The 121,896-nt window shown below is 41.2% G+C and overlaps 1 long non-coding RNA gene across 1 annotated transcript; it reads right to left on the reverse strand.

The window, feature by feature from the left end:
- Positions 1-79,296: 79,296 nt before the first annotated feature.
- Positions 79,297-110,809, reverse strand: LOC142070836 (uncharacterized). Its single transcript, XR_012666760.1, has 3 exons — positions 110,618-110,809; positions 110,095-110,176; positions 79,297-79,793 (listed from the first exon to the last, which is right to left on the reverse strand). It is a non-coding gene; the product is annotated as an uncharacterized LOC142070836 (long non-coding RNA).
- Between the last annotated feature and the right edge of the window lie 11,087 nt (positions 110,810-121,896).

The raw sequence follows: 121,896 nt of genomic DNA on the forward strand, positions 1-121,896 counted from the left end.
TGCTCATTACAATTTTAAAACTTTGCAAAGTTTTTGTACATTCCTTTGAAGCATCTAAGTCACTGTCAGGGACAGCACCCTTGGCTAGATGGACCTCAGGTCTGACCCAGTATGGCAATTCCTATTTTCTTAAAAAGAAAGGATAAGACATTTACATGAATATCTGCCTGATAAAACATGATAAGAATTAAAAGGACTTTCAATACTCACATTTCGGTGCATAAACTAATCACCAGAAGTGAGAAAGTAAATTCTCCTCCCTCACCCATTCCCCATGGTATAGTAATGCACAATTAGGTGCAGTAAAAGAGAGAGGTGGTTGCACTTTTCCTTGAAATATCCATCACTGAGCACCATCAGAAATAAGATAACAGGCTGGGTGGATAATTAGTTTGTTTTAGTATGATAATTTTTATAAAATAAGATTTTGATTTGATGCCTTTCAGGCTTATGGCACCTTAGCATACTTTAGTCCTCATTATCTAGTTCAGTAGCATATACATGTGTGTTCATTCTGCTGGTTAAGAATGATGATCTTGTGGCTTTGCTCCATATAAGGTATACAGGGCCTTTACTATCACAAGACATAAAGCATAATACAATAAAATTAAAATACAATGTGATTTGATAAACTCCTGTATACAAATATCTCAATGTACCATAGTGACAAAAATGGGTAAGGCTGTAAAATGGGCAATAAATCAGAGTAGGTAGCTACTGTACCCTAATTAAATGGTTCTCAAACTTTTTTTTTTACCTAGGGAGCCCTAAATGTAAAAATACAAACCTGTTGACCCCCCAAGCAGAGGTGACACATGGAGGGGCTCACGTGCCCTCCCAGATTTCTGCCTTCCATATGGCCCTGCTCACTGAACTGCTGACATAGAAGGAGTGGTATATCTTCTTGCCTAGCTGTTACCTGCTTGTGGAGTTAAAGGCTGTGAGGCAACCCCTTCTGATGGCAGGGGAGATCTTCCTTTTGCAGTGATGCTGCAATATTTGGTTGCACCCCTCCCAACCCAGATAGGCTGGTTGGCCCACTGAGGTGAATTGGGGTGAAGGTGGTATTCACTCCCTTACCCCTTCCACTTGGGGCTGAAGACTGAGCCCAAGTGCCTCTGTGCAGGACTGAAGACTCAGATCTGCCACCGGAGGCTGAAGCCCAAGGCCCACTGCCCAGGAGGCCACGGACCCCTTGAAACCTTCTCATGGATGCCCAGGAGGCCATGGACCCCCATTTGAGAACCAGTGCCTTAAATGAGGCTTGCAAGGTTGGAAATAGAAAACCCCTGAGTAGGGAAATGGCTAAAATGCTGCTGACATTTTGTAAAGTAATGTAAAGTCAGTGAGAAAAAGGGAGATGAACAGATTATTCTGGTGCTGTAGTAACAAGAAGCAACCTCCAGCAAAGAAGAGGAGGGAATGGAAGACTGAATGGAAGCCAGAAATGGCAGAACTGAGGTTATGAGGAGTTAGGCAGAGATATGCTAATGCAGGACTTTAAAGACTAGGGGTCTGATCCAATTCCTACTGCAGTCAGTAACAGGACTCCCACTGACATCAGGGGACATTGGTTCAGGCCCTTGAAGAATGATGATAAGGTGGATATGGAAGTAGGAGTATGTTATTCCTGGAGGGATTCTACGTGACTGCACACCTGCAGAAAACATTTCCCTCCCCCACCCCCCAGAATTCCTGTGCTTCCCTGCAGAAAACAGCATGGGCACAGTTGGGGGGGGGGGGATTGCCATCCTACAAACAGAAGTGAAGTATGGGGGGCACACAGGGTTATGTGCCACTGCCCCCCTCATTTCTGCAAGCACAGAGCTACCCAGCTGAAGGATTCTACCTCTTCACTCCACTGACTCTGCAGCTGAACACCCCCTCCTGGGTCCTAGTGCAAGTCATGCTCCCCTTCTGTGTGCTGGGAGCCTTCCTGTTGCAACAGTGAGTGCCCACAGTAGGGCTGGGTAAGAGGGGTGGGGGAAATGAGTGAGGGGGTGGGGAAAAAGGCAGTGGGGAAGGAATGGGGTGGAATAGATCAGGGGAGGGGAATATGGGAGTATGGGGAGGAGGATGGAGAAGAAAATTTGTAGCTACCAGGAAAACCCAGTTGTGGGTTTTGAAGGACTGACTCCTTCTAGAACCTGAGGTTGGAGTTAAGGTGATGTCTGGTAAGCTTTTTAGCATGTGTGTAAGTTATTTTATTGTGTTTAATATTGTTTCTCTGAAATACTTTAACCTTAAGAATAAATGTGCTTGCTTATAAAAAGTTGTGTGGTAAATTGTAACTGCTAGCAATTACAGGTATTCATAGGCTGTGGAGAGAAAGCAAAGTGGAGATACTGGCCTGTTTAGGCAGTCTGGCTTGCTGGGAATATCTCAATATGGGCAGGGAACTGTGCATACTGGAAAAACTCCAGTCAGGAGGGAGAGAGACATGGAGCTGTATCCAAGAGAGGTGATGGCTGAGGAGCCAGGAGACTACAGTGGGTGCCCTTGACGGACCATGATAGGGAAATATAGGTGCAGTTACACTGAACTGACACCATCAATTCACCCAGATCAATTCCAGTATCAGATATCTTCTCCCTGCATAGGTATTTATAGTCTGTGATTGAATCATAGTTACATCCCAGGTTTTCCATAAAATATTCTGTTTATGGAATATTGGAATTACATGCAGTAAGGTAAATGAAGTGGGTCAGACATGTAAAAGTTTAAACAATGCTGTACAAGTTTAAATAATGAATTTTCTCCCAGAGATTATACAGCAAAACATAAATATTTCTGCATTTATGAGGGACACTAAGAAGAATACTATTAGTTTCATCTATGGAATTTAGAAATAAGTGTTCATAAATATATAGGAATAAATGATGTTTAATTGCATTGGACCTAGAGATTCTCACCAAGAAAAATAATCAGCTTTCTTGTAATAGTGAGAAGTTCTCTTTTCAGAGGAAGATATTCTAGAAGCCCTTTTAATTTTACCATATCCTCATAAACTACCAGATTGTGTTTCCATAAAATAATATGTATTTTCGGTATATGTTTTGTGATTACAAAATGAAGTACTTCAAATCTACTGGCTTAAAAATAATGCTAAAGTTAAATTATAATAATTTTGTAATGCTAACCTTCAATTAGTATTTGACGTTAAAATGACCTTTGCAACATGCTGTAATGTACTCTATCATTATAAAATATAGGTTTGAACCAGAAAAGTTAGTTATGAATAAGATCTGTGAGGTCGTCTAATCCACTGACACAGTTAAAATATATCTCTTTTAAAAAAATAATCAAATGATTCTTGATAAATTTGGGTCAGATTTTTGTTCCTTTGAAGTTAGATTACATAGTGCTTCTGTTTGGAGGGGAAAACATAACAAGGTACAACTTTTTATAGTGTACTGTGTTACCTAAAACTGATATTATTTTGTGGTAACATAAAATTAATTTTGTACCATAAACTTTGTACACAGATTCCAATGCAATCCCTCTTTTAAACTCTTAAATATTCAGTTTATCTCAAAATTTACCCGGACTTAACTTTAACTGCCTGATTGTTTTAATTCTCTATAAAACTTCTAGCAAAGTCTTTAAGTGTTGTTCAAAACTCTGGAAATCTATGATAACTGTACATTGTCAAAATGTGCTACAAAAGTATGATATATTAAACCTGACAGGATGATGTTCATTAATCTTTGAAATGTAGCTGGGACACTGGTAATTCCAAGAGGCATTACATTAAAATGAAAAGCCCCCTTATGGCAAATGAAGGTGGTTTTTTGTTTCCTGTCATCATCCATTTGTAACTGCCAATAGCCGCTAGTTAAATCAATGCACCTGATAAATATTGCTTGACTGAGGAAACTTAAAGAATTATAATTTCCTAGCACTAGCATTTATCTTCTTTTCTTATTGCATTTATTTTTCAGGAGTACCATACTTTGAAAACCTGCTCATACCATTTGCCTTTTCTCAATTAACACTTGCCTAAAGCCAAATTGAGAGAAAGATTGTTTCAGACCAGAGCATGTACTGCACCTGTTGCTTTATTACTTTTCCTTGCAGAAGATAGGATTTGGAGACACTGGTTCGTGATCCATGACACCTTTATTTGCATCTACCTTACAATTAAAAATTGCTGTTTCTCAGCTGCACTTTTAACACTGAGGGGAGACTTTTGGATAGAAGTCATAATTGCTGTTTACTTGGGGGAAACAAACATAAATTGTTATTTAACTTTTCTCTAAGAGACTCCTATCCTGGCTGCATCCGTATTGTCTAGGAGCTGGATCCAGGAAGTGGGTGCTGACTAGAAATGGTCAACATTTTTTGAGTTTCAAACTTAATGCAATTTCAAATTTCAAAATTAAAAAGGGGTAAAATATTCCACTGTTTAAGAGCTATATAACTATGATTTTGAAAGGAAGCATAAGAAGGTAATTTTGGATAAATTTTGCACATATTTTGTTTTATTTTCCGCAAAATATTGCTTCTTTAGTTACCTTGATCCTCATTGGCATATGAATACATTGTTGTTGTTTTTTTATTTTCTAGGATGTATGATGTGAAATATTATGTACATTTTCAGCTTGTCCAATTTTTTCTGCAAAAAAACATTATACTGCCCTTAATCACAAAGGCTCAATATTCAAAAACAGCCCTTGATTTTGGTTTCCTCTATTTTTGTGTGTCTAGCTTGAGATTCAAGAACCTGAGACATCCAAAATCAGTGGTCACTTCTGAAATTTTGTCCTATACATAGGATTATTGTATCAATTTATGTTCTTCTAAATGAAATATTTTGAATAGCTTTAAATAGCCGCTATAGCTGAGTTTATCATAGTTTGAGGTGCTACTGTATACTGCTGATTGTTTAAAACAATTTAGTTTATAAGCTAAACTTTCTAATGTCATGGAAATTTGTGCATCATAATATGGAACAGCAATAGCCTCTTTCTACCTAATCTACTTTCAGTTGTAAACCCAGATTTCCAACAGGAATCACAGGGTCCTTCTAAATTCTTAAATAAAATCATTCCTGCATCAAGGTTTACATGTATCAACTGGCAGGTATGGAAAGAAAGGATGGTCCAGTGTCAAGATGCTAGCTGGAGATTTGGGTTCAATTGTCTGCTCTGCCAGAGACTTCCTATGTGCCCTTGGGTAATTAATTTTGTCTCTCTGTGCCTCAGTTTTCCATTGGTGAAATGGGGGTAATAGCACTTTCCTGCCTCACAGAGGTGTTGTGAAGATAAATTGATTGTGAGGCACTCAGAAACTATGGGTAGGGGGACCAGATAATTACCTTAGATAGATAGATAAATAGATAGATAGATAGATAGATCCAGAGGAGAAGTAAATTGACACAAGTCATTTCTGAGGTGTAGAATTTGGGGGGAAAAAAGTGCATATAAATTACATTTGACAAATTCTTATAACACTTTTTTGTCATATCTCCAGAACCAAATCATTTGCCTTCCTAAGAGAGAGAACAATAATTAAAACCAATTTAAAAAAATACTACAAACAAACTACAATACTATTGGTCTATGAGCCAGATCATTTGCTCCAGGAAGAGACCTCACCGCACTCTGAAGTGTAAAACTGCTTCCAATTTATCATGAGCTGAAACAGAATCAGTTTATCTGAAACAGTTTATCATGAGCTGAAACAGAATACAATCAGGTATGATCTATAGGCAGATCTTGTTCAGATTTCATTTACACTCCTAATAAAGGCCCCAATCCAACAAAGTACATTTATGTGCTTTGCTGGATTGAAGCCAAATGAACTTATCCAGGAAGTTCTTGATTTAAGTAGAACTACTTGTGTGAATATTGTGAGTGTTTGCAGGCTCACACCCAAAGTTGTTTGTGTGATTTTAGCAAATGTGTTATGAGGGTAGTATAAAGTTTACAAAACCAAAACTCAGGTTTGAGTTCCAGATAATTTTACTGGTCCTCAAAGGCTATCAGCTAAGCAATCAAGGATCTGGACACACCATAAAAACTGGAGATCAGAAGGGAAAGGAAATGTTTACTTTTCTAATTGTTTCATTAAAACCACCTCTCTGATTCTATTGGAGTTATGCTTAAAGAACTGTAGTATTACTTCTAAAATCGAGTCAGTCTTCAGTCTCATGATTATATTTCGGTTCCTCTGTACCAAAATCCAATAAATTATTGAAAAAAAATAGCCAAGTTTTGAAAACTTTTTGAGGAAATAGTTTGGGTCCAATTCAACAAACCTTATTTACATGCACAGTCTTTAGTCACACAAATAGTCCCATTTACTTCACTATGACTAGCCAGGTAAAATATGATTTGAAGGAATGAACACTGCTTGCACCCATTTGTAGGAATAATATTATTATTTAGTATAATTGAAAATAATACAGTGTTAAGCATAGCTGTGGGAAATACTCATAGTGAAATTAGAACACATTAAAAGTTCGCATTGCTTTCATGAAAGTGTCATGCTTTTCATGGAATTTTCTTTGTCAGGAAAGTCTCATCCAGGTTGAGCACAAAACTGTTTTCTATGCTCACGGGAATTTTGCAGCACCTTTTTATGGTGCATTTTCAAATTCCAGTCTGGATTGATTGGGATTGGTCACAAAATCATAGAATATCAGGGTTAGAAGGGACCTCAGGAGGTCATCTAGTCCAACCCCTGCTCAAAGCAGGACCAATCCCCAATTTTTGGCCTAGATCCCTAAATGGCCCCCTCAAGGATTGAACTCACAACCCTGGGTTTAGCAGGCAAATACTCAAACCAGTGAGCTATCCCTCCCCCCAAATAATAGATCTTGGTACCTGACTGGCAGAGCCTGTATCATGTGGTCAGAAGTAGGATGAAACAGAAGCCATTTTGATGCTGTTTATGAGAAATAATCTGTAAACTACTCTGAGTTATGTATATATAATAGTGATTAGGCTAATACTTTTTCCATTTTTGCCTTAATCAAAAGAGCTTGGGATCTGTTTATGTGTATTATTTAACAATATTTTACCACATTCTTTCAATGTACTATACCATGTCTTAGCAGCAACTACCAACTGGGATTCTGCTCATTTATGCCTGTACCATTAAACAAAGCCTATAGTCTCTGTTATACAATTGAGACTTGGCTCAAAGAAATATGAATAACATAAATTTAGGCTTCTGCCTTGTCTAATCCTGACTCACATGATCCTGAGGGAACTGACTGACTAGAGTTCACTACCTTGTCTAATCTCCCTGATTTTCAGCCAGGGAATTGCTTGCTCCTATATTTGACAATATATATTTCACATTTGGTAATTATTCTTCATCACATTATCATAATGTACTATGTCCTAAGGGCAACAGCCCTTTGAGATTCAGTTCTCTTGGCCTCTCCCATTAATACAGGCCTAGTGGCTGTTTTACATGATTGAGGTTTGACTCCTAGAAATACAAATAACATACATTTAGGCCACTGGCTTTTTAATCTCCCTTTGACTACACAGCAAGGGAAATTACAATATTTCAATCTGTTTTCTACTATAATTAAGGCTCTCATTTAGTTTATAGTTTTATAATTGGAACACCAAACCTCATGAAAAATCAGAGGTTTTTTTCCACATCATGGACAAATCAGAACAATTCTGCACATAAGGTAAAGGGCCAGGGGCAGCAGCAGGAGAGTTCTTTATAAAAAGGAAAAGAGACGTAGTTGAGAGAGAGACATCATTTCCAAGGTGGCATAGTGGGTCATGGTGGTCCAGGCATAGGAGTTGCAGCATAGCTGCCTCAGTATTGGTCCTTTCCTAAATGGGTAATTCTTAATCCTGACCCTGGAGAATTGTCACAGAGTATGTCTAATTTGCTCAATTTAACTGGGAGGAAAGAAGGCTCCTCTTGAAGTCAGAAATTATGAAACAGAATACCCAGATCCACTTAGAAAACTACACTGAAGCTGCTGTTCCAGATTCTAGAAGGGAGATTAATTTGTAACTCAGGGTGATTAATTTGTAACTAACATAAAACCAGATTCTGCTACCCATGTTCAGTCAGTAGCCACCATCAAATGAGCATAGTCTACTGAGGATTGTTGCACCAGCCAGAGAGACTATGGGTGATAGCATTGTACCAGACATTGTAGAGTGAAGTTTACAGATCTGGCTCAATCCTGAGAATCCATGAATCTCCAGGGGAGCCAAACAGGCATGGCCGGGTAGTGTCAGGGCATGCATCCCTTTATGCGACAATGGAGAGCTTGAGAGCACAATTTGCTGGGGTGGTTTTGTCTATCCGGGTGATGTGGCCAAAGAGCAGGCAACGCCGCTTTTGAATGTAGGGAGCGACTGGAGGAAGATCAGTTCTCAGCGAGACTACGGTATTTTGCACAAAGTCAAACCACTCTAGCTCTGGATATGGTCCTGTCCGCGTATATAGAATGTCTCTGACCGCTCTACGTCAGCCTGTAAGAGGGGTCCAGGTTTCTGACCCATAGAGCAGCACAGGCACTACACAGGTTTGATCGACCCTGAACTTTGTCTTGGCACAGAAACATTTCTGCATGGACTTCATGCAGGAGATAAGGAGACCTATTAGTGGAGCACATCCAGGTTTCTGTGACCATTAATAACTCTGCTTGCAGCCGAGGTAGATGAACTCATGAATGGTCCCCACAAAGCTGGACCCCTCCTGCTCCGGGGATTCTGGTGGCACAGCCCTGAGGTCCTGGATATAGCTCTTCTGCCATGAATCATAGAATCATAGAAGATTAGGGTTGGAAGAGACCTCAGGAGGTCACCTAGTCCAACCCCCTGCTCAAAGCAGGACCAACCCCAACTAAATCATCCCAGACAGGGCTTTGTCAATCCTGACCTTGAAAACCTCTAAGGATGGAGATTCCACCACCTCCTTAGGTAACGCATTCCAGTACTTCACCACCCTCCTAGTGAAATAGTTTTTCCTAATATCCAACCTAAACCTCCCCCACTGCAACTTGAGACCATTACTCCTTGTCCTGTAATCTGCCACCACTGAGAACTACTGAGCTCCATCCCCTTTGGAACCTCCCTTCAGGTAGTTGAAGGCTGCTATCAAATCCCTCCTTACTCTTCTCTTCTGCAGACTAAACAAGCCCTCAGCCTCTCCTTGTAAGTCATGTGCCCCAGCCCCCTGATCATTTTCGTTGCCCTCCGTTGGACTCTCTCCAATTTGTCCACATCCTTTCTGCAGTGGGGGGCCCAAAACTGGATGCAATACTCCAGATGTCTAATAGTGCCGAATAGAGGGGAATAATCACTTCCCAGTGCTGAAAAGAGGGGAATAATCACTTCCCTCGATCTGCTGGCTATGCTCCTACTAATGCAGCCCAATATGCCGTTAGCCTTCTTGGCAAGAAGGGCACACTGCTGACTCATATCCCGCTTCTCATCCACTGTAATCCCCAGGTCCTTTTCCGCAGAACTGCTGCTTAGCCAGTGGGTGCCCAGCCTGTAGTTGTGCATGGGATTCTTCCTTCCTAAGTGCAGGACTCTGCACTTGTCCTTGTTGAACCTCATCAGATTTCTTTTGGCCCAATCCTCCAATTTGTCTAGGTCACTCTGGACCTTATTCCTATCCTCCAGCGTATATACCTCTCCCCATGGCTTAGTGTCATATGCAAACTTGCTGAGAGTGCAATCCATCCCATCATCCAGATCAACCCCATAGTGAGGGTGGCATCTTGAAAAGCCTGAAAGGTAGGGCCAAAATTCTTTGGCTTCTTCCCAAGCAAGGCAGCATGGTCTGCATAGTCTTGGTCAATTAACACTTCTTGACCAACACTGATTCTGATATTCAGAGCAGCAAGTCCTAATATCAAGTCAATAGCTCAGCAGAACAGTGCCAGGGTGAGAAAGCATCCCTACCTCACACATGAGGTTGTGTAGAAATGTGGCAAAAGCTGTGAACCAATACACATTGAAGAGCACCTATGATAAATATTGCAATTTCCTGCAGTATCTTTGGGCAATTATTGTATTAAGTTTATGTATCATTGTGGGCCTGGGATTATATGTAATTCCAGGGGGAAGGTAACCACAGTTCCCTCATAACCTAAAAACAGTGGGGGGTGATTAGAAATTTTAACTCAGATTGTAACACCACCAGAGATGTACCTCCTGGGGTGGGGGACATATATACTAGCTCCAGCTGGTTTCTGAAGAGGCCAACAGACAAAGAAAGGACTTTTGGACCACTACTGAACTGGAAGAGCAGGACTGTGCCGATGTGGGCGATCTTTCCCCATACAGAGAGAACAAACGTTTGCTTTCAGTGTGAATGACTCATTTTAGATTCAGGGAATCAACAAGACAAAACAGAAAAAAAAGTATTTCTCTATTTTTAACTTACTTCATCAGCTCTGCATCACAAAACAGAAGCTGCCATGGCAGATTCCTAGCAACCTAGGTACAGAGTGAACAAACTGATAATTTTATGAAGTTATATGCTACCAACATAAAGAAAAGGAGTACTTGTGGCACCTTAGAGACTAACCAATTTATTGTACAATTTATAATACAGACTAACACGGCTGTTCCTCTGAAAGCTACCAACATAGACTATAATGTGGAAAAGTGCCAGCTGAGAAGTAATGTCCAATAGGAATAACAAAAGGCTGAACTATTATCCCACAGTAGCTGTGTAACAGGAGCTTTTTCTATTACATCCCATGTCGGGCTCCTCACATATATTGTATCTATATCTTCCAAAAGGAGAAGTGGGGAATGATTTTATGACTGGCAGCAGAGAGGCCACAGGGGGTAGGAAGGAAGCAGGTTATAATTCCAGTGTGGGCTCCTCTTATGGTCCCCAGAGCCAACAAGAAATTGCATTGCAGGGAAGAGAACTACCTTTGTTATGGTAAGCAATAGTGGACTGATAGTGTGGCTATACTGGCATAGTGCTCTCAGGAACATTGAGGACAAGCCTGAACTATATTCCAAAGTTATGATTCCAATAAGTGGCAGCAGCACTGCCAGCAGGGGGAAGGGATACATGTCAATAGCAGCAATATACATGGTGAAGAGTCCCTTGGGGTGACCATAAAAGACTTTGGATTCATATGTGGATTCCACAGAGGCATGGGCCATAGAGATGTTGGAAGGTTATATTCAAAACAGCTGTGTCGTGTCTGCCAAAACAAATACTACTGTATTGGCATCTCAAGGGGGATTTCAAGTAGTTGTGCTTTATCTAGGCTGCCAGCGTATACTCCAAGCTGGTGTTTAGTGAAGCACATGCTATAGTAGCTGACAGGTGAACTTGCCACTCTACGGGGAACATGGAGAAGCACATCTTTATTAAAAAGAACAAGCACCTGCTATCACAGGACTGCTCCATGAGTTAGAGTATGGCCATTAGTCGGGATACAGTGTGAAGAAGAATGATGATGAGCATCCTAATGAAGGCTTCTTCGAACCCTAATTCTACAAATTCTAAGCGTGCCCTGCATGAAACACTGAGTAGCAGCTGTCTATTGACATATAAAGGCTTCCTCTTTCTGTTCTGTTTTGTTTACTTTAACCACCCTGTGTGTTGAAAGGGTAAGGGGAGGGACAGTACCTTTAGTACACAAGACAACATATTTACCAACCAATGTTGCATTTCATAGGCTGCACCTCAGTCTTTTTCACACAAAAAACACACACAAATACTATATTTTACATAGCTATGAAGAGTTGTCTGCTTTTTGTCTACTTCTTTAGATATAAAAATCATCTTTGGATATATGTGTGAGTGGCCCCATTTATCCTTTTGGTCCCCACTACTTTAATTTTAGATATTGCACATATGATCTGTCTGAAACATTTGTGGCATATCACTGTTCGAAAGAGCACCTTACCTGCATCTGCTGGCAGAGCCTATAATTTGTCCAAGCTTTGATTGCCCATGTGCAATGCACAGGCCTCATCCACCAATGATTGCAGAACCATGTTGGGAGATCAGTAGAACTTTGCTACTAGCAGAACATATTATTCATTTCTTATACTATGATTTACGCATATGTAATATCATAAGTGCCTGCATATAGGGCATAGTTCTGATTTTCCAATGCTTTGGTACACACATTGGGACCAGAGTTTCAAAACTTTAGCTATTCTATCTGAGATCACAATGTAGGTCACTTAAGCAGCTACTCTAAAGTACCTGTGCACACAGAACAGGTACTGAAGCTGAGATTTTTCAAAGCTCCCAAGGAAATTAGATGCCAAATTAATGAGAACTGGGCATCCAAATCCCCTAAGTGACTTTGAAAATCCCACCCTTGATCCCTAAATATCCTAAAATGAATGCACAATTATCTTCAATTATTGCACAATTATTGCAAACCTAAACTGCACTTGCAATTATTTTTGAGATCCAAAAAAGTAGGCTAACAATCAGCACAATTATTATTAACATAATGGAGTTGATTTATTATTAACTATTATTATTTTTATTATTAAATTAAAACACTAGTTCTGTCACCAATTAAAGCACGATTTTATCTTCATTTGCTTCCCTATCCCAAGTAAGCTAATCAGCTTTTTTTAAGATAACTGGAATTGGATGTGGTCATCTTCATCTGGACAACCGCTGCTAGGCACTTGGGAGAAAAACTGCAGACCTTAAAAGTGGTGTATGCAGCTGCAAGATACCAGCTTTGTCAGGCTGAGAAAAATCCTATTGCTCAGGAGCCCAGGAGAAATAGAAGTGTTATTTGGGGAAAATCCTGCCCACTAAACAAAAAAGGCTGGAGGATGCTGAGTGATGACCGGCACTGAGCCAATATTTAGAGGGGGGAAAGGATGCATTAGCTGATACCTACCACATAATGAATGCTTTCGGCAAATGGGATGGGCCACAATCAGACTATATTGCTGAGCACACCTGACTCTGAGCCTCACTTTTAGGTAGAGTTGGTAAAAAATTTCTATTGAAAATTTTTTCAATTACATTTTTTTTCAAAAAAAATTTTCACAGCATGTCATTTTTATGACAATTTTCAAGGCAAATAAAACAGATTTTGGTAACATTTCAAGCTGAAATTTTGATTTTGTTTCATTTCTAAAAAACTGAAAAAAAAATCAAAATTTGGATTTTTTTATTTATGTTTTTGTTTTCCTTTTTCCTCCTTTCCACTAAATGCAATAGACTATATAAGAAGTATTTTGCAATAGACTATATAAGAAGTAAATGCCACTAAATGCAATAGACTATATAAGAAGTATTTTACTTTTTCCTTCATTTTTCATTTTTGCACTCTGCACATTTTCCGAAGTTCAAGAGGTTTCAAAAAGTTGCAGTGTGGGAAAAGGAAAAAGAAAAAAGCTGGGGGAAAACCCAGGACATTATTCATTGTATAACATTTTTCCCAAAAAAGTAATTGTTCTATTTCACACCCTGTGACACAGAAGATACTTCAAAATTTTTAAATTTTTGGTAAAGTTGTTTTTTTCATGTTTTCAACAAGCTCTACCTTGAACATGTTGTTTGTTCTTATCAGAGCTATGTGGTGCCTTGGGAGGGAAGAGATTGGGTCTGGTAGTTCCAAAGGCAGTTTTTGCCAACAGGGCAAACAACAGTTTAAGACTTAAGACATGCCAGAATAGGTTGTGAAGAAACTTTCAGAACTTTGAAAACTTAGCAGCAACAGCCACTTGAAAGAAACTGTTTGGTTTGATTATAATAAGGGGAATAAAATTTACAGATTATAGGCCATGGTCAGCTCGCAAGCACTTATTTTTGCCATAGGCACCAATGATAGCTGAATTTGTCAGCTAAGCCAGAATAGGTTATTTGTTGCTACGACAAAACACAGTTTAATGTGCTTTTGGAGCAATGTGGTGTCTCTGAAATATTTTCTTACAACCTTGTAATTGCAAACTTAAGTGCTGCTGCCAGGTCCAGGCAGTTTAATTTGCAAATCAATCCTTGACTATATCTAACTATTTTACTCACATTTGTATACAAATGCTATACACACAGACTTGGTCATTTTAAAATAAAACTGCAATACATATGGGACATATATCACCATTTTGTTTTTTAGGGTAAACAATCTATGAGACTGAGTCAGCAGAGGTTAAAATCTACGGTCTGTGTTAACAGGAGGTCAGACTAGATGATCACAATGGTCCATTCTGGCCTTGGAATCTATGAATCTATGAATACTGAATACCCTGAATGAAGAAGTCTTCGAGCATATGGGACAGAAGGCTATGCAAATGAATATGAGAAATTTAGAAATAAATGTGCTCTCCAGAATTCATGGAATGGTACAATATCCATAGATTTCATGTCATGTAATTTGCAGAAAGCATGAGAAGCTTTTTGATGATGGCAATCCTCCTGTATAAGTGGGTGGGAGGTCTTTAAAAATTATTAATGTACAGGTAATGTATGTGAACACTTCTATTGTTTTAAATAAAATGCATGGAAGTAGAAAATCCGCCATGTGGTCCACAAGAAGCTCCTTTTCTAGGTGGTTCTGAAATGCAACATGAGGAGATCAAACAGTTAACCTCCTTGTTTAATCTGTGTATACAAAGTTGTTCAACATGGTTTCAGTTTTAGAGATTTTTAAATACTCTGATAAAAGGGCCAGAATATTGGATCAAACTAAAATGATCTTCACATATGCAGAATAAAAGACTTTAAACCTAGGCGACCAAATATAAGTCAATCACACTAAAAACAAGAGGATAGAGAAGAGGAGCTCTGGCAAAATGCTGCAAAATAGAGCCAGCAGACTGCAGAGAAACAGAGAACGCAGAAAGCTGCCCATTAGAACCAGCAGCAATAGTATTTCTTTTCAACTTATTTGAGAGAAATGTGGACACCTCCCCAAAATTAGGACAGTTCAATTTTCCTGTAAGAAAACCAAATATGAAGTCTGAGCTGCCCCATAGAGAAGTGAACAGAATTTCTTTTCTCAATAAATCCAGTGAAGGAGATAGAATTGTTTCTCGTTTTACAGCTAGGGAAACTGAGACACAGATCACTCACTGCCTAAGGCTGTACATGCAGTCATTAACAGGGGTAGGATTAGAACTCAGGAGTTTATGGTTCTCAACTGTATGTGTGCTGTCCTCCAGATCACTCTGCTTCTTCTTTACCGTGATTTCAAAAGGATATTCTATTAACAGAAATCTGTTATTGACAGCTGAATGTTACCCTTCTGTACCAAACATAAAAAATCATGGTGGAGAGAAACAGGAGAGGAAGGAAGACCTCTTGTAGTAGCAGTCTGATATGAGAGGGAAGGAGCACAGAATTTTTTTCCCCCATAGAAGCAGAGTAATTGCCATCTGGGATCAGCCCAGTGGTCCATCAAGTCCCGTATCCTGTCTCTAACAGTGGCCAGCTTCAGAGGAAGATGCAAGAAACCACACAGTAGGTAGATGTGGAATAACCTGCCCTCCATGAGGGTCTCAACATAATCCTTTTAGTTGAAGATTCGTTTAAATCCTGCAGTGTGAGGTTTTATATACCTTCAAACACTCTTGTTTAGCATTCACTATTATAACTGTGGATTTTCTTGTTATTCATAAAAAAGCCCATTCCCTCCTTGAATCTTACAAAATTCACAGCCTCAGCAACATCTTGTGGCTATGGGTTCCACAGTCCTATTATGTGAAAATGTATTTTTATCAATATTGAATTTTCCACCTTTAACTTTCATTGACTATCTCCATTGTTTTTGTGTTATGAGACAGGGAGAACAGATGTTCCTAATCCACCTGGTCTGTACCATTCACTGTTTTATATACGTATATCAAAACCTCTTTTAATTGTCTCCTTTCTAAAATAAACAATCTCTAAGGTGTCATAAGTCCTCCTTTACTCTCTGGATTTGACTAACCTAAACAACTTAATGTCATTTGCAAATTTTGGTTTCTCTTTCCAGATCATTAATAAGTATACAAGAGAACATGAGATATAACATGGAACCTTGAGGCTGTTAACCTTTTGCCATAATGAGAATGCACTATTTATTCCTGCTATATATCCTGCTTCTCAGCCAGGTTTTGAGCTATTACAATACTTTGCCCCATGATTACTTAGTTTCTTTGCCAACGGTATTTCCAACACCAAGTCTTCAACAATCATAAGTCAGCCCTCAGAAATCATGAGATTCGCTTAAAATCAAGAGGTATTTTTAAAATAATAAAATGTGCAGTTCTTTTACTTTGTATCCTGGTTTCTGAGCATTTAGCTTACATGCACTTCATGTTTCAAGGTTCTTTCTGCAACCATGAGAGCTAAAAACCTACTTTTTTTCAAATGAAATTCTCATGGAATCTCTTGATTCCAGAAGCTGAGACTTTAAGACAAATATCAAATATCAAAAGACTTGCAATAAAATCATGAGAGTTGACACCACTGTTTCATGCAGCACCTTCTTAAAGATCTTTGGAAAAAATGAATTATGTCACCTGGTTTTGTTGTATCCCTTATTTTACTGACACTTCCAAAGAATTCTAAGAGACTAGTGAGACACAATTTTCCTTTGCATAAACTGTGTTGGCGAGAGCCTGTCATATCATGATCTTCCAGCTGTTTTCACATTCTATTTTTACTTATTTCAACCAATTTTCTAAGGACAAATGTAAGATTTCACTGCTTTGTAATTACACAGACCTCCTCTACATACTTTTTAAAATATAGGTACAATATTGCTACCCTCCAATTCTCTGATATAGCAGCTGTTTTTAATAAGCGACTGCACAATTTTTCTAGCAGCTCAGCCATTTCATATCTTAAGCTCCTTCAGACTAGGAGGTGGTGACACTGCTTTTTAAATTATCAATTTTTTTTCCAGCACCACATTACATTTAAATAGCAAAATCAGTACATATTATTATAGTTCAGTTAATTGCTGGATTATTCTGGGGGAAGAATTTTGCATGTGGAAATTAAAATGAGCACTTTGAAAAAGTTATACAATGATAAAGGAAGATTTTACAGAAAACGTTGGTTGGAATGAGTTTAACAAACGCATCAAAATGGGGAGGAGGGGAACAGACAAAGAAAAATAGACATTCAAGGGGACAGCAGTGGCTAGGACTAAATCAGCAATTGCAGTAAATGCAGCAACTATAATAAGTACTGCATCTTCTTTGCCTGCTGCACAGTTAATTTTCTCCTGCCATGGTAGCTGAAATTTACCCTGCTGGTTTAATATATACTGCACGGGGAGAGAGGGAGAAAGATCATGCTAGGATAAACATGGTACTACTAGAGCCAGGTGACATCAGCAGTTTTGTAAGACAGCTTACAACATACCCATTGCTTGAAAAGACCCAGGCACTTTTCATTTAAAAATAACTATGGGGGATTCATATTTCCTTAATTGCCACTCTCCAACTCTCTTGAATCCTGTTCAGTTGTATACCCCTGGAGACACACAGGAGCAGGTTATATACTCAAGCCAAAATAAGAAGATAAAAAATATAACTGAGATTTCAGAAATCCTACAGGATCAGAGGAATACTAGACATGACTGAGTTATCTGCCCACTTCCATTACCTGCACCACCCAAGAGCCAGCTTGCAAGGGCTCTACACAGAATATCACTAGTCATTAGCTAATGGCAATATAAACAGAGCAAACTATGGGGGAGGGGTGCAGAATAGAACTTCAAGGAGAGAAAAGAGTCTCAGGCCCGCAAGGCCAGGCTTATCTTAAGTATACAGTGCTTTTAACAAGGGAAAACAAAAATGGCTCCTTTCCTAAAGTGCACTGATGCAAGGTATGGGGAGAAGTCAGAAATTGTAATTGGCCTGTATCACTTGATAATCTATGACATTTTTCATACAGCTCTGGGACAAAGTGAACAAACATGTTACTTGCCCTATAATATGGGTGTGAACACTCACACATGTGGGTGTGAACAATCAAAAGCTCAGTCACAAAATATTCAAAAAGATGGATTTTGATAACTAAATAAAGGAATGTTCTGTTCTCCCATAAACATCTACAGACAGACTGCATAAATTATACTTACTAACCCACACAACTCAAGAGAAAACTCTGGATTTTTTTGCAGAGTCTCAGTTTGATCAGGTGCATTTCCTGAAATGGTGATCTCCTTGTTCAAAATGGAAATGTAAAACCACTAAGTGTTTACAGAATAGACAGGGCAAATCCAGCAGCCTTTACTTAGCCAAAACTCCCAAGTTCAGCCCAAATCTTTTTATTTCATTTAATACTGTTGACAAGGTCAACACCCAATGTCATCCATGATTATGTTGCCCCTAAATAGGAATGAATCTTTTGCTTCTCCTGCATCAGGCAAGTTTAGCACATGGGATATATTGGTTTACATATAATTTTAATGGCAAAGCTGATTTCCATAAAGCCCATAATTGCCAGAAGATATGACTCTACTCACAAATGCCAACAAACACTGAGACTTTTCCTAGGATTTTTGGCACAATAGTTATATTACACTGCCATCTACTGACTGTCTCTTGTAAGTACATGCACTGAAAGAAACAGAGGCTGTTTTACATTGACTTGGCTTAATTCCCACTGAAAGACCAGCCTTCCCTAGACAGATATACTCCCAATTCATTTCCTCCTGCAATGATAACTGTGAAATTTACCCAGCTCACAAAGGAAGAGAAATAATTTCTCTTATAGCCTTAATGGGTTTTTAGAGACCTTGGCTAACGTCCAAGTGAGACTTAGATATGGCTGTGCAGACAAAGTGAATGCAGAGCTTACTCTCGTGTGTATGAGTATGTGTGTGTTGTGTGTGTGGTTTTATTGTCAGATAAGTTTCAGAAAAGATGTATTAATTGAACCCCTCAGCAGTGATGCGCCCACCAATAGCTTTCCCTCACTATATCAAGTGATGTGAATGAAAACTAATTGTGCTTCAAAGAAAAGGCAAATCACAAGTCTGTTGTAGGATTAGGTTTTCCTTTAATTAAGGTTGTTGAAATAAACAGAAAGAGAGCTGTTATGGACTTTTTCATGTTATAGTCTAGTTCCAGTTTCTCTACTGAAATATGAGACTATCATGTTGTTACAAAAGAAGATCAAAGAACAGAATACACTAGAAAAGTCAGAAAAAGCATTCAGAAATTAATATTTAAGCTTTACTTAAGTGAAGTAAAATTTCCCTGAAATAATCTGGTAAAAATGTTTTGAATATTTCAATTACAAAGGGAACAATATGATAAATTCTTACTATTCAAATTTAATAATAACAGCCCTACTCATCCACTGCTGTGATGGGTGGTGGGTATGTGAAGACAGAATTTAGATAAAATCATTTAAATGATTCCAATCTTACTGTTATCTACATCACTAACAGTAGATTTACATACCTTTTATCATGTATGTAGGTTGTAATATATATAGTGTGTACATATGTACCATTGTGTGATACATCAGCATGAGAGCAAGGATATACGGTACAGTGTAACCATACTGTACAAACCGTTTATTGCCTCTTCTAAGAATTTGAGGCAGGAGGATATGACTTTTTGGTGGTCTCAGTTTCCTTTAGATGTGACTGACTGAGCAATAAAGAGCTACTGTCAACAAGCAGCAAGGGAAGGACATTTTACGGAGCATAGACAATTAACCAGGAAGCATGGTCCAGTGAGTCTAGACTCAGACTTCGGTTTACTTCCTTGCTCTGTTACAGATTTCCTGTGTGATCTTGGGTGAGTTGCCTCAGCTCTTCATCTATAAAATGGGGTAATAGCACTTCTGCATCTCAGAAGAATGCTGCATAAGTATATTTGTAACCCTTCTGCCCGGTGGAGCTGGCAGCAACCATGACCAGGTTCAATATCTAGGGGTTCCTCTTCAACAATACAACACAGAACCGCTTCGAGCCCCCACTCAGTAACCTGGGAAAATTACATACCGCCCGGGGGCACCTCTGAGATGCAAAACTTTCCCTCTCACAAGCACAGAGTCTGAGTATAGAAAATAAATTTTTAATGAGAGGAGGGAAGTCGCCCAACATTAATTAGGGAAAATGCCACAAGCAGAATTCATAATCATAAAACTGTGAGCAGGACACCCACCCCACAGTGCGTGAGGCAGAGTCTTCTGCCTCATGTTCTTGAGTTCTACAAACAACAGTTCCTGTTCTATGCCCCTCTCTGCTCCCTCACCATACCCCACTTACAGTGGTTGTCCTTAGCACTTGCTCTGGCTGGCCACCTCGTCAGCTGCTCATTCACTGGCCAACTGTCAGTCACCTTCTGCTGCCACCTACCTTTCTGATGTGACCTCTACAGGTCAGTCTCTTAGTAATTATCATAGAATATCAGGGTTGGAAGAGAACTCAGGAGGTCATCTAGTCTAACCCCCTGCTCAAAGCAGGACCAATCCCCAGCTTATCAGCTCCTTGCAGGCTGGGCAGAAACACTACCCTACTATATGTGATTTCAGCTGTCATTTGAGCACTTTAACACAACAAAAGGTTCCTAATAAAACCAATTTAGCTCTATCTTTGAACAGTGGGGATGGACAGGTTAAACCAGACTAGGGACCCTTACAAAGAGTCCACACCTCCTGGCTAGGACACCTGTCCTCACTCCACTTACTTGCATTGGAGTCTGGCATTCGAGGCCCTGGCTTAGCAAGTTCCTTTCAGCTGAGGGTGACCCCTCAATGGGGACATGCTCAGCACAGTTCTGCTCCCCTTTAGTCATACAATGAAGATAACAATACGGTCATAAATATAAAGGGAAGGGTAAACCCCTTTAAAATCCCTCCTGGCCAGAGGAAAAATCCTCTCACCTGTAAAGGGCTAAGAAGCTAAAGGTAACCTCGCTGGCACCTGACCAAAATGACCAATGAGAAGACAAGATACTTTCAAAAGCTGGGAGGAGGGAGAAAAACAAAGGGTCTGTGTCTGTCTGTATCCTGCTTTTGCCGGGGACAGAACAGGAATGGAGTCTTAGAACTTTTAGTAAGTAATCTAGCTAGGTATGTGTTAGATTATGATTTCTTTAAATGGCTGAGAAAAGAGCTGTGCTGAATAGAATGATTATTCCTGTCTGTGTGTCTTTTTTGTAACTTAAGGTTTTGCCTAGAGGGATTCTCTATGTTTTGAATCTAATTACCCTGTAAGGTATCTACCATCCTGATTTTACAGAGGTGATTCCTTTACTTCTATTAAAAGTCTTCTTGTAAGAAAACTGAATGTTTTTTTATTGTTTTAAGATCCAAGGGTTTGGGTCTGTGGTCACCTATGCGAATTGGTGAGGATTTTTACCAAAACTTCTCCAGGAAGTGGGGTGCAAGGGTTGGGAGGATTTTGGGGGGGGAAAGACGTGTCCAAACTACGTTTTCCAGTAAACCCAGATAAAATTTGGTGGTGGCAGTGGAAATCCAAGGGCAAAGGGTAAAATTAATTTGTACCTTGGGCAAGTTTTAACCTAAGCTGGTAAAAGTAAGCTTAGGAGGTTTTCATGCAGGTCCCCACATCTGTACCCTAGAGTTCAGAGTTGGGAAGGAACCTTGACAAATACTGATAACAACATTTCACTACCCCTGCATTCCATACTAAAATGATTTCTAACCCAACATCAGGCAAAGCTGATCACTTGGAGCTACACAACTCCTGTCTGTTAGATACCGATGCAGAGTAGGTGTGTTCATGTAAACATCGTTCGCTCCTGAAGTCTCTCCCCCTCCTGAACTAGCTGTCAGGGGAGAGTTCATTCAGACCCTGCTTACATCTTAAAGATTGTGAAATGACCAAATGCTATGTTAATGGGGTCCACATAACTACCTAAGGTATATGGAACACATAGATTCTTATGGACAAGGAATAAGTGGTGGGACAGACTGTATTATGTGTTCTGCTGTTTGTAATCTATACATGTGAATAAAGCTTTAAGAATCCTTCTCCACTGAAGATTCCCACTTGCCTCATGAGTTTTAGAAGGTACTTCTTTCTGGTGTGTAGACACTAACCCATGATGGCAAAGAGAAGGAAAGGTGAGAGTTAACATTATCACTCTGAGCAGAAAATCTACCCTGGATACCTGCTTTCACTGGAGGGAACACAATCTTGGGAGATAGTCTTGGCTTGTTTCATCTCTAGCTAGCCCATGTGTTACCTAAACTGCCATTCTTCAAAGAAGGAAAGTATTTCTCACAGCAGGTAAGTGAGCACACACTAGGGCGGGATAGTCAATAGGCAGACAACAGGCCAAATCCAGACTGCTAGCTGTTTTTGAATGGACCCAAAAATCTTATTTATTTATTCATTTGTTTGTTTGTTTTCTCTGAAATCTGGACCTTGACTATACTTTGACCAAGAAATTTGGACCTTGACAAAAAATAATTGACTACCTGCACTAGGGGCAGTCGTGCAATCCCACTGCAGTTAGTGGGAACTGATGGTGCTTGCTACCTCCTGGGACTGCGCACCTCCTTAAAAGATTTAACTCAAATATATGTTATGAAAAAAATTATTATTAGCTGGTGAAGGTTACTATCATGTGCATATCCCATATAAATATGAAGGCCCAAATTCATCATCCCCAGGGTAACTCTGATGGCTTCAATGGAGAAGATGTAGTTCCAAGCAGTTTCCAATGCCCTGACCATTTGGCCGTTCATCCAAAATGGCCACTCTAATCTCTGCCATACTCTCCTTCCCCAATCCCTGGTGACTGCCCCTCTCTTTATCAATCCATGTACACAATTATTTCATTAGCCCCCTTCCACACTTTTATTTGAGGCTGTACCACTCTCCTCACCCACACCCAGGTTTCCTCTGCCCACTTACATTGGCTCTCGGTAAAAGATGCTGCTCTCTCCAGCTGCTGTGCCAGCTGCCTTCCAAGGTATGCACCACATGTGGCCAGTTACTCTAGCAGCTACAACAGAAGAAGAAGACCGGGGGCAGCAGGCAGACAGTTGCAAGGGTGTCTGGCTTCATAGGAGCTGCCAACCACTGTACCTGCTCCCCAGCATCAGTTTAAACTTTCTAGAGTGAAGGTAGAGTATTGACATCTTTCCCTAGCTCCTGCTGGCCTTCCCCTTCCCCCCACCTGCCCCTCAAAATCTTTTGATACCTCTCCACCCTTTCCCCAAATAGGCCAATCGGAAACAGAGGGAGGGACATTTCTCATAGGGCACCTCTTTCCTCTATGGTAGCAGCAGCTCTTGCAGGTTCCTCTGGATTTATAGTCCCCAGTCACTCCTGGAATGGCATTTACACCCATGCAGTGGTGTTATACCAAGGGTGAATTTGGCCCCAAACCTGTAAACTGTGACTATTTGAAAAAATGACAGCACATTATTCTTTTTTATTGCTCATCCATAATGATTTGAGAGGGTAAAGACGCAAATGGACAAGTGTACCCAACTAGCTCTCTTTTCTTTTCAGCATTAACACACTAAAGGTTTCAAGAACCTGGATGATCTTAAAGTCTTTGGATGCATTTTGGAAAATCTAAATTCCCATTGCCATGCTGTGGGAGTACTTATCTTAGTGACACTGATGCTATACATTTTTTCATAACATCTAAATAGAGCTACAATTCTGTTACTATGCTATGACTCAGGGAAACTGTGGAGTAACTCAGCAGAAAGGGAATAAGAACAGTTATGGCCAAGAAGTTCTTTTCCCCTGGAGATAGTGTTTTGGTTAGTATATTTAACTCTTATTATAATCAGAAAGAAAATAGGAAAAACTCACCAATTTGGGGTTCAGCCCATATGACTCCTGAGTGCAGATTCCTACTTTCTCCAAGACTGCTTCTGACTCCCAAGCAAATGTGACATCAATTCCCCTGAACACCAGTGCAAGAAGAGAGGAAAGGGAAGTTGCAGTTGACATTTTGTTTAACAAAGACAAGAGTTGTGCTCTTCACCCTGTGACATTCCCCTAAATGCTTTGTTCCCTTGGGTGCTACCAGTGTTATTTTCTTTGATTTTTATGAATTCACTTTTTTCACTTTTTATGAATTCACTTTGCAGCTATTTGAATACTTTTAGAGTCCCAAAATACTTGAATTATCTTGTGCAGCTGCACTGGAGGAATATAATACTTTAGTCTTTTCAAAAAATGAACAAAAGCTCAAATTCACCAATTTTTCCTTTTCCACAAGTCTTTACAGTCTTTTGCTTACACGAGTCTTTCCCAGACTTCTAGTCTCAGCACAGGAGAGATTAAATGCTGGTTTAAGCTTGGCACTCTTGAGACAGGTACTTAAAGCTGTTTGAACATTTCTGCTTTATCCCTTTACTAAGAGCTACAGTACTAAAAAGAATTCCCTTCATCAAAGACTGTTGAAGTCTAACAAAGATAATATCAAAACTTTGGTGGATTTTAGTGCTCATGAAAGTTAAGGGCTGAATGTACTTGCTACAAGCAGACCCTATCAATGGATCTCCATGAGGCATAATTGCCATCTGCCCAAGCTAACCATTTCTTGCATCTTAGTATTCTTTCCAACACCCTCTATGTGTACACTTATCTTCAATTTTCCCTGCTTTGTCCAGTTTCCCTGAATATTGATTTGAGATTCATGCTATGGTGCTGCTTGCCAGTTGTCCCAAAAGGGCATTGACAAGGAGTAGCTTCTCTGCCCATGACACACCTTGCATCTTCCACCCTTACACATATGCACAGGGAATGGTTGTGATCTGGCACTTAACTTTGCAGTATTATAATGTGTTAGCCTTTAATATAGACTTCACTTACCTGACTGTCATAATTGTTCAATCTATCATAGCAGGTCCAATCTTCCTTCTATTTGACATCAAGAAGTCTTTTGCCATAGGCTTCAAAGGAAACAGGATGATTCCCGTAGCTTCTTTGGATTGCATTTTACTTTTTTTTTCTTTTAGTAGGTCCAAACCTGTGAAGTTACAGAAAGGAAAATAAGGGAAAACATCTTTAGAATTTCTGATTTTGACAGTTCCTCCAAATCACAAAATTAGGGCCACTTTCTCTGTTGCCAACACATTGTGTTTCATCCTCTCAAATTAGCTTGCCTATCTCTGTGGCAGTCATTCTTTTTTTACAGACCTGTCAGTTATACACCCAGTTATTTTGAAATGGGCAAGTTAAACCTGTATTATTATATTATTCATGAACTCTTATGCTGCAGATGAACAACTACAAGAATGTTTGTCCAGATGCCATCTCTTGGGAAGAGTTTGTTCTTGTCCTTTTCCTGGTTAAAGAGCAATTGTGAAAGCCCTTCTTCTAAGAACTATTGTTATATTTCCAATATCTCCTCTTGGAATCTAGCCTGTCCAAATCTTCTTTGGTTCTGCATAATGGTCAGCTCATAAAGTATAATCTTTTTCTATACACCCTTTGTTCAGATTAAAGTTTGCTTGTTAGCCCATACTCTCCCCAGATAGCTGTTGACTGTTTTTCACTGATGTGTCAGACAATGCATAGATTTTGTGGCCAGAAGAGACTACTAGATCATCTAATCTGATCTCCTGTAGATCAAAAGACATTAAATTTCACCGTTATCCCTGTATTGAAACCAATAAATTGTATTTGACTAAAGCATATCTTTTAGAAAGGCATCTAGTCTTGATCTGAAGACACCAAGAGATGGAGAATCCATCACTTCCCTTGGTAGTTTGTTCCAGTGGTTAATCACTCTCATTGTTAAGGTGCATCTACACTTACAATAATGTATGGCACACAGACACAGCATGCCCAGCTAGCACAGGTATAAGTAGCGGTGTAGACAATGAGGCGTGGCTTAGGTGAGTAGAATAAAGTAGAGTGTGCTTCATGCCTGAACACCCAGGGTATATACACTACACAGCTCTCTACATGCCCATGCAAGGCCTCCCACTACACACTGCTCCAGCAGCGGGGAGGCAGCAGGTAAACGCTCCTGCAGCTCTCCACTGCTGGAGCCTTTCTCTTCTGCCTCCCCGTTGCTGAAGCCTATCTTTGTGGTGTGCAGCTACACACTATGTCAAGTGTGGACACAGTCTGCTTTTCATTGTGTTGTGTAGCTACATTTGGAGAGCCTGTAACTCTACGCGCTGCCGTAAGTGTAGACATAGCATTAGAGATTTGTGCCATGTTACTAATTTGAATTGGCCTGATGTCAGTGTCTAGCCTTTGGTTCTCATTATGCCTTTCTCCACTAAAGAGCTGTTTAGTACCCAGTATTTCTCCCTGTGAGGCACCTTATACAATGTCATTAAGTCATCCCCGTCATCTTTCTGATACACTATGCAGATTGAACTCATTTAATCTCTCACAGTAAGACATTTTCTCCAGCCCTCAAGTCATTTATGTGGCTCTTATGCACCCTTTCCAGTTTTTCAACATCCTTGTTTAATATGGACACCAGACCTATACTCAGTATTCCAATATCAGTCTTTAATTCTTTTTCAATAATAGCCTTGACGGTCCCATAATTTTCAATAATTCTCTGTCTCTCAATAGCACTGATCTATATGTGATGTCTCGATAAAGAGTAGGCTGTCAGTCACTGCGTCCATTTTCTCAGTATCCACTGTATAAGATTTATCACTAGATTTGAATGTGTGCAGCTCGGCTAACGTCTTACGTCTGTGGGTTTCTCATCTCTTGGTGTTCTGCTGAAGTTTAAATCTGTTCACTGCCCATTTCCTTTCTGCTGATTTTGTTTTAAGGGGTGATCTTTTCCCACAAGGGTTATTGTTTTGCAATAGAATAAGAGGCTTTATTGTTTACTGAATTGTTTTTATTCTTTGTACAATACCTAGGGACTTTTGATGGGTGCTTTATAAAATGAAAAATAAACAAAGGGATACTGCCTATTAGTTGTGCAATCACAGTGCCTGCAGCAGGGACATCAGCCATGGCACTAGCAATGAGTCTCACAGTGCTAGGCCGGGCAGAGGCATTAGTGCTGCAGCACTTTATAAAGAGTAACAAGGCAAACTTTTATAATTCTTGGGGGGGGGGGGGAGGGGGCGGAAGAGATTTTTGTATTTTATTGGTAGCTTCCATTCCCTGTTTTGTTTTGATGGGTTCTTTAGTATCACAAAAACACAAACAAACTAGAAAAGTCACTATGGTTTAGTCAGAGAAGGCAACAACAAGCAACCCATAAAAGCTTAGTCTGCATTTGGAGTGAACTGCTCACTGCTGTGTGTAAAGTACATCAGCCCCACACAGCTCCTTGCAACCCCACCATTCCAGAAAGAATGTCATGATACTAATGTTGAGAGTTGGTGTCCTGGCAGACACAAGTGCATATGCAGAGGGCAGGGTTATGCTAACTGAATACCATGATGCCACCATGATTACTCACAGCATACAACCGAGAGATGGACATCCTAACATTAGCACAGAAGGCAAAGTATGAAATGTCTAATATGAAACAGATACTTCTTTAAAACACTTTTCCAAAATACTCCTCAGAGTGAGCAGAATTAGACAAATGAGCCGCACTTTGCAAAATCCCACTCTTTATTTTTTGTTGGTCTTATTTTTTACCTGTCCTGGTGCCTCCTTTCCTATTTTTCCCTTTTTTAATTCTGCTTATGCCTTCAGTTCTATCCTTCTTTCTTACCCTTACCAACATGAAGATTTTTTCTTCCCCTCCCAACTCTTTCATGCTACAAAGGACAGAGATCTCTCCTGCCAGTAGCACTTCATGTGTTGTCTAGAGCAGCGCTTCACCATGATCATTCAGGCAGCAGAGCAATTGCATGGAAAAGGAGGCTTCGCTTAATTGGTTGCAGGGTAAGGCTTCTGCTAGGGACCTGTGCTTTACAACAGAGACAGATATAATGAGGATGGGGTGCAAACAATACCACTTAGCTCTTTGACAGCACCTTTTATTCATACATGTCAAAGCAATCTTATGTTACATCTACACTACGTACCTACTCTCCTTTTGGCTATGTCTACACCATGAGCTAGGGGTGTGATTCCAAGTTCATGTAGAAGTATTCGCACTAGCTCTCATTCAGGTAATGTGAGTACACTTAACAGCGTAGCTACAGTAGCACTGATAGCAGCAGCAGCAGTGGGATGGATGAGCCGTGCCAAGTACAAATGTGCCTGAAACTGGTAGGTACATACTCAACATGGCTCAGCCATGCCTCTGCTGCCACAACCCATGCCATTGCAGTTACACTGCTATTATACTCATGCTAGCTCAGTAAGAGCTAGTGTGGATACGTGTACACGAGCAGAGGAATCACACCCCTAGCTTGTAGGAAAGCGTAGCCAAAAGGAAGATTGGTATCATTATTCCCATTTTACAGGCAAGGAAATGGAGGCACAGGGTGATGAAGTGACCTACCCAACCTCACACAGGAGAACAGCAGCAGAGCCAGGAACAGAACTTCACTCCTAGGTCAGTGGCCCAGCTCTTGGCTCCAACTTCCTCCTTACTAGAAGGCTCAGACATGGTAGGATGTAACATTATCCTGAAGACACAGCAAAAGAAGGTTACAAAGAACAATCCCTGTCATCATATTTCCACACCCAACAGCATAATTCAAATATTATGTATCTCCCTATGGATTTTTAGTACTGCAGACATCATAGTATGTAGGTGTGGTATAGTAAGATTTATTATATTACTAATCTATACTATCTCAGTGATGTTATGCTATTATTTTGAAATATACTATTCTCCATTCCTGGGTGAGTAAAGGAGCCACACAAATATGCTGGACTGTATGCAGAATAAAAATTAATTGGCCTCCAGCTTTTGAACAATATCTACAGAAAAGCAAGAACATACTGTACATAATTAGGTCAGACTTGAGACCTAAACCTGCTTTCCATCCATAAAGCTTCTACCTCATGACTGCAGTTATAGTTATGCTGTTTTAATCCAAGGAGAAAGGAGATTTGAAGGGTTTGGGGGATTTTTTCTTAGATAATAAACAGCAGAGATTAAAAGTTGTGGGTTTTTTAAAAAAATATTTATTTATTTATCCTTTGAAACCTGAGATAATAACAGGACTTTGCAGCTGAGAGGAGATGATAATAGTAATAAATTATAATTGATCTTAAAATAGTTAACAGGGTAAGCAATTATGGGGACTTTCATTTCTGCACAAATACTAAGGCATTTAGAATTTACATGAGAAATAAAGATACTTCTAAGACCCTAAACACCTTGCTTACTTCACTGCTCTGCCAGTCCCACTCACCATTGCAGTCACTCTCCACGGGCTTACTCAGAAAAAAGGCAAATGTTTGAAACGGGAAGATTCAGCAAGCAGAAGCTATTTTTACACTGCTTTTTTTAACCACCAAGTACAATAAAAATGAGTTTAAGAGCAACCACATAGTAACCTGAGATTTAAAAAGTCCTGTTACACATAACCACCCTACCACCAGTTCCCGGACATAAGCGACTCTTGGTATTACTGTAATGAGTTACAGTGCCAGTCAGTCACTACATACACATGAGGGACACTGACTATGGCCCAGATCTTGTTTTGTGTAGCAAACAGGTGTACTGCTGCCTGCGCCTACGTGCTATATAATGCCGGATCAGAACCCATACCAGCAGGGGGGGGAGCCATGGTACACAGAGCAGACACATGTTTAACAAAGCACATGCTGGAGTATTGTGTCTCGCTACTTGCCTGAACCGCTGAGTTAAATAAGATAGGCTATTGAATAGTGAAAAAATCAGAATCTGAATTGACTTGCATTAATTAACTCTGCTGCTGCTTTGAATACTGCAGTTTATTTCATTTGCATATAATATATTTAGTGAATGAAGCTCAAAGCTGTGAGCTCAAGGACTAAGTCATCCAAATCTCATTTTACCCATGAGCTTCTCTCAGACCATGCTCATTTACCAGTTAGAAAGGGCAGTACTAACCCTGCTAATTCACACAGTTTTAACCCTTTAAATCTAGAGGTCAGGGACTGGTGAGATTCTCTCCCCCTTTGATGCCTACTTTTCACTATTTCTAAATGTAACAGGTGAATGGCAACATTTGCCAGCTTTTCTAAGTGGGTCTATAAGCTCTCATTTAAAATACTTTAGGACAAGAATTTCAAAAATAGGATCCTAAAGTTAGACTCTTAAATCTGTATTTAGGCACTTAAATATGTAGTCTATTTTTAAAAGTGCTGAGCACCCAGCAGCTCCCATTCCCTTCAACGGAGGTCTGAGGTAAAAGGTAGCAGGATGAAAATGGGGTGGGTTTGGAGTAGGGCATCCCATAAAGACTTAACAGTCTTCCATCCCAAAGTCACTGGGTATCTCAAAATCTCTCCTGCTGAAGCTGTTATACTTTGTATACTCTAATTAACTATTCATACTGGATACTGGATCTCTCAGGTGAGTCCCCTAGCCACTGGTCTACAGAATCATTCTCCCTCTTTCTTTGGCCCAGTAAATATTTAATCATTTCATACAAAGTGAACCAAGTTGGACAGGAAAGACTGAGAAAACCACAACCTTGAATACCCTATGGCCCCGGGGTGGGACACTCATCTTGGTGTGAGGCAGACCTACACTCAACTCTCTGTTTACTTCAAGCAGAGTGGGGATTTCAACCAGGGTTTCCCACATCCTGGAGAAGTGTGTCAACTAATAGTTGTTACGGGAGCACCACCCTCCTTCTCAGCTGTGTTTTGAGTAGGGCCCAATCTAGTAGGTTGCCCTGGGGTGGCAGATCAGGACCCACAAGCAAGATAGGCAAGGGAATGCCTAGTGTGAGAATTCCACTGTGAGTTAGGTGTCGTGCTGTTTGGTGGTATCAGGACTCAGGTGGCTGTGCACATGTCCAGCAGCAGAAATGAAGGTATTTAGGGGACATTCTCAGTGAAAATTTAGGCACCCAGGGATTTTAGGCACTTAGAGGGTTAGGCGGCAGCTGAGCAGGGGTTTTGTGAATTACAGTGGCACCTACATATTGCACTTAGGCAGCTAAAGTGGCAACTAAGCACCCACATCATCCTTGTGAATCCAGTCTAGAGTTTCTAACTTTTCTTCATCAGCTTGATTGTAGAACTTCAAATTTTACAGTCAAATAATGCTGGTCAAGTATTCTTTGTCAAATGCATTATTCCAAGAATACTGCTGTTATTCATCAAAATAATTATTCAACAAATAGTTCTTTCGCAGCATTTGACCAGTTCCATAGATGGCTGAATACTATTCATTGAATAAATAATTTAATGTATAATGGCAATATTGGTTGAATAATTCATGGGAAGAATATTTTTTCAAATATTTTATCAGCACTGTTAAATACCAGTAAAATCTAGGACATAAACTATTTAAAACTAATTAAAGGCTTACTTCTAAATTATGGCCTTATTCTTTGGTAAAGTTGTCTATGCTTTATAAAGTCTGCATGAGTAAACAGATGGTAGCTAAAGTATGGATTGCCAATAAAGATGTAAGGACTCAGAACCACAGAGCTCTTAACTCATAGTTTCATATGCATTCCTAACTACACATTAGTAATCCAAGATATATTAATAAAGCATATGTTGAAAAAGATTGTGCATATGTATTATAAGTCAGAGTTAAGATTTTTATGGGAACGTGTAGGTTAAATTTTATGTCATTAACATAATACACTTCTGTAAATGATCTTAACTAGTCCAGTCATTATCGTGCTTCAGACATTTTACTGCAATGTTCTTTTCATACATTTTTTCTATATAAGTGTTATTATATACGGTAGAAACATTAATGATAAGTAGGCTTCTGAGGATTAGATTCTTATTGGTAAATGTCAGTAAACATCAATTTCAATGTACATGCACAAACCAAGGGAAAATATTTTCATCAATAATAATCTAAATGTACAGATAGGCAAAGTCAGAAAAATGCTTCTTGAGAACTTAGAATTTGATTTAAGGATATTTACTTTGTATATTTTGACATGTGATTATGACAATTTGTGTTATATATTAATTGATTCATAGACTCTAAAGCCACAAGGGACCATTGTGATAATCTAGTCTGACCTCCTGTATATTACAGGCCACAGAACTTCCCCAAAATACTTCCTCAAGTATATCTTTTAGAAAAATATCCAGTCTTGATCTAAAAATTGTCAATCTTGATGTGAAAAATTTTAATGGTTACAAAGTTTAAACATTTTTAATCTCAAAATCTACTGTCATTAAATAATTATTGTCTGACCCCCCCCCATTGTCTGACTCCCCCCAATAATTTCCCACAATTGTGAAAATTTAAATTCATAAAAATCGCACAAAATGCTTAAAACCCATAATTTTGCATAACTGAAAATTCAAACTGAAAAACTTAAAAATCTTATGAATAACACTGACATTATCCAGGGGTGGGCAAACTCCAGCCCGCCAGCCATTTTAATTTGGCCCTCAAACTCTCACTGGGGAGTGGGGTCTGGGGCTTGCCCCGCTCCGGCACTCCTGCAGGGGAGCAGGGTCGGGGACTACTCCACGCAGTTCCCAGAAGCAGTGGTATGGCCCACCTCTGGCTCCTACACGTAGGGACAGCCAGGGGGCTCTGCTCTGCATGCTGCCCTCGCCCCAAGCGCCACCCCCGCAGCGCCCATTGACTGGGAACCGCGGTCAATGGGAGCTGCAGAGGTGGTGCCTGCGGACAGGGTAGTGTGCAGAGCTGCCTGGCTGTGCCTCCACGTAGGAGCCAGAGAAGGGACATGCTGCTACTTCCAGGAGCCTCTTGAGGTAAGCGCCACCTGGAGCCTGCACCCCGAGCCTCGCCCTGAGCCCCAACCCCATGCCCCAGCCCTGATCCCCCTCCCACCCGCCAAACCCCTCGGTCCCATCCTGGAGCACCCTCCTACGCCCCAAACTCCTCATCCTAAGCCCCACACCAGAGCCTGCACCCCCAACCAGAGCCCTCACCCCCTCCCACACTCCAACCCCAATTTTGTGTGTATTCGTGGCCCGCCATACAATTTCTATTCCCAGATGCGACCCTCGGGACAAAAAGTTTACCCACCCCTGACATTATCTGTCAAATTTAAAAAAAATCAAGTTCTGCCAACCTAATAATAAGTTAACAGCTTTGTGTGTACAAGACTTATATCTATAGATATAATTATAGATTTATAGATGGCATTTAGATTTGGCATATATTTAACTTCCAGTAAAATCGCTATCTTAATCATTCTTCTGGGATAGTTTTGAAGCCAGAAGCTGTTAATAAACTGACTAATAGACAAGTTTCAAATTTCAGTAGGGAGGGGCAATTTTCAGCATGGGTTCAGAGGCCTTTTAGGTCCGTTGAAGCTCCGGATTTATTTGTTTGTTTGTTTCCCCTATCTAAATGGTGTCCCTGCTACTAGACTATTAAAATTTTTCAGGGGCATATTCCTTCTTTTGCCACCTATACATAACTGTGAATCTAGTTTTCAGCCATGAAGTTCCCTTTCACACCTATCTCTGGTATTTAAAATGCCTGCCTTGCTCTCAACTCTGTGATGAACAATTTAGATTGGATGCAAAGGATCAGGCTAGCACTTTTAGTGAAACCTCATTAGTCTGAGTAGTGAAATATGTATATGCAGGTGAGATCCATTTACAAAATGGATCATCATCGAAAGAATGGTGGGGAGGGAGCAGAGGGAGAGCTGTTCACAATATTATCCTGTTAGAAGGATTTTCAGTATTTGGGATTATCTATAATGAGATTAACCACGAGGAGATCAAATTCTGAATGGATTCTCCAGGGAGAGACAAATTGCCCACTGAAACAATAGAGAAGTGGGAGGTGAGAGCTACAGCAACAAAGAGAAAGTCTGCACTTAAGAACATTGCTTTTCAGGTACTACAAAAAGGTGCCAAATTTTCAGGAGTGCATATCAAGTGTGCCTGCACCATCAACAAGAGGAATGCAGACAATGTTAGGAAGAGTGTGGCTTCTGAAGAGTGTGTCAAGATGTGATCAAAACTGGCTATAGATTATTTATTAATGAATTGCTGAGGATCCTTAGTGAGAGATGCTAGATGACTATGCAAACAGTCACAATGTACATTATATTTCACATACTTTTAGAGCAATCCCATTCAAAGGCATTTTAAATGCAGGCCAAATCAATGTAATAGTGTGAGTAGAAGGAGAGCAATCACAATTCCCAGAGATTCTGTGAAAACACTGTGTGAAATAATGTTCTGAAAATTATATGGGATTTTTTTTCATAGAGATCCACTTGATAAAACATTGGTGTTCTCAGAAATGCAAAATTGTATACCTCTTTTCACTGGTGCCACTTCTGCAATAAGTTCAAGGCAGCTTTTGTCAGAAAACCAGAAAAATGTGTTTAAAAGATGGTAACATTTGCAAAGTCATTGTCCTAATTTTCCAAGAGGCTTCAAATGGAGGCCTGTTTTTGCACTTGTAATATATTGCCTCTGCAACTAATAGGCTAGATTGTGCTTTCAAGGAATAGCTCTAATTAGAGGCTGAGGTGGCACTGTCCCTCCCAAGAGGAAATAATGGAAAGACTGTGGGATCAATGTAGAAATGGGAGCACAACCATGGCCTTGTCCCTTCCCCGTGGGGGTATTGTGCACCTCTGGAGGTTCACAGAAGAAGAAGTTCAGGTGAAGCCCCAGGTATCTATGTGTTGGCTAGTAGACTAGATAGTTAGGAAGTATGGGTAGAAAGAAAGGCGGAATAACTGAATAACTATCTGCCTCTAACACTTCTTGATATCAAACATGAATTTGATACTAATACATGGTAGTTTGTTAGCCACCAAAATAACTGACTTCACACCATTTTATTATTTTAAGTATGTCTAACGGAAATCCTGATTCAAACCACACAGAAAATACTGTTGTTTTCAGCTTGTTCTCACAGCAAATCTGGGCTCCAGTGTGCTAGACAAAGGCTGGAATTGCACAAACTTGCTATTTAAGAAAAAATTTGCTACATGATCATTTTCCACAAAGAAATTATCTGCAGAGATATAACTACCCTAATTACTCACCACTGTCGCAAGGAATCATGTTAATGTGCTACGTATACTATTAGTACATACAACACAGATATGAGCCACAAAGCCTGAATTACAGTGGAAGGTTAAATAGAAGTAGAAGCAGCTGTATATCTTCTGTTATATGTGCTCCTTTTTCAATATCTATTTTTCATTTGAGAGTTTCTCATTCCCTTAGGTACAGCATGAACTTAAATGCAACCTAGATTCTTCACAGGACTTTTAGAGTATATGATGGATCAATAATTTCTTGTTTTGTTTATGAAATATGCCAACTTACTGGGACAGAGTCATTTTTAAGAGGAAGCAAAGATCAATATATATGTGCATAGATTTATGGATGTCTTTGTTACAATCAGAATAAATCTTTCTGTTAAAGAACTCTAAAAGGCAAACTTGGCTTTTCTTTTACATTGATGTATTAGCTTGTGAAGTCACTTTAATTCTAAGCACTAAGAAATACCACTTGGTGAGGCTTTTATTCTGATAAAAGACATTTTGAATTTAATTTGAGCAGCATAAGTTCTCAAAACACAAGCAACAAGTCTACTAACGCTTTTAAACATTATAATCATTAAGATTTGTCCATTTTCTTGGATGTGTCAAATGTTTGCTTAAAACTATGAATCTTACATCCACTGTTCAAAAGAACCAAAAAATATCTTCTCTAAAACAAGGATTGAGATGCAATCTTAAAAATAAAATCTCTGATTAGAATGCTACTTAAGAAATAAACTACTGCATATACATCAGTCTATCTTTACAAAACAGACACTGGGTCAAATTCTTCCTTCATTTACACCCATGGAACCCATTAGGGTTCCATGGGTGTATCTATTGAACATGTACTGTGTAGCTCTACTTGTCTTGGTACATAGAATGGTTTGTCTATCCACACATATGTAGCTGCATGGATATAACTGAGGACAAAATTTGGCCCTCCTTTTTAAAAAGAACTATGCTTTATTATGTCACTTTAAAACTTTTACAGAAAAGAGAGAGAGAGAGACTTTTCTGCAATATGACAGGTGAGCTTGTTTGTCATCTTTGGAGTAAAAAATGTGTATAAGGAGAAAAGATGATCCAAAAGCTGACTAAAACAAGAGAATGTAAATGGTACCCTATTCTCCCATCAAATCCCTGGGTCAAGAAGTTCCATATGAAGAAAAGACAAATTTGACAGAGGTAACAGCACCCATGTTTGTGGCTTCTAAGGACTAGCACACAGCAGATTTGGCTCAGACGTGAAAGCTCTCTCTGAGCCATAGCACAAAGTTTGTGACAGATGTCAGTAGCAACAATTCTCCTGTCACATGCATGGAACACAATTGATAAAATGTCCAATAGTCAGTTCTCTCCCAAAATGAGTCAGTTACACCAAAAAACATGCAACAATGTCTAATAGTGCTACACAGTAATACAGTATTACTTCTGATGTAGCTGTGAATGCCTTTTAGGTCTGGAATGGTGTTCTTATTGACAAACAAGTAATTGGAAATGCAGCGTATAGCTGCATTCAATCAAAAAGTAGTAAATGAACAAGAACCATGGGTGAAATCTTTGCAGTGCTAAAGTCAATTGGAGTTTTGCCACTGAATCAATGGGGCCAAGATTTTTTCCTTATCTTTAATACCTGACCTATTCCAAGACAACAACAAAAAATGGAAACAGTGTTTCCGCATTTAGTAGAATACACTGGAGCACCAAATGACGTACATCTATGTCTATTGCTGCTCACCATGACAGCCATATTACAAACTATTCTTAAATCACTGTGATACTGGTCCATCCTGCTGTCTAAATCCACTATTATCAGCTGTGGTGCCCCATAGGCAGAGTGGACAGGGGCAGGCTAAAGCTTAAGAAGGCAAACATAGCTCTCTTATGGTGCCTTTGGAGGAGAAAGTGTTGAAAAGGAGATATGGAGTCTGGTCCAAAGCCCAGTGAAGTCAGTGGAAAGACTTCTGTCGAATCCAGCAGGCTTTGGACCTAGGTCTTCCTTTTTAAAAGATACGCTGATGTTTTCTAGAGAGTTACTAAAAAGTGAACAAGCCATCTACACCCTTTATCCCCTCACCCAGGATGGCAGCAAAGATATGTGTGTGTAACTTACTCCATTTTTTTAAAGGACTGGCCACTGATCCTTCATCGAATGTGTTGCATGCATCAGATAGGAGAATTGGGCCCTAAAACTGGGAATTAATATTTAATTTAATTTAATTTTAATCAGTGCCATGAAAAAATTCTAATTTTCCATTTGTTCAAAAAAGGTTGGAGGTGAATATTATCACAAAAATAAATCATAACATGCTACGAAGAATAAGTATATTAAATAATAAATTATTCTTTCTGCATACATAATTATATTTATTGACTTTTCAGACAAAAGAAGAATGAATATAATTAAAGAATGAAAAACAATATTTATTGATAAATGGAAACAATGGGTAATTGTATCATTAAGGTTGTTGCTGTTTACTTGATCCATAATTACCAAAGCCATTTCACAAACTTTGCTCAGGAAACAAGACACAGTGAAATTGATTTTTGCACGTTGGGTGCTATGTCAGAATGTACCCCTGTGTCCACATCCAATGCACAGCTGTAATAATCTTTGTACAAGGTATGCTTTGTGAGGTATCATCTGAAAACTCATAATATGCTGCTCATTATTGTCCTGATAAAATATATGTGGAAAATGTGTATGTGTATGTGTATGTGAATGTGACGGGTTGGACCCCACTGTCCGGGGTGCCACCTGATATCCTGGGGTCCCACTGAGCCTGCCCTTTCTACCACCCGTTCCACCAGCCTAGGCTTCCTCACCCTGTCCTTGCTGTGCCAGGCCCTCAAGGCACACACCCTCTGGCACACACACAGGTAAGGCCACACCCAGCTATAGACACAGACTGAAATCAGCTCTGTGTGGGAAGATTCAGCTCAGGGATTTACCCAGCACTCACATGCACACCTCCTTTGGGTGTGGCTGTCTGGCTGCAGATATAGGTGGGAGTGATTTACATACTGGAGGCTGTTTGTGAGCAGTCCAGACTGAAGCTAGAACAGCAAGGCATTGTAAAGGCACCCCAGGTTGGAGGGCAGGTGTGACACAGATACTCACTAGTCTAGACTGTACCCTGGTATGTCACAGGTGCCTAAGCAAGATTATGGATCTTATTGGTCTTTGTGTATCTTCCCCCAAAACTTTGGAATATTCAAAAGTCTTTAAATTGGTGTGGGAAGGGGATTACATGATGCAACCAAATTCTGCTGTATTTGCTACTGGGTGCTCTCTCTCTCCCTCTCTCCCCCCAACCCTCTCTTTCTGTGACATCTATCAGAGAGAATCAAAACATCACTAAAACCCCAAAACAGGGAATGAAAAAAAGAGAGGGCTACCAATTAAAGCATCTCAAGATGGCAAACAAGCTCCTAAATTAAAGTAAAATGAAATGGGAAGTAAAAATCAGAAGTCATCACAAAATTCTCAACCAGTGTTATGGACCCTAAATTTGAGGCATTTTAGACAACTTTATAACAATCCATAGATACCTCCAAAGTGGATATTTTCTTAAACTAATTAGATGGCACTGAGCCATGAATCACTATCTGGAAGAGACCACAACATGATGGAAAATATGCTGCAAATCCTACATACCTTCAGTTTGATCACAGTCCTCTTTAAAACAGCCCTAAACGTATTTCAAGATGGCTATCAAGTCCCTCAGTTTTCTCTTCTCAAGACCAAACATGCCAAATGTCTTTAATCTTTCCTCAAAGGTCAAGTTTTCTAACCGTTTATCATTTTTGTTGCTCTCATCTTCACTCTTTCTAGTTTGTACACATCTTTCCTAAAGTGTGGTGCCCAGAATTGGACACAGTATTCCAGCCAATGCCTCACCAGTGCCACGTAGAGTGAGAGTTACCTCCCATGTCTTACATATGGCACTCCTGTATATACACCTCAGAATATTAGCCTTTTTTTCAACTGCATCACATTGTTGAGTCATATTCAGTTTGTGATCCACTATAACCTCCACCTACCAGTACTACCACCTAGCCAGTTATTCCTCAGTCTGCAATTGTGCATTTGATTTTGCCTTCCTAAGTGAAGTATTTTGTACTTGTCTTTATATAATTTAATCTTGCTGATTTCAGACCAATTCTTCAATGTGTCAAGGTCATTTTGAATTCTAATCTTTCTTAAAACAGTTATCAATAAGACTAGGATTTTTATTTTTCCTCTTTGCATACAGTGTCCCTTAATGTGTGATCTGAACTGGGTGTCTTACAATCAAAAGACGTCACTGCATGTGACACTCTATACCTCAAAGCAGCACCTTGGAACCTCCACATTCATCACTGTCATATGATTATATGTTTTGTACAAAGTATGCCTTGTAAGGTATCATTTTAAAAGTCTTGATCTGTTGAACAGTAATATCCTGTTGGATTTTTTGTGCTATCAAGGTATGTGAAGTTATGAAGTTTTGCTATGTGTGTGTTACTGAAATATGTTGTGAGGTTGGGAACACCCACAACCAGCTTTACAGGTACAACAATGGAGTAGCCAGACAGCATCATCAACAAGGGCTATCAACACCCATCAAGGAAAGATCCACTATCCCAGAAACTGTATACAGTGGAGACTGCCTGTTCCCCACATCACAGCAAAAGATCTTTCCAGCAAGCTGGAAGAAACTATAAAAAGGGAGAAGTGACATCATCACTTGGCCTCACTCCCCCCACAACTCAACACCTGGAAACATGTCTGGAGGACAAAGACTTTAAACAGGGGAAAGGTGATCCCAGGTCATGAAAGAGTCCCAACCTGTGTATTGAGGATCTGTGATCTGTTTATACCATCTATCAGGATGAGACAGTGATTCAAATCCTGTTTAGTTTGTAGAATTCAGACTGCAAATTTATTTTTATTTCTTAGGTAACCAACTTTGATCTCTATGCTTGCTACTTATAATCACTTAAAATCTATTTTTCTGTAGTTTATAAATCTGTTTTATATTTTATCTAAAATAGTGTGTTTTGGTTGAAGTGCTTGGGAAATCTCAGCTCAGTTTACAAAGCATAGTGTATGTTCCCTCCACATCGAAGGAGGGGTGAACTTAATGAACTTTCACTGGTCAGGCTTCTGACCAGTACAAGATGATACAATTCTGGGGTGCAAGGCTGGGAAACAGGGGGAAATTGACTGAAGCCTCTCTATTGTTGGATCATGAGTGGCTGGGAAAACATTCATGTATTAACAGTTGGGTATGTCCCTGCCTGTCAATATCTGTATAAGTGTAGAACCCATCAGAGGTTTGTGGCTTGACACAGCATCACAGTGTGAGAGGGATATCCCAGGTTGCTGTGACAGAGGACTCAGCAGTCGCACAGTCCATTTTGCAAAATCCCTAAATAATTTCCCAACATTCCTTCTTCCTGGGAGTAATAATTAACCCCAAAACAGGATAATACGCAATTGTGAATGAAAGGGAAGGTGGTCCACAAAATAGCTCTATTATAATGGGGGCCACATTACAAAAAAATCTGAGAACCCTGGTGATGATAACACTCTTTCCATTCCACTACCATCTCTGTTGGATGTTAGAAGCTACTAAAGTCAGACTTTTTCAAATCAGCAGGTCCAGATAACTTGCATCCAAGAGTTTTTAAAGAGCTGACTGAGGAGCTAACTGGACTGTTCATGTTGATTTTCAATAAGTCTTGGCTCACTGAGGAAGTTCAAGAAGACTGGAAGAAAGCTAATGTTGTGCCATTTATTTTAAAAGGTAAACAGGATGACCAGTGAATAATTGGCATGTTAGGCTGACATTGGTCCCAGGCAAGATAATGGAGTGGCTGATATGGGACTTAATTAATAAAGAACTAAAGGAGGATAATGTACTTAATGCAAAGCAACATGGCTTTATGAAAGATAGACCCTGTCAAACTAATTTGATATCTTTTCTGATGAGATTACAAGTTTGGTTGATTAAGGTAATAGCGTTGATGTAATATATTTAGACTTCTGTAAGCCATCTGACTTGGTACCACACATTTTTATTAAAAATCTAGAATGATATAACATTAACATGGCATACATTAAATGGATTAGAAACTAGCTGATAGTTCTCAAACTGTAATTGTAAATGGGGAATTGTCATCGAACAGGTCTGTTTCCAGTAGGGTCCCCCAGGGATTGAATCTTGGCCCTACACTATTTAACATCTTTATCAGTGACATAAAACAAAACATAAAATATTATCACTGATAAAGTTTGCAGATGACAAAAAAGCTTGGGAGAGTGGTAAATAATGAAGAGGACAGGTTACTGATTCAGAGCAATGTAGATTGCTTTGTTACCTGAGCTCAAGCAAATAATGTGGCTAAAGTTAAATTTATACATCTGGGAATAAAGAATGTAGGCCATACTTACAGAGTAGAAGACTACTATCCTATCTGGGAAGCCAGAATCTCTATCACCCACCACCGTCCTAGGGGGTCACGGAGGATAATCAGCTGAACATAAGCTCCCAGCGTGACACCGTGGTCAAAAGAGCTAATTTGATCCTGGGATGCATAAACAGGAAAATCTTTAGTAGAAGTTATTTTACTTCTGTATTTGGCACTGGTACAACTGTTGCTGGAATACTGTGTCCAGTTCTGGTGCCCACAGTTCAAGAATGATGTTGATAAATTGGAGAGGGTTTATTGAAGAGCCATGACAATGAATAAAGGATTAGAAAGCATGCCTTATGTTGACAGACTCAAGGAGCTCAATCTATTTTAGCTTAACAAAGAGAATGTTAAGGGGTGTCTTGGTCCAGCGGAGAAAGGTATAACACGATCCTATGCTGGAAGTTGAAGCTAGACAAGTTCAGAATTGAAATAAGGCATACATTTTTAACTGTGAGGATAATTAACCATTGGAACAATTTACCATGGGTTGTGGTACAGTCTCCATCACGGACAATTTTTAAATCAAAGTTTGATGTTTTTCTAAAAGCTGTGCTCTAGGACTTATTTTGGGGAAATTCTATGGCCTGTGTTATACAGGAGATCAGACTAGATCATCACAATGGCCCCTTCTGGCCTTAGAGTCTATGAATCTATGTATCTATTATTGAGAATGTACTATTTCCTTATATAAAAGCTATCCCCTACTCTCTGTTTTGGGGTTGGAGGAATGGTGGAGCACTGTAAAGGTTACTTACTAGTTTCTATGAAGTGTTTCTTTTGAGTCTTAATATAGGGGTATTATCCTAAAAGTACAGCTGTGAGCCCTATGATAGACAACATATCATGGGCAGGGGGAGGGGATGGATAGCTCAATGGTTTGAGAATTGACCTGCTAAACCCAGGGTTGTGAGTTCAATCCTTGAGGGGGCCATTTAGGGATCTGGGCCAAAAATTGGAGATTGGTCCTGCTTTGAGCAGGGAGTTGGACTAGATGACCTCCTGAGGTCTCTTCCAACCCTGATATTCTATGTGTTTGATGTTGTCATTATTAATGACTGTTTTTGTGTGAGTCTTACACACAGACATGTTTGACAATAACCAAACAAGTTGTATTTATTTAAGGCTATACTATAAATGTTCCAGAATGTGAGGTGGCACATAGTAGGGGTAATCCAGGGAAGAAACTGTGACTCCCCCAGGTCTCCACCAGCTAGAAAAGGGAAGTAATTGTTACTGCCCTTGATTTGCAGCAGATTACCTCCTTCCCCCAACCCCCTCTCCCCTGCCAATTCTGCTACATTCTGCTGGCTAAAGTTGATGAAAGACATTAGACTCTGCCATTGCCCATTGACTGCCCATCTGCAGCTTTGCAGATTCTCCACACCATGCTTGGGTTGGTGATTTGAATAGCTTGCACAGAGGAGTCAGAGGGCATCTTGTGATCCTTTATTTATGTGGGTGTGCTGGGAAAATGTTACTCTTGCCCATATTTTGGAGGATTGAGCTAATTGAGGGGATTGTTACTGCTCACTTGAAAAAGGGTTTTTTTCCTTGAGTTTTGAAACACCAGCTTCCTAAATGGGCCATGTTTTTAGGGTTTAAGCTGTATTCAAGATTTTTTTTCAATCACATTCAAGTGAGGTCTACACTCTGTACAGAAAAGTAATGAGTCCATCAAAATAAACCTACTAACTGAAGAGCAGCATCAACATGAATATATGGCCTATCAGAGATCTTTGTCACCCTATTAAACATAAGGAGATGTATCTCTGAATGGCTGATATTAATAAACACTGGAAAGACTAGCCAAGTTTTGGGTAATGAAGAGGTTTAGAAAAAAAAAGCTACAAGCTAAATCTCTAGAACTGCAGACTCAACTAACAGCGAAGTTCATTTAGTTTTTTGGGTTTTTTTACCATCCAGTACAATTTTCCCCTATCATTCCTCATCATCAAATCTTTCAATCTGGAAACACATCTCAACATTTTGCTTGCTATACTGGACTATTCCTCTCAAACTCTCTTACCTCCTGCCACACAAAATAATGAAAAAATAACAAGTGTTAAGGGAGATAACATATGCTCTTCTTCACTGTTACAAGAAGCTTTACTCTCTCACTGTTGTTGAGGGTGCAAACGTATTGCCTCTTTTCCAAATACATGCTTCAAATGTTGGCTTTACAGAAGGAACAATTGGAGAAAAATATTTCAATGAAAAAAAAATTGAGGCTTCCGATGGTCTCTAGAATGAGAGAGCCTCTGGCCTAGGAGAAAATCTTTGCCTATGCTCATTCAGATGTTCAGCTGCTCTTTCCCTACAGGGATCTTCTGTGAAATGACCAAAGAAGCCATCACCACAGTAATTCTCAAAAATAATAAAGAACCCTGAGAGCTGAAAGTCTTTTCAACTGATCTGACTGCAAAATCTTGATGAGAGATTCATAATGAAGATATTTTCAAACTCTAATATTACATGGATTGGTTAGAATTGGTGAATAATATTAAACATGCTATAAATTATGCATTATGTTATATCCTTACAAGTCCTTGTATTTAATGCAGAGAAGGATTTTGACTAAGTGATATTGATACTAAAATGCACTGTCTGTTTCAGTTCTCAGACAATGTTTCATGAACTTCACATTGCAAGAAAACAGAACACTTGGATGCCCCCTGTGATCTCAATGGATATCATACAAATGCCCATGTTTTAGCAAAATAATGCAATGTGAAAGTGGATAAAGAGCAATAGGCAAACACTCTGGAATAACATGCTCAATCATCATTATGAAAGCATGTCCTCAGTTCCAGTGAAGTGCAAGTTATCCCATGAACAGGTCTCTCTTCCTCTTAGCTTTGCTTCTCTGTTTTGCTTGGGAAGAAGATCTTGCACACAACTCTTCATCCTATAACCCATTTGTACTATTCATTTGTGATCTGGGGAACTGCCAACGTATTAGACTCTGGATTCAAATCTAAATGATCTCCAGACAAAGCACACATATTCAGATCAGCTAGGAAATTATTTTCCATTGTGCTAATCTCTCATTCCATCACTTTGCCAATAAACAGTTTGAAACCAGAGATTAAATAAATTTTGCAAAACTTCTGTAAACTTGATTGTAAATATATGGAAAGTAACCAGAAAAAAATGACCCTTTCTTTCTTGCTCTGACTCTTTTCCTGTCATGGATGAAATTCTTGGTCACTGTCATACTGACTAAAAAAGAAAAATAGGCATCAAACAATAGCATCTACTCTTAATACCATGGTCAAAAGAGTGGAAAAAATTACGTAAGGGTTTGGGCCATCCTTTGCATAAAATGAAGAAAAAGTTACATGATTATTTCCTTTATTTATATTTCCACTTTTTGCAATGTAATTGTCCAAAGCCAAGCATAATTCCCTCTTGAGCTTTTTCTGCCAATGATGATTTTAGTGGTTAGTTGTATTTTGTCTTCAAATTGTATGGTATCCTACTTTACATGCATACATCACAGATAAATCTTCTGTCTGTGACTGGCTATATAAATAGTAACCAACTTTCATTAATAATAAATAAAAAGAAAAGGAGTACTTGTGGCACCTTAGAGACTAACCAATTTATTTGAGCATAAGCTTTCGTGAGCTACAGCTCACTTCATCGGATGCATACTGTGGAAAGTGTAGAAGATCTTTTTATACACACAAAGCATGAAAAAATACCTCTCCCCACCCCATTCTTCTGCTGGTAATAGCTTATCTAAAGTGATCACTCTCCAGGTAGCTGGGAGTGCTGGTGGCGTAGGGCCTGAGGAGGGAGTCTACATAGCAGACTGGACTTCTACATAGAGTGCTTCTGCCGACGTGCACGGACTGAAATTGTGGAAAAGCAGCATCACTTGCCCCATAACCTCAGCCGTGCAGAACGCAATGCCATCCACAGCCTCAGAAACAACTCTGACATCATAATCAAAAAGGCAGACAAAGGAGGTGCTGTCGTCATCATGAATAGGTCGGAATATGAACAAGAGGCTGCTCGGCAGCTCTCCAACACGAGTTTCTACAAGCCATTACCCTCTGATCCCACTGAGGGTTACCAAAAGAAACTACACCATTTGCTCAAGAAACTCCCTGAAAAAGCACAAGATCAAATCCGCACAGACACACCTCCGGAGCCCCGACCTGCAATATTCTATCTACTACGCAAGATCCATAAACCTGGAAATCCTGGGCGCCCAATCATCTCAGGCATTGGCACCCTGACAGCAGGATTGTCTGGCTATGTAGACTCCCTCCTCAGGCCCTACGGCACCAGCACTCCCAGCTACCTTCGAGACACCACTGACTTCCTGAGGAAACTACAATCCATCGGTGATCTTCCTGATAACACCATCCTGGCCACTATGGCTGTAGAAGCCCTCTACACCAACATTCCACACAAAGATGGACTACAAGCCATTAGGAACAGTATCCCCGATAATGTCACGGCTAACCTGGTGGCTGAACTTTGTGACTTTGTCCTTACCCATAACTATTTCACATTTGGGGACAATGTATACCTTCAAATCAGTGGCACTGCTATGGGTACCCGCATGGCCCCACAGTATGCCAACATTTTTATGGCTGACTTAGAACAACGCTTCCTCAGCTCTCGTCCCCTAACGCCCCTAATCTACTTGCGCTATATTGATGACATCTTCATCATCTGGACCCATGGAAAAGAAGCCCTTGAGGAATTCCACCATGATTTCAACAATTTCCATCCCACCACCAACCTCAGCCTGGTCCAGTCCACACAAGAGATCCACTTCCTGGACTCTACAGTGCTAATAAACGATGGTCACACCACCCTATACCGGAAACCTACTGACCGCCATTCCTACCTACATGCCTCCAGCTTTCACCCTGCCCACACCACAAGATCCATTGTCTACAGCCAAGCTCTGCGATACAACCGCATTTGCTCCAACCCCTCAGACAGAGACAAACACCTACAAGATCTCTATCAAGCATTCTTACAACTACAATACCCACCTGTGGAAGTGAAGCAACAGATTGATAGAGCCAGAAGAGTTCCCAGAAGTCACCTACTACAGGACAGGCCTAAAAAAGAAAATAACAGAACGCCACTAGCCGTCACCTTCAGCCCCCAACTAAAACCCCTCCAACGCATTATCAAGGATCTACAACCTATCCTGAAGGATGACCCAACACTCTCACAAATCTTGGGAGACAGGCCAGTCCTTGCCTACAGACAACCCCCCCCAACCTGAAGCAAATACTCACCAGCCACCACATACCACACAACAGAACCACCAACCCAGGAACCTATCCTTGCAACAAAGCCCGTTGCCAACTGTGCCCACATATCTATTCAGGGGACACCATCAAAGGGCCTAATAACATCAGCCACACTATCAGAGGCTCGTTCACCTGCACATCCACCAATGTGATATATGCCATCATGTGCCAGCAATGCCCCTCTGCCATGTACATTGGTCAAACTGGACAGTCTCTACGTAAAAGAATAAATGGACACAAATCAGATGTCAAGAATTATAACATTCATAAACCAGTCAGAGAACACTTCAATCTCTGTGGTCACGCGATTACAGACATGAAAGTTGCGATATTACAACAAAAAAACTTCAAATCCAGACTCCAGCGAGAGCCTGTTGAATTGGAATTTATTTGCAAATTGGATACAATTAATTTAGGTTTGAATAGAGACTGGGAGTGGCTAAGTCATTATGCAAGGTAACCTATTTCCCCTTGTTTTTTCCTACCCCCCCGCCCCCCCCCCTCAGACATTCTTGTTAAACCCTGGATTTGTGCTGGAAATAGCCCACCTTGATTATCATACACATTGTAAGGAGAGTGATCACTTTAGATAAGCTATTACCAACAGGAGAGTGGGGTGGGGGGAGGTATTTTTTCATGCTTTGTGTGTATAAAAAGATCTTCTACACTTTCCACAGTATGCATCCAATGAAGTGAGCTGTAGCTCACGAAAGCTTATGCTCAAATAAATTGGTCAGTCTCTAAGGTGCCACAAATACTCCATTTCTTTTTGCGAATACAGACTAACACGGCTGTTACTCTGAAACCAATAAATAAATAGAAAAGGAGTATTTGTGGCACCTTAGAGACTAACCAATTTATTTGAGCATGAGCTTTCGTGAGCTACAGCTCACTTCATCAGATGCATACCGTGGAAACTGCAGCAGACTTTATATACACACAGAGAATATGAAACAATACCTCCTCCCACCCCACTGTCCTGCTGGTAATAGCTTATCTAAAGTGATCAACAGGTGGGCCATTTCCAGCACAAATCCAGGTTTTCTCACCCTCCACCCCCCCACACAAATTCACTCTCCTGCTGGTGCTAGCCCATCCAAAGTGACAACTCTTTACATAATCAAGTCGGGCTATTTCCTGCATAGATCCAGGTTTTCTCACATCCCCCCCACCCCCATACACACACAAACTCACTCTCCTGCTGGTAATAGCTCACCTAAACTGACCACTCTCCAAGTTTAAATCCAAGTTAAACCAGAACATCTGGGGGGGGGGGTAGGAAAAAACAAGAGGAAACAGGCTACCTTGCATAATGACTTAGCCACTCCCAGTCTCTATTTAAGCCTAAATTAATAGTATCCAATTTGCAAATGAATTCCAATTCAGCAGTTTCTCGCTGGAGTCTGGATTTGAAGTTTTTTTGTTTTAAGATAGCGACCTTCATGTCTGTGATTGCGTGACCAGAGAGATTGAAGTGTTCTCCGACTGGTTTATGAATGTTATAATTCTTGACATCTGATTTGTGTCCATTTATTCTTTTACATAGAGACTGTCCAGTTTGACCAATGTACATGGCAGAGGGGCACTGCTGGCACATGATGGCATATATCACATTGGTGGATGTGCAGGTGAACGAGCCTCTGATAGTGTGGCTGAAGTTATTAGGCCCTGTGTTGGTATCCCCTGAATAGATATGTGGGCACAATTGGCAACGGGCTTTGTTGCAAGGATAAGTTCCTGGGTTAGTGGTTCTGTTGTGTGGTATGTGGTTGTTGGTGAGTATTTGCTTCAGGTTGCGGGGCTGTCTGTAGGCAAGGACTGGCCTGTCTCCCAAGACTTGTGAGAGTGTTGGGTCATCCTTTAGGATAGGTTGTAGATCCTTAATAATGCGTTGGAGGGGTTTTAGTTGGGGGCTGAAGGTGACCGCTAGTGGCGTTCTGTTATTTTCTTTGTTAGGCCTGTCCTGTAGTTGGTAACTTCTGGGAACTCTTCTGGCTCTATCAATCTGTTTCTTTACTTCTGCAGGTGGGTATTGTAGTTGTAAGAAAGCTTGACAGAGATCTTGTAGGTGTTTGTCTCTGTCTGAGGGGTTGGAGCAAATGCGGTTGTATCGCAGAGCTTGGCTGTAGACAATGGATCTTGTGGTGTGGGCAGGGTGAAAGCTGGAGGCATGCAGGTAGGAATAGCGGTCAGTAGGTTTCTGGTATAGGGTGGTGTTTATGTGGCCATTGTTTATTAGCACTGTAGTGTCCAGGAAGTGGATCTCTTGTGTGGACTGGACCAGGCTGAGGTTGGTGGTGGGATGGAAATTGTTGAAATCATGGTGGAATTCCTCAAGGGCTTCTTTTCCATGGGTCCAGATGATGAAGATGTCATCAATATAGCGCAAGTAGAGTAGGGGCTTTAGGGGACGAGAGCTGAGGAAGTGTTGTTCTAAATCAGCCATAAAAATGTTGGCATACTGTGGGGCCATGCGGGTACCCATAGCAGTGCCGCTGATCTGAAGGTATACATTGTCCCCAAATGTGAAATAGTTATGGGTAAGGACAAAGTCACAAAGTTCAGCCACCAGGTTAGCCATGACATTATCGGGGATAGTGTTCTTGACGGCTTGTAGTCCATCTTTGTGTGGAATGTTGGTGTAGAGGGCTTCTACATCCATAGTAGCCAGGATGGTGTTATCAGGAAGATCACCGATGGATTGAAGTTTCCTCAGGAAGTCAGTGCTGTCTCGAAGGTAGCTGGGAGTGCTGGTAGCGTAGGGCCTGAGGAGGGAGTCTACATAGCCAGACAATCCTGCTGTCAGGGTGCCAATGCCTGAGATGATGGGGCGCCCAGGATTTCCAGGTTTATGGATCTTGCGTAGTAGATAGAATATCCCAGGTCGGGGTTCCAGGTGTGTGTCTGTGCGGATTTGATCTTGTGCTTTTTCAGGAAGTTTCTTGAGCAAATGCTGTAGTTGCTTTTGGTAACTCTCAGTGGGATCATAGGGTAATGGCTTGTAGAAACTCGTGTTGGAGAGCTGCCGAGCAGCCTCTTGTTCATATTCCGACCTATTCATGATGACAACAGCACCTCCTTTGTCAGCCTTTTTGATTATGATGTCAGAGTTGTTTCTGAGGCTGTGGATGGCATTGCGTTCCGCATGGCTGAGGTTATGGGGCAAGTGATGCTGCTTTTCCACAATTTCAGCCCGTGCACGTCGGCGGAAGCACTCTATGTAGAAGTCCAGTCTGCTGTTTCGACCTTCAGGAGGAGTCCATCTAGAATCCCTCTTTCTGTAGTGTTGGCAGGGAGACCTCTGTGGATTAGTATGTTGTTCAGAGGTATTTTGGAAATATTCCTTGAGACGGAGACGTCGAAAATAGGATTCTAGGTCACCACAGAACTGTATCATGTTCGTGGGGGTGGAGGGGCAGAAGGAGAGGCCCCGAGATAGAACAGCTGCTTCTGCTGGGCTGAGAGTATAGTTGGATAGGTTAACAATATTGCTAGGTGGGGTGAGGGAACCATTGCTGTGGCCCCTTGTAGCATGTAGTAGTTTAGAAAGTTTAGTGTCCTTTTTCTTTTGTAGAGAAGCAAAGTGTGCGTTGTAAATGGCTTGTCTAGTTTTAGTAAAATCCAGCCATGAGGAGGTTTGTGTGGAAGGTTGGTTCTTTATGAGAGTATCCATTTTTGAGAGCTCATTCTTAATCTTTCCCTGTTTGCTGTAGAGGATCTTGATCAGGTGATTCCGCAGTTTCTTTGAGAGCGTGAGGCACAAGCTGTCAGCATAGTCTGTGTGGTATGTAGATTGTAATGGATTTTTTACCTTCAGTCCTTTTGGTACGATGTCCATCTGTTTGCATTTGGAAAGGAAGATGATGTCTGTCTGTATCTGTACAAGTTTTTTCATGCAGTTGATAGATTTCCACTCCATACGGCTAAATGCAGTGCCTTGCATAATGACAGGTTTCATAGGAACAGCCGTGTTAGTCTGTATTCGCAAAAAGAAAAGGAGTACTTGTGGCACCTTAGAGACTAACCAATTTATTTGAGCATGAGCTTTCGTGAGCTACAGCTCACTTCATCAGATGCATACCGTGGAAACTGCAGCAGACTTTATATACACACAGAGAATATGAAACAATACCTCCTCCCACCCCACTGTCCTGCTGGTAATAGCTTATCTAAAGTGATCAACAGGTGGGCCATGGACACAAATCAGATGTCAAGAATTATAACATTCATAAACCAGTCGGAGAACACTTCAATCTCTCTGGTCACGCAATCACAGACATGAAGGTCGCTATCTTAAAACAAAAAAACTTCAAATCCAGACTCCAGCGAGAAACTGCTGAATTGGAATTCATTTGCAAATTGGATACTATTAATTTAGGCTTAAATAGAGACTGGGAGTGGCTAAGTCATTATGCAAGGTAGCCTGTTTCCTCTTGTTTTTTCCTACCCCCCCCCCCCAGATGTTCTGGTTTAACTTGGATTTAAACTTGGAGAGTGGTCAGTTTAGGTGAGCTATTACCAGCAGGAGAGTGAGTTTGTGTGTGTATGGGGGTGGGGGGGATGTGAGAAAACCTGGATCTATGCAGGAAATAGCCCGACTTGATTATGTAAAGAGTTGTCACTTTGGATGGGCTAGCACCAGCAGGAGAGTGAATTTGTGTGGGGGGGTGGAGGGTGAGAAAACCTGGATTTGTGCTGGAAATGGCCCACCTGTTGATCACTTTAGATAAGCTATTACCAGCAGGACAGTGGGGTGGGAGGAGGTATTGTTTCATATTCTCTGTGTGTATATAAAGTCTGCTGCAGTTTCCACGGTATGCATCTGATGAAGTGAGCTGTAGCTCACGAAAGCTCATGCTCAAATAAATTGGTTAGTCTCTAAGGTGCCACAAATACTCCTTTTCTATTTATTTATTGGTTTCAGAGTAACAGCCGTGTTAGTCTGTATTCGCAAAAAGAAATGGAGTATTTGTGGCACCTTAGAGACTGACCAATTTATTTGAGCATAAGCTTTCGTGAGCTACAGCTCACTTCATTGGATGCATACTGTGGAAAGTGTAGAAGATCTTTTTATACACACAAAGCATGAAAAAATACCTCCCCCCACCCCACTCTCCTGTTGGTAATAGCTTATCTAAAGTGATCACTCTCCTTACAATGTGTATGATAATCAAGGTGGGCTATTTCCAGCACAAATCCAGGGTTTAACAAGAATGTCTGAGGGGGGGGGGGCGGGGGGGTAGGAAAAAACAAGGGGAAATAGGTTACCTTGCATAATGACTTAGCCACTCCCAGTCTCTATTCAAACCTAAATTAATTGTATCCAATTTGCAAATAAATTCCAATTCAACAGGCTCTCGCTGGAGTCTGGATTTGAAGTTTTTTTGTTGTAATATCGCAACTTTCATGTCTGTAATCGCGTGACCACAGAGATTGAAGTGTTCTCTGACTGGTTTATGAATGTTATAATTCTTGACATCTGATTTGTGTCCATTTATTCTTTTACGTAGAGACTGTCCAGTTTGACCAATGTACATGGCAGAGGGGCATTGCTGGCACATGATGGCATATATCACATTGGTGGATGTGCAGGTGAACGAGCCTCTGATAGTGTGGCTGATGTTATTAGGCCCTTTGATGGTGTCCCCTGAATAGATATGTGGGCACAGTTGGCAACGGGCTTTGTTGCAAGGATAGGTTCCTGGGTTGGTGGTTCTGTTGTGTGGTATGTGGTGGCTGGTGAGTATTTGCTTCAGGTTGGGGGGGGTTGTCTGTAGGCAAGGACTGGCCTGTCTCCCAAGATTTGTGAGAGTGTTGGGTCATCCTTCAGGATAGGTTGTAGATCCTTGATAATGCGTTGGAGGGGTTTTAGTTGGGGGCTGAAGGTGACGGCTAGTGGCGTTCTGTTATTTTCTTTTTTAGGCCTGTCCTGTAGTAGGTGACTTCTGGGAACTCTTCTGGCTCTATCAATCTGTTGCTTCACTTCCACAGGTGGGTATTGTAGTTGTAAGAATGCTTGATAGAGATCTTGTAGGTGTTTGTCTCTGTCTGAGGGGTTGGAGCAAATGCGGTTGTATCGCAGAGCTTGGCTGTAGACAATGGATCTTGTGGTGTGGGCAGGGTGAAAGCTGGAGGCATGTAGGTAGGAATGGCGGTCAGTAGGTTTCCGGTATAGGGTGGTGTGACCATCGTTTATTAGCACTGTAGAGTCCAGGAAGTGGATCTCTTGTGTGGACTGGACCAGGCTGAGGTTGGTGGTGGGATGGAAATTGTTGAAATCATGGTGGAATTCCTCAAGGGCTTCTTTTCCATGGGTCCAGATGATGAAGATGTCATCAATATAGCGCAAGTAGATTAGGGGCGTTAGGGGACGAGAGCTGAGGAAGCGTTGTTCTAAGTCAGCCATAAAAATGTTGGCATACTGTGGGGCCATGCGGGTACCCATAGCAGTGCCACTGATTTGAAGGTATACATTGTCCCCAAATGTGAAATAGTTATGGGTAAGGACAAAGTCACAAAGTTCAGCCACCAGGTTAGCCGTGACATTATCGGGGATACTGTTCCTAATGGCTTGTAGTCCATCTTTGTGTGGAATGTTGGTGTAGAGGGCTTCTACAGCCATAGTGGCCAGGATGGTGTTATCAGGAAGATCACCGATGGATTGTAGTTTCCTCAGGAAGTCAGTGGTGTCTCGAAGGTAGCTGGGAGTGCTGGTGCCGTAGGGCCTGAGGAGGGAGTCTACATAGCCAGACAATCCTGCTGTCAGGGTGCCAATGCCTGAGATGATTGGGCGCCCAGGATTTCCAGGTTTATGGATCTTGCGTAGTAGATAGAATATTGCAGGTCGGGGCTCCGGAGGTGTGTCTGTGCGGATTTGATCTTGTGCTTTTTCAGGGAGTTTCTTGAGCAAATGGTGTAGTTTCTTTTGGTAACCCTCAGTGGGATCAGAGGGTAATGGCTTGTAGAAACTCGTGTTGGAGAGCTGCCGAGCAGCCTCTTGTTCATATTCCGACCTATTCATGATGACGACAGCACCTCCTTTGTCTGCCTTTTTGATTATGATGTCAGAGTTGTTTCTGAGGCTGTGGATGGCATTGCGTTCTGCACGGCTGAGGTTATGGGGCAAGTGATGCTGCTTTTCCACAATTTCAGTCCGTGCACGTCGGCAGAAGCACTCTATGTAGAAGTCCAGTCTGCTATGTAGACTCCCTCCTCAGGCCCTACGCCACCAGCACTCCCAGCTACCTGGAGAGTGATCACTTTAGATAAGCTATTACCAGCAGAAGAATGGGGTGGGGAGAGGTATTTTTTCATGCTTTGTGTGTATAAAAAGATCTTCTACACTTTCCACAGTATGCATCCGATGAAGTGAGCTGTAGCTCACGAAAGCTTATGCTCAAATAAATTGGTTAGTCTCTAAGGTGCCACAAGTACTCCTTTTCTTTTTATTTATTATTAATGAAAGTTGGTTACTATTTATATAGCCAGTCACAGACAGAAGATTTATCTGTGATGTATGCATGTAAAGTAGGATACCATACAATTTGAAGACAAAATACAACTAACCACTAAAATCATCATTGGCAGAAAAAGCTCAAGAGGGAATTATGCTTGGCTTTGGACAATTACATTGCAAAAAGTGGAAATATAAATAAAGGAAATAATCATGTAACTTTTTCTTCATTTTATGCAAAGGATGGCCCAAACCCTTACGTAATTTTTTCCACTCTTTTGACCATGGTATTAAGAGTAGATGCTATTGTTTGATGCCTATTTTTCTTTTTTAGTCAGTATGACAGTGACCAAGAATTTCATCCATGACAGGAAAAGAGTCAGAGCAAGAAAGAAAGGGTCATTTTTTTCTGGTTACTTTCCATATATTTACAATCAAGTTTACAGAAGTTTTGCAAAATTTATTTAATCTCTGGTTTCAAACTGTTTATTGGCAAAGTGATGGAATGAGAGATTAGCACAATGGAAAATAATTTCCTAGCTGATCTGAATATGTGTGCTTTGTCTGGAGATCATTTAGATTTGAATCCAGAGTCTAATACGTTGGCAGTTCCCCAGATCACAAATGAATAGTACAAATGGGTTATAGGATGAAGAGTTGTGTGCAAGATCTTCTTCCCAAGCAAAACAGAGAAGCAAAGCTAAGAGGAAGAGAGACCTGTTCATGGGATAACTTGCACTTCACTGGAACTGAGGACATGCTTTCATAATGATGATTGAGCATGTTATTCCAGAGTGTTTGCCTATTGCTCTTTATCCACTTTCACATTGCATTATTTTGCTAAAACATGGGCATTTGTATGATATCCATTGAGATCACAGGGGGCATCCAAGTGTTCTGTTTTCTTGCAATGTGAAGTTCATGAAACATTGTCTGAGAACTGAAACAGACAGTGCATTTTAGTATCAATATCACTTAGTCAAAATCCTTCTCTGCATTAAATACAAGGACTTGTAAGGATATAACATAATGCATAATTTATAGCATGTTTAATATTATTCACCAATTCTAACCAATCCATGTAATATTAGAGTTTGAAAATATCTTCATTATGAATCTCTCATCAAGATTTTGCAGTCAGATCAGTTGAAAAGACTTTCAGCTCTCAGGGTTCTTTATTATTTTTGAGAATTACTGTGGTGATGGCTTCTTTGGTCATTTCACAGAAGATCCCTGTAGGGAAAGAGCAGCTGAACATCTGAATGAGCATAGGCAAAGATTTTCTCCTAGGCCAGAGGCTCTCTCATTCTAGAGACCATCGGAAGCCTCAATTTTTTTTTCATTGAAATATTTTTCTCCAATTGTTCCTTCTGTAAAGCCAACATTTGAAGCATGTATTTGGAAAAGAGGCAATACGTTTGCACCCTCAACAACAGTGAGAGAGTAAAGCTTCTTGTAACAGTGAAGAAGAGCATATGTTATCTCCCTTAACACTTGTTATTTTTTCATTATTTTGTGTGGCAGGAGGTAAGAGAGTTTGAGAGGAATAGTCCAGTATAGCAAGCAAAATGTTGAGATGTGTTTCCAGATTGAAAGATTTGATGATGAGGAATGATAGGGGAAAATTGTACTGGATGGTAAAAAAACCCAAAAAACTAAATGAACTTCGCTGTTAGTTGAGTCTGCAGTTCTAGAGATTTAGCTTGTAGCTTTTTTTTTCTAAACCTCTTCATTACCCAAAACTTGGCTAGTCTTTCCAGTGTTTATTAATATCAGCCATTCAGAGATACATCTCCTTATGTTTAATAGGGTGACAAAGATCTCTGATAGGCCATATATTCATGTTGATGCTGCTCTTCAGTTAGTAGGTTTATTTTGATGGACTCATTACTTTTCTGTACAGAGTGTAGACCTCACTTGAATGTGATTGAAAAAAAATCTTGAATACAGCTTAAACCCTAAAAACATGGCCCATTTAGGAAGCTGGTGTTTCAAAACTCAAGGAAAAAAACCCTTTTTCAAGTGAGCAGTAACAATCCCCTCAATTAGCTCAATCCTCCAAAATATGGGCAAGAGTAACATTTTCCCAGCACACCCACATAAATAAAGGATCACAAGATGCCCTCTGACTCCTCTGTGCAAGCTATTCAAATCACCAACCCAAGCATGGTGTGGAGAATCTGCAAAGCTGCAGATGGGCAGTCAATGGGCAATGGCAGAGTCTAATGTCTTTCATCAACTTTAGCCAGCAGAATGTAGCAGAATTGGCAGGGGAGAGGGGGTTGGGGGAAGGAGGTAATCTGCTGCAAATCAAGGGCAGTAACAATTACTTCCCTTTTCTAGCTGGTGGAGACCTGGGGGAGTCACAGTTTCTTCCCTGGATTACCCCTACTATGTGCCACCTCACATTCTGGAACATTTATAGTATAGCCTTAAATAAATACAACTTGTTTGGTTATTGTCAAACATGTCTGTGTGTAAGACTCACACAAAAACAGTCATTAATAATGACAACATCAAACACATAGAATATCAGGGTTGGAAGAGACCTCAGGAGGTCATCTAGTCCAACTCCCTGCTCAAAGCAGGACCAATCTCCAATTTTTGGCCCAGATCCCTAAATGGCCCCCTCAAGGATTGAACTCACAACCCTGGGTTTAGCAGGTCAATTCTCAAACCATTGAGCTATCCATCCCCTCCCCCTGCCCATGATATGTTGTCTATCATAGGGCTCACAGCTGTACTTTTAGGATAATACCCCTATATTAAGACTCAAAAGAAACACTTCATAGAAACTAGTAAGTAACCTTTACAGTGCTCCACCATTCCTCCAACCCCAAAACAGAGAGTAGGGGATAGCTTTTATATAAGGAAATAGTACATTCTCAATAATAGATACATAGATTCATAGACTCTAAGGCCAGAAGGGGCCATTGTGATGATCTAGTCTGATCTCCTGTATAACACAGGCCATAGAATTTCCCCAAAATAAGTCCTAGAGCACAGCTTTTAGAAAAACATCAAACTTTGATTTAAAAATTGTCCGTGATGGAGACTGTACCACAACCCATGGTAAATTGTTCCAATGGTTAATTATCCTCACAGTTAAAAATGTATGCCTTATTTCAATTCTGAACTTGTCTAGCTTCAACTTCCAGCATAGGATCGTGTTATACCTTTCTCCGCTGGACCAAGACACCCCTTAACATTCTCTTTGTTAAGCTAAAATAGATTGAGCTCCTTGAGTCTGTCAACATAAGGCATGCTTTCTAATCCTTTATTCATTGTCATGGCTCTTCAATAAACCCTCTCCAATTTATCAACATCATTCTTGAACTGTGGGCACCAGAACTGGACACAGTATTCCAGCAACAGTTGTACCAGTGCCAAATACAGAAGTAAAATAACTTCTACTAAAGATTTTCCTGTTTATGCATCCCAGGATCAAATTAGCTCTTTTGACCACGGTGTCACGCTGGGAGCTTATGTTCAGCTGATTATCCTCCGTGACCCCCTAGGACGGTGGTGGGTGATAGAGATTCTGGCTTCCCAGATAGGATAGTAGTCTTCTACTCTGTAAGTATGGCCTACATTCTTTATTCCCAGATGTATAAATTTAACTTTAGCCACATTATTTGCTTGAGCTCAGGTAACAAAGCAATCTACATTGCTCTGAATCAGTAACCTGTCCTCTTCATTATTTACCACTCTCCCAAGCTTTTTTGTCATCTGCAAACTTTATCAGTGATAATATTTTATGTTTTGTTTTATGTCACTGATAAAGATGTTAAATAGTGTAGGGCCAAGATTCAATCCCTGGGGGACCCTACTGGAAACAGACCTGTTCGATGACAATTCCCCATTTACAATTACAGTTTGAGAACTATCAGCTAGTTTCTAATCCATTTAATGTATGCCATGTTAATGTTATATCATTCTAGATTTTTAATAAAAATGTGTGGTACCAAGTCAGATGGCTTACAGAAGTCTAAATATATTACATCAATATTACATTTCATATTACATCAACGCTATTACCTTAATCAACCAAACTTGTAATCTCATCAGAAAAGAGTTTTTTCCTACCCCCCCCCCCAGATGTTCTGGTTTAACTTGGATTTAAACTTGGAGAGTGGTCAGTTTAGGTGAGCTATTACCAGCAGGAGAGTGAGTTTGTGTGTGTATGGGGGTGGGGGGGATGTGAGAAAACCTGGATCTATGCAGGAAATAGCCCGACTTGATTATGTAAAGAGTTGTCACTTTGGATGGGCTAGCACCAGCAGGAGAGTGAATTTGTGTGGGGGGGTGGAGGGTGAGAAAACCTGGATTTGTGCTGGAAATGGCCCACCTGTTGATCACTTTAGATAAGCTATTACCAGCAGGACAGTGGGGTGGGAGGAGGTATTGTTTCATATTCTCTGTGTGTATATAAAGTCTGCTGCAGTTTCCACGGTATGCATCTGATGAAGTGAGCTGTAGCTCACGAAAGCTCATGCTCAAATAAATTGGTTAGTCTCTAAGGTGCCACAAGTACTCCTTTTCTTTTTGCGAATACAGACTAACACGGCTGTTCCTCTGAAACCTGTCAATAAATAAATAGTTGCTTAACTCTTGGAAAACAGAAATCACTTTCTAAATGCTAAATATATTCATTATGAGCCACGGCCTAAGTTACATACTGTAAATATGGTAATGTAAGTAAAGCTAACGTTGTGTAACAGACTTTTGCAAGAGAGATCAGAATTAAATCTCTCAAGATTGCACCCTGTTTATTAAATCCTACTTTGCTTGCTTTACAAACTAATTCCTCAACTCCTTCACAGAAACATATGAGAGTTCTGCTTCCACCTCAAAATCTATGTTCTAAAACAATGGAACAAAGTCTGCTAGTTCTTGCACAACTCACACTTGTGTAACTGATAGCAGAATTTGGCCCATCATTTCTGCTGTTACTGAGGAGATTCCTGAATAAAGCATGTTCAGATTTTTTTTAAAATGGCTGAAAGACCTCAATAATACTAAGTTAATTAATGAGTTTTCCCATTAAATGATCTTTCTGTCTACCTTCTACCAAATCTGTTCTGTTGTGTCAATCATTGTGCAGTTCAACCTTCTTCGCAGTTCTGGATGTTTAAAAGCCATGTACTACTCTCTACTAGGCAAAAAGGGTTATTTCTAGAGATTCAGGTATGTTCTTATATACAGCAAAGCTTTGCTCTCTCCCAAATTAAGCAGGGTCTCCTGGTGTAGCTACTCTCTAAAATCTGGCTATTTCCTTAGAATGATCTATTTAATTGTTAACAAATAAATAAGTAATCAAATCTTCCTAATAAAATTATAATGATGAATAATAATACAAATTTAATTTAAATATTTTTGCTGTTATATAAAATACAAAAGAGAAGGACAAGGTGCCATGTAAAACTCATCTGAATTTTCAATGTGAAAACAGGAATTACCTTGTGAAGATGTTTCTATTACGGATTTTATTCGGTTTTTCTTAACCGATTGGACCATTCTTGCTTTTGTTATTTTTCAATTTGCTGGAAAAATGTCCTAAGACTGAACAGTTGTTGACCCTACTGAATGTTAAAGTATCTGAAACAATGACTATTTTTGTTAAATCTCTTGGAGATCAGATTACACCTTACCTTAGAAGTCCCAAAGGAATAAAATTCATTACAATTGTGATCCCATTTTTTGTGCATGTTGACAATGTCTTGAGAAAAAAACCCACAATGATTGAAAAGACCACACAAAACAATTCCAAAATGCTTTAGGCACACACTATGTGAGTGACAACTACAAATTTAAGTGCTGTAATTCTTTGATTAATATAAAGAAAGTGATTTAGATTATTTTGATAACAGCCTTTAGGGGGGAAAATGACATAAAGGAATATAAAGATTTGAGGTTTGAATTACTCGCCTAAGATGTGTTTTTATAAATAACCTGTCAACTATATTTTGGAGGGGGAGGAAAAAGCAGAGTTGTTTTTCACAAAGTAAACTACATACTGTATACTACACAATGACACAACATTTTTCTTACCCTTTTTCACTTATTTATATAAATACAAAACCTCAATAACTCGGAACATATTATGAACTATTAAAGAGACCGGAATCTGTACCTGACAGGAAAGCAAGATTAAAATTTACTTCCAGTTTTGGGAATGAAGTGAAACAATGCCCTCTCGAAATATGCCATCCAACCCTCCATATCAAAATGTCCTTTCCATACTTACAATTGTTTAAAATTGACTGTACTGATCAAAAATGATCTCATAATTTAGTACTGGAGTGCCTTAAATGAAATAGCATTACCTCTTCTTTAAAAAAATATGTGGGCCCACTGCTTCTGAGAAGTGGTAAGTGGGCTCAACGGGGCCCAATAAAGAAAATGGGGCCACCTATTTAGGTACCTGAATATGGAATTAGATGCTCAACTTTAAGTGTTCGGTGTTGAGAATATTTGTTTTAGGAAGAAAGATCTGGTATTTCCTCATAATTGTTAAAGGATCCCTCCCTAAGAATTATTTAAAATGGGAAATGTACTCAAGGAATTTGAAAACATTACTGAACAGGTATCTGCTCTCCTCTCCACTCGGAGAGGACGAGACAGAGAAAACATCCTAGAAACTCTGCAGATCTTCAGAGTAATCCAGCGCCATCCCTGCTGCTCTCAAAGCCTTTGCAAAAGGAGTTACTCCCTCTGTGCCGCTCCCAGCCTGCCCGTCCTCACTGGCAGCATAGCTAAAAGAGGTATTTTGCCACTTGTTTGCTCTGCTGTATTTGCAATCTTCTCACAGAGGGAAGGAGCAAAATACAGAGGGAGCAGAGCATTAACTCTATGCAGCATTAACTGCTCTACTTCTCTAACAATTCACAATACGCCCCTACTGCCAGCCAATGGATTAAGCTCCAGGCAATGGATGTCCATGCAAAAGGTTTTCTACCATGCAGAGAGAGATTTTGAGCATATCATGGGGTAATCAGTCTCTCTCTCCCATGGGTTTAAGGCTCTGTGTCCATTTTCTCATCCTCATCCCTTTGGTCCTTGACTCCTGGGATTAGAAGAAAGCTTGATCTTAGCCAAAGATGATATTACCCTTCTGCTTATGATTACATTTAAAATACCTCTTCTGTGAATTCATTTTCATAACTATTGGATCAATAATATTATTTAAAATCTTAATTGTTTTTCAGAGTTTTCAATTAAAATAAACAGCGACAGATGAGAGAATTTACAGATGGAACCAACTGAAAGTACAGTCAAACATGGCATCCATTATGTACCTTGTAACTATTCTCTTTACAGAAACTACACAGCCATAAACTACAATGCCTAAATCAAACCTAAAATAATCCCCTGATTTCATGGGGTTTAAAAAATAGGATGCAGGGTAAATGTCCCCCAGTGAAAAGTCAAAAATGGTATAAACTTAAGATTCACATTAAACCTGTGGATGAAGATGAAGGTTTTGAAGACTGGGATTTTGAAAGGTACCTAAAAGAGTTAGGAACCCAACTTCCATTGAAATTCAACTGGAGCTGGGTACATAAATCCCTTTGAAAATCCCAGCCAAAGCCTATAAAGGTGTTTAAAAATCTTGTACACCAATGATGTGGGAAGATCTCAGCCTTTGAGTACTTTAAAGTCACTGATAAAATTTTAAAATCTATGTGAAACCTGATAGGAAGCCAATGTAGAGGCCAGCGAACAGCAGTGATGCACTATAACCATTAGGAACAGGTACACATGCTTGCTGCCCCATTTTAAACATGTTGAAGCCAGAAACAATTTCTCTGACAATACAACTAGTGAAGAATTACAGTAGTGTAATCTCAAGGTGATTGAAGCATGGACCAAAAGTGGTCTGATATATATTTCCATCCAGCAGTGGTCAAGCAATAGAAAAGGCTCATACCACAGACATATTATATGATAAATGAACATAGTTTAAATATCTGCTTATTATTAGTGTTGTTGTTGTTAATACAGACCCATGGGTCTGATCCAAAGCCCCTTGACGTCAGTAGGAGTCTTTTCAGTGGACTTTGGATCAGGTCCACAATGTTTTAAAGACAAAAAATTGACAAGATTCCATCCCAAGGAGCTTATAGCCTCAATAATATCTAATACAGTGGGGGATCACAGTAAACTAAGGATGGGGTATGTGGCTATGAGAGATAGAGTTACATCATGATATATGCTGAAGTGGGTATTCACCCATGAAAGCTTATGCTCCAATACGTCTGTTAGTCAAAAAGGTGCCACAGGACTCTTTGCCGCTTTTACAGATCCAGACTAACACGGCTACCCCTCTGATACTTGACATCATGATATATGTTATTGTTATGGCCACCTTGCTAATTCGTCTTAGTTTTTGATCATTTGTTTATTTTTACTTTAAATTAATATAATTAATACATGAAAATGACATTAGTGTCTGATCTGAATTAAGTGGTGTGAAAATATTTGAAGGGAAGATTTTTTGGATATTCAGAGGATCAATTTAACAAAGAATAACTCCTGTGAACTGAATACTTTGGTCCTATTTCCCCAAAACTGGTTTTATCAGTAAAATATATTAACCGGTGGCCAGTGGCTGAGAAAGGGTTATATGTCCAGGACTAATTTTAAAAGTTTAATTTTAAAACGAAGTTTGAAGGGAATTTTCCCAGTTTTTGTGGAGATTTCTCATGGTTATTTATCTACTTGTTCACAGTTACATACCTAATCCAATCTGTTAGATTATTTTCTCATTAAAAATATATTAAGCAGGTACACTAAGACAGAAACTCGCTCAGCAGAAAGTGTTATATATCTAATATAATCTGTCTAGGTTTATATTCTGTACCCTATCCATCAATGAATTATCTGGGCACCTGCAGGTAAGTAAAATGCTCACATTTAAATCAAGACTCAAACCATAAGGACCTGATCATAAATCCACTGAAGTCAGTTGAAAGACTCTGGGCTTGTCTACACTACCCACCAGATCAGCGGGCAACGATCGATCCAGTGGGGGTCGATTTATCACATCTAGTATAGTATAGACGCGATAAATCAACCGCTGAGCACTCTCCCATCGACTCCGGTACTCCACCAGAACGAGGAGTGCAAGTGGAGTCGACAGGAGAGCGTGAGCCGTCGACTTACTGCAGTGAAGACACCGTGGTAAGTAGATCTAAGTGCGTCGACTTCAGCTACGTTATTCATGTCTTAGATCGACCCCATACGGTAGTGTAGACAAGCCCTCTGATAGACTTGATCAAGAAATAGGGCCTAGTCCAAATGACAATATTTGCAACGTTCTAAGAAAAGTAACGGAGTTGAAAAGTAGCTAACAGTTTGCATTTAAAGTGCATTTCTTTTCAGCTTTTTTACCAGTGCATTAAAGAACATGTCTGAATGCTACAAACAGGGTAATATAGAGAAAAGTTTTGACTAAATTGTTTGGCTATCTTGTGGGCAGAACTTAAGCCATTTTAGGTGAAAATTAAAATGGCACTGATATGTGTTTTTAGCACTTGAAGGGATTAAGAGACTGGATATTACAAATATCAGAACAGTAATTTTTAGAATAAGGATACTGTCAGTAGTTAGAAGTCTGGAACTTCAATATAAAGCACCCCTTCTTGAAAGTACCATTCAAGAATGGTCAATAAAGGGCCTGACAGCCATCTGATGCAAGAAACTTAAGCTGTGTTGAGAAACCATTTAAATCACTTTAGTTCTGTCTAACTAAAGCATCATCCACAACACAACATTTGATTCAGGCTGCTAAAAGCCACATGGAATAGAAAAGATAAAAACCTGAAAGAGAGCACCAGGTCAAAAAAAACCCAACATCCCTCCCACATTAGCGATGTCTCTTCTGGTAAAGCCAAAGCTGCTCCAGATCTGTCTCAGGGGCTTCATGCTATCACTTACAGACAGCACAAGAGTATATTACTATTCTGTTCCATGCTTTCTGTAAGGACTTAAAAGATGAACAAATTAACATGCCTCCCCAAAAACGTAATTTGGCCAATGCCATCTGCAAATTAATGGAAACTTGAGAGCAACTGGAGGTGACTGATAGAGGCTGAGATACTCTAGAAACCCTTTGGAGGATTCTGAAGCCTGCATGGCAAAAACAGAAGACTTCCCAAAAAAGAGAGAAAGCTTGGGCATTGTCACCAAACAGGAAGATCGCTGAAATCAAACTTCTACATCACTGGAATGACTGAAGTAATGGACTCCAGCCCATTTGGTCCAAACACTGCTTAAAAATAGAGTGACCTTTCGTCCCGTTTTGGCCAGGATAGTCCCTTTTTTAAGCCTTGTCCTGGCCGTCCTGACTTTTTTGGCAAAAGTGCGCATTTGTCCCATTTACTCTTGCTAACTGATAAACAGCTGGCAAGAGCAAATGGGACAAATGTCCACTTTTGCCCAAAAGGTGTGGTGCATGCCCTTAGCGGGGCACAGAGGAAAGTGGAGGGTGGGAGCAGGGACACTAGCCCTGCAGTGGGGCAATGGGGGGGAACAGAGCTCCAGCAAGCAGCAACAGCCACACAGCAGCAATAGCCACATAGTGGGGGGGGCAGAGTTTGGGCAAGCAGCAACAGCTATGCGGGGGGCAGGCGGGGTTCGGACGAGCAGATGTTTGGGCGAGGAGTAATGCCAACCCCATGCAGGGAGCAGGCTGGGCTTGGACAAGAGCCTTGCACATGGGAGAGGCAGGGCTTGAACCAACGGCACGGGGGGATAGTGGAGGCAGGGCACATGCCAGCCCCATATATGAGGGATGGGGTGCAGGGCTCAGGCGAGAGGCTCGGTCCAGCCCCACACGGTGTCCCATTTTCCCTTTGGGAAATATGGTCACCCCACTTAAAAACCTGTTGTGCAGTGATCTGTAAGAGCCTACACGAGAGTTAGGGAGGGCTCCCTGCAGAAGCAACCAGGACTGGACAGAAGCTCCAGGCCATGATAGTAAATTATTTGTTTGGAAGGTGTAAAGGTTCCTTCCCCACTCTGAACTCTAGGGTACAGATGTGGGGACCTGCATGAAAGACCCCCTAAGTTTATTCTTACCAGCTTAGGTTAAACACTGTCACCACCAAAGTGTTACACAAAGAACAGGGGAAGTGCCCACTTGGAAACGTCTCCCCCCCAAAATATCCCCCCAAGCACTTCACCCCCTTTCCTGGAGAAGGCTTGATAAAAATCCTCACCAATTTGCATAGGTGAACACAGACCCAAACCCTTGGATCTTAAGAACAATGAAAAAGCAATCGGGTTCTTAAAAGAAGAATTTTAATTAAAGAAAAAGTAAAAGAACCACCTCTGTAAAATTAGGATGGTAAATACCTTACAGGGTAATCAGATTCAAAGCATAGAGAATCCCTCTAGGCAAAACCTTAAGTTACAAAAAGATACAAAAACAGGAATATACATTCCATTCAGTACAACTTATTTTATCAGCCATTTAAACAAAACAGAATCTAACGCATATCTAACTAGAATGCTTACTGACTTTTTACAGGAGTTCTGACCTGCATTCCTGCTCTGGTCCTGGCAAAAGCATCACACAGACAGTGAGGACCCTTTGTTTCCCCCACCCCCAGCTTTGAAAGTATCTTGTCTCCTCATTGGTCATTTTGGTCAGGTGCCAGCGAGGTTATCTTAGCTTCTTAACCCTTTACAGGTGAAAGGGTTTTTCCTCTGGCCAGGAGGGATTTAGAGGTGTTTACCCTTCCCTTTATATTTATGACAGGAGGAATTAATTGTTGTCAGCTATCTGTGTAAACAAACCATTCACTATGTCTAACAGCAATGCAGATTTATCAGCGTTAGCAATGTTAAGAGCCCTAGTGTAGACAGGACTCCTGGGTGTGTTGGCATGTTCAGCACTATATCCTCTACCCTGATTAGAGCAGGTTTAACATGACAGAGATAAAAATGCCAATACTCACGGGAGCCTTACTTATTCTCTGGCTCCCCTGGTTATTACCACCAGAGCAGCTGCACCAGTGCTAGCAATAGAAGGAAACTTTTCCCAAAAAAACCCCTAGTGTAGACGAAGCAATTGAAGATTGAACCCCAATGGGTCTCATCCCCCTGTCTCTCTAGTCCATACACTGTTTAAATCCAGTTTTTCAAAGCCAATAAATAGTTATTCTGTCACAAACTTGGCTCACTCTTTTTTCAATTCTGTGGAAAAGATAAGACTTTGCTGCTATACAGAAAGCTACAGTGCTTTTAGCCTCCAACATCTGATATGCTTAAACTCCCCAAAGTTGCCTTCTGATCGCTAAAGTAATTTATCAGCTAGACCTTTTGCACTCTGATACCCATCATGAAGAGAAGCTAGACTACAGTGGCTGCATGCTGATAAGAAAGTTGTACTCAGAAGAAATAAATCACGATCTTATTTTGCACCTCTTATGGTTAAATCAGTGTATGTCTTTTAGGAACATAAGAACAGCCATACTGGGTCAGTCCAATGGTCCATCTAGCCCATTATCCTATCTTCCAACAGTGGCAGATGCCAAATGCTTCAGAGTGAACATAACAGGGAAATGTATCAAGTGATCCATCCCCTGTTGTCCAGTCCCAGCTGCTAGCAGTCAGAGGTTAGGGGCTGCAACCCAGAGCATGGGGCTGCAACCCTGACCATTTTAGCTAATAGACATTGATGGACCTATTCTCCATGAACTTATCTAATACTTTTTTAACTCTTTTTGGCCGTTACAGCTTCCCCCAGCAACAAGTTCCACAGGTTGACTGTGCATTGACCAGCTATACCAAAAGAAGGACAGAAGACACTTGATGTGGATTTAATCAGGCCACAACTTTATTATTAGATGTCTGGGACTACCTAGCAGATAAAATTGTACAGTGCAGGCAACCCCTTGTTTATTCCATAATTACCCAAAGGGCTTTTACCAGCTCCCCCCCTTTTTCCATCCAGGTCCCTCCAGCAAATCCATTGCTGGGACCTTACTATCCACCCCTCCCCCATTGTAGGAGGGGTAAGGTGGGCTATAAGAAAGGGGATTGGCTCCCTGTCGTTCCAACCACAGGAGCCCCAAACCCGCACTGTTCTGTTCCTTTAATCAGCACCTCCTTTTTAAGTCCTTTACCAGGCCATTTATTTGGTCACTGGATGCCTTCCCTATGGAGTACCTGCACTGGACATCCAGCCCACACTTACAAAATAAGTTGTGACATACAGCCTACCACCTTTTGTGCTCACCATAATAGGTCTTCCCTGATACCCTTGCCTGCTTCATGGGAAAGGGGCTTCCAAAGGGGGCCTGCACCTTTAAAGCCTTCTGTCATTACAGGGGGTGAGTCAACGCTGCAAAGCGAACCACCACCCACCTTTTTGCAGCAATTTCTAACCTTGTTCTTCCCCCTCCCCCGCCATCCTGTGGCAAGCCTGGACAACATCCCCCTCCCTTCTCTCCCACCCCCCCCCCACACACTTTACGTGTGGTGTGGTGGGTCATTGAATCATAGAATCATAGAATATCAGGGTTGGAAGGGACCTCCTGAGGTCCAACTAAACCAACCCCAACTAAATCATCCCAGCCAGGGCTTTGTCAAGCCTGACCTTAAAAACCTCTAAGGAAGGAGATTCCACCACCTCCCTAGGTAACGCATTCCAGTGCTTCACCACCCTCCTAGTGAAAAAGTTTTTCCTAATATCCAACCTAAATCTCCCCCACTGCAACTTGAGACCATTACTCCTTGTCCTGTCATCTGCTATCACTGAGAATAGTCTAGATCCATCCTCTTTGGATCCACCTTTCAGGTAGTTAAAAGCAGCTATCAAATCCCCCCTCATTCTTCTCTTCTGCAGACTAAATAATCCCAGTTCCCTCAGCCTCTCCTCATAAATCATGTGCTCCAGCCCCCTAATCATTTTTGTTGCCCTCTGCTGGACTCTTTCCAATTTTTCCACATCCTTCTTGTAGTGTGTGGCCCAAAACTGGACACAGTACTCCAGATGAGGACTCACCAATGCCGTATAGAGGGGAATTATCACGTCCCTCGATCTGCTGGCAATGCCCCTACTTATACAGCCCAAAATGCCGTTAGCCTTCTTGGCAACAAGGGCAGACTGTTGACTCATATCCAGCTTCTCGTTCACTGTAACTCCTAGGTCCTTTTCTGAAGAACTGCTGCCTAAGCACTCAGTCCCTAGTCTGTAGCGGTGCATGGGATTCTTCCGTCCTAAGTGCAGGACTCCGCACTTGTCCTTGTTGAACCTCATCAGATTTCTTTTGGCCCAATCCTCTAATACGTCTAGGTCCCTCTGTATCTTATCCCTCCCCTCCAGCGTATCTACCACTCCTCCCAGTTTAGTGTCATCTGCAAACTTGCTGAGGGTGCAATCCACACCATCCTCCAGATTATTAATGAAGATATTGAACAAAACCAGCCCCAGGACTGACCCTTGGGGCACTCCGCTTGATACCGGCTGCCAACTAGACATGGAGCCATTGATCACTATCCGTTGAGCCCAACTATCTAGCCAGCTTTCTATCCACCTTATAGTCAATTCTTCCAGCCCATAACTCTTTAACTTGCTGGCAAGAATACTATGGGAGACAGTATCAAAAGCTTTGCTAAAGTCAAGGAATAACATGTTCACTGCTTTCCCCTCATCCACAGAGCCAGTTATCTCATCAAAGAAGGCAATTAAGTTAGTCAGGCATGCCTTTCCCTTGGTGAATCCATGCTGACTGTTCCTGATCACTTTCCTCTCCTCTAAGTGCTTCAAAATTGATTTCTTGAGGACCTGCTCCATGATTTTTGCAGAGACTGAGGTGAGGCTGACTGGCCTGTAGTTCCCCGGATCCTCCTTCTTCCCTTTTTTAAAGATGGACACTACATTAGCCTTTTTCCAGTCATCTGGGACCTCCCCTGATTGCCATGAGTTTTCAAAGATAATGGCCAGTGGCTCTGCAATCACATCCGTCAACTCCTTTAGCACCCTCGGGTGCAGTGCATCCAGCCCCATGGACTTGTGCTGGTCCAGATTTTCTAAAAATAGTCCTGAACCACTTCTTTCTCCACAGAGGTCTGGTCACCTCCGCCCCATACTGTGCTGCCCAGTGCAGTAGTCTGGGAGCTGACCTTGTGCATGAAGACAGAGGCAAAAAAGCACTGAGTGCATTAGCTTTTTCCACATTCCACTTTTTCCACGTTTTCTTCTTGTATGAAGAAGTACTGTTATGTGCCTAGTTATGAGTTATGAGGAGAGGCTGAGGGAGCTGGGATTGTTTAGCCTGCAGAAGAGAAGAATGAGGGGGGATTTGATAGCTGCTTTCAACTACCTGAAAGGGGGTTCCAAAGAGGATGGCTCTAGACTGTTCTCAATGGTAGCAGATGACAGAACGAGGAGTAATGGTCTCAAGTTGCAGTGGGGGAGGTTTAGATTGGATATTAGGAAAAACTTTTTCACTAAGAGGGTGGTGAAACACTGGAATGCATTACCTAGGGAGGTGGTAGAATCTCCTTCCTTAGAGGTTTTTAAGGTCAGGCTTGACAAAGCCCTGGCTGGGATGATTTAACTGGAAATTGGTCCTGCTTCGAGCAGGGGGTTGGACTAGATGACCTTCTGGGGTCCCTTCCAACCCTGATATTCTATGATTCTATGATTCTATGTTTATTTGGAATGTATCTTTTCTTGGAATGTATCTTGGCAGGGCTAGGATTAGGTTTGGATTACTGCTTAGTATGCAAAACAAGCTCATTTTACTTTTACCTCATTCTCCCCTCCCAATCTGTTTGCTTCATACACTATTGCACTTGTCATAAAATTAGACTGTAATTAGACTGTAACTTCCAAGAAGCTGGAGCCTAAACACCTTTGTGGACCTGGAACTAAGCTCTTGGCAGCAGAGGCTGTCTTTGTATTACGTGTCTGTACAGTGCCCAGAACAATGGGGTCCTGATCTTAATAGGAGCACTATAAATAAATAAATAAATAAATAAATAAATCACCTGCAGGAAGAAATGCTGTCATTCTTTTACATTTAAAGGCATATTCACAGTTGCACTTTTTCTGTTTTTAAAAAAAACGTAAAGCCTTTAGGGGCTGATCCAACTCCCCTGAAGTGAATGGGACACTTACTCAGGCCTTGACTCTCCCTTCAACAGCTGTGAGCAGAGGGGAAACAAATCAGTGGATTATGACTGGTAACAAACCTATATAGTTCCCCCCACAAAACAATGCAGAGTGAACCACGAGGCAGAGCCAGATTAACCTTTTGTGGGCCAGGCGCCAAACATATTTTTGGGGCCCCCTGGGGAGCATGGTGCAGGGAGGTCTGTCCCTGGAGCAAGGGGCTGGCCAGTGGCAATGGGGCATGGCATGGCAGTGGTGGTCCTGCTCTGCCCAGCCCAGTGCGAGAGCATTGTTAACAAACCAGCAGTTGCCAGACACACAGTGGCCCGCCCGGCCCCGTGCAGCCAGCGTGCCCCTTGCCCATGCCAAGCCACATAGTCCCCCCACCCAACACCCCCCCCGACTCCCTATTGCCAGAGCCTGCCCCCGCCGCCCCCGGACCTGCTATGTCCAGCATCCCCCCGACCCTCCCACAAATGCACAGCACCCTGCACACCAACATCCCTGCCCAGCACCCCCCTGCCTGCAGCCCCATCACAACTGCCCAGCACCCCCCACAGAACCCCCACTCCCTAGTGCCCCAACACACACAGATCTTCCCTGCCCCTTCACAGCACAGCACGCACCCCAGGCCCCCAGGAGACCCACTCCCCCACACCCTGCCTACCAACGGCACTCACCAGCTCTGCTAGGAGGCGACTGTGTCTGCCGGGCTGAGCCAGCAGCGCAGCCAGGGCTGGTCCCAGGGTGGGGAATTGCTTTGGCCCCTCAGGAGTGGCGAGATCAGGGCCTGCCCCGGCCAGGATCCCTCAGGATCCACTTGCCTGGAGAGGCCCAGCCAAACCCCCCACACTGTCCCCTCCCAACTAGCTGAGGCTGGCCAGGTCTCTGCACCAGTCCCAGGCGAGTCAGCTCTGGGGAGACAGGCGGGGCTCCACAAGTAGTGGGAAGCCGAGACTGCCCGGAGCCAGAGGTGCACTGGGGCAGAGAGGAGCTGACGGGTGGGTCCAGGGGGCGGAGAGGAGCCCTTGGTTGGCCGGCCATCTGGCCGAGAGCAGCAAGTGGTGGGTGGGACGGGGGAGCCAGTGGGCTGGCAGAGTCTCGGGGCACAGTGCAAGTGGAGCAGGCCGGGGCGCCTTCTGAGCATGTAAACCCGGTACTGCCATGGGGATCAGGGTGTACGGGACTTTGAGGGAATGGAGACAGGTCTGAAAGGGGAAGAGTCATTTTCTGTGACATTGTCTCCTCATTAGGTGGCAGATATCTGAGCAAATGCTGCTTCTAAATTAAGGCAGCTTATATGAAGATATGTACGCCATTTTAAGCAGTAGATAAAACTAAAAGATTTCACAGTCAGCATCCAAGAATTATTTTCTTCATTCATTCATATCACTGAGGTTTAATTACTATAATTACATGGAAAATTTCATTACTGCAAAGTGATGGGATATTCCAATTTTTCCAGTGAAATTCTTGAAAATATTTAGCTGACAAATTCAAAAATGTTGACTCTGAAATGCCACAATGGTGCCTCATACCCCCATTCTCCTCAGTGGTATGAGCTCTCCAGCCAGTCTATGTCTCCCATCATGCCCTACACAGCCTCCCCTCTCTCTAGTGCAACATGGGGGACTATTTTTTAATTTTTTTTTTGCCAAAAAGTTGAAATTTCTGTAGGAAAAAAAATCATTTTTGACCAGGTATAATACTGAACCATATAATACCTGTACTAAATGAACTGCAAGAAAAATTATATCTGGCAGGTTATTGCAAGACTCCAGATCACAAAACAGGATTTTAAAAATCTCATATTTGCAATCATCTTCACCAGCCACACAACAATTGGGTTAAATACTATTACCAGACACAGACAGGCCATTATTTTATACTTGTAACTTCACACTCATGAGGTTAAAAGTAACCTCATCATAGGACTTGTGTACATGGAGTTTTAGTCAGCATCTGAGGGGTGTAAATTCTCGTCCACACTAGCATGTCACACACACTAATTGACCCACGTGGACCTTGCAGGTGTGCACTAAAAGTTTCCTTGTGTGCATTAATGTAGTTCAATTTCAACAGTGCTATGTTAATGCACATTAGGAAACTGTTAGTGAGCACCAGCAGGGTCCACATGGGCCACTTAATGCACGATGCCCTACTGCGGGCTAAAGTTTACACCGCTCTGGTGTGGGCTAAAGCACCATGTAGCCAAACCCATAATTAAAAATGTAAACAAGGTCAACAGGACAGAGTTGGATATTTTGAGTCTTAATTCAGGAATTTTGCCTGCAAAGTTGATGAGGGGAACAGACTCCTGACTACCCACCATGACTTTCCCACAGTGGCCCACAGCGAACCAAGTTGCCTTCTTCCCCCTCCCCTATCAATAAGGCTCTAAATACCCCAAGCTGCTCCCCAAACATATCTCACTTCTGCTGCCAATATCTAGCTTCTCCTCCCTCCCCCACCAACTTCTCCTCCACAAATAGATTTTTACCTTTTCTGGTCCTTTGGCTCCCTGAACAACTTCCTTCTCCCCCTAAAATCCCTTATCCTCCTCTTCAGCTCCCTCCTCAGTTTTTGAGTGTTCAGGTTAGTCAATGAAAACCTGAAATTGTCCATAGAAAGCAGATACTTTTCACAAATGTTCTGCCAAAAAAGAGTTCAGTTGGAAAATTTCCCACCAGTATTACATATTTTTAACATTAAAAATTCAGGTCCCAACTAGGCTGAAAGACTGTATGGTATCAGGAGAATTTGTGGAATGGGGACATCACAAGCCCAAAGACAGTGAAAATTTGACTGGAGAACTAATCAATACGACAGCGCAAGAGCCACAAAACTGAAAGCTGAGCATCTGAGAAGGGGAAAGAGTGTTTTGTCAGGCCATTTTTAATTTTCTGTTTGTTTTTTGTAAACATCTCTTTAACATCCAATGAACATTTTGAATACAAGCAGGCTATGTTAAAATTTCAATATCCTCACCCCCTAGATCTCCTAGCATCCTCCAACAAAACCAGGGAAAACAATATTTTACGTTGAAGGTGAGTGCCCTAACCACTGTACTACAGAGTGACTCTTTCTCTTTTCTATAGCCAGTGAATATTTAATGTATGCAAAGTGGAACAACTCCAACAGCAGAATTTCAGAAAGCACCACCCAAGAGTATCCAGTAACAATGACGGGGAGATACGGTGCAGGGAGGTTGGAACAGGGAGGGATGCAGTGAGGGGGATGGGGGTGCAGCCCCATTCCCAGCACTCGGAGACGGGGATACACATACCTTAAATTCCTGGGTGCCGGTGGCGATGTGGCGACAGACAGACCGTGGCTCACTGAAGGGCATGCACCGTAGTTCAAGCCCAGCCACACAAGGACCGCGAGGAGAAGAGGGCCAGACAGCAGTGGGAGAGGCGCGTGCCACATGACCCCCTCAACAGCCGCTTGCTGAGTGCTCACGAATTGCACTCATGCTAGTTCCTCATCTGCCCTGACCCAGCCAATGGGAGCTGCTCCTGCAGGCGGGGGCGGGGCAGCACGTGACCCCCCCTGGCCACCCCTAAGACTAGGAGCCAGACATGCTGGCTGCTTCCCTACCTGGGAGTAGTGCAGCGCAGCGGCTAGCAGAGAGCCTGCCAGCCCTGCTGCGTGGTGCGGCAGCTCTCCCAACTGGACAGTCAACGGCCCAGTCAGCGGCATTGACCGGAACCACCAGGATCCCTTTTTGATTGGGTTTTCCAGTCCAAAACCGGACATCCGGTCACCCTACCCTGGATCCCTGAGGATCTGCCAGGTTTGGGAGCCAGGCATACACTTTATGTTGTGAGAAGCTAACCCTGCTGGGCTCATCCCCAATGGAACAATTGGAAGGTATTGAATTACATTGGCCAGGCAGTGGGAGGAGTTTGCACTGTCACTGCCTCCAAAGGCTTCACCTTCTAGTGCTGTCATCATGAACCCTACATTCATTTATAACTAAAATGTAATGGAGAGAGTTGGATATCAAACCTGAGGAAAGACAAGTTATAATAACTCCATATTAGCTGTTAAAGAAAAACCTCATTCAAAATCCAAGATCCAGGATTTTGCAGCAGTGCAGAGTTTCTCAGGTTTCAGAAAGATACATATTCAAGGAATTAATTAGGACTGTGACCGTTTGGAAACACCTGCCAATCAATCAATCTTTTTTAAAAAAAACACTTGTCAAGTTTGCATGCCCAGGGAGAGTTAAATTGAAATTAAAGTGCATTTAAAAAGATGTGAAATAATTAGGGCACACACACACAAAAAGAAGCCAGAGAAAATGAAAGCCATGAGAGAAGCATGTTACTAATTGTGTTTCTGACTTTCTCTAATTAATCCTCTTCCCATTCCTAGCCTATCTTTAATAAAGCTAATGAGGAGTATTATGCTGTGCAATATTTGGTTATGCATATTTGCAATTTACTGCGTGTTCAAATGTCCGGGTGTAACTACATTTGAAATGCAGAAAAACTGTGTCCATTGTGAGTATAATAATGAAATTATGCAATCCACATTTAAATTTTAGTTGCACATTGGTTTTCCCAGTTTCCATGTGCAAAAGCAAGTTGTGTGCTCTTTAAAGCCGGCTCAAGAAGATTACAGAGACTGTTGACAAAGAACAAAAGGATATCAGTTTCAAACATTTCAGTTCTCCATCTTGCTAAACTACCATATAATAGCTCCAATCTAAAAGCATTGCAAACATCAGCTTGAGAAAAGGAATTGCAAGAAAGGAAAGGCACAAAACTAGTAAAGAGACAGAAACTGAAACAGCAAATTATTGTAGATTGCATGCAATGAAAAAGTAAAACATGGAGAACAAAGCAGAGCTGGGAGAAATGCACAGGCCCAGAAACACTTATTTGCAAAAATGCACAGGCCCAGAATTTAATTTCAATGAAGCTGAAATGGTTGCACACAGTAAATTCTCCTGGGGCTACCTAAACACCCTGGAGAGAGCTCCCCTTTCTGTACAGAGCTCCTTCCAATCTTGATTTGCCCAAAACTCCCTTTCCATTGGGAGTCTCTGACTGCCCAGCAATTTACCCAGTAAAGGGCAAATCTCCCAGTCATGTTGAAGGGCTCAGTTGTCTCCTCATATTTTCACTTGACATTGAATCTTACTCCTTTTTTTTCCTAGGTCAGCTTTCTTGCTCCCACAGAGCCACCCTCATGATTCTCATTACAGCGCTGCTGGTTTCTAATGAAACCAGAATAATGTTTTTAAAAACCTATTAGCCTTTCTATGTCTTGGATGAGTTCTGGTCTCTTTTGCTTCAAACATTGAAGCAACCACTTTTTGAAGGTCAGCTTGATTCCTTGATTAATCTTGTAAAGTGGTCTTACTTGCTGGGATTTAATTTCACCACTCAGTCTCACAATCATCTAAGCATTTTCCTTACATCTTCCATGCACAGTCAAAACCCTAGCTATAAACTATTATGTCATCTAAAACTGTGTTGTATGTAGCTTTAAGAGAAATCCCTCAAACACTTGGAAAATGCTGATACATTCGTCAACCCAAAGGAACACTCAGCATCCTCCCCCAGTGTTACAAATACAGTGAGATTCCGGGCGTTCTCATGAACCCTTGGTTGTAAGATTTGATGTGTTCAAGTACCACGAGCCATTCATTTCTGTAACAGGCATTTAGTATTTCTTGGGTTCTAGTTACCAGATATAATTTTATAGTTTATTTTTCTATAATCAGTACAGAAATGTTTTGTCCTTTCCTTTTTCAATCAATAAACCGCTGGTGATGCATATTGGAAATAACTGATATTTTTGGTTCCCTGGCCATAGCAAAAATTTGGAGGAAACTGTTTCATTGTTTAGGTTTTTTACCCTTTTTAGTTAACAATATTGAATGAATTTTTAAAATCAAAAGTCATTTTGAGTTCAAAATTAAAATGTTTAATTTAAAAAATGAAACAAAGCATTTTGATTTGTTCAGAATTTTTATTGTATTTTTCTCCCAACACAAATTTGTGCAATGTCTCAGTTGACCCAAATCTGTATTTTTCACTGAAAAAAGTTTCAGCCAAAAAATTTCACACAGGTCCAATAGGAAGTATGACAGTTTTGTCCATTCTTTCAGTAAGAGATCTTAAACATAGCTTCTGGTCTCTGGATAAACCCCTCTAAAAAATGGAATGAAGTCATAGGTCCAGTGAACAGGGTAATATCTGTCAGTTTTATGTCCCTCCTTAAACTTGGGATGCGACTTATCTCTAGAAAAAGTTGCATTGTTTCTGTGGACGTATCCTTGATACTCTACTGTCAAATAAGACAGGCCACTAGGGGTAAACCAGTTCCCAGTCAGAGATAGCAAAAGTTTGGGATGTTCTGTGGTCCTGGCTGTTGCACTGCGTTGGAACCATTTGCTATACTATTAGAGGAATTGCTATGTTGAGTTTGCTCCAAAGTGTTTCTGCTCCTAACCCAAATGTCTTAGCAAGTCATATTGGTAAGGACTAGGTTTGGCTGGCAGGAGGTCGCAGATTAACTATTCTAGAATGACTACTCCAAGTAACCTCTAAGCTTCTGCTACTGGCTCAGATAGGGTGATTCAATCCTCACTGAAGTAATCTGAGTGTACTCCACATTCTCTCTGGGTTATTCAGCCTACTAGATTTATATTATCCTTATTTGTCCCCCAAACGAGCTGTCCCCACTATTGCTTCCTTAGCTTAAAGTAATCAGAATTTGAGCTTGTTTGAATTCGGGCCAAAATGCTCACCTACGATTTATGCATTTGAAGATGGACTAGCAATTGTCTTTCATTCCCTTTAAATTCAAAAGTTCTTTCGCTACATTAAAACAAGTCACAAATCTTTCTAGTGGGTCATTGTTTACCTGGAATTTCATTGTTTAAATGACAGGTTTCAGAGTAGCAGCCGTGTTAGTCTGTATTCACAAAAAGAAAAGGAGGACTAGTGGCACCTTAGAGACTAACCAATTTATTTGAGCATAAGCTTTCGTGAGCTACAGCTCACTTCATCCAATGCATTCATGCAACTCATCCAAAGGATGCATCACCAGTGGGCAAACTGAACTGGCTCCCCAAGGCCTGACTCTTTCTTCCCAGATTGGATTTCTTTCTCTCCTGTTTCGGAGAGTTATGGTCTGCCAAACAAGAGACAATGAATAAGCTCTCCTTCGTGGTCCAATATGGAACTATACCTATTTTAGCTTTCCCTTTGAACATATGTCTACACTACAAAATCAGGTGGATTTTATAGAGGTTGATCTTTAGAAAGCGATTTTATACAGTCGATTGTGTATGTCCCCACTAAGCGCATTAATTCGGGGGAGTGCGTCCTCAATACCGTGGCTAGCATCGATTCACGGAGCGGTGCACTGTGGGTAGCTATCCCACAGTCCCCACAGTCTCTGCTGCCCATTGGAATTCTGGATTAAGCTCCCAATGCCTGATGGGGCAAAAACATTGTCGCAGGTGGTTTTGGGTACATGTCGTCAGTCTTCCCTCCCTCTGTGAAAGCAACGGCAGAAAATCGTTTCACGCCTTTTTTCCCGGGTTACCCATGCAGATGCCATAGCACAGCAAGCATGGAGCCGTCTCAGCTCACCACTGCTGTTGTGAGCATTGTAAACACTTCACTCATTATCCTGCAGTATGTGCAGAACCTGGCTAAGCGATGCCAGCACGAGGATGATTGTGATGAGGACATGGACACAGACGTTCCTGATAGCACGGGATGTGGAAATTGGGACATCATGGTGGCATTGGGGCAGGTTGATACAGTGGAACACCAATTCTGGGCCCGGCAAACAAGCACAGACTGGTGGGACCGCATAGTGTTGCAGGTATGGGATGATTCCCAGTGGCTGCAAAACTTTTGCATTCATAAGGCCACTTTCCTGGAACTTGTGAGTTGCTTTCCCCTGCCCTGAAGCTCAGGAATACCCAGATGAGAGCTGCCCTGACAGCTGAGAAGCAAGTGGCGACAGCCCTGTGGAAGCTTGTAATGCCTGACTGCTACCGGTCAGTTGGGAATCAATTCAGAGTGGGCAAATCTACTGTGGGGGCTGCTGTGATCCAAGTAGCCAGTGCAATCACTGACCTTCTGCTAACAAGGATAGTGAGTTTGGGAAATATGCAGGTCATAGTGGATGGCTTTGCTGCAATGGGGTTCCCTAACTGTGGTGGGGCAATAGATAGAACGCATATCCCTATCTTGGTACCGGACCACCTTGCCAACCAGTACATAAACTGCAAGGGGTACTTCTCAATGGTGCTGTAAGCACTGGAGGATCACAAGGGACGTTTCACTGACATCAGCATGGGATGGCTGGGAAAAGTGCATGATGCTCGCACCTTTAGGAACTCTGGGCTGTTCGAACAGCTGCAAGAAGAGACTTACTTCTCAGACCAGAAAATTACTGTTGGGGATGTTGAAATGCCAATAGTTATCCTTGGGGACCCAGCCTACCCCTTGCTCCCATGGCTCATGAAGCTGTACATAGGCAGCCTGGACAGTAGTAAGGAGGCTGTTCAACTACAGGCTGAGCAAGTGCAGAATGGTGGTAGAATGTGCCTTTCGACGTTTAAAAGCTTGCTGGCGCTGATTGCTGACTAGGTTAGACTTCAGCACAACCAATATTCCCATTGTTACTGCTACTTGCTGTTTGCTCCATAATATCTGTGAGAGTAAGGGGGAGATGTTTATGGCGGGGTGGGAGGTTGAGGCAAATCGCCTGCCGGCTGATTTTGAGCAGCCAGACACCAGGGCGATTAGAAGAGCACAGCTAAGCATACTGCGCACCAGAGAGGCTTTGAAAACCAGTTTCATGACTGGCCAGGCTATAGTGTGACTGTTGTGTGTGTTTCTCCTTGCTGCAAACCTGCCCCCTTTGTTGATTTTAATTCCCTGTAAGCCAACAACCCTCCCCCCTTTGATCACAGCTTGCAAAGGAAATAAAGTCACTATTGTTTTGAAACCATGCATTCTTCCTTTATTAATTAAAAAAAAAGTGAGATAACTGACAAGTTAGGTGGGATGGGGGAGGAGGGAAGGACAAGGCCACATTGCTTATTGTAGCCACACTACAAATCAAAGCTGTTTGAATGACAGCCTTCTGTTGCTTGGGCCATCCTCTGGAATAGAGTGGCTGGGTGCCCGGAGCCTCCCCCACCCACGTTCTTGGGCGTCTGGGTGAGGAGGATATGGAACTTGGGGAGGGGGACAGGCAGTTATACACTGGATGCAATGGGGGTCTGTGCTCTTGTTGCCTTTCCTGCAGCTCCACCAGACACCTGAGCATGTCCATTTGCTCCCCCATTAGCTTCAGCATCGCCTCCTGCCTCTTCTTATCTCACTCACCTAATGCTTTCCTGGCCTCTGACACTGAATGCCTCCATGCATTCAGCTGTGCCCTATCAGTGCGGGAGGACTGCATGAGCTCGGAAAACATGTCATCGCGAGTGCGTTTTTTTCGCCTTCTAATCTGCGATAACCTCACGGAGGAGATGATACGGGGAGCATAGAAACATTTGCACCTACAGGGAGATAAAAAGGGAGAGCAAAATTTAAGACGATACATTTCTGAGAACAAAAGGGAGACTCATTCACAGTGAATCAAGCAATTCACAGCAGACAGCACATGTGCTTTAGCTACAAGGTCGCATTTTGCCTTTTATATTGAGCTCCTGCTGGTATGGTGACACATCACACATGGCTGGGCTACAGAATTCGGTTTCCAGGAGGCCATAGTAAGCCAAAGGGTACCCAGGGTTGGCTTCTTCCGCCTTCATAGCATGTGGGAATGGTTTCAAACTGCAGCAACCTCCTTTCCCATAGCAAGCAATGCCAGTTGGGTTTTCCATTTAAAAAGAGGGGCTGAGATTTTCAGATGGATGTGCAGCACACCTCTCCCCCCACCCCACCACGTGGCTATTCTCTGGGATGATCCCTTCACCCCTCCCCCCACTGCCTGGCTATTCTCAGGGATGACCCCTTTTAGCCAAGTGCAAACAGCCCAGCATGAATGGGGTCCTTTTACTGTTCCCTTACAAAAATTTGCCTGTTTCAACCAGGTGAGCATGAATGATATCACTCTACTGAGGCTAACACAGCAAGATATAGACTGAATGTTGCTTGAATGCGACAAAAACCCAGGACCATTCACTGCCATGCTTTGTGCTGCAATGATTCCAGATTACTTGCTACTGGCTTGGCGTTGTAAAGTGTCCTACCGTGGAGGATGAAATAAGGCAGCCCTCCCCAGAAATCTTCTGCAAAGGCTTTCAGAGTACTTCCAGGAGAGCTTCATGGAGATGTCCCTGGAGGATTCCCGCTCCATCCCCAGACACGTTAACAGACTTTTCCAGTAGCTGTACTAGCCGTGAACACATCCAAATTCTTCAGGGCAAATCAAACACTAAACACAATTGCTTTTAACTCCTGTACTATAGTTACAAATGTGCACTCATGAGAGGTGCCTTCTCCAGCTTCAGGAACCTGCCTTTAGAGGGTATTGGCTCCAGGGTCATGAAAAGGTCCTGGCTGCTGGGGAGAATGGATTCTCCGCTTGCCTGCTGCGCATTCTCCTCCTCCTCTTCCTCATCCACAAAATCCTCCTCCCTGTTGCGTGAGACTCCCCCCTTTCAGGAGTCCATGGACAGTGGTGGGGTGGTGGTAGGGTCCCCCCCAGAATGCCATGCCGTTGATCATAGAAACGGCAGGTCTGGTGCTCTGACCTGGAGCAACCGTTTGCCTCGTTTGTCTTTTGGTAGGCTTGCCTGAGCTCCTTAACTTTCACGTGACACTGCTGTGTGTCCCTGTTGTAGCCTCTGTCCACCATGCCCTGTGCGATTTTGGCATATATATTAGCATTTCTTCTTTTTGATCGGAGTTTGGCCTGAACAGATTCTTCTCCCCACACAGTAATCAGATCCAGTGTCCGCCGTTTGCTCCGTGCTGGAGCTTGTTTGTGATTCTGGGGGGTCTGCACGGTCACCTGTGCTGCTGAGCTCGCCACGCTGACCAAACAGGAAATGAAATTCAAAATTTCCCCGGGGCTTTTCCTGTGTACCTGACTAATGCATCAGAGTTTAAAGTGCTGTCCAGAGTGGTCACATTGGAGCACTCTGGGATAGCTCCTGGAGGCCAATACCGTCGAATGCATCTGCACTACCCCAAATTCGACTCAGCATGGTCGATTTTAGCGCTACTCCCCTCACCGGGGAGGAGTACAGCAGTCGATTTTAAGAGCCCTTTAGGTCGACGGAATGGGGTTGGTTGTGTAGCCGCATTGCTTATAAAATCGACCTAATGTGGCTAAATTCAACCTAACCTCGTAGTGTAGACAAGGGCTCAGTGTAACATTGCATCAGACATACTTCTAGGATATTAATATCAAAATATGGCCTCATGTTCCATGATCCTATATTGAAAATAGGATCATTTGCACTAAAATTGCACCCACAGATTACCAATTTATTTCCAAAAAGGCAATTTAATTGTAACACTTCCTGGCAGAGAGGTTACATTTACTTTCTAATCCAAATTGTTATGACTATGGCTTCTAATACTTGCAGTTGCCAACACAAATAATTTTCCCTGGCCCCTTTCTGCTTTTATACATGTGCAATTTTTCCTATGGCAAATATGTACTAATTGAAAATATATTATGAGCTGAAATTAGGTTCTTTAGGTTAGCCATACATCAAACCTGTACACATCTACTTGCAGTATGCAAATACAAACTGTAAACATTATGCTTTGAAAATGTATCCTTGAATGTCTACAGTGATAATAGACATGCCACTGAAAACAAGTACAGAAAATAATTCTGCCATTTGAGTTCTTTATTAGAACAAATACTGATCCATATAGCTTTTTTTTTGTGTGTGTGTATAGAATTAAGCATCAGATAGCTTCAGAAAGTCAATTAAAAAGAGAGACAGTGCACCTTAATCATAGGGCTTTTCCTATCTATTTTTTCCAGTAGTTACTTAAAACCACTAACTTGAAATCATAGTTGCACACTGTCTTTAGAAGTTCACTCAATCAAAGGGCCAGCTCTGAGTAATCAAAGATCTTAAATAACTGGAGCTCCTAACATTGGCCACACGAGGATTAAAAATCCAGTAGCCAGAACTCAATTCTTCGATCCAGCAAGCACCAGTGCATAATGAGAAGTCCCTAAAGCCCCAGATCACAGCCGAGCCTTTGCCTACTGTGGAGCTAAGTAGAAACCCTCTTTAATTCCTTAGGAGATCCTATCTTGCCAGATGAAAATAGATATTGGCCTCTGTGTGTAGGATGATTAGAAGAATGGAAGAGGATTAGACAAGATGCAAGAGGAAAGGCTCAGAGTGGCTCATTTACATGGTATTACTGCTGACAGATAGGTGTTAACAGAACAGAGTAACCTAAAGGCAAAACTGCATCTGAATTAAAGCTGTATTTATTTACTCAAGTTATAAAGGGATTAAGTCCTGTTTATTTTATCACATCCAGAACTGTTTTATCTATTAAGCACTTTGATGCTTCTTCAATTGTTCTGTGGCATGCACTGCACAGCTGTTTGGGGATGTGTTTATCTTCATCTAAAACAGAAGCTTTTAAATGTTTGAAACATAAAATATAGATGCTAATGGGAAGTTAAGCATTCACAGCTGTCTTCCTGTCTGCCAAAATGGAGACGTTAAAATAGTGTAGCCTTTTCCCTGGCTATGGGAAAGTAAAAAGTACATTTACAAGTACTTTTGTAAATTGCTGACAAAAAGAAAGGAATACAGAAGTGTGTGTCACACACACATACGCACACGCAAAGTCAGTGTCATTGACATAAAAATCACTATATTTCTATTAATTTCTTGTTAGTCAAGAAACTTAATTAAAGATTGGCAAACTGGTTTGTATAAAATGCAGACCAGCCCAAATCTTCATCCCTTTACTGGAACCTCTTAGATTCCAAAGAGTTAGTTTAGCTACGAGTTAGTTTAATATATTTTAAAATATCCACCCCCTACTTCAGGTTGCAGTCCTCTGATGTAAAGCACCCCAACAGCTGCTCCCAAAAGGCCCAGTTGTCAAGGTAGCACATCAGCCTGGCACTGCTTTCTCTGCTCCTCACATGAGCACCAGATAACAGCTATCCACATGACTGATATCTCAGGTCTTGACCAGACTCATTCAGGCTCCTAAACCATTCCAATCTATGTGACCTTCTTTCCATAGGCGCCAACTCCATGGGTGCTCTGGGGCTGGAGCACCCACGGTGAAAAATTGGTGGGTGCTCTGCACCCAGCGGCAGCCAAGCTCCCTCCGCCCCACCTTACCTTACCTCACCTCACCTCACCTCCTCCTCCTCCCCTGAGCACACCGCGACCCCACTTCTCCTCCCAGCGCTTGCCGCCGCAAAACAGCTGTTTCGTGGTGTAACAAGCTCCGAGAAGGAGGGGAGAGGAGCGGGAATGTGATGCGCTCAGGGGAGGAGGTGGGGAAGAGGCAGGGCCAGGGTGGGGATTTGGGGAAGGGGTTGGAATGGGGTGGGGCGGGGTGGGGCCAGGGCAGGGGCGGAGTCGGGGCGGGGCCAGGGCCGGGGGGGGCCAAGCACCCACCAGCACCAGCAGAAGTTGGCGCCTATGCCTCCCTCCCCAATTTTCAGGCTGCATCTGTTTGAGCTCGAATCTTCCCATTTCACCCAACCCTCCCACTGACTCTTTTCCATCCCAGCATTCAGCCTCCACTTCCTACTCCACCAATTCTCTTCCCACCTAAAGGCTCCCACTCCAGCTCAACCCCACTCAAGGCTGCTACTACACCACCCCAATCTCCAAATCTACCTGACCTAGAGCCACTTGTCCAATTCCTGTCCCCCATGATCACACCACTAGGCACAGGGTGGGTTTAAGGATCTGAGGGATAGTTTAGCTAGATAATTTTTTGTTTTACAGTCCAAACTTAACTGACTCATTTTATTTAAAAGGTGTGTTTGTGTGCGGACAAAGGGCAGAAAAAAAGGGGACAGGGAAATCTTTAGATCCCCTTAGGCCTCCTACTGCAAATCTAGAGCCTAGTTGCTTGCTCTTTTCAACCTACTGATGGGTTTGCATAGGTTCATATTTTCTACAAGGAAAGATTCTACGATGCTACATAGGGTCCATTCATGTGATATTCCTGGGTGAATTCTGCACCAAAACATCCAACATTCTGCACCAAAAAAATCCAAAATTCTGTGCCAAAAATGCAATTCTGCAAAATTCTGCAATTTTATTTGTCAAAATAATGCAATGTAATTCCACCTGTTTCACTTATTTTGGTAATTTATTCCTAAACACATCAAAGTTAAATTAGAAATACTTGGTAACTAAGACCCTGCATTCCAGTTATAATCCTGGATTTTCACTTAAATTACATTACTTTTATTTTGGTGTTTGGTGTTCTGTAAAGTAGAATGTTGCTTTAAATTGCTCAGACTTTCACACATGAAAGTCAAACATTTTTAAAATGGATAAGTAAAATAGATCCTGAGCTGTAATCTAACTCCAATGTGCCTCTCAGGCACAGGAAAAAAGCGAGACAGCAGACAGACCTTCCTAGCTGAGGAGTCCTGTCCTGTCATTTACAATAAGGCTCCTTTACACCATTCTGGCAAAGTAAAGGAGCCTTAATTGACTTAGAATGGGAACAGTTAACTAACAATGGGAACATGAGCAGCCGGCCTGCTTAGTTGTTACATTCCTGCTCTGCCTCAGGGACAGCGCCTGCTTCAGGCAGCCCTACGCCTCCCAGCGCGGGATGCAGCACCAGCGAGCGAGAGGGAGGGAAGGAGTCTCTCTCACTCCTTCACACGCAGACATGCGCCCAACCCCACCCCCTTAATGTCTCTCCACGGACGCCCGCCCAGCCTCCCTCCTTCCCCCCCGCAATGATCTACTCTCTGCTGCCAGCTGCTCCCAGCAGACGTGGGGAAGGGGCATGTGTTCCCCACAGATTTCTCCCCCCCCCCCGCCTTTTTCTGCAGGGGAGCCAAGAAACCTAGGGGCGTAGAGTTCCACCAGGAGTCATGTGAAATTCCGTGAATCAAATATATCAGACATACAAAGCTGGCTCCCATGTGTCCGTGTCCCTGTCCCAGCTGAGACTAACTACAAATACTGTGGATACATCTTTTCTCATAACATTTCCAGGCTATCCAACACCAGCAGGTACCTGCAAATCTTGGGGGGGGGGGGGGAATGATATCCCAAAATCTCCCCGAAAGTTTGTATAATCTGAATGTTCAGGGTTTTGGATATTTACCCAAAGGCAAACTTCAGACTGAAGTAGACTGAGATAAGGGCAACAAGCTGATGCGGTGTGCTCTACATAAGATGAAGTTAATGTTGGTGGCTTGGGAAAAACAGCTGCAGTGTGTGTCAGTCATTGTGCCTTTCCATCATTATTAAGGCATTTCACCTACTCTTTGTTAAGAGGTTATTATTAGCCCTATTTGTAATTTTCACTGTGGTAGTGCCTAACAGCTGTGCAGACACATAGGAACAAGGTCCCTGCCCTGAAATGTTTATAATCTATAAAGGCAAGAAAGACAAATTATGGGAGAAATGGTCCTTTTTAATTGGAACACTGCAGGTGGGCCCTTGCCCAGTGACTGAAGTGTACCTCTACAGGCTACAATAGGTGGTTTGCTTGGATCCAAACCTCCTGTTCCAGTAATTTTCCATACACCATGAACAGCCTGCCCCATCTCCCTATTCTGACCTGCCATGTAAATTGTCCTGTCCCCCCTGCCACTTCTGCTAATAAGTTTTTGGCTCCAGCCACAACACAACAATAACCAAGTATAAGCATGATTTGAAAAATGTTGGGACCTCAGCATGTTATAACATTTTTTTCTTACTGGTGCTGTCCTTTCTATTCACCTGCAGGATTAGACTGCGGGATTAACACTTCAACAGTAACTACTGGCCCTATTAAATCAGGTGCACTGGCATGCACAAAGGAAAGAGGCTTGAAATAAACAAGATTCCTAGGCATGTTAATAAAAAACCTGGAGTCTTTTAACTAGCCTTTGTTATAGGGCTTTAATGACTCTTAAAGTAAATGGGTCAGTGCTGATAAAAGGATTGGGCTATGATTTAGTTTCTTTTAAGATGCTGCAATATTTTCCCGCATCCAAAAAAGATATGATGGAAAAACTGTAGGCCTATCTGTTGGTACTTTTCTAGTCTTGGTATTGATATTAATGACAACAAAATTAGTAATTTGACAATTAGTTCCCCGCTTACCTGAAAAAACATGAAAGGCAAAAAGAAAGCAGTTTAACTAGATTATAATGTGGCTCTGACAAGTCAAGTTCCTGTCATGTTATAGCCTTCCAACTTTAACATTTTCATGTCTGCTTGGCAGGTTATTAAAATAAATGAGGGTGCATTGAACTGCTGTTGCGCTTTTCTCTAATGGGAGTTCACGAATTTGCAAGCCACTACCGTAAACTGACAGATCGTGAAGTCTGAAAGAAGTTGGTTAAAGTGAACAATTAGGAGTATTTCTGCACAGCTGAGTGAAATATTCCTTGTTATTTTAATAATTCAGGCACAGGCTAATTTTTGGAAGCCGAGTTTGTCAAGATAATGTGCCTTGGGCTTGTCTGCTTGTCATTTTTAACTCAATCCCATGTTACAGGTGCAGTCTAGCTTACAAAACAGGCAAATCACTCACAGAGGAATTTGCATATGGAATATAGATATACTGTACTAAGGAAAAACAGGCCAAGAAATCAACAGACTGGCTGAGACAGGAATGCACATGATTGTAAAACTTTTGATGTTTGATACCTGCTGTATCACTATTTATGTTGATATAATTATGGGTGTTATTTGCAATATGCATGTACAAATATGTATAATCTAAAGCATCGTGTATATTTCTTCAGTAGAGGAAGGTAGTAAGGCCACAGGAATCCCATGTGGCATACAGATGTTCTGTGTGAATTCAGTTATACCTATTCAACTTAAAATATCTTCTTGCCAAAGAAAATGGAACAAGCTGGAACAGTAACTTAATTAACTGAGAAGGTAAAACCTTCTTTGAAGAAAAAACATGCAGCTTCAGGAGATATAATTCTGAAAGTAATGGGTAGATTGTTAAACCAGAACTCTGAACACACACTCAGACACACACACTTTCTTCCTCTCCAGATCTCCTTTTCCTTCACAAGTTGCTGCTTCCTGAGAAGTGGCTGGAGAAGTTTTTCTACCTTGCATTTTTCTCACCTTTCTCCGTCTGGCTCTCTCACCTAGCCTGATGATAGGAAGAAATGTCCAAGCCTTTGCATTCTCCTGCACTGTTAGGGCTCTGTCCTTCCTTGTGTCCAGTCACCACACAGTGCAGGGGAGGGAGGAGCCAGTTACAACTCTATGATTCTGCACTGGCCTGCCCCAGTGTGAGTTAGAGCACCTTGGGATCAGTGCCCAAAGGTTCCTAAGCAAGCGAGGATAGGTGAAGCATAGCAGAACTCCACTTTGCCTTCTCCCAACCTTTAACTGTTTTAAAAGGGAACTAATCCCTAGGTGGATTTTTTTCAGTGTAAAAATTATTGCCAGGCATGTTAATCGATGTGGAGTTTGAGCACCTTTGGAATAGGAATTTGATTCTTTAGCGTCAGATTGTACCTTTAAAGCACAGGCCTATGGTGGAGGCATTGGGAACTGCACCATTCCAAAGGGGTACATATACACACTGCAACTCACCTTGGAAAGACACTGCATGCTTTCCCCGGCTCACCTGGCTAGCGCCACATCCCCCAGGAGCCCATTGGGATGGCTATCATCCAAGGAGGCACAAGGAAGGAGCAGTCCCTAGCCTCAGGAGAGTGCAAAGACTTTAATTCAGACCAGTCCTTGTGCAAGGGGGAAAGATCCCTCACACACACAGGCACAAGCCAGGCAAAATCTAGCTCTCAGTGTTCTTCATTTTTATATACATGTTTAAGGTTTGGACAGATTCATTATAGGCACTTTATCAGCTGTCACACCTACTCAGAGATTATCTCTAAATGTACTGCTGTTGCCATGTAGATGTTAGGTTCCTTACTACAAGGCACAACAAAATGCAAGATAGCCCATACTAACTGGAGTGGCCATATTGTGCTGACGTCACTCTGATGTAATAGAATAGCAAGAGAGCAGCACTATCATTGCCTAAGGTGAAACAAAACTGAAGGCAATTTTATGAAATGGTTTGAGAAATGGAGAGATACCTTCCCAATGATGGCAAAAGAGGAGCCAATTAAAATTTGCAGGGAAAGTACACTTATGCTTAATGTTGCTGGGATATTAATGCTTACAATAATCCACCCTGAGAATATTTGCTTTCAGGTGCTTCCAGAAGGTACTTCAAAATACTCCAGCTTGCAGAGCGAAATATAAATACCAGTATTTCCATGCAAACCAGGCTATTCATGTGTGAACAAGAGTATTCGTCATTCATTATTCATTTATTATTCCATTTTAAAAGTTTCAGTCATCCAGTCAGGGAACGGAAACAATCCTATGCAACTCAGGTAATCACTCACTCAGCATGAGGAATGAGTAGTGCACAGCGATTAGCTGAAGCGAACAGTTCAACAACAATCCATCGGTGAAGTCTGTTTACATAAATTGTTCATCTAACAAAACGTGTTTATAAAAATAATCAGTTTGTTCACAACATTTTGCCAACAGAAAAATGGGCAAAACTCATGGAATAAATTACATGATATAAATTAGTTCCAGTAGCTCTAATCTTCAGATCTGAGGAGTGGCAGCCTTACCGGGGTCCACTATGCTGCCTAACATGCTTCCTAACATCCTCAACCCCCAAGAAGACAGGGAGCAGTAGATCATAGGCTCTAAGCATTTAGGCAGGCCATGGGCTAGCTCCTACTCCTACAGATGGTGCAGAGCAATGTCCAGATCCTACGAATCCCTGCCATCACTTTAAGCCAGCAAAGAGGGCTCACTTTAACCTGTAGTATCAGGTCTCTTGACGAAGAAGGTGCAGACGCATTTACCTTGTTGTTTACTCTCTTGAGACTCATCAGCTGGTGGATATCATGGTTTGAGACCTAAGCACTCCAGCCACCTCTCAGGAATCGAGCCCTATAAGCTCCAGGGAAGGAGTTTGTGTTGTTGTAGCTGAACCTGAAGAGGAGATGTAATAACATACAGAACAAGCAAAGGTGAATCCCAGGCCACTTGCTGTTCACAAAAAGAGAATGAAGTGATGGCAAGTCGCTGGTAGTCTGCAGAAACTGATAATGCCTTCAATGAAGCACAGAGTGAGAAAAGCCTGCAGTGGGTGCAGATCCCTATTTCAGGAGAGAACCACGGGCACAAGGGACAAATCAAACTCAACATGTCATAACATGACTGCTGACCTGGCAGAAGTAATTCCTGTAGGCCCATTCGTCCACAGTTTAGAAGGAAACTACTGCTGATGGGGCTGCAGGGAGAGCCATCTGAAGGAGAGAAGCTGAGACATATGCAAACTGGCAGCCAAAAGCTGGTGCTGGAAAGAACAGGGTCTAAGTGTGGCAGACAGGGACCAGCAGCCTGAGATGCACTCTTCTCCAAACTGCATACTGAGGAAATGGAGCTAGCTTTCACAGCTCACTTGCGTGCTGTTTTCCCCTTTGCCTTACTCTCTCTTCTCAAATACCCTTTGGACTCCTGCTCACTTCTGCACGGCAGAAAGAGGGGAAAAAACAGTATTGTAGAAGACCTGAAGCACTAAGCATGGGCTGCATGTTCCTATGAGACAAAAATAGAGGAATTAGGAAGGGTTCCTTGGCCTGGACTGACAATTTTTTAGCTCCTTGATTCATGGTAAGTGGAGCTATTGCTCTCTCTGTATGCATTTGCTGTTATAAGAAAGTTGAAAGTTGTAAATAGGTGACGTAGGGCAATCCAAATGTTCCGCTCATGGTTTAGCTTTCCTTTCATGCATTGTGTCTGAAAGCACCCCTGTATTCACAGCCTGCACGCTATTGTAAAAATCTTTGCACAAAATATGCCTTGCGGGGTGTCGCTTGAAAACTAATACCTCCCTGTTCAGTAATATCATGGTGAAATATATGTAGCAACTTTATATGTAAAGTTATGAATTATGTTGTTCGCACATGTTCAAACCCACACACCGCTGACTAGAAAAAAGTTGTTAAACGGGTCTATCCTAAACAAAGGAAAGTGTGTTTACCACAATTTACATATAAGTAGTAAACAGGGTCCTTGAGACAGCAAGAGGGGGGAAATGGCAGGCGACAAGGCAAATCTGCATTTCAGCAAATACAGGTGAGAAGAAAGAGCATGGAGCCTCCTTCAACACCAGACTCCATGTTGCCTTCTTTATGGTTTAAATAAACTTTCCTTTGAGAGGTAATCCTCAGAAAAATCCACTTCGCAGGATGACTGGATTATAAAAGTGAGGGCCAAAATCACTCTGAATCATTTCTCTTCCACCTAAAAAGAAAGAAGAACCAGCCCTTTGACTATTTGGTGGTGGGTGGGGGGGATCCTGACCTGAGAATTTGGCCAGCCCTGTTGCTGGGAACGTGTGGTAAGAATTTTACCTTGAAACAAGTCTGGTTTGCTAAGTTTTAATTACTAGAAAGTGTCTTATCTTTATTTCTCTTATAACCATGTCTGACATTAATACCTGGTACATGAATTCACTTAAAACCCTATCTTCGTTTGTTAATAAACTTGTTTTATATTTTTAATCTAAACCAATCCAGTGCTGTATTTAAACTGAACAGTTTAGTAAGGGCAGGACAGTGCAGAACACACATTTTGGGGGAAAATGCAGGACTGGGAGTGTGTTGGGCTCACCCAGCAAGAAGTAACCGAGGCCGGTGGAAGCCAGAGTGTTGCTGGCAGGCTGCTGGGGTCAGAGCTGCTGGAACCAGGGCTGCAGCTATACACAGATACCTAGGATGTGACCTGCATTCTGGTAGGCTGGTTATGAGTGACCCAGGTTACAAGGTACAACAGCAAAGTGTTGAGGCATATAAGGATGCAGGTCAAGTGGTGATAACCCCTGACTAGTCTGAATTGCACCCCAGAATGTGACATGCATGTTCTGTTAATTAACATGCTAAAGGTTTGTGAAAGTGCACTTAAGTGAAGGAAGAAATGTGGTAGATATAGCTATGTACTACAGTTGCTCTTCCAGTCCTACATATTGAGAGTTGCTGGATATCTGTCTATATTGAGGGCACACATCACAACACAGTTTCATGAATGGTTCTCATTTAAATAGTCATAGCTTATCAGATACTCTTCAAATTGGGAATATCTTTGTGAATAAGAGCCATGTCTGGCATACTTGATCTGAACTCTCACCTATAGTTTATGCTTTAAAACCCTAATTACTGTGCATTCTCACCTTCCGTGTAGTATTTTCTATTTCCAGGCTGTCTTGGAAGCCAATAAAAACGTCTGTGGATTTCTGCCATTGCACTGTACTGTTCTTTTGAAAAGTATTTGAGCCACAATTGGGGGCCTATTTGTTCATTTTGAAATGGTTGATAACTAGTTGCATGAGGAGAATAACCAATGGATGCATTTAACTCCATCCTGCCTGCATTTTCTCTGTCCTGGGTCTCCACCTCCCATTTGTTACAAGGCAACTGTAACTTATTTCTTTTGGGTGAGGCCCTGTATGGATCCCCACCGATTTCATAGTTCCTCTCTATTCAGTTGTTCATATCTTTATTTTATTTATAGTACAAACATTTTGTTGCTGTTTATTTTCTGTTTGGTTTGCAGCGGGGAGATGTGTGAAGTGGGAAAGAGGAATGGTGTGAAGACGAGTGAATAAAGGGAGAAGAGGATAACAGCAAGAGAGAAGGATAGGAAGGGGAAAGAGTGGATGAATAAAGTTCTGAAACATGATGGGCACTTTACAAACTTTAAAACAAATGTTGGTTCTGTAGTGCTGTTCATTATCATGCACTGCTAACTGAGGTCATTGACATTGGGGAATGAACCTTAGGAACAAAGCTGAGAAATGGTAGAAATTTTCTAGGGTGTCATAAATACAAAGGGAAGGGTAAACCCTTTAAAATCCCTCCTGGCCAGAGGAAAAACCCTTTCACCTGTAAAGGGTTAAGAAGCTAAGATAACCTCACTGGCACCTGACCAAAATGACCAATGAGGAGACGAGATACTTTCAAAAGCTGGAGGAGGGAGAAACAAAGTCTCTCTCTGTCTGTGTGATGCTTTTGCCGGGAACAGAACAGGAATGGAGTCTTAGAACTTAGTAAGTAATCTAGCTAGATATGCGTTAGATTCTGTTTTCTTTAAATGGGTGAGAAAATAAGTTGTGCTGAATGGACTGTAGATTCCTGTTTTTGTGTCTTTTTGTAACTTAAGGTTTTGTCTAGAGGGATTCTCTGTGTTTTGAATTACCCTGTAAGGTATTTACCATCCTGATTTTACAGAGGTGATTCTTTTACTTTTTCTTTGATTAAAATTCTTCTTTTAAGAACCTGATTGCTTTTTCATCGTTCTTAAGATCCAAGGGTTTGGGTCTGTGTTCACCTATGCAAATTGGTGAGGGTTTTTATCAAGCCTTCCCCAAGAAAGGGGGTGTAGGGTTTGGGGAGGATTTTGGGGGGAAAGACTTTTCCAAGCGGGCTCTTTCCCGGTTATATATCTGTTAGACGCTTGGTGGTGGCAGCAATAAAGTCCCAGGGAAAAAGGAAAATAGTTTGTACCTTAGGGGAAGTTTTAACCTAAGCTGGTAAAAATAAGCTTAGGAGGTTTTCATGCAGGTCCCCACATCTGTAACCTAGAGTTCAGAGTGGGGAAGGAACCTTGACATAGAGCTATATTAGTATTACTTTATCTGGATGGGATGAGGCTTCTCTTTACACTCTGTGTTATTTTATGTGAACATGTGTGATGCTGTTTGATTGAAACATGACCAGTTATATCATTAATATTGCCACTGTTAGATAATTGCAACAAATCTTGCACAAAGTACATCATGTAAGGTGTCAATGGAAAAGTTATGATTTGCTGAGTATGATTATCCTGTTTGTATGCATATATCATCTTTGTATCTAAAGTTATGACTACTGACTATGTACCAGTATTTCAAATATGTTTGCTCCTGGGGTAACACCCACAAGATAATGTACATCCAATCTGGCCAGCACATTGTGAATTAAGTATTCAAATTAATGGCCCATCAAAGAATACTTAGCTCCTGCAGTGGACCATGGAAGAAGCTCACTGACTTCTGGTGAGCCTTCCTTTGAACGCCTTAGCCAGAAGATGGGTAATAGCTCCTGTTATGAGTCATCAAAGCATACAAGGGCCTGTGAATTGCTCGTGTGGTCCCAGACTCCATTTGTAATTTTGCTTGTAATTTTCCACAAACTAAGACTGAGAGCATTCCCTTCACATAGGAGAAAGTATAGAAGACCATGGAAGCATGTCCGTTTTGCCTCTTTCCTGCTCTGATCTCTGGACTGTGGACTTGCACTAAAAGGAACACTACAACTAAAGGACTGAGGACCCGCCAATCTTTTGGAAGTTACCAGAGACTTTACAAACCAGCAGTTTATTCCCTCATTGCTTCAAATCTGATACAAGAACTCTACAATGATTGTATGTATTTGTTTTGGTTTTTTTTGACCATTTTAACTCTCTCCTCTTTATTTTCTCTTACAAATTCTATAAATGAACCTTTAGATATTAGATACTAAAGGATTAGCAACAGTGTGATTATTGGGTAAGATCTGAGCTATCTAATCTACCTATTTGTGTGGCTAATCTCTTGGGATTAGAAGAACACTTTGTTTGATTAAATTGGTTTTAAATAGCCATTCATCATAATATCTAGTGTCTGGATGATGAAATAAGGGCTGGAATGCCTAAGGAGACTATATTTCTGACTTCTTGTTAACCAGTGTGCTGAGACAGAAGTTTACTTTTGTTAATGGCTTGGTATTATTTATGGAAGAATAACCACCAGTTTGGGGTGGGTCTGCCCCATTTCTCAGCAGATTGTCCTGAATCTGGTATTCTGATCTGTGACCCACTGAGGCATGGTGGTAACTTGTTAATCCAGTTCTACTACTGGTATATGGATAGCTTTACTGCCATAGCCTCACTTTTTTAAATTAAATTGCTTTCACACTGCCAGTTTATCTCATTTGACAGATATAAAATGAAGAAAGTACAACAGAGTAGGAAGATTTTGTTAACAAGCACAAAATCACGTATCTTCCTTTCTTATTCATAATAGTTATTACAACACAAGATGTAAATTGTACATGCATTTAAAAAAACACATCATTAGTACCAAGTATGGGCAAATTCTTGTCCTCAGTTTTATATGTGGAACTTCACTGGTATTGTACAGATGTAGCTGGGGACAGAATTTGTCTGAAAACCTCTGCTAAAAACTAAAACATAGCACTCTTGATTTAAAGATAGAAAATCTATATTTGGATGAAAGTTGTGGTTTCTCCAGGGGAGCATTTTGAGGTTCACACATAGGCAGTTTATTTAATCCAGTATTGTTTAGTGTGATAAAGATTTAGATAGTTCAGACAGAACAAGCGTTTGAAATTCATAGTCATGAACGGATGTGAATAACAATTTGTGACTTTCCTCACATGTACATAATAGAATTTTTAAAGGTACATTTCCTATCAGACTGACTTCTCTCTCCAACTCACTCCTACATACCTCTCAACTTGCCAAGACCCAAATGCGGACACAGGCTCAAAAGGGGTGACTATCATAGGGTCATGCTACTCACCGCTTGGCAACGGCTCATCTGGGGAATTAGCTCGCCACTGGGTGCACCCTGTCCTGCAGTCACTCAGTTCATTGTCTCTGCAGTCCCTCTGCGTCCCCTCTCTCACTACTCAGGATGCGGAGCATCTCTCCTTTGTGGCTTAGCCCTCTGGCCAAGTCACCATCATCATCCTCTTCTGGGGTATTATCAGAGTTTCCTTCATCAAAGTTACAGGCAGTCTCCATATCCGCTGTGCTGACTGCGCCACTCCCACGGCAACTAGTAGGGGAACCCAGGCCCACCCTCTACCCCCTGGGTTCCCATCCAGGTCCCTTGACTCAGCAGTTCAGGTCTATCACTCACACTATCTCTCACACATTAGTCCTCCTTCCCTGGACTGCTTCCTACCCTTCCTTTCTCAAGCTCCTACTGTGCTCCTTACACCAGGACATGTAACTGCGCCCCCCTGCTCTAATCTCAGTTTCTAAGCTTTATAGAAGCCCTCCCTGTTCCTGCCCAGGAGAGCGTTGTTCTCAGTCAGTCTCATTGCCCATTAGCTCTCCAGCAGGTGAAGCCTAAGGCAATGTCTACACAACCACTTTTGTGAGTGTAACTTATGTTGCTCGAAGTATGAATAAACCATCCCCAAGAGATATGTTACACCAACATAAATGACGGTGTGGACAGCACTTTGTCAGTGGGAGAGCGTTTCCCGCTGACATAGCTACCACCGCTCAGTGTGGGTGGAGTAGTTATGTTGACGGGGAGCTCTCTCCCGTCAGCTTAGAGCGGCTACCCTAGAGAGCTTACAGCTGCACTGATGCAGCTGCACAGCTGTAAAGTCTCTAGTGTAGACATAGCCTAAGGCTAATTGGCCTTTCTTGCCACTTTAACCCAATCCATGGTGGTGTGCCCTGAACACCCCACCACAATGACACACACAAATTATTTATTCAGGAAAATGTAAATGTTACGGGGTTCCTTTTCATTAGTGTAAATGACTTTTTCTGTAACTTTGGTTTCATGATTCTTTATTTCTGATAATGATGATTTTCAATTATATAAGTGAAAGAGCACAAAATGTGTGTAATATTTGGGTAATTTTGGGACTAAAATGAGTTACATACCCTCAAAATGAGGCACTTCAGAGCTTTGCTTCCCTAACACATTAAGGTTCAAAACCAACAGCACCTTTTAACTCTGCCATAGAAATAGCCAAAAATAGCAAAGACTTTTGTGCAGTTATGTGACACTTTGCATGCATATCATTGAGACCTTAAAGGGGTTAGAACTTCCTAACTTGAAGACTCTGTATCCCTTTATATATTCAGCAAAACATTATACTCAAAAGTCTGTAGTCTGTTCAAGGATTGCCTATTTGCTTTCTTGAATAAAGCAGTTACGGTTGATGCTGTAGGTGTTAGGGAAACGTATAATAATTGGAAACAGCCCCATTGAAAACTATTCTACTATTATTGGCTACTCCCCTTGAGGAACCTCTGATGGAAAACATCTGCCATTTAAAGGAAAACTGCATAGACTGGTTCCAATAATTTAGATAACTTAATAATTACTATATCAGAACATACAGCAAAAAATTAATCTGTATGGACCTAGGTCGGGGTGGGCAAACTTTTTGGCCTGAGGGCCACATCTGGGTATGGAAATTATATGGCAGGCCATTAATGCTCACGAAATTAGGGGTGGGGGTGGGAGGGGGTGAGGATGAGGCCTCCAGCTGGGGGTGCAGGTTCTGGGGCGGGGCCAGAAATGAGAAGTTCAGGGTGTGTGGGGGTGAGGGCTTTGGCTGGAGGTGCAGGCTCTGGGGTGGGGCTGGGGATGAGGGGTCTGGGATGCAGGAGGGTGCTCCGGGCTAGGACAGAGGGGTTCAGAGGGCAGGAGGGGGATCAGGGCTCAGGCAGGGGGTTGGGGTGTGGGGGGGTGTGAGGGCTCCAGCTGGGAGTGCAGGCTCTGGTGTGGGGCTGTGGATGAGGGTTTGGGGTACAGGAGGGGGCTTTGGGCTGGGGTCAGAGCTGGTTAAAAAGAATTCCTGCAGAAATTTTTGAGAGAAAAATTCCCTCTTGAACTTTATGACCAAAAAAAATTGAGGATTCCACAATAATTTTTCTTTCACAATTAAATAAAAATTTTCATTTCAATTTGAAAACTTTTTTTAAAAAATGAATTTTTTATTTTGTTTTCACTTAAAATGCCATGTCATTTTGGGTTGGGTAACCAAAAAATGGTGATTTTCCATTTTCTGTTGTCATTGGAAAACAGTAAAACTTATGAAAAATGAATTCTTCCATGCTTTCATATGTTCTTCCTCTTACACCAATTTTTCAGTTGTTTTCAATGCTACTAACAACTTCTGTAACGTTGGGTAAAGCGACTTATCTATACCTCAGTTTACCTATCTGCAACATTCATATAAAATGCTGGTTTCACATAAGCGTTATAGTGTTTAAGTTATGTTTCTAAAAGCACTTTGAGACCAGCAGATTAGAGATGTTATGTAACTGCAAAGCATGTCTTATATTTTCTTATTTATTATTACTGTGTTTGCAGCTCAGAATAGTTAAAATAAGAAAGGTTCCATTTTAACTTTTTAAAAAAATATTTTTTCAGAACAGTTTTTTTAAGTATGTGTCACTGTTTTCACATCTCTAGGACTGAACAAAGCTGGCACTTCTCTGAATGGGAGCTGTCATTTTGTAAATGCAATACTTAAAGCTAAACCTCCTGAAATGAAGTATGTTCAGACACTAGAAGTATGCAGGTCCTGAAGACAGAAAGGTTGTCAGCATTGTCGCAACACATTCTATTTTGTTTTTAAATGTTATGCGAAAGTGGAAACAGAACACGCAGTACTTTACCACAAGTTTGAAAAGCTTTGCCATTCTAGTGTATTCCAATGCTGAGCTGCATTCATCAATTCCAAAGCCAGAAGCGACCATTGTGGTGATCTAGCCTGATCTCCTATATAACATAGACCATAGAATTTCCCCAAAATAAGTCGTAGAGAACAGCTTTTAGAAAAACATCCAATTTTGATTTTAAAATGGTCAGTGATGGAGAATCCACCACAACCCTTGGTTAATTGTTCCAATTGTTAATTATCCTCACAGTAAAAATGTATCCCTTATTTCAATCCTGAACTTCTCTAGCTTCAACTTACAGTCAGTGGATCAGGTTATACTTTTCCCTGGTGGATTGAAGAGCCTATTATTAAATATTTGTTTTCCATGTAGGTACTTATAGAGTGTGATCAAGTCACCCCTTAACCTTCTCTTTGTTAAAATAGATTGAGCCCCTTGAGTCTATCAATATAAAGCATGTTTTCTAATCCTTTAATCATTCTTGTGGCTCTTCTCTGAACCCTCTCCAATTTATCAACATCCTTCTTGAACTGGGGATACCAGAATGGGACATAATATTCCTGCAGTGATCACACCAGTGACAAATACAGAGGAAAAATAACCTCTCTCCTCCTTCTCAAGATTACCCTTTTTAATCCCAGTATTGTATTAGCTCTTCTGGCCACAGCGGCATGCTGGGAGCTCATCATCAGCTGATTATCCACCATGATCCCAAATCTTTTTCAGAATCACTGCTTGCCAAGATAGAGCGCTCCATCCTCTAAGTATGGCCTACATCAGGAGTAGGCAACCTATGGCAGGCATGCCAAAGGCGGCACGCGAGCTGATTTTCAGTGGCATTCGCACTGCCTGGGTCCTGCCCACCGGTCCGGGGGGTTCTGCATTTTAAATTAATTTTAAATAAAGCTTCTTAAACGTTTTAAAAACCTTATTTACTTTACATACAACAATAGTTTATAGTTATATATTAAAGACATAGAAAGAGACCTTATAAAAATGTGAAAATTTGTTACTGGCACGCAAAACCTTAAATTAGAGTGAATAAATGAAGACTTGGCACACCACTTAAGAAAGGTTGCTGACCCCTGGCCTACATTCTTGCTAGTTGTATACATTTACCCATATTGTTAACTTGTGCCCAGTTTACGAAATGCTCCAGATCGCTCTGAATCAGTAACCTGTCCTCTTCATTATTTACAAGTTCCCCAACTTTCATGTCATCTGCCAACTTTATCAGTGATGATTTTATGTTTTCTTCCAGGACACTGATAAAATTGTTAAACAATGTAAGGCCAAGAACCTATCCGCACAAGATCTCACTGGAAACACACCCACTCAATAACAAATTTACATTTGCAATTACATTTTGGGACCTATCACTTAGCCAGTTTTTAATTCATTTAATGTGTGCGTGTTAATTTTATATCTTTTTTTAATCAAAATGTTATGTGGTACCAAGTCAAATGCCTTACAAAAGTCTTAAGTCTTATGTCAGCATTATTACCTGGTCTGGACTTTATTCTGTTTGCACATTAGAAATGTGATCAATTCATGTTCACTTGTACCTAACCTAATATTTTTAATTTTGTGATAATTTTCTCTTTATCTGTCAAGATGAGGTCTAATAGAGGACTCCCTCATATTGGATGCAACCTTTTTTGAGTTAGGAAATTGTCATGAATAATGTTTAGAAATTCCAAGGATGTTTTAGCATGAGACCTCCAGCATATGTCATTCACATTGAAGTCTCCCATGATCACAGAGCTTTTTTTGCCTGAACATTACAGATAGGAACATAAGGAGCTGGTTATCCTGTTACCTAGTGTGATTTGGTGGTCTGTAGCAGACACTAACTAATGCCCCAGCTTGTACTTTGTCTCATAGGACATTGAGCCATAAGTATTCAAGACAATTTTCTTCTGAGTTATCGTTGACTTGGAAACAGGTAATGCCATCATTGACATGCCTCCTCTCCTTTTAACCACCGGATACTTCCTCAGACAGGTTATAACTAGGGCTGTCAATTAATTGCAGCTAACTCATGCAATTAACTGAAAAAATTAATCGTGATTAATTGCAATTTTAATCGCACTGTTAAAAAATAGAATACCAACTGAAATTTATTAAATATTTTGGATGTTTTTCTACATATTCAAATATATTGATTTCAATTACAACACAGAACACGAAGTGTACAGTGCTCACTTTATATTATTTTTATTAGAAATATTTGCTCTGTAAAAATGATAAACAAAAGAAACATTATTTTCCAATTCACCCCATACAAGTACTGTAGTGCAATCTCTTTATCATGAAAGTGCAACTTACAAATATAGATTTTTTTTTGTTACATAACTGCACTCAGAAACAAAACAATGCAAAACTTGAGCGCCTACAAGTCCACTCAGTCTTACTTCTCATTCAGCCAATCACTCAGACAAACAAGTTTGTTTACATTTACAGGAGACAATGCTGCCAGCTTTTTATTTACAATGTCATCTGAAAGTGAGAACAGGCATTCACCTGGGACTTTTGTAGCCAGCATTGCAAGGTATCTACGTGCCAGATATGCTAAACATTCATATGCCCCATCATGCTTAAGCCACTATTCCAGAGGACATACTTCCATGCTGATGACGCTCATTAAAAAAAATAATGCGTTAATAAAATTTGTGACTGAACTCCTTGGGGGAGAATTGTATGTCCCCTGCTCTGTTTTACCCACATTCTGCCATATATTTCATGTTATAGTAGTCTCAGATGATAACTCAGCACATGTTGTTCATTTTAAGAAAACTTTCACTGCAGATTTGACGAAACGCAAAGAAGGTACCAATGTGAGATTTCTAAAGCTAGCTACAGCACTCGACCCAAGGTTTAAGAATCTGAAGTGCTTTCCAAAATCTGAGAGTGATGAGGTGTGGAGCGTGCTTTCAGAAGTCTTAAAAGAGCAACACTACAATGCGGAAACTTCTGCTGATGGCATCTGACTCAGATGATGAAAATGAACATGCATTGGTCTACACTGCTTTGGATTATTATTAAGCAGAACCCGTCATCAGCATGGACGCATGTCCTCCAGAATGGTGATTGAAGCATGAAGGGACATATGAATCTTTAGCACATCTAGCATGTAAATATCTTGCGACGCCAGCTATAACAGTGCCATGCGAACACCTGTTCTCGCTTTCAGGTGACATTGTGAACAAGAAGCGGGCAGTATTATCTCCTGCAATTGTAAACAAACTTGTTTGTCTGAGCGATTAGTTGAACAAGAAATAGGACTGAGTGGAGCTGTAGGCTCTAACGTTTTACATGGTGTTATTTTTGAATGCAGTTATTTTTGTACATAATTCTACGTTTGTCAGTTCAACTTTCATGATAAAGAGATTGCACTACAGTACTTGTATGAGGTCAATTGAAAAATACTGTTTCTTTTGTTTTTTACAGTGCAAATATGTGTAATCAAAAATAAATATGAAGTGACCACTGTACACTTTGTATTCTGTGTTATAATTACAGGTTTCAGAGTAACAGCCGTGTTAGTCTGTATTCTCAAAAAGAAAAGGAGTACTTTTAGTACTCTAGTTACTAGTTAGTCTCTAAGGTGCCACAAGTACTCCTTTTCTTTTTGTGTTATAATTGAAATTGGTATATTTGAAAATGTGGAAAACATCCAAAAATATTTAAATAAATGGTATTCTATTATTGTTTAACAGTGCGATTAATTGTTTTAATTGCTCAATTAATCGTGATTTTTTTAATCACTTGACAGCCCTAGTTATAACCATTTTTTTAACATTCCAGTTATGTGAATCATCCCACCAGGTTTCAGTAATACCAACGAGATTGAATTTTTGGTCATAACTGAGCGAGTCCAACTCCTCTTGTTTGTTACTCAATCTCCTAGCATTGATGTATCGGCAATTCAAGAATTTCTTCTCTTCATGTCCTTCAGTTCCTTGATTAATTTTGTTCTCAATATCTCGAATTTGTGCTGAGTTCTCATATTTTCCCATTTTTCCTCTCCCCTTTTGCTATTAGTTGAACCCCCTACAGACTACTCTAGCCAGCTTGTCCCTGATGAGATTGGTCCCCTTTCTACAGAGGTGGAGGCCATCCAAACTATACAGCCCCCTCTCCCCACATAAGGTGGACAGGTGTTCCACAAAACCAAACCCCTACACCCTAACCACTAGCCTAGCCAGTGGTTCATTTCCAAAATCTTTTGCCTTCAGTGTTCTTTCACTCATGGAACAGGAATGCTAGCATTTCCCAAAAATGTGCCAAGGGATGTATAAACATAGAGAAAGAAAGGGTGCATGCCCAAAATGTAAAAGCATTTAGAAAATTTGACCTGTACCGGTGCCTATGAAGTCAATGGAAAGGGGCATTGGATCAGGCCTGTATTTGCAACTACAAGTAGTGATTAATATGTCTTTAACTCTGTACTCCTGTTTAAATGTGATCATAAACAATTATCTAAATGCTAAGTAAGGACAGTAGTGTGTTTTTCTCACAATTATTATTATGTTAAAATATTTCTCTTTAACAAAATTGTTGGCTAGTTGTTTAAATTAATGTCTTATGTTGATATTTAAATAAGAGGTTGGAAGCTGAAGTAGCTGTGGCTAATTAAGTAACTATTACTGGTCCAGTCATGGGACATGTGAAGCATTTTATCTGAGGTCTTTGAATATTGTTAATATTAATGGGAGGCTTAGTGAGAAACCAGTTAGAGTTAATCAACTGAGTGAAACTATAGGGAGATTGTGTAAACATCTGTCAGGGTTCCTTCCCCACTCTGAACTCTAGGGTACAGATGTGGGGACCCGCATGAAAGACCCCCTAAGCTTATTCTTACCAGCTTAGCTTGAAAACTTCCCCAAGGTACAAACTTTGCCTTGTCCTTGAACAGTATGCTGCCACCACCAAGCGTTTTAAACAAAGAACAGGGAAAGAGACCACTTGGAGACGTCTTCCCCCAAAATATCCCCCCAAGCCCTACACCCCCTTTTCTGGGGAAGGCTTGATAAGAATCCTCACCAATTTGTACAGGTGAACACAGAACCAAACCCTTGGATTTTAAGAACAATGAAAAATCAATCAGGTTCTTAAAAGAAGAATTTTAATTCAAGAAAAGGTAAAAGAATCACCTCTGAAAAATCAGGATGGAAAATACTTTACAGAGTATTCAGATTCAAAACACAGAGGATCCCCCTCTGGGCAAAACCTTAAAGTTACAGAAAACAGGAATAAACCTCCCTCTTAACACAGGGAAAATTCACATAAAACAAAAGATAAACTAATCTGCCTTGCCTGGCTTACTTATACTGGTTGCAATATTGGAGACTTGGATTAGGATGGGTTGGAGAAGATGGATTTCTGTCTGGCCTCTCTCAGTCCCAAAAGAGAACAAACACTAAACAAAGAGCACAAACAAAAGCCTTCCCTCCCACCCCAAGATTTGAAAGTATCTTGTTTCCTTATTGGTCCTTTGGGTCAGGTGCCAGCCAGGTTAGCTGAGCTTCTTAACCCTTTACAGGTAACAGGATGTTGCCTCTGGCCAGGAGGGATTTTATAGTACTGTATACAGAAAGGTGGTTACCCTTCCCTTTATATTTATGACAGCATCATTTTTATGCTAATTGTAACTTTGAGAACGACAGGTGCTATAGACTATATTAATTGTTGCTATTATTATTAATTAATGGAGTGCATAAGCAGCAATTTTGTGAGAAAATAGGACTAAGGTTGAAAGTTACTCCTGGCAATAATTCTGTGTGCTTCGTTAGTTAAATGGCCTGAAAAGTTTTTCGTGTCTTCTGTGGCAAAGGAAGTTGGTATTTGTGAACCTTGCACCTGTACTGAAAACAATTAAGGGGGCCACATTCAAGGGGAGATAAATTGGCAGCTACAGAACAATAGTTATTTGTTTAGTACTATATTTGTTTAAATAAAATTAAATGTTAAGGGACCATCTTGTAATTATTTGTAGTACATAAAACACCTCTTAAGAGTAACATAAGAGGAAAGCTTGAAAACAATTCAAAATGTTTATTGTGATTCACAGTTTAGAATAAAATGGTCTAATGTGATGAGTTGGTTGAGAAGGATTCAGCCAACCCCAACCCTCTATGAGTGCAGGTCTCTTCCAACACCGATCCAGGAGAGCCTTGTGAGTGGCAGCACTGATATCCCTCTCTTCCACATCCTTCAGATTTGGGGTGTCAATGCTCCCCTTCCTGAGCAGTGGGTTTCAAGGTTCACAATCCACTGAGATGCATGGGACAGTTCATCCCCTCAAAGCTATTGTTTAAGGCTCTCTGCAGACTCAGGCAGACATTGCTGTATTGGCTACATTTAGTTCATGTTATTTAGGTTTTCTTTGTAACCATAAGGACTAGCATCTTTTTTAAAATGGAATCCTATATTCTTCTGTCACTACATGACTCCAGGTACACATGTGGCTATAATGACCAGGTCTTAATCCAGGGGTAGGCAAACTATGTCCTGGCGGCCATATCTGGCCCTCCAGATGTTTTAATCTTTCCCTCTAACTCCAGCTGGGGAGCGGGGTCAAGGTCTTGCCCCACTCTGCATGGCTCGCGGAAGCAGCGGCATGTCCCCCCCTCTGGCTCCTACGTGTAGGAGCAGACAGGGGCTCTGCACACTGCCCCCACCCCAAGCACTGCCCCCGCAGCTCCCATTGGCTGGGAACCACAGCCAATGGGAGCTGCAGAGGCAGCGCCTGAAGACAGGGCAGTGTGCAGAGCCACCTGGCCACACCTCCACATAGGAGCTGGAAAGGGGATATCCCATTGTTTCTGGGAGCTGCTTGAGGTAAGTGCTACCTGGAGCCTGCCCCCCGACCCCCTTCCTTGCCCCAACCCCCTGCCCCAGCCCTGATCCCCCTCCCACTCTCCAAACCCCTCAGTCCCAGCCCAGAGCACCCTCCTGTACCCCCAACCCCTCATCCCCAGCCCTACCCCAGAGCCTGCACCCCCAGCCAGAGCCCTCTCACCCTCTCACACCCCAACCCCCAATGGCATGAGCATTCATGGCCCGCCATACAATTTCCATACCCAGATGTGGCCCTCGGGCCAAAAAGTTTGCCCACCCCTGTCTTAATCCAACAATGCCTCCAACCTAAATTGGTATCCCACAGAGATTTGTCATAATTCCATTTTACTGTCTTCATGTTCATGTCTTATGACTGAGGTGCACTACAAAAAGTTAGCAAATTTGGGCTCTGCTTCTGGCTTTGCTACTGCATTACTGTGGAACCCTTGTTAAGTCGGTTAGGTCTCTATCCAAAGCTCATTGAAGTCAATGACAGCCCTTTCATTGATTTCAACAGACTTTAGATCCAGCCCTTAGCCTCTTTCTACCTCTGTTTACTGACTTCACTGGGTTATTGTGCGTAGAGCTAGTAAAAAAAAAAATTCAACAAGCTTTTTTCCATAGGAAAATGCTGATTTAACAACATTAAAACGTTCCCTGGGAATGTATCAATTTTATTAAAAACTTTGGTGAAAAATCATTGAAACATTTCATTTTGACTTTATCATTATAACACATATATTCATAGTTCTTCACGTGTATGATCTAAGTTGCTAACGAGTCTAGTTGTAAGTCGATCAAGAACTGAACTTTTACCTCTAGGAAAAACTTAAGTAATTTTTATATTCATTCTATTAATTTTTATACTTCTCTTTGCTTCACAGTTCTATTTGAAATAAGAAGCAAAAGTGCTAAAGTACCATGAAATAGCTTCTTCTCTCAATAGTTCCATCTGATTTTATGAATTCAAGAGGCTCAGATAAACACTCAACCTATTGAGTGCTGACATGATCCTGATCTTTTAAACCTTTTGAGATGTAGGATGTAGATGTAGGATAGGAGAAGAAGCAATGGGCTTAAATTGCAGCAAGGGCAGTTTACATTGGACATTAGGAAAAACTTCCTAACTGTCAGAGTGGTTAAGCACTAGAATAAATTGTCTAGGGAGGTTGTGGAATCTCCATCATTGGGGATTTTTAAGAGCAGGTTGGACAAACACGTGTCAGGGATGGTCTAGATAATATTTAGTCCTGCGTTGAGTGCAGGGGACTGGACTAGATGACCTTTTGAGGTCCCTTCCAGACCTATGATTCTATATACCCATCACTAACTAAAATGCTGTGTTTCTCTGACCCCATAGTTACTGCTTATTATAGGGGTCTCTAAACAGTCATTAGAAAACGTAGGACTGATCCTCTTCCCATTGAGCTCAATGACAAAACTCCTGTCTTCTTTACTGGGCGAAGACTGATGCCTCAGCAGTATGGGTTAAAGATCAAGGTTTTTATGTTGAAATGACAGGTTTCAGAGGAACAGCCGTGTTAGTCTGTATTCGCAAAAAGAAAAGGAGTACTTGTGGCACCTTAGAGACTAACCAATTTATTTGAGCATGAGCTTTCGTGAGCTACAGCTCACTTCATCAGATGTATACCGTGGAAACTGCAGCAGACTTTATATACACACAGAGAATATTCTCTGTGTGTATATAAAGTCTGCTGCAGTTTCCACGGTATACATCTGATGAAGTGAGCTGTAGCTCACGAAAGCTCATGCTCAAATAAATTGGTTAGTCTCTAAGGTGCCACAAGTACTCCTTTTCTTTATGTTGAAATGCTTCATTTACTTGCTTTTGTGAGTTGGTAACATTCAATTTGTGATGATTTACACTGATGACCCTTAAAATTTGCCAATTGCCTTAGGTAATGAATCATATTAACTCAGTATTTGTAATATTCTGGGTGTTTCCTATAATAAGTTTAGGGAACGTTAAGTAACACTGCAAAATATAAAGGTAACTGGATCTGTTTATCTAAAGAAAATTTGGCAAGTGTTTAAAAAAGGTGGTTATGTGGTAGAAACTTTTGTATTCAGAACAAAAACCTCTCTGAACACAAAATTTATTCCGAATCGTTTTCAAAAACTGACTAAGAATTTTTAGAGGATTAGTATCTTGAGTGAAAATGTCGTATCTGAAAAATGTTGCTCAGTGAGCATGATTATAGCACAATTCCTGTATTTTTGTGTAAACTTCAAGGATACCTCCTGTCTGTATTTATTCAAGTTATATATCTAGATTGCTTTGTAAGTACATACAGTACAATATCTTATTTAAATGCTCAACACTTCAGGTTAGACAACTTTTTTCATCAATCTAAGCACTCACTGTCAACTCAAAAGTACCAGTCAACATCCTTTCATCCTTGTTCAATATTGTTCTTGTTCAAATAACTCTGCACCAGTAGGAGCCATGTTCACTTTTACATAATTAGAGCCAATGGAAATCATTAACAACAAGATATTTGGGTCCAAATTCTTCCCTCACATCTATTCAGTTTTAAATGGCATGTCACTTTAAAATCACTTCACTGTAATCTGAAAACGCATGCATACAAAGCACAGTGGATTACACTTTGCCAGCATGGGTTTCCAAATCAAAATATTGTGGCTTCAAAGGGGGTAAATCATTGCACAAGCGCATTGAAATAATTAAGACTGAACAGGTAATTGAAGGTAGAAATTTGCCTTTTCATATAATTTTAATTAACTTAATTTAAACTGGCTTGGATTTTAGGAACAAGGCAGAGCCAAGCAAAAGTGCTTTTTCAGATTGCTGATTTACTTTTTCCTTCCTCACTACCTGTTATGCTCCCGAGGCAGTTGTCATTATTCCCCAGCCGACCCTGAGTCACATGAACAAACCTAAGATAACCAGCTAATACTTTCTCAGAGTGAAACTGACAAGGATGATTGATCCAGAACCAAACGTACCCTCAACAATGGGCTTTTTATGTTTTGTTTATATTGTAAGTGTTGGGGTGAGGGAGGGAATAAAAAGATCTTTAAATTTGGGATGACACTGCTAAATATTCTAGCTCCTCAGCTTCTGCAGATAACACAACTATAGTCATTGTTGTACTACTACACATTTCAAAATATTCTGTCAGCTCATAAGAAGTGAGGAAGTAAAGAATGTACAGGAATGGCTTGATATGTTCTTGCATATTTATCTGCAACAGCAATAACAGCAGCATCTAGTTTTACACACAGAATATGAAGGATATATTTACATACTGACTTTTAGGAAAAAGACATTTCAAAGACATCTGCATGTGTATGCACTGGATCACTCAATCCGACAGAATGAGGATTGCAACATTTAACATCGCGGCTCCTGAGTCTTTTCCTGATCAGAGGGATGTTTAAAATAAATTGTGGAGTGAGGGAAAGAGAGGAAAGAGGTTAAGCCAAGTGTTCTGCAGATCTGCGTTGACAGTGTCCTTTGAACTAGCAGTCAGGCCAAACAGGAACCAATTCATCCTCAGAATGCCAAAGAGGTGCTGATGTCTTTGAAATATCTGCTTCAGAAACACCTTCTCCCAGGCAAACCAGTCAGGAGGATTTGTTGTTTTAACAACCCCTCAGCCAGCCTGACATTGATTTAAAACTTGTCATTTCTAACAAAATGCCAGCCCGTATGCAGGACCTTCTCTGGAGTCCCTGTGAGCACAGAGAGTTCCATGTGCAAATAAATTGGTTAGTCTCTAAGGTGCCACAAGTACTCCTTTCCATTATGTGAATGTTGTTAGTGTCACATAACACACATTTTTATGCAACCCAATGTATTTCTCGATTACTGTGAATGTGAAAATGTATTCTTCATCTTTCCCACCTAGAAGCTGTATTTAATGAGGAATATTATTTACGTTCATCAGTAATGGAACCCAATATTGAATGAATCTTATCACTGAAAAACAAAAGAACTCTGACACAAGTTCTGTAGTATCTGGCTTTTCAACTAGGGATTAGGCAAATGGTTCTTTAAATGATAACAACTGCTAATCAAATCTCTCCATTGAAGGTGTATTTTTTTTTTTTGAGAATAGGTATCCTTGCTCCCTTCCAACAAGCCCCCCTTTTATTCTTCCCAGTCCTCATGGCCTCACAACAGTATTGATCCATCTTTTCTTATTTGAGAAATCCTTTTCCTGCTGCCAAGTATGAGAGAGAGAGAGAGTGTGTGTGTGTGTCAGAGAGAGAGCGAGTTGGGGAGGGCGGATTATCTCAGCAGCATCCCCTAGCCCAAAGAATCATTACTGATTCCCCAGATCTCCTACTTATTTGGAAAGAGGAAATAGGTCTCCAGCAGCTTCCTTCTTATAATTCTTCAGAGAGTAGTAAAGAAGGGTAAGTCTGTGCTTTCAGTTCCCATTCTTATACTTTGGTGAAGGAGAAGGCTGGCTAGGAGCAGCAAATAGCCAACATTGTCTGTGGCTATCTGGAGGAGATAAGGAAAAGCAGTGTTCCTGCTACCCCCTTTAAGGCTGCAGAGGCAGAAGGGGAAAGATTCTTTGACAGCACCCTCTGAGGTAAAGAAGAAAAGAGATCTGAAAAGGCTGGCCCAATCTAGTGAATACCACATTTTTCAGTTAAAAAGTAGTGTGATTATTACAGACTTCTCCAGTACTGGCTCAAAACTCAGCCTTTCTTTTGATACAAACTCAAATTTTGTGCTTTCCTGCATGCACTGTGGCATATGTTCAATTAAGTTGTTGTGTTTGCATAGACATGGACACCTGAGCAATGAAGAGCTGGGTTGTAGCCATATAGTGTCAGTTACACATGAAAAAGAAAGGTTTCTTTTCTTTTCTTTAAGAAGTGACCTCTTAGCAGCAGCTGAACAGCCAAAGGAAATTTGTAACAAATCTTCCCAGAAACCACACGTTAGGGGTCACTGCAAATATAGTGGATGTTTAATGTGTAAATTTTAAAAATCACTGGACTTGTGTTTATGTCACTTTTCCATTTATTCCACAGGTAGAAGAGTGAAAACACGCATCTAGTGTTTTGACCGCTTTAGAACCTTTTCAAGCTCATACAGAACTATAGCTGTTCTGAACAATGAAATACTTCCTGGCATCAGTGCTTTCTTACAACTTAGTGCTGCAGGATTCCCTCCACCATCCAAACAAGATATGGCAGCACAATTCTTCAGTCAGGTAACCTTCAGAAACCCAGTTTGGATGCAGCATACAAACCCTACTAACCCCACACCCCCCAAAAATATTTGCTCATACGCAGTTATTCAATAAACATTGAACCAAAGTTAACTCACCTTCTGCCTGCAGGCTGGCTTTGTGTCCCACTGGCTACTGGGTGATCAGCAGATAATCAGGAAGTAAAGAACCTCAGGAGACCTATGAAAGACAATGAATATGTTAAACAATTTTGGCCCAGATTGCCCCTTCCTATGAGAAAATCCATGTGAAGTGACACAGAAGCAGGAAAAAGTCATTTCCATATAATGGAGCATCCTCTGAATTTTCCTACTGGGAGAGAGGTTTGCCTCCCTCTCCATCTCTATAGAAACAATCCCCGTGATCCTTCATCATCCATGTGAATCTCAGGGAATCTGAGAGAGTCTGAGGTAAAATGCAATGCAAATGAAATGCAAATCACTATCTTCATGCTTACCTCCTGGCTCCTTGTGGCTATTCTTTGGCTCTCTGTCAATATGTGCTAGAGCTATGTTAACAGGTGTTCCCCTGTGGGCACCAGCCCCAGAAGCCCCTCATATAGGGATATTCCATTGTGTGAAGGGCACTCCACCAAGGGGTTCGTACAGCCTCAGGACATACCTTTTCTGTGGATCCTCTGTAGTCCTACTTCCAGCATGAGTCCTGAATCACACCAAGAGCCTTCTGTGGGATTCAAGGAAGGGGGGAATGATGCCATGGGACACTTCTGTTCAGATTAGGGCTGGTCCTCATGCAGAGAATCCCCTCTGTTCATACATCAGGGTCAACAACTGGGCTCTAAGAACTTCATGAAATCCCTGCTATTCAATAGATGATAATAGTAGAGTCATTCCATTAGAAAAGTTTTTGGGTTCATTTTGTTCATTCTTTATCATCTCCACAAATCTATGCTGACTGAATAGCATTCTGAATCACTGTAGCTTTAATTAAAGTAATCCAGCAGCCCTGGTGCCCTAATCAAGCTGACTTCAATTCCCCTCTCCAGTTTCACATTCTCCCACCATCTGTCCAGCTTTCCTCAAGCATGGCATCAGTCTCCACTTTTTCTATCCACATTCTCCTCCTTAGGTGTCCTACTTATCTCTTGTTCTGCTTCAAAATTTTCCTACTTTTAAAAACTCTCCCTGGACTTCCTCCACACTCTTTTTCTGACCTATCACCCACCTACTTCCACAAACACTCGCTCTATGCCTTTAAAGTTTTCCTCTTTTGACAGTTCCCTCAATTTCCAGAGTTTGAGTTGGTCATCTTTGTGCTGCACCATCCAATTCCTACCCCTCTCAACACATTTCATTCTTTACTTTTGTCCTTAAACCTTCCTTTTCTCTTTAAGGACTAAATTCTGACTCTTCTTCTCATGTTGAATAGTAACTTGGACCTTGTCTACACTGCACAATTAAGTCGACCTATTAAAGTTAGGTTGACTTATAGCCACCTCCATAATTACTGCAGTGTTTCATATCCACGCTACCCTCCTTCTGCCCATAGTGCACATCCTCACCAGGAGCGCTTCCACCGACAGGGGAAGGATGAGGGGATGAGAGCCTGGGCTGTCAGCTCTGCACAGAGCTCCCAGCTTGGAGCCTGGCTGCCCAGCACTGAGAGCTCAGGCTGTCAGCTCTCTGCGGTGTGATAGCCCAGCTCCAGGCAGCCAGGCTCCCAGCTGGGAGCGCTGCATGGAGCTAATAGCTCGGGCTCCCAGTGTCAGGCAGCGCAGTGCTGACAGGCGATGTAAGTAATGAAGTGTCTGCACAGACACGGCACCACCCTAACTACACCAACTTCAGCACTGCTGCTATGGTGGAGGTTGAGTTATTAGGTCAGTGTAGTGGGGGACTTACATTGGCAGAATCAAAGCTGTAGACATTTACAGAGTTAGGTTGATATAAGCTGCCTTACATCAACCTAAGTCTGTGGTGTAGACCTGGCCAAACTCCACAAGTGGCCCCATTAAAGTAAGTAAACCTACTTGTGGAATAAGATGCTACTCAACATGAGAAAAGATGGCATAGTCTGGCCCAAATTATTATTTCCTCTGCAAAGCATTTGGGGATATTAAGGACATAACATAGAAATCTATATTGTATTCCCTTCCCTTTTTCAGCAAGTATCTTTCAATGCTTTTGTGTCATTTATAAATATTGCGGTAAAGTAAATTCCTCTTGATATAAATGCAATTTTTAATTTAATCTTCTGAGACGCTGATGCAGTTTCATTGTGAAATGACTGATCTCCGTGTAACAACACAAAACTGAATGACAGTCAAACCCTGAGAACTGTAAGGACTGCAGTAAAATATTGTACTATCGGTGCTATACTTATGCAAACCGATTGCAAAATTATGGCAAATGAATATGAACTTATTTATTGCTGACACTAAGGTTCAGTGTTTTAAAATGAGAAAATTCTTCAGTCAGCTAAATGATATTAAATTAGTCATTTGAAAATGCATTTTCAACTTTGGAAATTAAAATAATTTGTAGGATGTTATAAATAGAAGTAATTAAAAGTCATCATTTCTGTTGAATAAAAATTGTATTATAAATCCAATATGAATGCACCAAATATTTCATGAAAATGTGCCTAACATATTGCAAACGTTACACCATTACAGGAGTTACATTCCCAGCTTCTACCTGGGGATCAACTATTCTACAGTAGACATTTTGCCTGACCTTCTAGTCTGAAGTTCCTGCTTACTATTCTGCAGTTAGCTTTACTGCAAGCCTACTTGTCAAACCCATGGGTCATGTTCTCCCAATGCCAGTGATAATCTGAAGTATGACTGTCCAGAATGCCTTACCAAAAGCAAGCGGTGGGAGTCATTCTCCTGAAAAAGCGTGGAAAGAAAACAGAAACAAGAGATGAACATGACAAAGCTCAGAGTGTTCTGAGATTTCTTTAGGCATCTAAATGCTTCAATTATCAGAACCTGTTGATTCCCACTAGGTCAGACCCAGTTCCCTCCCTCTCAACAGAAAACCTTCCCACTGAGCTGAATTGTCTTTGAGGAGGGAGCTGAGCCTAAATAGGCTTCTCTGGCTGACCTTGAGTGTGGAAGGGACAGAGAGTTCGTCCTTGGCCCTTCTGTCTTGTTCAAGTGCCATTTGGAGCAAAGTACTTGGCCTCATCCCCAAAGAGCACTGGATATCTTCATAGGAGGGGAGGAATTCAGGCCACACCCTTACTATTATAAACAGCGGGGATGGAGCCCAACACCAGTAGCACCCTCTCTCTTAGGCCCACTGCTACATTATATAAATCTAGCACATTCCACATTTTTGCTCCAGAGCACGAGGGGTTGGATTTAAACGGCAATCACATTTGCCAGAGGTGCTAGTGCGGCACTCCAAAGGTAAGGGAGTAAGAAAACTCAGCAGTGGCCTGATTGGTGGGAGCAAATAGATTGTGAGGAACCTTTGCCCACTCTTTTAACTTTAAAGGGGCTCAGACATTGTTCAAACAGATGGGCAAAAGTCCAGGCTCGTTCTTACCTTTAAGGCAGCCTGTTCTCTCATCCTCAATAATGAGCCAAAGAAAGGTTTTTAATCATGCAAGTGCAAGTGCTGTAGTCCTGATGTGCCTCTCTGGCAGAGCTGCTCTCTTCAGACAAAATCTAGTAACATGGTGTTTGCATTTGTGTTTGCATTCTGCCTCTCCAACAGCAAGTCACTCTGGCCTTTTTCCAGAAGGTTTTGCTTAAACTGGCATAAATCTGTGGAAATTGCTATCAGACTATCAAATTGTATAAGGGTTCTGGATGCATCATGATGTTCCATAACAGCTTGTGTAATTTGATTCATCACATCATGTTGACTCATGCTTAAAATGATATAACCTGCCAAATGACACTGTGTTGCAATGTTGTGACAATGGCTCAAAAATTAAACCTTCCTCTCCCGCCCCCCCATAATGCTATAGTTTGCTAATAAATCAGACAGTTGGTTACAGAGATTTGTGTTACTCATCGGCTTCAAACTCTCCCTTGTTTGCTAGAGCCCAGAGTGGTTTTGCTCTGTTTGGCATATCTATATAAAAAGCGTCTTGCCTTATTAACCAAGTCTCAAGAGTAAGAATTTGTTGAAAAAGACTCAAAATGGTGAGAACCTAGGTCTATGTTCAGCTGATTGCACATGTTACTAGTTGAGATACATACCTGCAGCAAAAAAAGAATTGACCCCTCCCTGTGGCAGAAAGAGGGACAAACCTGGACATTTCCCTTTAGATATGAAAATATGATAGCATTGGAAAACATATTCTGAATAATTTAGAATTCACATCCTGTCCCTACCAAACTCCTTGTGAAAAAGCGTTCTAGTTTTTCCTACTGAAATAATTTCTGGTAATTGATGAATTCTAATGACTAATCACTGCCTTTTCTTTAGGCTTCGTTTTCTTAAAAACTTACTGAAACATTGAAGCTAGTTCTTTTTAAAATAAAAAGAAAAGACAATGGGTGTATTTTTGTTTCATGGATGTTGCAAGCAGGTGAGAATTTAACAATTGGTTCATTTTTGTACAAGTAGTGCCAATTTTATGCTGTTTAAGCTTATTATCTAATTGCATGCTTGTGCTGGCTTCAGAAATAGCATGACATTAAGTCAGACTTGTGCTGCATTCCCCAGCAGTGGAATATTCAATTATTTGTTCTGACTCATGTAATTCCCTGTATTCCAAGCTTGTTAATGTCATTACAGGGCTGAAATAAAGTGATTACTCTAAATGAGTATTTATCCAATAGGCAATGCAATTCCTGCGCCCTCCAGCTGACAATAGATGATTATGAACGTTCTTCCCTTCTTCCCGTCCCCCCCACCCCGATTCCCTCCCCTGTCAAGAAGGCACCATAACATTGTGGTGCTCTGTGAAATACTGTCAGATGGTGTAAAATATATATATAATAAAATAAAAAGAAGTGCAACCTCCCCCAGCAGAGTTAAAGCTAATGACCACTGCTTCCACTCCCAGTCAGTGATGACAGGTTGAACTAACTGATAATGGCATGCCTGCTGTTGAGCTGGCCACTTACGTTATTTCTCTTGACATGGTTCTGGGGAAGGCCTAATTTTTTTGACATTTGACCATGCAAATTTGAGTCCTGATACATTATTCTGCATTTACATCCTCCCAGTGTTGCTGTTTAAAATGTGCTACAAGCTCCTTGAGCTCAGCTAATAAAGGCCACAGAATGAAAGAAAGTTAAATATGAATGTAAGAGGAAACCTAAATGAAGGGCTAGCTTGTACATCTCAAAGATAACCTTCTGGAAATGAGCAAGTAGAAAATCCTTTTCAAAGCAAATGGTAAAAAGTGTAACATCATTTTTTTCTACAAAAATTCAAAAAGACTCTAAAATATTCACAAAAAGGAAAACATTACATATTACATGGACATTTCTCCACTCAGCAATTCAGCTGGATGTATTTTAAGCCCATTAATCACTTTTAATAGTATACCTTCCCCAAAGAGCTGGAAATTCATAATGCTGCATTAAATACAGGAGAAATTTTGGCAGTCTCCCTCTCTCCTCTCATGTGCTGGCTCTTCTCCCCTCCTCCCCCTCGTAAAGCTGAAGCACAAAGTTATTGATTGCAAGCAAACTCACTTTTTTCATTCTTTCAAAAGAAAACCCACTGTATGAATTTAGCACTTATGAAAGATGACAGATTGAAAGCCCTGGGGAGTTCATTTCTTTATTTAGGCACAGAAAAGGTGTGGCCAGGGCAGTGGAATTATAAGTCTCTTGCCTCAGACCCAAACTAATATGGTTTACATCCAGAGCATAAGGACAGTTCAGACTCTCTCAGCCATTCAATTTGTGAAGTCACTTAGTTGCAGTATAAACTAGGACCTTGTGCCTATTTTGTTCCCAGTTGTTTGAGGAGAGAACTAGATTCCATGGGGCTTTTTTTAAAGATTTGGACCTTAAGAGGAACTTAGTATCCTTTCTGGAGAGTTGTATGGATGGAACTGTGAGAAAATCAGTCTGAGTTGACCCCGCCTGGTTAGATTGTGCCAGTTTTACTGTTCCTGCGCTTTCAATGGCTCTTATATGCATTTTGGTTCAGTAGGAAAGGTACAGGAATAAGAGTCAGGAAAGCCAGCTGTGTTCTGTTCCTTGATTTATAGCTGGCTCATTTCATTACCTTGAGCAATTCATGTAGGGCCTGAACAAGCTTCCATTGAAGACAGTGGGAATCTTTCCATTGATTTCAATGGGCTTTGGATCAGGTGATTACCAGTACTTCACTTTTACATAGAAACCTCAGAAACCAAGATTGCCCAGACAGGATTCCAATGTATGCCTCCGGTGAAATACACAAAGTAGGATTATCAGTTGTTTCTGAAACATTGCAGTACCAGGAAGCTATTGGACCTTGCCAGCCACTCAGCAGCTAACCTTTAAGGGTTTTATTTTACTGAAGTGTTTATTTTCTTGGATACCAGAAGGTACCTTCCTTAGAAGCCTAAAACTTAATTTCACTTGATACTTCATTAGTAAACCACTCTATTTCAGCTTTTTTCTGCTTAAGAAGGCATAATAAAAATAGCTTAAAAGAAGAAGAAAAGTTTTTTCTTTCACCTTATAAAGCACAGCATGTCATTTGTAAATTACACCACAGAAAAGAGCAATCTGCCATGAACAAGAAATGTTTGATCACTGAGTAATTTTGGACTCTAATCAAGGCTCTTTACTATACATCTACTGCACCCTCGTTGTTAATTATACTCATTTGCATTATTCTTACTTTCATTTTAACAAGTTGTGATTCTAAGTGCACCAACAACTGCAATACAGAATACAGAGCATATTCCCTAGGCTATTGGTACTGTGCACTAATTACACAACTTTAAGATGCAGTGATGATACATAATATCTAATTATTAAAATTTTAGTACACTGTTTCAAAGGTAACATATCAACTCGTGTCAACTCATGTCAAAGGCAAGTTAAGGAATCTAATACGTTCTGTTTTGTTCTTTAAATTTTCTAAAATTCTTTGGCACCAAGAATCAGTTTTCACATATATTAGCTATAAATTTAAATCCAGGTCAGATTGAACATTACTATGACCAAGAAATCATTGCTATCATTGTCCTACATGAACTAGAATGGTGGCTTCAGTTAAATTCTTTTGAATAAGTAACCATCTCACAAAATCATGCCATTTAACATGGTATCCATCATCAGATCTGGCACCAGTTGGCAACCTTGTTGACTGTATGATAACAGCGAGGACATGTAGACTGAACTACCTTCTTTCTCTTAGTAAGGTCCCTTCAGAAGACAATTGCGGTATACTGAGGCCATAACCAGTTGCTGATTCTCAGCTTCTCCTTTTCCCCTCTTTTGGGCTGCCATGGGTGACTATGTGAGGGATAGGAGCCATCCTCTGCTATCTGCTCCCCCAGGCTCAGGTATAGACAGTAAAGTTCCTGTCCTGCTCTCCAATTTTACCAGAACTGTCTGGATTTTTCTTAAGATGTTCCACTGTTCTGGGATATGTTTTCAGGACCCCTAAAATGTCCCAGTTTTCCTTTTCATCAATTTATTTTATAACCAATTACAAAATATGTGTTCAAGTTGTACAACTTCACAAAGCAGAATTTTTTCCTGTGTTTACCTGGAACAAATAGTCCATTGTAATGAGTGTTCAGTGTAATGAACACTGTTTGGAGTAAAAAGCTGAATGATGCAGTCACAATCAGTACTGTTCTTTCACTTAAAGTTAATGACACTTGTGCAGTGTTTCATCATAACTCACCCAGAACTTCATAAAAGTTACTAGAACAAATCCTCTGCTCTTAGAAATGTCCATGTATTTCTGTTTAGTCAGAAGCTGGCTGTAATGACCAAGCACATTTTAAAAAAAATTCTGTACATTTGTTTGTACTAGTATTTCACAACTAAAATATATTACCCACAAAAACATTTATTGTTCAGCAAATATGCCCACCTTAACATCTGGCTCATATCTGAGCAGCTCCTGGCCCTGAAAGGGAAGCAGTCAGGCATGCAATGCCCCTATCTCCTACCCATTTTAAAAATCAGAGGGCACAGTTCTGGGAAAACCTTCCTAATTGAACAATTTTCTTTTTAATACAGTAACTCTTGAGTATCACAGTTTAGACCCTCGAGGACTACAAACTGAACACCAATGTGGACATTTAAAAGCAACAGCCAAACCCCCCAAATTTAATGTCTCATTCTCTTTGCCTATGAATGTTCAACAGGATTCTGAAATCCTTTATTTGATTAAAAAACAATCCATCTGTAACAGAGTTGGCACCCACGTCTCACAAGTGCCCCCCTGTTTGAGTGTGTGCTTGCAGTTTCTCAGTTTGTGGTGCTGTAACAGCATGGCACCCATCTCTCATAAGCACCCCACCCCCTTGGTCAATGGATTCTTCAGCTAGTCTTCAGTGACTCAGCCTTCCAGCCAAGTCATGTGCACTGTCTGTAGGTGGAACAGAACAAACCCCTTCCAGCATATACAGTTTTTACTTTTTCCCAACCCTGATATGGGGCTGTACCCCCAGGGCTTCCTCCCTGGAGACACGCTTTCTGTAGCCCTCCCAGGGCTAGTCTGAGCAGCCAGCCAGGAGCTCCTTCTTAGCTCCCCCCGTCCTTGCCCACACTGAGCTGTCTGGGATCCTGCTGCTCTTTCAGCCAGCCAGGAACACAGTTCTCTCTCCTCCAGCTCCAGGCAGCAATTGACTGACTTGTTCTCTGCTGCTTCTATTTATATGGCCCTTCAGCAGCCACTCTGATTGGCTGCTTCCCATGCAGCCACTCTAGGCTGCTTGGAGGACGTCTCTTCTGCTCCTTTCTGGGACAGGGTGTGGCAGAACCCTGAGGCCTCCAGCAGGGGGCTTCTAGGCCTAGTCCACCCAGTCACACCACCCTGGTAATGTATTTGCTAGAAAAAACATTGCAAACAGTCCAGTATTCATAAGAAAACCAATAATAATAATCTAGTGTGAGCAAGCAGAGATTTGAGGCCAAATGGTGGCTGGTCATTCTAGGGCATGTGAGATGGGCAAGAGGTCTCAAGACAGGTAAGGCAGGATTTTGGCTCAACCCTCCCTTCTGCACCAGCATGGCTGAAAATGCCTTTTCTGATGGAGCACTTTCTACAGCCTTTAAAAGTGTGCTCTCCAATTCCTTTGGAGATAGTCTGCTGCCCTCAGACACAATGGTTCCTACAGCTACTGCTGGTGCAGTGGCCCCTTCTCACCCCCATCCTTTCCCTGTGGCCTGTGCCTTACCAGCTATAATATGGACCTTCGTTTTTGTTTAGAAAAACTATAGTTGTGATTGTGCTTTTTGTTTCATCAGAAGAAACTCACATCTGGGGTAAAGTGAAAGGAGTACTTAGTAGCTGTAATATCTGCGATGAAGCATCTATGTGCCCATGTCTTCTTTCTGAACACTGGGGAGTATTGTCTGCAGAAGAGAAATATGAAAGCATAGTGACTTGAGGGATGATGGGGAAAGAGACAGAGCCCATTAACCAAAGATAGAAACTCCTTGAAGATGTCCTTTCTTCCACTTATTACATTTGAAGCAATTCCATGGGTCTAAATGCTACTCAGTAGTTATCTAGTTAGATAGGTAATGGATAAACCAATTAATGTAAACTTAAGAGGTTTCTATACTTACTCAAGTTGTCTCTTTATTATAGAAAAGGGACTTTTTCAACTCTCAGATTATTCAAAAATATTTCCCATTTGAGCACTTGAAGGTGGAACTGAAGGGTGAAAATATATGTTAACAAGTGAGCAATGGAAAGAGTGTGGTAGAGGCCATGCAGTTAGAGTTAAGGTATATCAGTTGTGTTACAGGGTTTGGGATGCAAGACAGACCAGAAAGCAGTTGTATCACCACTGAAACCCTGGGTGCTTCACAATGCTTTGCTGTTATCACTCCAGGCTGGGATGCTCACAAAAAGTCTACCAGTATGCATGGGTGTCTGTGTGCTAGACAGACCTGGTTCAGCAGCTCTGACCCCCACAGCCTGTCTACAGCCAAACAGTCCCATTCTGGCTTCCACCAGCCTGGGTTAATACTTGCAGGGAGACCCCAACACACTGGTCTTAAACTTTCTTGTGCTCTGCCATGTCCATCCCACTCCTGGGCAGTTCAGAGAAATAATAAGGTTCATTTGTTCCTCTAAAGACACAAAAGCTCAACCCAGCTTATAACTGGGGTAAATATACCTTCAATTTAAACACAGCACTGGGTTTTTTATAGTGAAAATAAAACAAATGTATTATGGGACATAGATTAAGCAATGCCAAGTAAAAAAAAAATAAAGTCAGAAATGGTTACAAGCAAATCAAATTGAAAACACATCTAAAAATCTAGAACTTAATCTAGCTAGATACGAGCTTTGTTCAAGATGGATTCTCACATATATTTAGTTTCCAGAGATTTCAACCTCCCCCTGGTTGAAAGACCCATCTTTTTCAGATTGCAAGAGCTCTTTTCCTTTGTACCTGTGTCGTGATAGATGCCAAAAATGGCTTCCGTCTTCGCTTATATCTTCCAAAGTTCAATGACTTCATTTCAAGAGACAGGATGACCTCATGCTGTTTTTCCCTTCCTGTGGGCTTCTTATCCCTGTCCCTGAAAAAGTAGATATCACTTCTTTCTGCTTTATAGTTTAGTTTTAATCTGATTTTATACCTTGTAACAGTGTTGCTTAAATTGTGAGACTGGCTTTCCTTAGGGAAACTCGAACTAGCCCATGAAAATATTTTAAAAAATAATTAATATAGTAACTTTTCTTTCTTTCTCTTTAGAACTCCACGAAACCAGATGCTGTAACAATATTGATTACTGGATATTGAATAACAAATATTCATTGGATGACTCCTCATCTACTTTCTTCATGTGAAAATTAATTCACAATGAACAATATTATTAGGATGCTCTGTTCATATTCAGTTAGCACAAAATTGAGATGTTAAGAACAAAATTAATCAAGGAACCAAAAAGCATATGAAGAGAAAAATATTTTAATTGACGCTATGCCAATGCTAGGAGCCTGGGTAACAAACAGGAGGAATTGGAATTGTTCATTTCTCAGCATAAATAGATCTAGCTGTATAATCAATGGTTATAACCTATTTAGGAAGGATTGAGTGGGCAAAAGGGGAGGAGGAATGGTACTCTACGCCAGAAGTGGCACTACTAGTGTTCAAGTCACTAATAACTCAGAAGAAAATTATCTTGAATGCGTATGGATCAATGTCCAAACAAATAAAGTACAATATGGGGTACAAGTTGGTGTATGTTACAGACCATCAAACCACACTAGGGGACAAGATGACAAGCTCCTACGCACCTATCTGTAATGTGTAGGGGGAAAAGCTGTGTGATCATGGGGAACTTCAGTTTGAGTGATACATCCTGGAGCTCCCATGTTGCCAGTACTAAAACATCCTTGGAATTTCTAAATATTATAGACAATAATTTCCTAACGCAAAAAGTATTGTATCCAACATGAGGGAATTCGATATTAGACCTCATCTTACCACCTAAAGAGGAACTGATCACAGAACTAAAAAATAATGGTAACTTAGGTACAGGTGATCGTGACTTGATCTCATTTATAATGTGCAAACAGAATAAAGTCCAGATCAGTAATATATATACTTGGTGCTTTAAAAGGGCCAGTTTCACAAATCTAAAAACGCTTAAGAATCAAATCATCTGGGAGAAAGAATTTAATTAGAAAACAGTTAATGATAACTGGGAATTGTTTAAGAACACTTTACTAGATGCTCAAAAAGCCACAATACCACAATCTTTAGAAGGCTGTATTGGTTAAAAAAATTACCTAGTTTAGGGAGAAAGTGAAAACAGCTATCAT

The sequence above is a fragment of the Caretta caretta genome, chromosome 2, assembly GCF_965140235.1.
Source record: "Caretta caretta isolate rCarCar2 chromosome 2, rCarCar1.hap1, whole genome shotgun sequence".
NCBI lineage: Eukaryota > Metazoa > Chordata > Testudines > Cheloniidae > Caretta > Caretta caretta.